A 144,179-nucleotide genomic window follows, 5' to 3' on the forward strand; every position below is an offset into this window, starting at 1 on the left:
TCTACTGCAGGCAGAAATTCATCCTCAGTGATTGTGTTACAGTGGATGAACAACTTGTGCCTTTCAGAGGGAAGAGCCAGCTTCTGCAGTATATGCAGGGCAAGCATACAAAAGTGATACGAGTGATACAAAAAGCCTGAGGAAAAAAGAATCGGGTCAATAATTGGTGCCGTGACCCGGATCCAAAACAGGGTGCAATTTGGATGAACTCTAAATTATCTGTTGGCTAGTTGGCAAGTTAAATTACATTCGTGCAAAATTCTTCCATTGTCTGGACTTTAGAGCCAGATACTTTTTTTTTGTTTTGGTTTGGTTTGGGGTTTTTTTGCAAGTTGATATCTAACGTGCCGAGTTTGTCCTGGGTTCCCCCCCCCCCGGCGTCTGGATGCAGCGTTGGACCAGCGGCGTCTGGAGGTCTAGGTTTATAACCTGAGAACTGAGGACACCCAAACCATTCTAGAATAGTGCCCAGCAAGAGACGTTTGCTAAGAACTGCAGGTTGATGCTTGCTGGCCATAAAGTGTAAAACCCGTTTAAATTAAAAGGACTTTAGGAGTCCATGTAATGTGACCCGTCCCACAGACGAATTTTTACTTTGTAGTTTGAGTTGTTGCCTTCCGGCCGCCGTTTTAGAGTGCCTGTGAGGAAGACTAAAAGACTCCAGGTTTCTTTTCTCCATACTGCATTTTGTCTCCTTAATGGCAAATAACCGTCCTTGGACTTTGTATCACTGTTATTGCCATTATTATTTTATATTATTGTTCTGTTTATTTTTATCCTGCTGCTAAACTAATATCCCCTTGTGGGACAATAAAGAAATTGAATTGAATTGAACTGAACTGAATTGAAGTAAATTGATAATCATTAAGTAAAATCATTATGGTTGTGGAAGCCAGACGTGAGGAGTGGGGGTGTAGCGTATATCACACACATCCTGTCGGTAATGCATTGGATTTGCTGTATTTTGAATACACTGAGTTTGCGTCTTCTCTGACAAGCCTGAGGACAAAAGAATTGTGTCATTACTATCTAACATTCACACAAATTCATACTACCATAAAGTCAGCAACTGGGGGTTCAGTATATCTTGCCCAGTGATATTTGGCATGCAGACTGGGGCAGCCTGAGATCAAACATCGAACCTTCTGATGAGTAGACTATCTGTTCTACTTCCTGAGTTACAGCCACCTGATGTGGAGTGGAGAGATGTGTGGAGCGACATAGGCCAGAAGTAATTCCTAGTTAAAGGTTTGCACAGTACATCATGAGGCTATGAAGATGACTTCATTTCTCTATGTTTTTATCCATTATTGTACCAGAAGTGTGAGAAGATTTAAAGATACATATTTCAGCTTACTCTAATAATAACAATGATCACGTGTACATTCAGAAGTCACTGGGCATTGAATTCTTTTCTTTTCTTCTTTTTTTGTTTAGACATTTCCTATAAAAACCTAGAGACAGCTGTCTGGAAAAAATCCATGCAGACCACCAGCCTGTCTGGCCCCTATAACCAAATTCAGGGTAACACGTTTCCCCTTCCTTAGCTGTTCTGGTGCTCAGTTTTGACTTTAGCAGGTCATCTTCACCATCTCCACATGCCCAAATGCACTGAGCTGATGCCATGTAGTTGGCTTATAAGATAGTTGCCTTAGTAAGCAGTGGAATATGTGTACATAACAAAATGGTATTTCTAATTTAAATTCTTGTTCTATGATTTGTGTTCCTGAATGTATAAGAGGAATGAACATACATGTGCAGTACATTTCTCCCTGATTTGTGTTTCATTTCTTTACTTGTCGGTGCCACTTTTTTCATTACATATTTCAGTTACACCAAGCGTATGTTTGAATTGACTGTCCCTTTTTTTAGTTGGTAAACATTTTGTTTGTATGTCATTTCTTTCATTCTGTTTACATGATATTGGTGTCACAGGAGCCAGACTTCAATATTTTAAGTGTAACAATTTGTTTAACAGATTTTCTGAACCAGGGGTAAAATAAAGCATAAATTAGAGGGTTTAGACAGGAGTTTAAATAGAACAAACACATTACAAATGCAACAGATGAAGCACTGAGCATGGCATCTTGACCTGAGAGTGTGACACAGTAATATGGGCAGAGACATATTAGAAACACAATGATAACAACACTGATGGTCCTTACTGCTTTCATTTCAGATTTCTTAACATTTGTACTTACTGACCCCTCGTGTGTCAGAGCTGCAATATGTGACCGCAGGGCACGAGCTTGAGTCATAGCCACAACAAATACGTTTAGATAAAGAACTACAATCACAATGACAGGACCAATAAAGGACAACAATAGATCTGCAACTCCAAAAGCATGGCCAACAACAACCACACACTCCCCATAGCAGGAATTATACCTTCCAGGTTGCACCAGGTTGTCTTTTAGCACAAGACAGTGGAAGACTGAAGAACAAATCCAACACATATAAACACATGCTTTTGTTCTTTTTGGGGTGACTTTGGTAGAGTAATGGAGAGGGTAACAAATAGCAACATAACGGTCAATTGATATGAGAACCATGGTTCCTACTGAGGCAGAGGTAATAATGTAGTCCAAGAGAAAATACATACTACACATGAATTCACTAAGAAACCAGCAACCATCTATAATCATAATTTGAAATAACATCAGGAGACCCACCAGGCAATCAGAGACAGCCAAAGATAGGAGGAGGAGATTGGTGGGGGTGTGCAGCTTCCTGAAGACAAAAGACAGTGACACAGTTATTATTATTATTTGTAGCAACAAGTACAATTTTATACAGATATATATATAAGAGAAAAACGGACATTACTACCGACACACATTTCACTTATACTCTAATATGTTATCTTCATTTTACTGATCCACAAAACCTGATAACCTTATCTATGACAAAATTATTACTTGAAATGTGAGATGGAGATGATGACCAGCAGATTAAGAGTCACAGTCAGTAAAGAGATGGAGGACAATGTAATATAAATGAGTATAGATACTGAGTGAGGTCGTATGGGCTTCCTGCAGGAGAAGTTAAGAAGCTGTGGAAAGCAGAGTTCAGTTTCTTCAAACATTTCCATCATTAGTAAAAAGGAAGAGATAGCTTGCTGTGGAGTTGCACCACCTTTCTGTCTGAACCTCTTTGCCATATCCTGACTTATTTACTTTCCTGCTTCACATTGCTCCTCCTCCCTTACCTCTGGTGGTAGCTGTTGTTGGAGTGAATAGCTAAATGTTGTCATTGTTGTGTTTAAATTAGTACACCTTGTCTTAAACTGCATGTTTAAATGTTTTTCTGTATAGCTGATGCTATAGCTATAGCTATAGTGTTTAACTGCAGGCACATTCTACGTAAGGTTCTGGTTTCCTTATTTAGTGAGGAATGTTTACTTCCTGCCCTTTATGGCCTCACCTGTGTTTGTATATGGTGGACCGTTAAAGGAGATGAGCCATATACAGGGGTGAGGGGAGATGACCCTTTTATGACCAGCAAGAAGTCACGTATACACACACACGCATACACACACACGCACACACACGCACACACGTATACACACGCACGCACGCACCCACACACACACACATGCTCGCACATGCATACACACACACCACACGCAGTGCTTTTAACTGTTATGATACACACCATTTATGGTTTTGCAATGGGTGTTTGTGTAACTGTTTGTCACTGCAGCAAGGGGACACTGTTAGTTGAAGTTGACTGGGATCAGGTGAGGAGCTTTCAGCTCCAAGAGCCGACCAGGCTTCCCTTGTGCAGCAAGTGTAAACTGACTGAGAAGAATTGTCTTGCTTTTTTTACGGTGATAAGTCTCTGAACCAGCGGGGCCTGCGAGTGCAGACCCAACATTTATTTGGTCCTTCAGAGCTGGATCCCAAGAACTGGCCTTCCACCGAGGAGGGGGGAGGACACACCGAAGTCTGTCGACAGCCAGGACACCTAGGGCGCCTGATGAAAGCCCCGGAATATGAATTTGTGGCCAGGGCCCTGTTTCAGGAAGCCGGTTTAGTGCAAACTCTGAGTAAGTATACCCTGAGTTAACGAAAACTCTGGGTTTTCGGTTTCACAAAGCGAGTTTAGATTAATTCTGAGTGAGTTACTATGACGACACACTCCGTGAAGCTAACCTGCCCCCTAGCAGGTTTACTTCAACTAACCCTGACTTTCTCCGCCTCTTTGTCGGAAACCTGACTGTAGGAAGTGTCAGACATGGCGTGCTCCTTCCTTGAAGAGCCAGTAGATGTTGAAGCCCAAATTCTCCGCAGAGCTCTCCGCCGGGAGAGAGTGATAGAGCGCGTTTGGACATTTTATCATTTCCTGATGATTTCCTGTGTGAACGTTACCGTTTTTCAGCACAATCTATAATTTATTTGAATAACATCCTCAGGCCTAATATTGCTCATGTGACACATCGCGGACATTCTCTCAGTTCTGTACATATCATTTGTATTGCACTTCGTTTTTTTGCAAACGGGAGTTTCCTGTATAATATTGGTGACGCTGAGCACGTTTCCAAGGCTACCGTCTGTCGGGCAGTCAGGAATGTTACAGTTGCACTGAAACGTCTCCTGTACTCATTTGTGGTGTTCCCCGGTCATAGACCCACAAGATTTATCAAAGAGGGATGCCACAAAATTGCAGGTATCAGGATGAACAAAACTTAATACATGATGTGGTGACACTTGAACTACTACTTAAATTTTACATTTATTCCCACGGTTCCCAGGCGTGATTGGCTGTATAGATGGCACTCACATTCCAATCATTGCTCCTTCAGTAAATGAAGGAGACTATGTGAACAGGAAGTCTTTCCACAGCATTAATGTACAGGTACATAGTTCCCTGTAGCATTTCAAACTAACAAATTATTTCATTATAGTAATGGATGCTAATTTGTGTTCTCTGCACTGTGAAGATCATATGTGATGCTGCCAACATTATCACAAATGTGGAAGCCAACTGCTCAGCCTCTGTGAGTGGTGGAGGACCCCCACCTGTTTTTCGGGCCTCCGCTTTTTTTTCTGTTGGCTATAACGAGTCACATTTGAGCATACAGAGTAAGCAAATATGTACTTGTAATGTGCTCAGATAATTTCAATAAGTGCTTACAGAGGGGAAATTAGCCTCTAACTGCAATTGATTTACAAACAGGCAAGCACTATGGCTCATAATACAATTACACCTTACCTGTTCGGACTATATTTTTATATTTCATTTTTACTTGCTGCCAGGAACGTTTGGGGCCTGTTGGGTTGCACCTGCGCTCACATCACATCACAAAATAAAATGTATAAAATAAAAAAGAAAAGAAAATATAATAAAATAACGTGTTAAATGGGTGGAAATCCCTAGATCAATGTTTAAATTAACACTCACGCATTGACTCTGTCGGCTATGTTTTGCCATGCATGCTCCCTTTCTTTTGCAGCTGAGGCTGTGTTACTTTTTTTCCGCGGAATTTGCATGTTATTGGCATATGCTGCCATCAGAATTTCGGCCTCAAGCGCTGTAAAATACATTGACCGCGCCTTCTTTCCCTCCGTCTCCATGGTGACTCGCTTAATCTGTGTTCCACTAACCAGGGCTTTATGTATCCTCGTGCGCGCGCTTAACTTGGGGTTAAAGCAACTCCGCGTTGACTGAACTAATTGTTATCAGCCTTTCTGAAACCGAATATTCCGAGTTGGACAGTTCGGGGTTACTTAACCCTGAGTATCGTTTTTCACTCTGAGTTTTCTAAACCGGCTTCCTGAAATAGGGCCCAGGATTGCACAGGACCAAGCTGAAGAGGAGAACTGCCACAAGACTGCTGCAAGGGGGAGAGGAAACCAGAGTGGAAGGAGCAGGTGAGGTTGTTTAGTGTGGGAAATCAAAATTGGGTTAGCAAACCTGGGAGAAAAACTGACTGCTTTAAGTGGGAAAATTGAGAAGGTGTCTGAAGCACTGCAAAGAGAAAGGTACAGAAAGTCACACACACAAACAGAAAATGCATTAATCCTACTAACACATACACACATACAATAAAACTCATGAAGACCAGACAGCATCATAAGCATGTGTTTCTGTTTTATCATCTTGTCCGGTTCACGTAGTGAGATGAAAAGTGATATGTAGACTAGTGGACTAGTATTATATTAGTAAAAATGACTGAATTATAGTAGGGGTGAACAGAATGCTGGAGAGGGGTTCTGAATGAGTGAAACTAATAGATCATTGAGTTTCTTGTTTCTCATTTGTGGCGAAAGTTTTAACATAGCACGCATCTGGTAACATGGCAAGAAACTCATTGTGTAAGAGAACAACAGGGTTGTGTGGTGTGTGTGGCTAATGGATGGATAAATGTTTTGGGGATTAATCTGGCTGATGCATTTTTCTTTTGTTGCTAAGTTGAACCTTTTTACTTTCGTGCTAAGAACTGCAGGTTGATGCTTGCTGGCCATAAAGTGTAAAACCCGTTTAAATTAAAAGGACTTTAGGAGTCCCATGTAATGTGACCCATCCCACAGGCGAATTTTTACTTTAATAATAATAATAATGGATTGGATTTATATAGCGCTTTTCAAGGCACCCAAAGCGCTTTACAATGCCACTATTCATTCACTCTCGCATTCACACACTGGTGGAGGCAAGCTACGGTTGTAGCCACAGCTGCCCTGGGGCAGACTGACAGAAGCGAGGCTGCCATTTCGCGCCATCGGCCCCTCTGGCCAACACCAGTAGGCAAGTAGGGTAAAGTGTCTTGCCCAAGGACACAACGACCAGGACAGAGAGCCCAGGGATCGAACCGGCAACCTTCCGGTTACAGATACGCTTCCCAACCCCCTGAGCCACGGTCGCCCGATTTGTAGAATAGTGGAATTGTAAAGCGCTTTGAGTGTCTAGAAAAGTGCTATATAAATGCAAACCATTATTATTATCTCATCTTAAATATTCAGTATGGTTCCAACAACAGTTATTAACATATATTAATGTACAATCCTTAATATATTTTGTGTGTGTGTGTGTGTGTGTGTGTGTGTGTGCGCGCGAGTGTGTGTGTGTGTGTGTGTGTGTGTGTGTGTGTGTGTGTTGGGGGGCAGAGGGAGTGTTTGCTCAGGGCACCAAAAGCCCTGGACCACTGGGGATTAGGCAGTGAGTCCAGGCGTTTTTCCACCGCTGTATGACAGAGGTGAATAACATAAACCTGATCTTGGAAGCGTGTGATTTGTTACTAGGCTGCAAAGGAAGGATGGGGCAGTGGGTAGCCCAGGGGTCCAAATGGTCATGGCTCATTTCATGGGGGAATTAAACTAAGCCAAATGGCTCCCTGACCTAAGTTGGGCAATGGGTGTGGCTTGTGGCTCAGCTGCAGAGGAGGGATAGGACAGTGATTTCAGGGGACAGTGCCAGGAGAGGATGGTTGACAATTGGTGATTATTGTTTAATCATACTTAGAAAGTGCGCTGGAAGGAGGAGGAAGGAGAGTTGAAGAGGAGATGAGAGACAACTGTCTGCCTACAGTCTGCATGTAAACAGTTTGTGTGAAAGAACAGTGTGAAACAGCTGGCAAGAATGTCAAAAGTCAATAACACAAGTATGGAGTGTTATTGACCCCCCAAGTATGGAGTGTTATTGCCCCCCCCCCCCCTTAAATTTCAAAACTTACATTTAACTACTGATTTTATCTACTGTTCTGATTTTATCTGTTTTGATTTTATATACTGTTTTGTTTGTTTGTTAATTAGTTAGTTTGTTTGTTTGCTTGTTTTAATCAATTTTAAATCATGCTTTTTATTTGTTTTTTTTCTAATGTTTCTGTAAAGCACTTTGAATCACCTTGTTGTTGAATTGTGCTATACAAATAAATTTGCCTTGCCTTGCCTTGCCTTACCCCCCCCCCCCTAGGGCCTCTTGGCCTGGGGCTTAGTCCACTCTGGCGCAGCTGGGCTATGGCTCCCCACTATGTGTTATAGTGGCACCTAACTGTCTAGTAAAACATGCCAAACCCACAAAGCAAACAACCAGCGGAGGTACCGGCATAGATGGTGACGGAGCTAGCTGCGATGCAATGGGAACAGGGGGATGCCGAAGCTGTGGTGCTGAGCCCTCTGGTGGTAGCAAGGAGCCACTTCAGTGATGTTCGCCTGGTGATCATAGACTAGCTGGGGCTTGTGCGGGAGGACCACTGATGACACTTCCAGGGAGGTCAAATGGGGCTAGAGGATCGACCTTTCGCTTGTGCTAGGAGGCTGCATTACACAATGATAATGTGACTGCAGCCCAGCCCCAAAGAGGGAGATGCTTGTTACTAAGCCTCGATGCTCGAGCAGTTCATGGAGGGGCAGGAACGGCGGAGGCGTGTCTTCTGCCACTAACCAGCGAGAGATATGTACAGTGTGCCGGTATGGTGCCAAGAGGGCATATGCAGGGCTATGATGGACTCGAGCTGTACGAGTCATGTACGGGCATTGTTGGATGCAGAGTGTGGAGGTTAGGTGTGTGCATAGAGCAATCTGCAACTATTCCACAGTGCTCATGGAAATCCAATGTAGCAGAAAAATGCAAAGACTCAAGGTTGCTGTTAGCTCCTGCCTGACACACCTCTTATGAATTGGCCATAGTTCGGTATGTAGGGGTGACCAATAGGGACATGTGAAGTCATTAATTCCAGTAATTCACTCCATGAAATATTTTTTACTAGAGAAGATGTGACAACACTCTACGTTCGTCCTTTGACCAAGTGAATAAAAATAATGGTCAAATGGTGTGTCCTGATATTTTCACATTTTTTGATGATTAGGGAAATGTTATAATCATTGAGTCACAACACACAGAAAGAGGATAACCAGCTGGCTTATTATGTCTGATGGCTGGTCGCACGGGATATGATAAAACTCTAGACAGGCGGATGTGTGCTGGTGGTGTGCAAAAATGGTGGAAGAGAATTCCACAACCGTGGTGCCACTGCCTGAAAGGCAGGTTTTAAATCGAGTGTGTGGGGCCACCAGCAGTCTCTGAACTGATGACCTTAGAGTTCGGAAAACTGAATGCAGTTTCAGCAGGTCAGATAAATATTGGGGAGCTTGACTATGTAGGGCCCTAAAGGTTAGAACTAAAATTTTAAAATGAAACCTAAAACTTACAGGCAACTGTCCTTATTCTTTACTTGAGGATGAGAACAAACAAACACTGGTCTTGATGAGTTCAGTCAAACAATGATTTTATTGAACACATGCGTGGGGAGATGTATACAGTAGCATCATTAGCATAGATCCTTGCTAGAAAGCACACTTCAAAATGGTTTTGATATGTCAGGGTTCAGCCCCTTGCGTCAGCAAATAATATAACATGCATTAGTTACAGTGAGTGACAGTTAAACAAGATTCCATTATCAGCAACATTTTTACCATACGTGGCGTTTTCAACCGTCTTACCCTACAGATGTTTCCTGTTGATTTGCACTTCTTATGCTTATCTTTAGCAGATCCTGTACCAACTGTTGCTATGCAGGCACAAATGCCATTACAAGCAAAAATATATCTCACCTCTGACCTAAAACTCATCTACTGTTATTTGTGTCTGTAAGCGTGTTTGCATTGACCTTTCTGCGCTCTGAGTCACCTTACACAATATATCGTCTGGACATTCACGCCAGACGAAGCTTATGACCTTAAAACGACTGAGCGCCAACTCTTAATGAGCACGTTTGCAATGTGTGTATAAAAATAACTACAACTACACATTTAATAAAAGTTCTAATAAAATGCCACTAATAAAAGCCATGTTAGCAATTATGTATTTTCTTTTATTTCCACATTCCCTCTCTTGACCTTTGGAAAAAAGGTCACCATACTTTCCATTGTGTAACTCCTCGATCCATTTGGCCGCTTCCAAGCATTGCAGACATAAAAAAATCCTTCCATTTCCCAAAGAGAGAAGTCATCCAGCTCTCCAGCGGGTTGTCAATTCTTGAATGTTCGTGCATGGTTTTAGATAAAGTTTTCAGCCCCGTCAGAGCTCGAGTTACGGAGCCATCTGGAGCGGTGTTGTTGGGGATAAAGGTACAATACAAGTCTCCAAACATGGCACACACGCCCCCTTTCTCCGCCAACAACATGTCCAGAGCCATTTGATTTTGCACTCCCATCAACGAGGTTGGCCCCAGCTGCTCTGCGAACCGCTCCATGGCGTCGCCGGTAAAGTTTGAGAGTCTCAGCACATTGTAATGGACATCATTTATTCAATTCAATTCAATTCAATTCAATTCAATTCAATTTTATTTATATAGCGCCAAATCACAACATAAGTCGCCTCAAGGCGCTTCATAGATACAGAGAAAAACCCCCAACAATCATATGACCCCCTATGAGCAAGCACTTTGGCAACAGTGGGAAGGAAAAACTCCCTTTTAACAGGAAGAAACCTCCGTCAGAACCAGGCTCAGGGAGGGGCAGCCATCTGCTGCGACCGGTTGGGGTGAGAGAAGGAAGACAGGATAAAAGACATGCTGTGGAAGAGAGACAGAGATTAATAACAGATATGATTCAATGCAGAGAGGTCTGTTAACACATAGTGAGTGAGAAAGGTGACTAGAAAGGAAAAACTCAATGCATCATGGGAATCCCCCGGCAGCCTATGTCTATTGCAGCATAACTAAGGGAGGATTCAGGGTCACCTGGTCCAGCCCTAACTATATGCTTTAGCAAAAAGGAAAGTTTTAAGCCTAATCTTAAAAGTAGAGATAGTGTCTGTCTCCCAAATCCAAACTGGAAGCTGGTTCCACAGAAGAGGGGCCTGAAAACTGAAGGCTCTCCCTCCCATTCTACTTTTAAATACTCTAGGAACAACAAGTAGGCCTGCACAGCAAGAGCGAAGTGCTCTAATAGGGTGATATGGTACTACAAGGTCATTGAGATAAGATGGGGCCTGATTATTTAAGACCTTGTATGTGAGGAGCAGGATTTTGAATTCAATTCTGGATTTAACAGGGAGCCAATGAAGGAAAGCCAAAACAGGAGAAATATGCTCTCTCTTTCTAGTCCCTGTCAGCACTCTTGCTGCAGCATTTTGGATTAGCTGAAGGCTTTTCAGTGAGTTTTTTGGACATCCTGATAATAATGAATTACAGTAGTCCAGCCTGGAAGTAATAAATGCATGAACTCGTTTTTCAGCGTCACTCTGAGACAGGATATTTCTAATTTTAGAGATGTTGCGCAAATGGAAGAACGCAGTCTTACATATTTGTTTAATATGTGCATTGAAGGACATGTCCTGGTCAAAAATGAGTCCAAGGTTCCTCACAGTGTTACTGGAGGCCAAGGTAATGCCATCCAGAGTAAGAATCTGCTTAGATACCATATTTCTAGGCTTTTCAGGGCCGAGTACAATAACCTCAGTTTTATCTGAATTAAGAAGCAGAAAGTTAGCGGCCATCCAGGTCTTTATGTCTTTAAGACATTCCTGCAGTTTAACTAATTGGTGTGTGTTATCTGACTTCATGGACAGATAGAGCTGGGTGTCATCTGCATAGCAGTGAAAATGTATGCTATGTCTTCTAATGATGCTGCCTAAGGGAAGCATGTATAATGTAAACAGAATTGGTCCTAGCACTGAACCCTGTGGAACTCCATAATTAACCTCAGTGTGTGAAGAGGACTCTCCATTTACATGAACAAACTGGAGTCTATTAGATAGATATGATACAAACCACTGCAGTGCAGTACCTGTAATACCTACAGCATGTTCTAATCGCTCTAATAGGATATTATGGTCGACAGTATCGAATGTTGCACTAAGGTCTAGCAGGACAAGCACAGAGATGAGTCCACTGTCAGAGGCCATAAGAAGATCATTTGTAACCTTCACTAAAGCTGTTTCTGTGCTGTGATGAGCTCTGAAACCTGACTGAAAGTCTTCAAATAAGCCATTCCTCTGCAGATGATCTGTTAGCTGTTTGACAACTACTCTTTCAAGGATTTTTGATATGAAAGGAAGGTTGGAGATTGGCCTATAATTAGCTAAGACTGCTGGGTCTAGAGATGGCTTTTTGAGTAAAGGTTTAACTACAGCTAGCTTGAAGGCCTGTGGTACATAGCCAATCATTAGAGATAGGTTGATCATATTTGAACCAAGATGGCGCCGCGTATGGATGCCCTGGTGCTTCAGTGCGTTACTTTTGTTTTGTTTTTGTGCATTTCTTCTGTGTCTGGGCACTCCTCTGGATACTCTTACACCAGAGAAGAGCTCCTTAACTACAGGACCACAACACCTGTGGATTTATTTCCAATATTTGTCGCATCTGCGGCAGATTTACTGCAGACTCTGACCAGGAAAGCGAGACGCCGAAAGAGAGGAAAGCGAGCCGGCGTACTCGTGCGTTTGAGGAGACGCGGACTGCGAATGGCTCTTCCTGGGATCTTCCTTTCTAATGTACGCTCACTCGGGAATAAGGTCGACGAACTTGCCCTGATGAGAAGCATGAACAGAGACCTTGCCTCCTCCTGTGTCTTATGTTTTACGGAGACGTGGCTCTGTGAGGACATCCCGGACAGCGCGCTAAAGCTGGAGGGCTTCCATCTGCTGCGCGCGGACCGGCAGGCCGCTCTATCCGGTAAGTCCAAAGGTGGAGGGGTCTGCTTCTACATCAATAGTGGCTGGTGCACAGATGTGACAGTGATTGCTCATCACTGCTCTCCCTCACTGGAATACCTTTTTATTCACTGCAAACCGTTTTATTCTCCGCGGGAGTTTGCTTCATTCATCCTGGCCGCTGTTTACATCCCGCCAGACGCGGATGCGCAGGCAGCTCAGGGCGCACTCGCGGAGCAGATTCTCCACATGGAGCGGACATACCCGGACTCTCTCATCATTGCTCTTGGGGACTTTAACAAAGCCAATCTGAGCCATGAGCTTCCCAAATACAAGCAGTATATTAAATGCCCGACCAGAGAGGAGAGGACATTAGACCACTGTTACAGCACGATCAGCGGGGCCTATCGCGCGGTGCCGCGCGCTTCACTCGGACTTTCTGACCACGCCATGATCCACCTAATCCCCGCGTACAGACAGAGGCTGAAGCTCTCCAAACCTGTCGTGAGGACAAAAAAACTGTGGAGCAACGAGGCTGTGGAGGAGCTTCGCACGTGTTTGGAGACCACAGACTGGGACACAATGAAGGCTGCTTCTAACAGCTTGGACGAGTTTACGGACACTGTCACCTCCTATATCCACTTCTGTGAGGACAGCATTGTGCCATCACGCACCAGGGTGAGTTATAACAATGACAAACCCTGGTTTACTCCTAAACGCAAAAAGCTGTGGCTGGAAAAGAGAAAGGCGTTCAGAAGCGGAGACAGGGACTGCTACAGAGAGGCCAAGTACAGGTTCACTAAAGAAGTGGACACTGCTAAACATCAGCACTCTGAGAAGATGCAGCAGCAGATCTCAGAGAATGACTCGGCCTCTGTGTGGAAAGGTTTTAGGAATATCACCAACTACAAGCCTAAAACCCCCCACTCCACTGACGACTTGCTCTTAGCCAACACCCTAAACAACTTCTACTGCCGTTTTGACGAGCCATCAGGCAGCCTTCACACCTCCAACGGCCCCAACAATAGAGACACTTTGGACACTAATTCCCCCACCTCTCCCCCCTCCATAGAGCCATCACCACCTTCAAACCGTTCACCTACAACACCCCCCTCCTCACCCCACACAAAAGAGGATTTCAAACCACCTCCTCCCACCACAACTCTTCATATTCATGAAGCAGATGTGAGGAAGCAGTTTAAGAACCTGAATGCTCGGAAAGCATTCAGGTTCCCGGCCCAGACGGCGTGTCTCCTGCCACCCTCAGACACTGTGCAAACGAGCTGGCCCCAGTGTTTTCTGGCATTTTCAACTCTTCACTGCAGGCATGTCATGTGCCTGCCTGCTTCAAGTCCTCTACCATAATCCCTGTTCCCAAGAAACCTAGGATCACTGGACTAAATGACTACAGACCCGTGGCTCTGACATCTGTGGTCATGAAGTCATTTGAGCGCCTAGTTCTCTCCCATCTCAAGACCCTCACGGCCCCCCTCCTGGATCCCCTACAGTTTGCATATAGAGCCAACAGGTCTGTAGACGACGCCATCAACATGGCCCTACACTTCATCCTTCAGCATCTGGACTCCCCAGGAACCTACGCCAGGATCCTGTTTGTGGACTTCAGCTCTGCCTTCAACACCATCCTTCCAGACCATCTCCGAGGCAAGCTTTCCCAGATGAATGTGCCTGATCCCATCTGCCGGTGGATCACTGACTTCCTGACGGACAGGAAGCAGCATGTGAGGCTGGGAAAGAATGTCTCGGACTCCCGGACCATCAGCACCGGCTCCCCTCAGGGCTGTGTTCTTTCTCCTCTGCTCTTCTCCCTGTACACCAACTGCTGCACCTCCACCCACCAGTCTGTCAAGCTAATCAAGTTTGCAGATGACACCACCGTTATTGGGCTCATCTCGGACGGGGATGAGTCTGCCTACAGGAGGGAGGTTGAACGTCTGGTGTCCTGGTGCAGCCACAACAACCTGGTGCTGAATGCCCAGAAGACAGTGGAGATTATTGTGGACTTCAGGAAGCACACAGCCCCACTCCCCCCCATCATCCTGACTGACACCCCCATCACCTCTGTGGACTCATTCCGCTTCCTGGGTACCACCATCACCCAGGACCTGAAGTGGGAGCCCACCATCACCTCCGTCATCAAGAAAGCCCAGCAGAGGATGTACTTCCTGAGGCAGCTGAAGAAATTCAACCTGCCAACACGGACGATGATGCAGTTCTACACTGCTATCATCGAGTCCATCCTCACCTCCTCCATCACCGTGTGGTACGCTGGAGCCACTATCAGGGACAAACAGAGACTGCAGCGTGTTGTGCGCTCTGCTGAGAAGGTGATTGGCTGCAGACTCCCATCCCTGCAGGACCTGTACACCTCCAGGACATTGCGGCGTGCAGCTCGGATCTCAGCTGACCCTTCTCACCCTGGACACAGTCTGTTTGACCTGCTCCCCTCAGGCAGGAGGCTCCGGTCCATTCGCACCAGAACCTCTCGCCATAAGAACAGTTTCTTCCCCTCTGCTGTTGGACACATGAACAATAACCATATGACTGTCCCCGCCACTATCACATGACCCTACGCTGTGTCACTGCATCATTCCATGTTTGGCACTGATCACCACCTGCACTAATGTATATATCTTTCTACGTAGCACTCTTAATTCTTATTCTCATGTATATATCTCATGTATATCTCATGCACATATCTTTCTACGTAGCACTTTTAATTCTTATTCTTATTTTTATATCTTTATGACACTATGTTTGCACTGAAGCACCGCAGCAATTTCCTAATGTTGTAAACCCGCTCAACATTTGGCAATAAACCCCTTTCTGATTCTGATTCTGATTCTGATATTTAAGATCGAAGAATCAATTAATGGCAGGACTTCTTTGAGCAGTTTTGTAGGAATGGGGTCTAAAAGACACGTTGATGGTTTGGAGGAAGTAATTATTGAAGTTAACTCAGAAAGATCAATTGGAGAAAAAGAGTCTAACTTAACATCAATGGTACTAAGAGTAGCTGTAGATAATATTACATCTGTGGGATGATTACTGGTAATTGTTTCTCTAATGATAAAAATTTTATTTGTGAAGAAGTTCATGAAGTCATTACTAGTTAACGTTAAAGGGATTGTTGGCTCAAAAGAGCTCTGACTTTTTGTCAGCCTGGCTACAGTGCTGAAGAGAAACCTGGGGTTGTTCTCATTTTCTTCAATCAGTGATGAATAGTAAGATCTTCTGGCTTTGCGGAGGGCTTTCTTATAAATCAGCAAACTATTTCTCCAGGCTAAATGATGATCCTCTAAATTTGTGACACGCCATTTCCTCTCCAGATTACGAGTCATCTGCTTTAGGGTACGTGTTTGAGAATTATACCACGGAGTCAGGTACTTCTGATTAGAAAACTTAGTTTTCACAGGCGCTACAGTATCCAGAGTCGTACGTAGTGAGGAAGTGAAATTATTAACAAGATAATCGACTTCTGTTGGGGTAGCGTTCAGATAGCTGCTCTGCTCTATGTTGGTACAGGGCATTGAAGATGATAACAGTGGGTGGATTATATTCTTAAACTTAGTTACAGCGCTTTCAGAAAGACATCTACTGTGATAAAGTCTACTCTCCACCGCTGTGTAATCAATTATTGTAAATGTAAATGTTATCAGGAAATGATCAGACAGGAGAGGGTTTTCAGGAAACACTGTTAAATGTTCAGTTTCTATGCCATATGTTAAAACAAGATTTATGCGGTCAACATTTTTATTTGGAGTTATCCATATGAATATACTTTAAAACTCTGAAGCTTTTTGATCCACTAGTTTATACTCTTTCGAAACTCCCCTTGGCACTCCTATTGAGTCGATCTAGATAGGCGAGTCAGTTCTAGGGTCATAAGCATGTGTTCCTTGTTAGTCCCCGTAGGGAAATTACTCCTCTGCATTTAACCAGTGAAGCAGTGGGTAGCCACCAATGCAGCGCCCGGGGAGCAGTGTGTAGGGACGGTACCTTGCTCAGGGGTACCTCAGGGTAGCCGTTCAGTGGAGTCAAACCCCCGACCTTCCAATCATGGGGCAACCATTCTACCTACTGAGCTATCCCTGCCCCTAAATCCCTTGTGGTATGGCTTTTACCTTGTTCCCAGTTAGCATGAGTGGAGCTCCTAATCGCACCATTGCACACGTCCCCACACTCCCCAAAGGAACACGAACCAAAAGGGTGTGGTCCACAATAGTAATATAACCCACTTCTGGCCCATGTGACAATTATATTGTTTACGTCACTTACATTGTTTGTGGTTCTCCCCGTGAGTGTGAGAGTGCACCAACTTGGATCCATTTCCCCCAAAGTGTATTTCACTCTGTCGGTTGAGAATTTGAAACATGTATAGTTATTAGGTTTTAGGTTTCCTGAGCTGACCTGCTGTGTTGACCACAATATTCCCTCGGCCCGGCTTGGGCTTTGGGTTTACTAAATTCACTCTGATCACCTCAATTGGGTCAGTTCCTGATACGTCCACCCCGGTTACCAAATAAAATACCCCTCCCGGGCTTTTGGACCTGGACAGAGTGTTCCATGGTCCCAAAGACAGCATGACAGGATTCTGTGAAGTGGAAAACTCCCTCTGTATAGCTATTCCCTTAAGTCCTGCGGGCACCGTTGGTTGCCACCCCAAACCTGCCCAACTCACCCCGTTACTCCACAGACACCATTGTATATGTTCCCACTGACCAATGATTTCCTGACTTTGTGCATATCATGGGATGGCTACAAACCCACACATCATATCCCCTCCAGCTACTATTCTTTCCCTCACAATCAATTAGGTCGCACACGTCGAACGTGTACGCCGTCGTGGACCCTTTAACTGTCATGTTCCTGAGTCCATGACTGAGTGATTTTGTGTTTAGTGTATTTATTATTATTATTATTATTATTAGTATTATTATTATTTGTGGGCTGTTTTGGGATGGTTTGTGTTTTGGGGTTTTGGATACTGGCTTTCTGGGTTTGTGCTCCCTCTGTTGGTCCCTGGTGTTAGTGTTCCCCTGTCTCGTCAGGTTAATCAGGTCCAGCTGTGTCTCCCACCTGTGTGTGATTTTCCAGTGTCCCTCTGTGTATTTATACTGTGTGTCTGCCTGTGTTCCTTGTCGCGTCGTGTGTGTTCATCCTCTGTGTTACCCTGTGTTTCTGCGTTGCTCTGCAGACGCAGAAACACAGACTTAACAATGTGGTGTATGCTGTACAGTGCAGCGAGGAATGCCCAGACCTCTACATTGGAGAGACCAAACAGCCACTTCACAAGCGCATGGCACAACATAGAAGAGCCACCTCCACAGGACAAGACTCAGCAGTCCATCTGCATCTTAAGGATAAAGGACACTCTTTCGAGGATGCCAATGTTCACATTTTGGACAGAGAGGACAGATGGTTTGAAAGAGGAGTGAAAGAAGCATCTATGTCCACTGTGAGCGACCATCTTTGAACAGAGGCGGTGGTTTACGGCACCAACTGTCTGCCATCTATAATCCAGTTTTGAGTTCCCTCCCCAGACGCCTTAACGCCCACTCACATCCTGGGCCAGCTGACCTCAGGAATTCGCATGATAAGGTGGGGCCAGGTTTCACAATGAGCTCACCCGAAACCCTGGCTGATTGGGACCCACACCCAGTTTCACACCTTGGCTCAGGCGATTAGAGGATCACTAGGGGGTCCTTTTGTCACTCTGTGGGGGGATACTCCCACTAGGTTTAAATCTGGGACTCCCCCCCCATTTGACCTTAGAACTGAAGAAGCTTCTCAGATGAGAGGTGAAACTTCTTCAAGCAACTTAAAGAAGTCCAGAAGCTTTTCTTTGCAAGCTCCTTTGACTACGATGACCTGGATGACTGAGAACCTTCACAGACACGGTGACACAGCGTCTTTCAGCACTTGGTTAAAAATGCCAGGAGACAGAGCAAAGCCTTACTGTAGGCGCGTGTACCTGAGTTACTGGCCTTATACGTAAATGAAAAGATGTCCCTCAGGGACTCGTGTAAAGGGAGACAGAAAAACACGTTAGCAAGCTCGATGCACGTGAACCACTTCTGGTCCGTTGTTACTGCCGTCAGCGCTGTATAGGGATTTGGAACAGGCACAGTGTCAGTACGGAGAATGGCGTTAATGGCCCTGAGGTCATACACCATCTGCACTTCCCTTTCCCATGCTTCTCCACTAGCAAAAAGGGTGTGTTCCAAAATGATTGTGAGGGCTCAAGCACTCGTACTTTCAGTAGCCCTTCAATGGTTTCTGCAATCCCCTCCTCTGCTTCTGGCTTGTGTCTGTACTGTGGTCTCCAGATTGGTGCCTCAGACTTCAGCTGGAACAGCACGGGCAAACAGGTCGCCAGGCCCACGTCAGTGGGCCCCGCGGACCACAGAGTGTCAGGGAGTGTTGAGAGCGCGGCCACTGCATCAGGATGATCAGTTCTCTCCCTGCCATGTGTTCTTGAAATTTGCTGATGTTCTAGTACCACTGCGTCGTTTGAAAGATAGGTGATACGATATATTTTACATGTAGGTACGTACCAAAAATTTGGAATCTGTGTGGCCTGCCACCAAGCACTGTCAGGTGCTCGCTTGACCATTGACCCCATCTCCTTCGCCTGATGACCTTCATGGACCGCCAATGTGATATCGGGTGCAGAATCAGACCCCATTTTGTAAAAATAAACCTGGTTGACCTCCAGGTTGGATTATTGTAACTCTTTGTACTATGGTCTTCCCTCTTCTCTTCTTCTTAAACTGCAAACAGTCCAAAATGCAGCAGCCCGCCTTCTGACTGGTACCAGGAAATTTTGCCCTATTACTCCTGTCCTAGCTAGCCTGCATTGGCTGCCCATAAAGTACCGTATTCAATTTAAAATATTACTCCTTACTTTCAAAACTATTAATAAATTAGCGCCAAGTTATCTTAGTGAACTTCTCAAACCACATACTCCTGCTAGAACACTCAGATCTGCCACTCAACTACTTCTGACCCAGCCCAGGTCTTGGCTGAAGTCCCGGGGTGACCGTGCGTTTGCTCCGGCTGCCTCGGTACTGTGGAATACCCTTCCTCTCGACCTCCGCGCATCTGATTCCATTGCACTGTTCAAATCACGATTAAAAACCCACTTATTCAATCTTGCCTTTCCCTCTAGTTAATATTTCTTTTATGATTTTATATCATGCACTTTTATGCTCATTTAAATTCTTGTTTGCTCTGTACCTGTTGCTTTCCTATGTATCAGTGACAGTTATCTGCTTGCATACTTAGTACTTGCTTTGGTCCTATTTCTATTATCCTCCTCCTATACTCTATCTTACTTGTTAAGCACCTTGGCATACCCTTGGTTTTTAAGTGTGCTTTATAAATAAAGTTTATTATTATTATTATTATTTTGTATCAAGGCAGTTGTTCGTCCATAAATTTTACTGCTGCCGCGACCACCTCTGGGCCTACATAGATGTTGTGTGAACGTACATTCCAGGTCTGACTTTCAAGAACAGACGAGAATTGTTCTCAGTAGATGTCATCATCGTCCCTATCGTAAAAGAGAGCAAAATCACGGGGTGGGGAGTAGGTGACCAGACTCTTGATCCAAGGCCTCCACAGCTGGTATTGTCGCAAAATGCCTTCCTCCACCAGCTGTCCCCAGTATATTTCGGCTGTAGGTTGTGCACAGTCTTGTACCAGGTATTGGTTTTTTGAGTACATCCCCAAGCACAGGAACTGTGTTCCTCTTGGAAGGGTAACAGTTAGTCCATCTGCAGAGCACATGATAGTAGCTCCCAGCTTAATGAGCAGATCCCTGCCCATCAGATTTACAGGCACTTGAGGAGACACCACATATCTGTGTTTCAAAGTCTGTTTCCCCAGCTTGATCAGAGCTGGATCGGTTACTGGCAGTCATTGGAACCCCAGAGAAACCCACCACACACACTGTGTGGGCTGCTTGGTGTAGCTTTCAGCATTGAGTAAGTCGCTCCAGTGTCAGAATCATCAGAATCAGAATACTTTATTAATCCACCAGGAAGGTCATCTCTGTGCCTTCCACTGTCATGGATAATAGAGGATCTGCCATTCCTATGTTGTCTTGTCTCTGTGGGTCCCTTCAGTACTACTCCTCCCCCAGCCCCAGTCAGCCACTGGTTACTGAGTGAAGGGTGCTGCACCTGGATTTGGGGCCTGGTGTCTGCCCCTGTAGACTCCTCTGCCTCTGAAACCTCCACGTGCCTGGGGTCCATAGTCTTATTCTTGTTGTCCCTGGCCGACTCAGTGCAGTCCCGAGCCCAGTGTTCTTCACCTCCACATCTTAAACAGGCATTTCAAGACATAGTTCTGGGAGTCCCCGAACCGCAAGCCCTTGGCCCTCCCCTTCTGTATCCACCACGCCCTCTCTGCGATATGCTGGCCCCCCAATTCCCCATGGGTCACCTCTGCTTTGGGCCACTAGCGGGCCACCGGTCATCAGATCAGCTTGGGACCTCACCACCATCATTTTCTTGGTCCCCTCCTTAGCCTCGTTCATCTCCTTTTTCTTGTCATTTAGTTTATTTCGGGCCTTGGTCAGCTGTAACTTCAACAGCTGCGCCTGCGCTTCCTCAAGCTTCTTTTTCTGCTTGTTCGCCTCGTCCAGCTCCAGCTGGAGCTGATGCACAACGTGTCTCTCCCATTGAGTAGAGTCAGCGACCACAAAATCTGGATTCTTTTCTAGGTCGGTTCTCACTCGTTCTGGTAGACCTACCAACACCGCTGCGCGGAACCATGCCCTGTCCTCACCTCCCTGGCCTGGGTGTATACCTGTCTGTGACATCCACTGCTCTTTAGCTCTTTCTAAAAATTCCCTGGGAGTGTGTTTAGGCTCCCAGGTAATTTTTGGTATGGAACCAGCATTTGGGGTCGGGTACTTCTCACGTACTGCGCTAGATAGCACATTTTCCACATCCGAGTGTAACCATTCTTCAGTAACCATTCTTACTGAAACACTGAAATTTACACAGAATAGAATACCGTATTTTCACGACCATAAGGCGCACTGTGCTAAAAGGCGCAGTCTCAGTTATGTGTGCCCTTACTGTATTTAACACACACATAAGGTGCACTGGACCATAGGGCGCATACAAGTACCGTATGCGTATTTAAAAATAAAGCGGGAGCAAACCTGAATTCGGTACCTTACTCACATTTCTATTGCCGGTAATCGTCATCATCAACAACACACAAGCATACAAGTGTGCATATTTAAAAATAAAGCAGGAGCAAAACTGAGTTTGGTACTCACATTTTTATTACCTATAATCGTCATCATCAACAACACACAAGCATACAAGTGTGCGTATTTAAAAATAAAGCAGGAGCAAAACTGAGTTTGGTACTCACATTTTTATCATCAATCAAACCCATCGAAGTCCTCATCCTCTGTGTCTGAATTGAACAGCTGCGCTAAATCTCCATCAAACATGCCAGGTTCACTGTCTTCACCGTCAGAGTCACTTTCCGTGCCGTGCAGCTCCTCGGAAACGATGCCGGCTTTTGCGAAAGCTCGAACAACAGTGCCAGCAGCCAAGCGACGGGGAGGTGCGAGTTCAAGTGGCCGCCCGTGAATCCAGCGGAGCAGGCCAAGCTGGTTCGGAAGTTGGACGCGTGGCAGGTGCACCCGGCGCGGCCGGCACAGTTGTGAGCCCCAGCTCACAGGTGTCTGGGCAGAGGTGTGGCGTGTACTGGCCTCTGGTGGTGATGAGGCCGGTCTGGCGAGCACGGCGATCTCAAGCGTGGCGCACACCTCGCTCGCCAGTTCCACTCGAGCAGGCTCCCCTGGCACGGGGACCTCCAGCTCCTTGCGCGGCCCCTCCGTCACCTCGGTCGCTCCCCACTGGAGCAGCCCATCGCGCGACTCCTCCGTCACTACTACTCCCTCCACCGCCCCTCCCGGCTCGAGCAGCCCCTCACGCAGCTCCTCTTCCTCCAGCCGGCGCAGACCCTCGCGCGCCTCGTCCTCCGCCTCCGGTTGGAGCGGCTCATCCACCGCTCCTGGCAGGAGCAGCTCTTCACCCGGCTGTTCCCCCTCCTCCGGCAGGCGCAGATCCCCGCGCGCCTCGTCTGCCACCTCCGGCTGCTGAGGTTCCTCACGCGGCTCCTCCACCGCTTCACTGTCCTCGGGACACACCTGTGGGGGTGGCGCCCAGGCCCAGAGCAGCGCCGCCAGCTCCCCAATCCTTTCCAGGTGACGCTCGGACTGGTCCTGCAGCTCTTCCTGCTGGCGACGCACCTCCACCGCCTGCTCCCGCTGGGCGGCCGCCATTTCGGCCACCCTCTGGGCCAGCTCCTCCATTCCCTGGCTCCGATACGGACCCACCGTGCTGCCTCCTGGGTTTTGGACCAATGTGGTGAGAATAAGGCACGGCGGGACCACGGAGTATCATTCAGAGCCATCTTTATTGACATCTCACCACAACACCCACAAACCCCTGAGTCCCCGTGTTTTTAACTAGGCGGACGTGATTAAGGATGCCATGCCGGTGCGTCCGCCCTCCCTGCACGGCACCGCAGACCACGCCCCACCACACTGACACACAATACAAAACAATAACTACACAACACACTAACTCTAGCCTCAAAACACACTAAACATGACTAATGTCTCACATATGAAAACTCTCTCTCTGTCTTTCTTTCGCTTGCCCGCTTTCCGTCGCAGGTGTCACTCCTAAAACTGCCCCTTCTCCCTAAACAACCAAGTGCCACATGTTGCCATATCAGTTTTTGATTGGCTGACAAGGTAAACTTTAACACCAATAGGGAAGGGGTGTTTTTTTTCTTTTTCTTTTTTCACTCACAAGCGGAGAGTGTTTGCTAGCGCTGTCTGTAGAAAATGCCTTTTTTACCGTGCTTCCCGCTGTAAACACAACTGTTTTGTTCAGAATAAAACATTGCGTGTATCTTTTTTATCATAACTCTGGTATTATGTGGCCCATCAACACAATTCAAAAACTGGTATATAGTTTGAATTCCGCACTTTTGATCCAGGTTGAAATGGAGACTCTGAGTCGCTGCATCTTGTAGCTGTGTCGTCTTAAATTGGTCTTGTGATTTTGACGCGCCGGCGCGTCCGTTGACCTCAGAGGGTTAAAGCTCGACGAGGAGTATACAAGCTAAGAAGGTTAGGAAGATAGCTAGGCGCAATGTTATTTATAATTTTAAAAGTAAGCAACAAGATTTTAAAATCAATACGATATTTGATGGGTAGCCAAAGTCAACAAGAACTGGAGTAATGGAAGCAAATTTTCCAGTTCCAGTTAGGAGACGAGCTGCAGCATTTTGAGCAAGCTAAATTCTATGGAGATGGACAGATTGGCCAAAGTAAAGGGAATTGCAGTATTCCAATCTGGAAGTCACAAAAGCATGGATACGTTTTTCAAGGTCATTGTGCTGTGTAAAATGTTTGGCTTTAGAGATTGTGCAATTGAAAAAGCCAGATTTGACAACTGAGGACACTTGTTTAACAAGCTTAAATGAACTGTCCAGGAAAACACCTAGATTGCTTACAGTGTCAGAGAATAAGCTAGCAAGGGGGCCAAATAGAATGGCTAATGTTGCGAGATCGATCAACTTTAGACCAGACAACAAACGACGGAGGCTCCGGAAAAGTGCAATCAAACGATGAGTTTTATTATCACAGGAGAACAACCAACCATCAGCGTACAGAATGTGTTGCTCTGACAAGAATACATTGGGTTCTGGTTTTATAGGATAAAATATCACACCTACGTCAATACAGTTCAAAAATACTTGGTGACAGACGGACAAAAGTTCAAATCGTACAGGCAAGGGTTCATCACATATACTTTTAATAACTATAAACTGACATATAACTTCTCCTTTCTTCATTACTTGCCTTTTAAGGTAATAACTTCAGGTCTTAGCTTTTCTGAGAGCTAATAATTGGACCCTCGTCATTAATCACTAAGTAAAGTACTTTAGCAGCCAGACGCTTAGGCCTTCGCTCAGACCTGCTACTAGATTAATATGTGTATCGTAAGCGTGCATGCAATTAACCTGCTATGTTCTCATCTCCCCTCAGCATGTATCATCTGGACACTCTCACCAGTGAAGCTTAAAACCTTCTAGAATGGAACATCAACTCTTAACCAAGCACATTTATGCATTGTGTATAAAATGAACTCAACCTATAAAAATAGAAAGGTCAATGTGATGACAGACATATTCAATGCAATATAAACCCTGTAGGAAATATTACTGATAAATGATACTGTGAAACATGTTATTAATACATTCTTCATAAGGCAAATTATATGGTAGCAATAAAAGAATCTCTGAATCCCAACATTCCCTCTTTTGACATTCCAACAGGAATGTCACCATATTTCATGTTGTATCACTCCCTGCCCCACACAAGGAATGATACAACAACCAGCGATGACCAATATTCCCAAAAATACAACCAATGAGCACATCACTGATATAGCCACACCTTTCCATTGTCCAAACATGGATCTCATCCACGATGCCAGCGGGTTTTCAATACCTGAGTGCTCATGCATGGTTTTAGACAAATTTTCAGGCCCTCCAGAGCTCGGGTTACTGAGCCATCTGGGGCAGTATTGTTGTTCCATGGTGTCCCTGGTAAGGCTAGAGAGTCTCAGCAAGTTGTAATGAACGTACTTAATGTGGTCATCATTCTTATTAGGCGTTATCCAAAGGAATATACTTTCAAACCCTGAAGCTACTGGGTCTGCCAGCTTATACTCGTTTGGAACTACCCTGGGCACTCCTATGGAGTCTATCCTAGTCGGAGAGTTTAGCCGGGGGTCATATGCATGTATACCCTGGGTCCCTCTTTTTACCAACATGTGTCTCTTATGTCTGGCTGCTAAGGTACGTGTGTTGTGTTGCTGAATAGTCTTTACCTGATTTCCAATCAGTATGAGTGGAGCTCCCAGTCGCACCATCGCACATGTCCCTACGCTTCCCCTTGGGACACGAACCAAAAGGATGCTTTGCCCACAATAATAATACAACCCACTTCTTGCCCATGTTCCAATTAATGTGCTCGGGTCACTCACATTATTCGTGGTTCTTCCCGTGGGTGTGACAGCACACCAAGTAGGGTCAATTTCTCCCACGTGGTACTTTACATTATCTGTAGAAAACCTGAAACATGTATAGTTATCTTGTTTTGGCATAAATGAATTGGCATTCTCTGCTTGCCCTATCGTGTTTGGTGCTAGATTATTAGTTTATCAGTTAGATTTGTCATTGAGTTTTTAAGTGTGACTCAGGCTTTGGGGTAAACTAAGTGTACACTTAATGTTCCATGGACCTAAGAAGATGGTGACAGGGTTATGAGAAACAGAATAAACCCTTTGAATTACTATTCCTTGCAGGCCTTCCGGCACATTTGGCTGTCATTCTACTCCTGTCCAACCTACCTCATTTTCCCAGGAGCACCACTGACCTGCTGTGTATGTATGGATGTGTTTGCCCCAGGAGGGGCTTTGCAATAAGCATAACTGGAGCATATCATAGGGTGATTACAGACCCACACATCATATGCTATATAGCTGCTAGTAGCTCCTGCACACTTAATGACGTCACACAAATCAAACGTGAATGAGCTGGTGGACCCTTTAACATAATTTAATTCTATGCCGTTGTATGTGCTGAGACACTCATCACCTTTACCTGACACCTCGCGCTTTAGTCTTTTCACCGATCCCGTTTTAGCAACTATTGTCTCAGGAAGTGCTGTGCTGGACTGGCATCCGCGTCCGACCGATTCACAAAATGCGCCCTGCAACATAGAGACCTAATATTTAATAATCCACATTTCACTGTTTTAATCTTTGGTTCAGATGTGGATTCTGTATTGTTTGTTCTTCGTGATTGTTTATGTTTAAGTTGTTTATTTCTAGCTTTTAGTTTGTTCTTATCTGTTTGGGAGCTGACATAGTCTCTATGGATAAGGGTTTTTTCCTCGGGTACCCTAAGGAGAAAAGCTCCAGAGAGGCGTGTTCCATGTTAAAAGTTAAAATATAACCAAAGAGATTTTGCTCAACAAAACAAATAAATCAAGCTGTGAGACAGCACCTTGCGTTTACGCCGGGCTGTGAGCTGCCCTAAATCTACTTCCTACACCTTTACTCCTTCTAGTTCTTTCAATTTGTTACCGCTCCTTTTGGTGGCGCGGCGACCTTCTGCGATGCTCTTCTTCTTTCTTCGGCCTTCCAGGTGGACCACTGGTCGGCCCGTTGCACAGGTGAGAGGGTTTATTCTGCCTCTGTTTGTTAACACCTGTGTTCTTTGAAGACGAGTTTTCCTCTACCAAGCTCTCGTGTGCGGGTGCACACTGCGACCAGTGGTACCAGGTGTCGCCTTTCTCTTCCAGTCGAACTGCTGTAGTCGTTCTGGCAATGACCTCGTAAGGACCAGTCCAACGTGGTTCCTTGCACTTTCGTTTGAGCACCTTCAGCCACACCACCTTTGCCTCCAGGGTCGCCCTGTCCACAGCGTGTACTCCAGATGTGACCTGTTTTGTGAAACTGGAGATTCTCGCCACCCCTGTGGTCGCTGTGGTACTGGAATGTTCTCCTGTAAAGGATAGAAAACAGAAAGCCTCTCTCTGCTACACCTCACTAATCTACTGTGTTCATCTAATGTTCCCTTAATTATCCAAAGTTGGTTCAAGATATCATGTTCTGGGCTCTATCCTTTATATTAACTTTACTTAATCTCAATGCTCTTTATGTGTGTAAAGAGTTTCTTCTAAACAGGATTCAGTTCATTTTAATCCTTTAACTTAAACATGAAAATAACAATTTCTGCCTCAGTTTTACCATATCTAAATCCTCAAACACCCCGAAAGTCATAAAATGATCCTGAAACCCATTTCAAATTAAACCTTAAATCCCCCCTTTTGTGACACATAAAAACATAAGATGTGTCACAAACTCAAAATGCTTCACCTGAGCTTAGAAAATTAAAGAAAAAGGTTAGTCATATCATTTTACACCTCAGCAATCCTCCTCTCAGGTAAACAAAACCTGTGTGTTAACCCGAACTTCACATTTCATACTGAGTTTTCCTCACTTATGATCCAATCTGTGTTATAAGAAAGAAAACTTAAAACAGAACAGTCATCAGTCATGTGCTTCACCTTAGTCCAGTCTTTACCTCAGTGTCCAGTTGGTCCAACCTTCGTTCACCTCGTCCGTCTAGTCACCGTCCATTTGCACACATCCATTCATACATATTCACACCAGGTATTGCTAATAGTGGAGACCCTCGCGCAAATAATCAGATTCTCCACTCTCAGCAACATGAGCTCATTCATTTGTTTTATTCTGTTTTGTTTTTGTTTTATTTTGTTTAGGAAGCTAGTTTTTTATGCTTTTGACTGGATTGAATCGCTACAATCCTTTTAGACAGACCTGATCACAGGTAGGCTTCTCCTCAGCCAGTTGAAATCTGGAAAGCCCACCTTATATTTGCTCTCCCCGAGAATCTTCAGCGCTGTTATTCACTGTTGCAGGCCTGCTTAGAACAAAAATGAGAAAAAAGAGAGCTGATTATTAGCTCATCAAAGCACAAAACAAAATCACCTGACAGGTTTTCTCTAAGTGCACTGTTACAAAAATAATGGGCCCCTCTCAGACATGTCCATGGTTAATCAAACTCCCTCTATTAAAATAACAAGAACATCCAAAGCAAACTGACCGAATCAATCCATCACTACTACAACAACCTCAAAAATCTTAAACACAGAACATTTTGCCACAAGTTCTTCATGGTCCTGTCACTCCGAAGTCAACTGACATAATTTCACCTGCTCAAATACCCAGAAAGTCTTGTTAAACGCCACACAGTCACAGTGTCTCCTCCAGTGCAAGCTTCACTCACACAGTCAGACAGGAAACCCAAGTTTCTCTTTTTTCTTTTCCTGTCCCGAGTCATTCAACTACTTTGCATACTGAGTCATCTCTCAAGAAGTTGCCGTGACCAGAGAAATACATGTTCAAACATTACCACCTTATTAAATTATTTTATTTCTTTCAACCGTGATCACTGGTTTTGATCACTCAGTACGAGAGCACTCCTAAGTCACTCTTTTAAAACTACTTTAATCACCGTTTCTTTTTCCCATAACTGCCTTTGTCATATAGCTTCTTTTGAGTTATTCCACAACTTCAAACACAAGTGTATTTTATTAAACATTCACACCATTCTATCACTCAGAGAAATAGCAAGCTGATCTTCATCGCGTATGTTTGTGTTCTAAGCCAGGTTTAATCAATGTCTATGCATTAATCATCATGAGCTTGTCTTGTCTTTGTAAGGTTAATGCATTTTCTGTTTGTGGGTGTGTGATTTTGCATGTGTTGCTTTGCAGTGTTTCAGACTCCTTCACAATTTTGCCTTTAAACAGTCAATTTTCTCCTTCCCAAATTTGCTAACCCAAATTCTAATTTCCCGCCTTAAATAACAGCCTTCCTTGTCCTCAGCCAGAAGTTAGGGCTCCACTTGCCACTTTCCCCCTCTGCCTCAGCCCAGCGGCTTTACCCTTGAGGTCCTGTCTTCTTCACTTCATCTCACCAGTGAGTCTGAGCTCACAGGGACTGAGGCCGAGTAATCGTGACTGTGCCTGCCTTAGGTTGTCCCAGGGTTTTCAGGTGGGATCTTACCCGTCATGGGCTATCCAGCCTTCCATACTCGCCTGATACGGGGGCCAAGTGGGCAGGGGTGCTATGAGGGGAGGGGACACACTGGCTCTGGAGTGTAAGCTACTTCCTGCATTGCATCTTATATTAAACTATCTCACTTCTGATTCTTTCCTAGAATAATTTCACATATGGCACTTTGTGTATGTGTGTTTTCTATTCATTAATGTAATTGTCAGTTATTTTCTCTCTTTATTTTACTTTTTTTATCTGTTTGTTTGTGACGTTCTACTTTAGTTCTACTAAATCTTGATGTAAAAACAATACCCCCTCTTTCACGCACACACTCTGCAGTTTGCCTACGCACACACTTCTCTCTCAGACTTCCTCTGTTCACACACTCACCTATGAGTTATTATTAGTTATTTATTATTTTGTACAAATCACACAGAATCATTCAAATCGAGTACTCACAGCATTCACACACTTAGAATCACTCAAAATACGCTTTCCTAAGAGTATTTTATCAAACATGCTTTCAAGAATCAGAAAGAGGTTTAGAGGAAGTAGACAACACTCAGTAACTGCGTCTGTCCTCTTAAAAGAGAAGAGAAATAAACACATATGGGACAATTCTCCCCATCTTAGACAAAATGTGACCTTAAATGTCCTTTTCTAAGTCATGTTCTTCTCTATACACAACTCTTGGCCTCCAGGGCATAACCTTTGGACTTATAACTCTGATATAAGTCCACACAGTACAGAGAACCTGCAAGTTCAGTTTTCTTTTTTTTAAATTCTCCACACACTTGAAGAACTGTTGGTCATTTATCTGCCCAAGAACTTCATCAAATGGACCTCGCCGGGTCCAGTAATCTTCAGCACATGTATCTCACCGCTGCCAGTGAGGATTTAAAACAGTTTCTTGTCAGCATTCACTTATCAAATGGACCGCAGCCGATCCAGCAATATCGACACAATTGTGTATCCTCATGTACACAACTTAATCTTCACTTGTATCACAGCACATCTAGTAATATCTTCAGAATTACTTCCTCATAGTAAACATTGATTTTCCTTTAAAATCAATTTACCATTAGAACTCAAGATCACAGCTGACTCGATTCTCTGAAATCCTGAGTCAGTTAAACACCTTGCTCAACTCAAGGTGTCCTTTTCTCGGGCTTCCTCGTCTGAACTCACTCTTTTTACCCCGGCATGCGCATTCAGAAGATCCCCCTCTCACTGTAATTCAATTCTCATAGACCCAAAAGTAAGCATATTATCTCCCTAGTCAAAAGTGAAACCGTTCCTCACACAGTAATTCTTAATCCAACCTTAAAGTGAAACAAACACCCTTCGTGTTTTGAAACTAAAAGAGTAAGGAAGAGCGCCCAACTTTAACTGCGCATGTTGTTACTGAACAACACACAGACCCAGACCCAGGGCAGTTCTTCCTGGATCATTTATCAACATCCAAACCAACACAGTCCACATTGATTATTCTTCTGGACCTCAGTGGATCCACCAAAATTCATGTGGGTATATCCACCATTCACCGATTTATTTCTTCCTCAGACCACACCGGATCTGTTAATATCAACAAAGCTGCACACTCAGAATGGTACAGCTGATTCTTCCCATCAGACCGCGCCGGATCTGTTACTTCAGCACAATAAACACTGATTTTCCCTCAAAATCAGTTTACCAAGAGCCACAAAACCATTTCTGACTCGATTTTCTGAACTTCTGTGTCACTTAAACATCCTGACGGCACCAGGTGTTTTCTGTCGGACTTCCTCTTTGAAGATCAAGTATAGAGGGTGTCTGTCCTGCAAAGTTTTTGTTGGGCAGCACATAATTTCTCCACATATTTCCTTACAGCTTTGAATTCTTTATCTGCTGCTTTAGTTGTTCTTGAACAAGACATGTGGATGGCTTTGCTCAGCTGCTCCAGCTGATCATTTAGTGGCTTATATAGCGTTGGTTCACTAGATGTCATAATTGAGCTCTTCATTTTGGTTCCTCTGAGATTTCCCCAAAATGGCTGCTATATGACTCCTCCTTGCAAGCTCCTTGAGGCGACTTCCCTATTTCTTTATCAGACGTCCTGCAGCCACCCAACAGTCACTTCCTCTTTTCATACCCTGTTTGATATAACCAGCACTGGGTCAGAACAGCATTTGCTTCATAAATTCTCAAAACAGCCACAATTATCAGCGCTACAAAATAAACACACCACACCAGCTGCAACTCTTGCTCTAAAAACCAAGCACAGAGCTTTTATACTTCGTGCAACTTGTAGACCGATCTTCAGTAAAAAGAGGAAGTGCGGGCCAACCCAAAAACTGCGCAGTTGTATATTTCAGATACCTTAGACCTGCACAAAGTTAAAAACAATTCTCTTCTCTTTCTGTTAAAGTCAAACTCACACCGTTCAGCAAGGCCTGTTATTTTAAATCACCAGGAGACAAGCAACCTTATTCTTTTAATCTTAAAGAGGCCTAGAGTGCGTGTTTCTTCTCCTGTTCAAAGGGGAAGTAAAAAGGGGAAGTAGGCTGCACCCAGTAGCTCTTAGCTGAAACAATCTCTGCTGGTACACTTTTAATAAAACAAGTGGTTTCAACTGCACAACCCAGCCAGTCTTAACACCTAGATCACACCTAAAGACACTCAAATCTCTCATTCAGAAACAAATCCTCTCTCAGCAAGTTCAGCCAGCTCTTTAAACCTTCTTAAACAATGACCAACAAACTCAAGAAGCTGGTCCTCAGTTATGTCTGCAGGGAGTACAAGCATATAATAGTTTCCCCTAAATTCTCTCGGTTTTCACTGAAACAAAATATTATGGCACACCAACATTTACTGTGGAAATTCTCACTCTTCTAAATGACCACGCTGGGCCAGAACTGGGGCTAAGTCTTCACACAGTTCTACACAATCAACCCGAAACTCTGGTTCGGTTAAAATCTCTGCTCTAACAAAATCAAACTCTCTATCTGATGTTTCACAACAAACCAACACCTCCACAGGCTCCCCATGAGTGACAGGTGTCAGCAAAATAGTCAAGGTAAAACCAGTTAATGTCCTAGAATCAAACGTCTGATAGGGGAACCTTTCTTCCATTCACCGTGCACTCGCTCCTTCATTTATTACTGTGTTTCCTGGTTGAACTTAAAAAGGGGAAGTGGCCGCCCCCAAATGTTAACTAGGCACTTTCTCGCCAGAGAGAAAAGAAAGGAAAAAGAGACTTTTAAAAAGCCTCACACAGCCAACCTGCAGGCGCCTGGCACTTTAATTACTTCAGACGGTTTCTTACGTCACTGTTTTCAACTTTAACTCGTGGATCACAGCTGATCCGGATATAGAGCGGCGGAGTTCCCCTCAGACGCTACTAATCGTTCTCTGATGCGGCAACGCGTAATCTACCCTGTCCAATAATACTGAATTTCAAACTCATCAAATGCACGCTCGCAGAAGGAAGAAAACGCCCTCTCTGCCTCCTGTACATTACCAAGCACCTAAATCTAAGGAAACACCGGAACAAAAAGCTAGGTAAGTCTGACCGTCTTATTTCTGCAGCCACTGTAAAACCATAAGGCGTTTCTTCCGTTTCACCACAACATATACATTTCATGTAAAGAAGATCACCTGTACGTGAATATTCAATTTGGCACGATCCCGAAATGAGCATGCCTTTCTCTAGATACGGATGAAACTACTACAGCCCCTGCAGCATTATTATCAAAATTACTTCAACACATAAACCTTGACTTGCTTCAAACTCAGTTTACTGTGCCCCTCAAGCTCACGGCTGGCTTGAGTCTGTTAAATCACATGTCAACTCCTCGGACCTCTGCGTCCGGTATTACTCTTTTATCACAAATAAGTGTCTCTCAAAATGATCCTCTGATCATAACCTATTTTAAAACCAAGGTCCCAAGTCTTGGTAGATGGTCAATCTCCAGTACGGCCACGCTCACAGTATTTTATTATCAGACTTCTCACTTTTAATAATCAGCTCACTTCACTACAAAACCTCAAGCTCACGGCTTGGCCTGAGTTTCTCTTCAATCATATATCAACACCTCGGACCTTCTTGTCCGGTATTTATTCTCAACACATGTCACTATTCCTCGGAACTTCTGTCCGGTATTTACTCTTAAAACATGTATTTATTAAGTGTCTTCTCAAGGTAATCCTCTACGATTACCAGGGCTATATCTGAGGCCACAAAGTCTCAGCGGGGCCCCACCCCTAGTTTAATACCCAGGAAACGTCTTTCCCGGGGGTGGAATCCTTCGGTTCCGTGACTTTAGACACTTCTTAATCCCTTTATTCCTTACGCACAAATCAGTCTCTCTTCTCTATTTCTTCAGCAACGACGTCTCAAGTTACTTTTAGCTCAGTACTGCTTTTTCCTAGTTTCCATGAATGCAACAATTCTCTCAAGTTTCACTTTTGTTGCAAATAAAGATTTCTATTTTAAACAAAACTCAAAACAGAGATCAACGGATGACCACTTGACTACTTGTTTTAGAATTATACTCCAATACAGCACAATTTCTGTTTAAGAGGTTTGTGCCTTACCTTTTTGTTCTGTGGGCCCAATAGTCAAACTGATCACCGTGACGTCTGCCGTCCGATTCACTGATCCGGCCTCAACCTTCGCCGACAACAACACCTGAACCTCGTTCTACTGATCCTCAGTTGCCCGCATTCTCCACCAAATGTTACGAGATCGATCAACTTTAGACCAGACAACAAACGACGGAGGCTCCGGAAAAGTGCAATCAAACGATGAGTTTTATTATCACAGGAGAACAACCAACCATCAGCGTACAGAATGTGTTGCTCTGACAAGAATACATTGGGTTCTGGTTTTATAGGATAAAATATCACACCTACGTCAATACAGTTCAAAAATACTTGGTGACAGACGGACAAAAGTTCAAATCGTACAGGCAAGGGTTCATCACATATACTTTTAATAACTATAAACTGACATATAACTTCTCCTTTCTTCATTACTTGCCTTTTAAGGTAATAACTTCAGGTCTTAGCTTTTCTGAGAGCTAATAATTGGACCCTCGTCATTAATCACTAAGTAAAGTACTTTAGCAGCCAGTCTCAAACTGAAGCAGAAGACGCTTAGGCCTTCGCTCAGACCTGCTACTAGATTAATATGTGTATCGTAAGCGTGCATGCAATTAACCTGCTATGTTCTCATCTCCCCTCAGCATGTATCATCTGGACACTCTCACCAGTGAAGCTTAAAACCTTCTAGAATGGAACATCAACTCTTAACCAAGCACATTTATGCATTGTGTATAGAATGAACTCAACCTATAAAAATAGAAAGGTCAATGTGATGACAGACATATTCAATGCAATATAAACCCTGTAGGAAATATTACTGATAAATGATACTGTGAAACATGTTATTAATACATTCTTCATAAGGCAAATTATATGGTAGCAATAAAAGAATCTCTGAATCCCAACACTAACTAGTCCCGAGGGATATGCCTATCAAACACTACAATCTCAGTTTTGGATGGGGTGAGTAACATCCCATTGTGACAGAAAATGATCCAAGACATAGGATTTAAACCCGTTAAGGGCAGAACCCTTAATGCCTACAGCATGACACACAGCAAAACACAATTTTCTCTAGTACTTTAGATAAGAACGGGAGTTTGGAGATTGGTCTATAGTTTGCAGGATCATTCTGGTCAAGGCTGCTTTTTTTTAAGAACAGGCTGCACTGTTGTGTGTTTAAAGGCAGTCGGGACACAGCCCACCATTAATGATAGGTTCATCAAAGGTAGAATATAAGGCCAATTACATCAAAACCATCCTTAATAATAGGAGAAATGTCACGTCCAGAATTCGAACTTCTCACCTGTCCAATAATCTCTTGAGGGTGGAGAATGAACTACTTCCTACTTCCTACCTCTTCCTACTTTAGCACGAAGAGGATTCACCACAGAGGGGTGTAAAAATGAAGGCTTAAGAGATAGAATTCTTCTTGTAAAATGATTTAAAAATTGCTCACAGAGAGCTGAGGAAGCCAAATCTGACCTTCCAGGACAAGGATTGATCACGGAGTAAAAGACTTAGTGTCCGTGCTATCAGGATCAAAAAAGGCATAGTCTCAGAATTAAATATACATACAGGGCGACGAGGGCCCGCAGAAGTCAATTCTATTGCATTTTACTCAGCATCGACCATAAACAAAAAATGGTCAGAGATGCCAACATTATCATTGCTCTTAATACAGATATCCTGAGCATATGAAATGACCAAGTCCAACGAGTGGCTCTTTAAATGTGTCGCTTCACTCACCCACTGTGTAAGAATGCTGCGAATCCAAGTTTCCATCAGGAACAAAGAATCCAACCACAAGGTAAGAAAAAGATCGTTTAGGGAGACCCAATCCATGTCCGAGCAGGCGAACAAACCACTGGGCGAGCTGGGTAAGATTGTCGTCCTACTGGAAAAAATCCAACGGTGGCTAATCAGTCTGAAGGACAACTGGTCCTGAATGGAGAAAGGAGGTTGCAAAATATCCAAAGTGGAATAGGAGTTAGCCGCAGCATGTGCCTTAAGGTAGACCTTAAAGCGAACATGGAACCCACTCAGTTTGCCCCGCTTCCTATAGCGCCTCTTAGGCAGGGAAGGTAGAGGCAGAGGATGTGCACCAGTGGAAGGGTAAATAAATGACAAAGTAGCATCTCCTAAGTTCCAGCAAGGGTACGGCTGATAGTAATGGGTCGAAGACTTCGGGGTTTTGAGGTCGAAGAACAGGGTTGGCCGATTGTAGGTAATGCATGCAATCTATCAAGTACATGAACTTCACTGGAAAAAGTTTAAAAACCTCAATACACAATGAAACTATGCAGGATTTGACATAGTTGTAAACATACTGAAAGAAAACTGCCACCAGTGGGCAAGAGGGAGGAGCAATGTGAGCAAAGAAAATAAATCAGGTACAGAACAAAGAGCTTCAGGCAGAAAGCTGGAACCTCCTTTTTCTAATGATGAAAACCTTTGAAGAAACTGAACTCTGCTTTCCACAACTCCACAACTCCTCCTGCAGGAAGACCATGCGTCCTTATACATTTTCTATCCTTATTTATATTACCCTGTCCTCCATTTCTTTGCTCACCGTGACTCTTAATCTGCTGGTCATCATCTCCATCTCACATTTCAAGTAATAATTTCGTTAGACATATGCAGACAGTAAGATTTTATGGCTAAAAGATGAAAATGATATGATATCCTATCTGAGTGAGTCTGAAATAAATGCTTTTTCCTTTTATCTGTATAAAATTGCACTTGTTGCTACAAATAATAATAATAATAACTGTGTCGCTGTCTTTTGTCTTCAGGAAGCTGCACACCCCCACCAATCTCCTCCTCCTATCTTTGGCTGTCTCTGATTGCCTGGTGGGTCTCCTGATTTTATTTCAAATTATGATTATAGATGGTTGCTGGTTTCTTGGTGAATTCATGTGTAGTATGTATTTTCTCTTGGACTACATTATTACCTCTGCGTCAATAGGAACCATGGTTCTCATATCAATTGACCGTTATGTGGCTATTTGTTACCCTCTCCATTACTCTACCAAAGTCACCCCAAAAAGAACAAAAGCATGTGTTTATCTGTGTTGGATATGTTCTTCAGTCTTCCAATGTCTCCTGCTAAAAGACAACCTGGTGCAACCTGGCAGGTATAATTCCTGCTATGGGGAGTGTGTGGTTGTTGTTGGCCATGCTTTTGGAGTTGCAGATCTATTGTTGTCCTTTATTGGTCCTGTCATTGTGATTGTAGTTCTTTATCTAAACGTATTTGTTGTGGCTATGACTCAAGCTCGTGCCATGCGGTCACATATTGCAGCTCTGACACACGAGGGGTCAGTAAGTACAAATGTTAAGAAATCTGAAATGAAAGCAGTAAGGACCATCAGTGTTCTTATCATTGTGTTTCTAATATGTCTCTGCCCATACTTTGGTGTCACACTCTCAGGTCAAGATGCCATGCTCAGTGCTTCATCTGTTGCATTTGTAATGTGTTTGTTCTATTTAAACTCCTGTCTAAACCCTCTAATTTATGCTTTATTTTACCCCTGGTTCAGAAAATCTGTTAAACAAATTGTTACACTTAAAATATTGAAGTCTGGCTCCTGTGACACCAATATCATGTAAACAGAATGAAAGACTGAGAATGAAAGCCCCATTGTTTTTTTTTTTTGTTGTTTTTTTATGTTTTCTATTACAAAAAAGTTACTAACAGAGAAGTAACACCCATAAGTAAAGAACAGAAACCCGTGTGGTTTAGAGATGGGGAAGAAAAGACTGTAATAACTCTACTGACGGACTTCATTTCTGAAATATTTTGACTGATACAAATATTATTCATGTCAATGGCAACCAACATTAGTATATGTATTAGACTGCTAGTAGCATTATAGGAACTGTTTTCGTTTCAGAGTTTCTCCTTTATCTTCAGTATGTTACTCAATTTCATACAAAGGAGACATGTCAATGGAAACAGCACTCTTGTCATGCATGTACACAAATAGACAGCGTGTACACATTGCTCCTCCCCATCCTTGTCTTTTGTGTTCTTTCATGTGTCTCAGCAGAGAGCAGGGATGTAAGCTGCAGTTTCTGAGAAATAGCAGCATTCAGTATGAATATAGCTTTATAGCTGGAAATGAAGACAAAAAAGTAATGTGCCTACATTAAAAATACTCTAATGTGATAAGATAATCAGTTTATACAAAAGTCTGCAGCAAAAGAAGTAAAGAGGAGGAGGAGGAAAATTATAATTACCAGTTAATAATATAAACCTGATGTTCCTAAACACCCAGATGACTCCCTGCCTTAATGAAGACAGACATACAATCTTTCTTTTAACTTTTAACATATGAACACAAAACCAGCAAGATGAAGCAAAGATGAAAACCAGCCTAGAGAAGCTGCAAAGCGATCACCACAATGGTTCTACTCTAAAAAACACAAGCTTGAAGAAGCCTCAAGCTTGACTGCACATCACTGTCTTTGTTACCTGTTCAGGGTCTGGCTGCTGGGCAGGGGTCTGCATTGACTCACTGCACTGACTGATTTTTGGCTAGATTTGCATTAGTATACTGTCTCTGTAGATGGTTCAAGGTTCAAGGTTCTTTATTTGTCACATGCATAGTTATACAAGTGAAGTTCTATCAGCAGGATAATGTAGTTGTTTCTGCCCTATACAGAGTTTGCATCATGCACTTGTTTTTTTTTTTTGTTCATTAAAAGCAAAAGTAAGGTCCATATTGGCACTCATCAGCAGTTATACACAAGTGCACTATTTTACTCGACACACACACACACACACACTGAAATCAGTGGATTGGAGCACAACTGCGCCGAAAGACAACGGCATGTTTGTTTGATTTCTTTTTCTTTTTATATTATTTATTAGGCCAGTGTACAGACAACTAAAGAACCTTTGGAATGTGAGTAATGACATAATTGTAATTTTAATGGAATTACGCACAGTAATGTGTTACATTACTACATTACTAAAAAATGCAATGTGATTACATTAACAATACTTTGTAACATGTTACACCCAACACTGGTTATGGCTACGCTCTTTAGCATTAGTTAATGTAAATTGTGTTATTATTCAGTATAGTCCAAGGAGCTTGCAAAGAAAAGCGTCTGGACTTCTTTAAGTTGTTTGAAGACATTTCACCTCTCATCCGAGAAGCTTCTTCAGTTCTAGGGTCAAACAGGAAGTACACAGAGCAGTAGTGGTTTTTGATATAGGCAACACGGGCAGTTGCCCAGGGCGGCATCGTGGTAGGGGGCGGCATCACGGGCATCAGCAAAAAAAAGTTGCTCGTACTCATGCTGCCTCGACATCATGCCAGTGCATTTTGGGGATGGCATAGGCACCGATTGGTGTTCTTATAGCCTTTTTGCTGGGAGTAAGGGCGCCCTCCGTTTGTGAGGTGCGACTTCTGCTTGTGGCACAAGGAGGAAAGAATGGGGTGGCAGGGGATTCTCTGGCTGGCCGGAGCGGCATCTGATAGCCAACTCGCAAAATAAAACAAAATAAAAACAAAATAAAAACAAACCAATAAACATGAAAACACCAGATATTATGATAAAGAATTTATCACCAATGTTTTTTCGAAATTCTATAGGCAAAAAGTGAGCGCGAGAGCCCTCGGTGCGCATGCTCGCTGCTGTGCTGAAGTCAAAGTAAACTTTGTCATCTCCGCTATATACAGTACAGTATATAGAGAGACGAGACAACAAGACTCCATTTACAGCAGTGCAAGTAAACAAACAATAAATATATGAAGAGCAAAAAAATAAATATATATTTTAGGACTAGGGGTAAAGGGATCAATAACAATTTAAAATTTATAATTACAGTTTGATGATTTAAAGTCTCACACACAACCTGTCGAAAAGGGAGGGGGGGGGGGGGGGCTGCTTCCAAATATAGCACTGTGACAAAGTGGGTGAGAAGACCATTTGTCTATATTCTTAGTTAACATTCTTGTTTTGATTTAACCATATTTCACATGTAATCTGCAATAGGCAAACATCTACTATCCCGGGTTTGTTTATGTTTTGCACTTTTACAGATTATATAATATAACATCTTGGTTCAAATCAATTCCATTTTTTTTTTTTTTTTTTTGCCTGTCCCGTTTGGCTCTTTTGCCATCAGAATTATTGTCTAAAGGCAAAGAAAGATGCCCAACGGATTTACTTTACCAAATTGACCATCCCAGCCTTGCCATAATGGTCCATTTGATTCACCTTTTATTGTTTATTTTATTTTCACTTGCTGAATACGGGACAGACTTGACTGGGGGAAAGAAGGGGAGAAAGAAAGAGGGAAAGAGAAACAGCTGAGAAGAGGGACGGGGGAGAAGGGCAAAAAACAAAAACCAACAGAATGGGCGGGGAAAAAAAAGGAAAAAAATGCATATATCAATCACCTGGATCACCTGTTGAGAAAGAAAAAAAGAAAACAAGCAGAAGAGAACAAGAGTAATAGAATAAACAACATCACAATGATATATGGGAATATGACAGTAAATACTAAATATTAAACATTATTGTGCAGCACATAAGATCAACAGAACACAGTGTGCTTTGAGGTAGGAGCCAAAAAGGGTGTAGTTTGTGGGTGTGATCACCCGTGTGTACACCTGTGAGCATGGACGCGCTTGTTTTTTTAAAAGGTTCCTTCATGTAATGATCTGCTAGAGGGTGTGGGGGGGCCACAGCCCCATCCTCCAGGGCATGAAGCAGGTATGGAGGAGATCAAAACTCCAGACATCCAGAGGCCCCCAGAACACAAGAGACCAAGGAAGACCAACAGAGGGGCAGCCGCGCCACTGTCCCAGAAAGAGCTGAGGAGAGTCCCAGATGAGGGCTCACTCAGCAGCCGTGGCGCAGAAGCCAGGGGGAGTTGCAGTGACGTGCCCGTGAGCTCCACCGGCAGCCAGCTGTGCCTGAGTGACCGAGCCCCAGGCCGAGAGGCCGGGGGCACCCCACCTCCGAAGTGGCCCGTGTGAGCCCCAGGCTCCAGGCCCCGATAAGCGGCCGTCAAGGAGTGAGCCGGTGTGTACCTGGACGCCCATCCCCAGACACAAAGAACCACCAACGCACCGATGTCTGAGGGAGTCCGCCACTGGCAGGGGAAGTGGTGGTGGGGGGAGATAGGCCTCCAAACCTTGGAGGGCCTGAGATGTCCCCAGAGAGGTGGCGTCTGATACCCAACCTGACATATAGACACAGACATACAGGCACACACAGATACAAACATCCATTCCCACCCTCATGCTCTCATATGCACTTACTCCACACTCAACCAACGTGGAGACAGACATAAAGAGACGCTGTACACACGATCACACTCCCCAAGCGTACTCTACGAACCCGGTCTAGGTACCCTTGCCCCTGGAGGGGGGAACTGCACCCAGACCCAGGTGGTGTTACCCTTTTCCCTGCGGTGGGGAGAGGCAGACCACCCCGACTCCGCAGCAGCAGGGAGGCCCCACACTCCAGACCACAGTCGGATGGCCAACTCCTCCTCCTAGCCCCCCCGCTCCAGCAGGCCGCAGAGAACGGGGGTGAGAGAAGACTCCAAACCTCCCTCCACCCGCTCATTGTAGTGTTGATGCATGTGTGTTCTAAGGTGCATTTAAAACCCAGGAGGGCATGGAGCTACCTGCCAGAGAGCAGCAGGTAAGCGCATAGTCCCCCCTGCTAGCCCTCAATGTCTACGTGTATTTAAAATTGAGAGGTGGGCAACGACGCCAGGGGTGAGGTGTACACCCTGATGGTAATTTGGATTCCGTGTATCGTGCCCACCCCCAAGATCCTATATGTATGTGTAATGAGAGTGTGAGTAATGTGAATGTCTAAGTTGTGGGATAAAATTGAGGCAGAGGCAGCCAGAAGGGGACAGAGGGGGGGGGGTAGCCTCCTCTGCACCCTGGTGACATACCCCTACTCCAAGGCCCTGCATGTGTGGGTGGTTGTGGTGGAGCGGGAAGAGGGACGGCAGCTGGAGATGGGGAGGGAAGGAAGGGAAGGGAAAGTGACCCCTCCCTGGGGCCAGCTCCCCCGCTGACCCCAGTAGGCACCCCCATACTCCGCGACCCGCCAGGGAAAGGGGGCCCAGGCCCATCCAGACCGGGGCCCAGTGCAGCAGCGCCTCCTGGCCCCACAGAGCCCGGGACTGTCCACCCAACCCCACCACAGAGAAAACTGCACCCACCCAGTCATCCACTCATCTTCCAGACTACATAAGACAATAGACGCCCAGGCTGAGATCTTCCTCCACCTCTCCTGTATCCCCCCCTCCTGCAGATAGAGTTCCTGAAGAGAGGAAAGCTCCTGCAAGATGTGACAATCTCCCCCACCAGTTGAAGTGCCCCCCAGGTGGCTCGACGCACCGGCGGCACCCTGCGCCAGGGCTGGGCCCCCATGCACCCACCCGCCCACAACCCTGGCAACACACCAACCAGGACCCAAGCTCCCGAGGCCCGGCCAGGGCCCCAGCCCAGAGACAGAGCGCCCCAGAACCTCACGGCCATCCCGGACCCACCCAGGGGCAGCCAGGCTACCAGGTCAGTAACCCAAGTCCGTCAGCACAGACCCTCCCCTAGCCCCGCTGCACGCAGCCACGAGGAAACAGTCACCTGAGAGCCAACAGAGCGTCGACTAATTCCAAATTTTTCATCAAGAGCAGCTTTATTGACTGACATGACAAGAAAATCTAGTCCTACAAAGATCAGGTGGACGAAAGATACTGAGAATGCATTTAATGATTTGAAAGACTGTTTGTGTCAGAAACCTGTTTTGCAGTGTCCAGATTTTAACCTTCCCTTCACAGTACAAACAGATGCCTCTGAGGTGGGTCTGGGAGCTGTTTTACTGCAAGGAGAGGAAGGGCAGCAGTTGCCTGTCCAGTACATCAGTCGAAAACTTTTTCCAAGGGAAATGAGGTATTCGACCATTGAAAAGGAGGCATTGGCGATTAAATGGGCTCTAGACACCTTACGATATTATCTCATTGGGAAAGAGTTTGTTCTTGAGACTGATCATCGTGCTTTGCAATGGATTCGTAATATGAAAGACACTAATGCCAGGATAACAAGATGGTATTTATCTCTCCAGCCTTTTCGTTTCCAGGTCCAGTATAGACAGGACATAAGAATGTCATTGCTGATTTCCTGTCCCGTGACTCAGAGGAGTAACGGTCTTAAGGGGGGGGGGGGAGTGTGACAAAGTGGGTGAGAAGACCATTTGTCTATATTCTTAGTTAACATTCTTGTTTTGATTTAACCATATTTCACATGTAATCTGCAATAGGCAAACATCTACTATCCCGGGTTTGTTTATGTTTTGCACTTTTACAGATTATATAATATAACATCTTGGTTCAAATCAATTCCTACAAGTTTAAGTTAACATGTTCTTTATTTCAACTGTTAATTTGTATTGTTTAGAACTTACCTTACCTACCTGTCTTGCAGAAACAAAAGGAGGAAATGTAGTTTTACTTCCTGCTTTATACCTTCTGGGTTCATCTGAGGTCACAGGAAGAGACCAAGTGCAGAAGGGGAAGAACTCTTATAATTTAATAAAGTTGATTTTAGAGGGTTTATAAAGAAATAGATTTATTGTTGTGATATGTATTGATTACACCACAGGGTTTGTTGCCAGTAAAGAGGAGTAGTAGAGGTTTGACTATAATCATGTTCATCTTACCTACCTACTGAATGGAATAGTCCAGAGGAGAAATTGTTTGGTTAAGTGGACTATTTAAGCAGAAGAACTTAGGTGTTTCGAGAGAAAGGTTCAGGTCAGCGTAGCTGTGTGCAGTTTGACCTTAATTTCTGTTGATTTAAGTTCAGTTATGTTTATTTGAACTGAGTTAATTATAGAGTTGAGTTTCTTATTTGTGTTACAATCTCCCAATTCTTTTAATCTTTGGGCTGAAGGAAGGACAATACTCGGTGTATAAATGCTCAATCAACAATCCTTTATTTCCATACAATTCAACACTTATGAGCATAAGCCATCCGGATGGGGAGACATGCATGAAGAGGGTCACAGCAAATCTCAAAATGGTGACGGGTTACTCAGCTTCTTATAGCCTCTAGTGGCCCCCACCTAGTCGTAAAAGCCTAAACATTCACATTCTTTCTCTGTCACGGTGCCTAAGTTATGACCTCGGCTCCCTGTTTTTCTGCTCTCTGTAAAGGTGGGGGTATGGAATGTGGTCTGTCTCCCCTGTCCTAGACACAGAGTCTCCTGCATACAACCTTTCTCTTCATGATTCAGCCGTAAAACATGTCAAGAACACAGTGTGAGACATTCACAGCAGATCAAGGATACAGAGTAATGCACACTTATCTAATGAACTACTGTTCTTCTTCAAATATGTTCTTTTAACCCAAAAGTATAATGAGAACTAAGCTACATACACCGCACACAATCTAGACTAAAGGAAATTATATGTCCTACAGCTGTTATCATAATTCAACTACTTTAGCTACAGATATAAGATAACATATGATAACAGAATAATCTCACAATTCCCCCTTTTGATCTCTTAAAAAGAGATCACTTATAACATACACTCCAGGGTTGCAAGGTCCAGTTCTTCTTGGTCCTGAGGCCCTCCGTCCCCCTTTAACAGGTGGACCATATGTGTGATGACCTCTGTGTTTGTGCAGTTCAGATTCAAGAAAAACTATGATTACAACAACAAAGTACAGATGACACTTCCATCACTCCCCAGTTCTCCCACAGCTTTATTTTGGTGCTCCAGTTTCCCACCCCCATTTTGGTGCCACCTTATACTTTTCAAATATACTCAGACTAGGATCTCTGTCTAAGGACCTTTTAACTTTTATTTTATTGCTGCAGCTACCAGTATCTTCCAGTCGGGTGATTCTTCTTTCTTCGACCTCAGGGGTTAGACCACCCTTTAGTCATTGCACAGATCAGGGGATTATTCTGCCCCGATTTCAAACAAAGATCTGTGTATCTTGGGGTCACCGCCGTGTCCCTCTTTTTACCAAGAGCCTCTCGAACCTCGTTGGTCTGGTGTTCCTGGTTTTCGCCAACACCTTCATGGTTATTGCTGTGTTTATGGGATCCATCTTCTCGAGGAGCCCAAACGCCATGACACTTGACCCCAGTTGCTGTCTCGGCAGACCCTACGTCTGTCTCTGCTGTGAAGGATCCTCATCTCTCCGTGACCTCATCTGGTGTCTGTTCCTTTCTCTGCAAAGCAGAAAACCAAAACACCTATCTCCCTAGCCTTGATAATCTAATGTTGTTATCCATTGTTCTTCTCGTGATTCAAAGTTGGTTTAGAATCTCATGTTCAGGACTCTCTGACCCAGGGACTTATTCTAATCATAATCTATGTGTGTAAGCGTGTTTGCATTTACCCAATGAGTCCAATGAACCATTTCTAAGTCTAACACATTAGAAGCTTAAGTTTTACCATACCTAAATTATTAAACACACAAATAAAGTCATAAAATGTTCATAAAACCATTGTTTGATGTTCAGACTCAAAAACCATTGTTTGATGTTCAGACTCAACTTCCCCCTTTTTGACACACTCCCATGTGTCAATTCATCGGAGCTAGAAAATTAAAAGAGAAGGTTAGTGACATCATATCCCAGAAAGTATCAGAAATTCTTCTCTCGAGTACCGTTGTTCCAGCTTTGTCATCCTGTGTTAGAGAATAAAATCAATTTAATTATCATGTTAGATCTGTTAAACTCCTGGCTCCGCCCAGAGCCTGTATCCGCAGAACTACCTAAAAACAAAACCTGTGTGTTAATATGAACTACACATTTGTCACTCCCTTTTTACCCACTGTTTTTCCCTCATTGTCGAATTCATCATCCTAATTCATCACTGAGCCCAACCATCACTCGCATCTGATAGTGTGGCACTGCCTATTCTTCTCTTAGTGTCACTGTTTTCAATCTGTTAATTAGAATCCTTAAACATGAAGTAGACTGCGTCCACAACAAGTCAACACAGCTGTAAATGTGGCCAATTACCAATCAATTAACATTCAATAACAAAATGATTATTTTATGCATGCTTTAGTCAACCACTCACCCTGAGGATCTTCAATCCCGGAAAATTCCCTTCTCCTCATGTAATAAAGGCTGTCATCCTTCCATGCCCTGGTAACTGGTCCGTCCAGAGCTGTAACATTTTGAAATGTACATACAACAAGCCAAACCACACCTTGGTCACACCAACCCTTTTCTGCCCTGAAGATGTCCAACGCCATCTTAGTCTGGACCAGGGTTGTAATAGTTTTGCAATTTTCGTTAGTTTTTATTTTTATTTAGCTTCGACTTCAGATTTTCAATTTTATATCAGTTTTAATTAGTTTTTACCAATTGTTTGCTAGTTTAGTTTAGTTTTTATTTTTTGAAAATCCTTAGTTTCAGTTTAGTTTTGATTAGTGTCAGTTATAGTTTTAGTTGTGTCTGCAATAATTAAGTGTAGCAAAATCCCAGTCCCATCATATCAGTCATGCTCTTCTGCTTATCCTCGGGTATTGAGACTATTAACTCTTACAGCACCGGGTGTTCCTAATTTTGGTTCAAGTGAATTGATAAACTTTGTGAAGGCAATTGACTCACACAGTTATTTAGATGTCCCAGTCCTGTTGTCTCGGGATGCATCACGCTGCCTTGCCTGGGGTTAGCTTCTGTTTTCTGGGGATGAGGGTTGAGTGTGCTCCCTTACCATTTCAAGGTAAGCTAGGTTAGCCTTCTTGTGTGAGCTTTTCAAGTGTACTTTAAGGTTTGTGGGATTTTTTTCGTTTCATAAATGTCCCTCATAATTTGTCTCTTTCCACTACAAGACACTTGCTTTATCCAAAACACAGTCATATTCAAAGTAATCCCAAATCGGACTCTGGCGCTTTCTCCCGACTTTTCCTGACATGATTCTGCGCGTGGACGGAGCAGCAACACAGACGACTCGACTAACGTACTGCCACCTGCTGGCATAATGAGACGGCAAGAAAAAAATCTGGAAACTAAACTTTATTTTCACCCTTGACTATTGTAGGACACGCACACATCAATGAAACTAAACACATTTTGCTATAAATTCAGTTAATTTTAGTTAGTTTTGTGAACACTCATTACAGTTTTAGTTAGTTTTCCTTTTTTTGTTTTTTATTCTATTTCAGTTAACGAAAATGTTTTTTCACTTCTAGTTTTCGTTATTTCATTTGTTTTCGTTAATAATAATAACCTTGCTCTGCACACTGGAATAAACATAATCAACATGATCCACATTTTACTGCGTGTTATTTCACCATCTTATTGATTCAAATGCTCCATCCTTATGTGGTTTGCGACATTATGTTTTTCCACTCTGTCTCTAAATGTTTGAAGAATCTTCAAGTTTGGGGTCAAATTTTGAGAATTTGACCATAAGTGAAAGTTGTGGTGTTATCACCCCCTTTGGGGCTTACCTTTCCCAGTTTTGATGATATTCCTCCCTATTCTTTGCAAATACCCTCTGTTGGTGGCGAGAAACTGTTGGTGTGGTCAAGTGGGTGCTGTAAAAACAAAAGCTCAGGACAGAACAGTTATCAGTCATGTACTTCATACAAAATTTGCATATGTTTTATTTCATATTGATCCTCTGAGTGTAATGGTACATTTTAATTTGAATTTATCAAAACTAAACACAATAGGTTTTTCTTTCTTTACTTTGCTCTTGTTCTTTTGCAGTACCACATCCTATCACATGTCCCTGTCGGTTATATTCTACTTTTAATAATTTACTATTTCAAGCGAGAACCTAAATCACGTGGACCAATGTTTGTTATTGCATATCTCTATTCTGAATGTGGAAAGTCTACCATTCCCCTGTTATTCATAAACAGAGACGGGCAGCAACGCATTACTTGTAACGCGCCACTGTAATCTGATTACTTTTTTCAAGTAACTTGACCAACACCGTTCATAAATATTGTTAAAGTTTTGGCAATTTTCCTCTATAAACTTTAATTGACTTTTTACAGTGGCCTGCTATGGTTAATAGTAACATATTCCAGTCATGAGTGATATCAAAAGTTTTCTCCACTGTAGCATTTGGCATTCCCAATAATATAACACGATACCTTAATCAAAACACAGCTAATATAGCACAGTTTTCTTAACATCAGTAACTCAGAATTAGCAACCAAAGTGTTAAGTCTGCAGTTCACACTCATGTGAAGCTACAGTCTCCTCCTCCAGTCTCTCTTATCCTCCTGCAAAAACAAAACAAAGCGAAGCATCCACCCTTCTCTTGCCGGCTGTGTGAATTGTTTGTCGGCATTTACTAATCCTAAAGTTGGTGCAGTCTTTGTCTCAGTCTCAAGTCAGTCAATCACAGTCCAGTCACATGCATTCATCCACACACATTCATACCAGAAGTTGCTGATAATGGAGTCTCACGCGCGACCTATTCGAGCCTCCATCACCAGCAAGATGACGTCATCATTTTAAAAGGAAACAATTCTTTGTTCTTTTGTTCTGGATTGACTCGCTGCAATCCTTTTAGACTCAGGACTATCTCATGTGATCAGTGTCCCATATAAGTGAATTTCTCCCACGCCCATTATAATCATGGAGAAACACACTTTGCAACTGTTTTCCGTAAGAATATTTCATAGCGCTTTAAATTTCAATCTTTCAGGCCTGGTTTAAAGAGCTGATTGTTAAATCATGAACTCACAAAATATCAACATATCACCACCAGTGGATCACACCTCTAAGATGTTTTTATCTCAGTGCACTGTAACAAAACGAAAACAGACGTAACCAACAAAATACTACTAAAATAACACATACTAGGGCCCGTTGCAGACATGTCCAAGCATAAAAACCATTTCTCTCTCTTAGAGAAAGAACACAACCCAAAGCTCACTGATAAAATCAAGCTAGCGCTAAGCAAAACCCAGAAATCAACCAGAAATTCACAGGAAATTTTTGCTTCTCCTGGAACAATATTGTGTGGGAATGAGAACCTCAGGTGCCGTAACACCTTTTGTTCCTCCTTGAATTAAATCTCAATCACAGAAAGTGCGGTACTCCGACCTAAAACTTACTCTATTAATTCATCATTTTCACTCTGTGCCACTGTTCCTCACCAGGGCTGTGTGAAACACAATAAACAATTCAATCAAGGCCTTGAGCCATAAACAGACACCACGCACAGACATTGTTTTCATAACCAAACTGTTTTAGACCTTATTCCTTAAATCTACATCTTATAACAAATTCTGTATATTTGGATGTTTGTGTGCAGCATTTTGCATATCAGCATAAGCATTTGTTAGCAAAGCATTCTTCATTGCATCAGCGTGTGTGTGTGTGTGCGTGCATCACTCTTCATTGCACAAGCGTGTGCATGTGTATGTGTGTGCATCACTTCTCAGTGACTCAGCATTTCAATTTAGGTGTGTGTGTGTGTGTGTGTGTGTGTGTGTGTGTGTGTGTGTGTGTGTGTGTGTGTGTGTGTGTGTGTGTGTGTCATTTCTCACTCAATCAACGAGTGCACATGTGTTCATGTGTGTATTTCACTTCATTCTGAATCTGTGTGTGTGTAGACGTGTGTGTGTGTGTGTGTTCATCACTTCCCTGTTCTGGTGTCTTGGGTAAACCATGGCCTGAAGCGTGCCCTGGGGTCCTGCCCAGGGGCGGAGCGTGGGGGTGGCTTACTGGGCTTAAGCCCGGGTTGTTTTGTCAGAAGCCCGGGGTATTTTGGAGTGTAATTTTTTCATAGTTAGATGCCTGGCTGACAACTGTATAAAACAAAAAGTACACACAATATTCGAAGCACATAGTGCACACTGTGGGAATTTACGACTGTGCGTGAATACCCCCCTGATATTGGTATGATCCAAGCTCAGGCACTAAGCGACTGAGCGAGGGGGTGGGGCAGCTGCTGCCCGTGAGTGCGCTGTTGGAGAGACGGAGCCAGCCATACTAAGGAGAGTTTAAGTTTGACCAGGTACCAAAGAAAATCATTCGTACCGTACAAATAATGTAAATATGACGGTGCATCACGAAAGATTGATATCAAACTGATCACTTCACCAATATTACGTTACTTGCTCTTCAAGTGAATCAACAAATGGCGAAATGAAAAGCCGAACAAATGCTATTTTTTTTTTTTTAGAGAGTCTTAGCTTACGTGTGTTTATTTCATATTTTCAGTTCTTACCCTCCCCGACTAAATCGGTTTCAGTTATGTACTGAAATATAAGAATGGACATTAGAGGCTTCTTTCAAAGAAAAAACTCAGGTAAATGTTATTTTATATATTATGCTTTGTATGTTGTTCAGTATATTTCTATGCAAAACAAGAGGGATTTCAGTACACAGCAGGATATTCACATTTGTAACCAGATATTTACACTTTAGGGATAAAACATAAAACATTTTTACTGTACAACATCAATTTAGAGTAAACTTTTGTTTTAGATAAATATTGAAATATATTTTGAATTAGTTAAATGTCAGAATAAAGAGAGACAGAGCTTCTATTTTTATCACTTTCATCAAATGTAGGAGCACATATACACTAAGTTTGTTAATTAATAAGAAACTCCAGACGATTCCATTCTGAGCTGAAGAAGCTTCTGATAGGTTCGTAGAGTCCATGTGAGTAAACTGGTGGCACAGCTGTGGATGCATATAAGGCAAAACACAGAGCCTGTTTCTGTGACATGGGAAAATCAAGAGATGTCAACCAAAACACCAGGAAAAGAACTGTGGAGCTCCATAAGTGTGGCTCAATTTTGAATACAATTTGGTGCCATTTGCAATTAAGAAATACAGATAGTTTCTCTCTTTACTCTTAAAGTTAACAAATATGTTTTTTATATTTATCAATCTAAAAAAAAATAAACATTTAGTCTGATTTGATGTTACAATTAAAAAAGTGTTTTTATCTGAAGAGTTTGTAAATATCTGTATATTTGATGATTGTCAGCACAAAGAGAGAGAGAGAGGAACAGAGAGGGAGATGGAGAATGAGGACAGAACAGAGATGAACAAGAGCAGGTGAGACACACATGTTAGTCAAATGGTCGTTTGCCAAAAGTATCACCGTATCATAGGTCCTCATGTATCTCGTACCTAGTGTTTCTTTTTAGGTTTGTTATTTTTCAAATTCTATATTTATTAAGTTATGCAGGCTTGTTTGCACAACAAGGCTGAATAATTATATAAACTTTTCTCAATCTAAATATTGTACTTTGGTAAAATTAAAAATAAATGTAGCGCAAGTCTATGATGATTTTTAGTGCTACTATCATCTAGTTCTGATTCTGGTTCTGTCTTGGTTAAGTCCCAAGTAGTCCTGATTTTGAACTGTTGTAGTCCTGTTTTAATTCTGGATCAGTTCTGGGTCTGGTTGAATTGGGGTTTAGTCCTCGTGTCTTGATACAGGCCTGACTTTGTTCTGCCTTGCTGCTTAATTAAAAAACTAGTTTAAGGTGTCCTGCACATGTGATATATATTTTTCCCTATATGAAGTCATTCTTTTTTGAACAAAACTCAAAACAGAGCCTATTAATCTTTCAGTCATTTCTACCCCCCCAGGGAAAAAAAAAAATCCCACATGCATACTACCCTTTAGAGCTAAGCCCCGGGTGTTTCAAATGTCTGGCTCCGCCTCTGGTCCTGCCCTCCTCCTTTTCAGTTTGTTTGCGACCATTGCTGCTGCTGCTGCTCAAAGTTCTGTCCATCCTGGTTCTGACCCCAATTGGGGCAGTCCTTTCTCCAGTGTCCATGCTCACCGCAGGTGAAACCTGCATCTTCTGTGCTTTTGTCCACTCTGAGGTGCCTTCTGACCTCAGTTGCTCCTCCTGTCTCGGTCATGCCCTTTTTGCTGCCCGATCATCCGTGTTGGTCCATCATTGTCCTGCACAGTGTTAATGCAGAGTTGTTAAGGTCAGCATTCCTTTGCTCGGCCTTACTTTTTCATTCGGGCTTGGCGGGCGTCTCGTCACAGCTCTGTCAGCTGAAGCTGTCTGAGAATTTTCCCCCGTGTAGTGAAACGGGCCTTGGTTTTAACGCTCGCCGTCTCTGCTGCATGAGATCGCTTTCCTGCAGCATTGTTGACATTTTCAGGTTGTTGTGGTGTGTCTAGCTGCTGCAGCATTTGGTCAGGGTCACGTCGAAGATGGTAGAGGGGAAAGCAGGAGTCCAGGTCAGCCTCGGCTTCCAGGGCTGGCAAAGCAGCCTGTAATTAAATATAAAGAGAAAGAACAAAAACAAAACAAAACAAAAACAAACGAACAGGAAAATGATGTTGTGTTGGCTGTGTTACAAAGAGAGGCGAGAAACACCGGGGCAGGCCCTGTGTCAGCCTTCTCTCCCCCCCTTTTTTTTTTTTTTTTTTTTTCTTTCTTTCTCACAATATAATCAACTCATAACCCACCAAGTTGACAGGGCAACATGCACATGTTCAAATTCTTAAGATCATGTTTAAACTCACATAAGAGAAATTTCTTTCTGTCAGTAATCACTTGTGTTGTTCAATCAGCAGAAAACATGTCACAATTTGACTCTTAACCACTAAATTTGTTGTTTCATCACTGGTTGATCATACCAGTCTCTTTATTTTATTTTTCTTTGAAGTTAAATTGTTGTCCTGCAACCCAGACGGTTTATTTGTTAATAATGGATAAACTTCATCATTAAAAACAACATGTGTATGTTAAGTTTCCCTGCTTTAACCTTGCTGGAAAATCTGCATGTGTTCATGAGTGTAAGCTGTTTCTTCATTGCGTGTGTGTGCATTTGTAGGCGGGTTATTTTTAACTTTTTTCAAACAAGGCATTACCTTACAAGGAGCCTTTCTCTCACATTTCTCTGCTTGTGTGTGTTTTTGTTTCACCTTTTGTTGTGATGCTCCGGACGCCTTCCCAACCTCCACAAGTCTGTTGGCCCCAATTTTATGTGTGAGAACTTCTCTTAATTTCTCCTCTAATTCTCTGCTAGCTGCTGTCTTTTCCACAGCTGCTGATTCTTGCCGGGTGTGGTTACCACTACTATACTTTTGCTTCGGCCGCTGTGCTTGTGGGGGCAGTTGGTCCAGGTCCGTAGCCACCTGTATTAACACACTAAGAGATTTATTTAATATCATTTTCATCACTGTTAAACAGATAAGCAGGCAACACGCCCCGCTTTTCAGTGCAGACTGCATGCCAGTCTCCCAACACACTCCTCTCTCTGCTTCTCAATAATTCTCCACTCTCCCTCCATTTCTCCTTTCTCTACGTCAGATTTAAAACCCAACATATTTCACACCACTACTCACCTCTTACTGCTTTGACTCCTCTTTTTCTTTTTCTTTTTTGATTACACCACAGAGTAATACACCCAATTATGCCCGTCTATCTCTATGTGGCTCCAAATTCCCTCTTTATTTAATTTCACACTCGTCAGTGGACAGGCACACAACAATTTCAACCACTTAAACGAGGAATTCAACCTTTTTATATTTCACCTATGATAATTCAATTCAATTCAATTTTATTTATATAGCGCCAAATCACAACATAAGTCGCCTCAAGGCGCTTCATAGATACAGAGAAAAACCCAACAATCATATGACCCCCTATGAGCAAGCACTTTGGCAACAGTGGGAAGGAAAAACTCCCTTTTAACAGGAAGAAACCTCCGGCAGAACCAGGCTCAGGGAGGGGCGGCCATCTGCTGCGACCGGTTGGGGTGAGAGAAGGAAGACAGGATAAAAGACATGCTGTGGAAGAGAGACAGAGGTTAATAACAGATATGATTCAATGCAGAGAGGTCTGTTAATACATAGTGAGCGAGAAAGGTGACTGGAAAGGAAAGACTCAATGCATCATGGGAATCCCCCGGCAGCCTACGTCTATTGCAGCATAACTAAGGGAGGATTCAGGGTCCCCTGGTCCAGCCCTAACTATATGCTTTAGCAAAAAGGAAAGTTTTAAGCCTAATCTTGAAAGTAGAGATAGTGTCTGTCTCCTGAATCCAAACTGGAAGCTGGTTCCACAGAAGAGGGGCCTGAAAACTGAAGGCTCTGCCTCCCATTCTACTTTTAAATACTCTAGGAACAACAAGTAGGCCTGCAGAGCGAGAGCGAAGTGCTCTAATAGGGTGATATGGTACTACAAGGTCATTAAGATAAGATGGGGCCTGATTATTTAAGACCTTGTATGTGAGGAGCAGGATTTTGAATTCAATTCTGGATTTAACAGGAAGCCAATGAAGGAAAGCCAAAACAGGATAGAACTCAACCTTTAGATGTAAAAGCATTCTCTTGTTCTATTCCAGAATAAATGTGAACCCGTGATTACACGGCCGTTCCAATGTTATTCTGTAGCTATGCGGGGGTTCTCACATCCCCAAGTCACCACCTCGGCACCCAGACGCCGCTGGACCAGCCCGTGCGTCCATGGACAGGAGGGTCGCCACACCATGAACAAACTTAATTTCCACAGGTACACTAGGCGTCAACCTTTAGATCTTAAAGCATTCTCTTCGCACTAATGTCCTCCTATTCACACATCAACCGTCACTGTCACTGTGTTCACGCTTCACACCCAGAAACACACCCAGAGCGCGCCTTACACACAGAACAGCACCCAGAGCGCGCCTCACACACACACAGCACCCAGAGCACGCCTCACACACACAGCGCGTTTCACCAACAGTGAGACCCACAGAGAGCGCTTTTCATCAGCGGAAATTTACACAGAAACCTCTGAGCTCACCTTTGAAAATGCAAGCGCACCACAAGCCAGACTCTATTTCACCTCTATTTCATATGCTAAACTTTGGCCGCGTCTTAGAAGTTTTTCCCCATTTCTTGCAACAGAAGCCAGTCTTAGACAAAGTTAAATGTGGAAGGTAAAGTGGGCTGCAACTAGCTCAACGTAGTATATTATTAGTTTCTTGGTAGAAGCAGTTTATCTAACACACTGGAATTCAGCCTCAACTTATGTTGTTAGTATCTTGCGCCAAAAACCAGACACCGACAAATTTAATGTGAAAATACGTGTAACTCAGCGAACAGATTAATTTGGAAAGCCCAATATGCACATTTGGTATAATACAACAGGCTGTGCTTACCTTTTTATGCTGTTAGACTGGTCTTCTGTTCGCCTTGCCCCACGATCTCACCATAGGCCAAATCTGCACCTCCTCAGCACACCAAAGATCCGGGTCACCAGGCACCAAGTTGTTACAATCTCCCAATTCTTTTAATCTTTGGGCTGAAGGAAGGACAATACTCGGTGTATAAATGCTCAATCAACAATCCTTTATTTCCATACAATTCAACACTTATGAGCATAAGCCATCCGGATGGGGAGACATGCATGAAGAGGGTCACAGCAAATCTCAAAATGGTGACGGGTTACTCAGCTTCTTATAGCCTCTAGTGGCCCCCACCTAGTCGTAAAAGCCTAAACATTCACATTCTTTCTCTGTCACGGCGCCTAAGTTATGACCTCGGCTCCCTGTTTTTCTGCTCTCTGTAAAGGTGGGGGTATGGAATGTGGTCTGTCTCCCCTGTCCTAGACACAGAGTCTCCTGCATACAACCTTTCTTTTCATGATTCAGCCGTAAAACATGTCAAGAACACAGTGTGAGACATTCACAGCAGATCAAGGATACAGAGTAATGCACACTTATCTAATGAACTACAAAATGAATATGTTCTTTTAACCCAAAAGTATAATGAGAACTAAGCTACATACACCGCACACAATCTAGACTAAAGGAAATTATATGTCCTACAGCTGTTATCATAATTCAACTACTTTAGCTACAGATATAAGATAACATATGATAACAGAATAATCTCACATTTGTTTCTTTGTAAATATTATTTGGGTCACAAAATGGTGAATAAATCACTTGCTACACTGGACAGCATCAGTCTCCTGCACTTCTTTGACCGCTTAAGTCAAGTCCTACCACATTTGGTGGCAGCAGCAGTGGGATTCCAGGCCAATTAAGGAGTGGAGAAGATGTCTACCCGAGCAAAGAGAGGGCTTGTTCCAGAATGTGAAGCAGATGATTTACAAGATGGTAGCGACCAACAAGGGGCAATAAGTGGCCATATTGCCGGACAAGAGAATGTGGCTGAATTGTCCAAACTTTTGCAAACTCTGATGCAACAGCAGGCTGAACGCGATTCTAAACTGGAGCAAGAGCACAAGCGCCAGGAGGATAGATGGAGGCAAATCCGGCATCAGTTTGCCCAGCTTCAACAGCAGGTGCAGCATGGCAATCTAGAGCATCAGTTACTTGAAGTACAAGCATCTACATCGGCTTCTTTGAGAGCACCTACTCCAGAACCATCTGCCAGCACACAAGAATCAAATAGGCTTGACTTGGAGCCGGTACATCAACGCAGTCAGGCACAGCTTTCAACACTGGTGAGACATTCGGGCTGGAAAGGGCCAAAAATGCAACCTTACAATGAAGGTGAGGACATTGAACATTATTTAATCACCTTTGAAAGAATTGCTCATGCTTGCTAGTGGCCGCGAGATGAGTGGGCTCTTCACCTAGCACCACTGCTAGCTGGTAAAGCACGTTCCGCTTATGTAGCCATGGAGATTGATGACACTATGGACTATGCAAAAGTAAAGTGTGCTGTCTTGCAGAAGTATGAAATAAGTGTTGACACCTATCGAATGAGGTTTCGTTCTAGTACCTTTGGAGCACAGGAAACACCAAGGGAGCTGCAGGTCCGCCTAAAGGAGTTGTACATCAAGTGGATGAATCCTGAAACAAAGACAAAGGATCAAATCGGAGATGCCATCATCATGGAACAGTTTCTCAAGGTTCTGAATCCTGATCTTCGGACGTGGGTTAAGGAACATAATCCAAAGACTTCGAAGGAAGCAGCAGAACTGGCTGAAGCTTTCTTAGCAGCTCGTCGACCTTCAAAAGATTTCACACAAGCTAAGTCAAATTCCAACATGCCATTCAACAAGTTAGGTGGTGGCACTGACTTGAAAGTTAAGCATACAAGACAGAACTGGTATAACTCAGATCCTGCCAGATCTGAGACAAAAAATAAAACCAATAAAGCATGTCATTTGTGTGGTCAGATAGATCATCTTAAAGCTCAGTGTACAAAGATGTCTGTTAGTAAAAATTACATGTGTTCTGCTAGACAAACTGAAGTCAGTGAGAATCACAAAAATGAAATTGAATGTCAGCAACGTGAACCATCAATTGGGGTATTTGTTGAAGACAAACCCTGTGTAGCTCTGTTAGATTCAGGAAGTAATCGCTCTCTGGTTAGACAAGACAGTCTTCCTAGGGATGTGATCTTTTCAGGAGCAACAGTGGATGTGTGCTGTATTCTACTGCAATTGAAGTAGAAGTCCAGTGTTACACTCTTTCAGTGGGAGTGCTGCAAACTCTGCCTTATCAAGTGGTGTTGGGCCGTGATCTCCCAATACTCACAGAGCTAATAGCCAAGCATTCCTGTCAGACTGAAACCGTTGAAAGTTTGTTAGCGGTCACAAGGTCAAAAGCTAAAGAGCAACAGGTTAATGCTTTGGGTTGGGATGACTTGCCTTTCGCAAATGAGGAAGCACAATTGGACGAGTCTAGCACTTGTTCTAAACCAAAAAAGAGCAAGAGACAGAGAAGACATGAAAAGGTGAAGGGAACAAGAGTAGCTGAACACATTTTAGATCCTTTAAAGACTGAGTCTCTCCCCAGTGCTAGTCAGGTTGCTAGGCTTCAGAAAGAGGATCTAACACTTAAACCATTGTTCTCTAAATGTGTTCCAGAGTCAACTACAGTTGAGGGAAGGCAGGAAGTGTTTGTGGTTAAGGGAGATTTGTTGCATCGCCGTAGCAAGATTGGTGACCAGTTGGTGATCCCCCAGAGTTTGAGACCTACCATTTTGAAAATGAGTCATTCGATTCCCTGGGCAGGACATTTGGGACAATCTAAAACATTTTCTAGAATGATTCCCAGATTTTACTGGCCCCAACAGTTCAGGGATATGGTACAATACTGTAAAGCTTGCCCACAGTGCCAGTTAACAGCTCCAGGCAGGAAAGCAGATAGAGCTCTGCTTATGAGTATGCCCATCATTGATACACCCTTTTCACGCATTGCCATGGACATTGTTGGCCCACTAGAACAGAGTAAAGCAGGTCACAAGTACATACTTGTAGTTTGTGACTATGCCACAAAATATCCTGAAGCCTTCCCCCTGAAGAAAATAAAGGCTCGTCAGATTGTTAACTGCCTGATTCAGTTGTTTTCCAGAGTAGGTATCCCAAAAGAAATCATCACAGATCAGGGGACCAATTTCACTTCTAAGATGCTCAAAGAAGTATACAGTTTGTTAGGGATCCAGGGTGTCAAGACCAGTCCCTATCACCCACAGACGGATGGCCTTGTGGAGCGATTTAACAAGACCTTAAAATCAATGCTCAGGAAATTTGTAAATGAAACAGGGTCAGATTGGGACCAATGGCTCCCATTTTTGTTATTTGCCTACCGAGAGGTTTCACAAAGTTCTACTGGGTTTTCACCATTCCAGCTACTTTATGGGCATCCTGTCAGAGGTCCAATGGATGTTCTGAAAGAAGCTTGGGAGGGTTCGATGTCAGAGCAGAGGTTTAGTGAACTCTCACATGTCCTCAAAATGAGAGACAAGCTAGAACATTTCCAAGAACTTGCTAATAACAATCTGGCCCATGCGCAACAGCGGCAAAAACAAAGATATGACAAAGTGTCAAGAAGAAGAGTCTTCCGTGAGGGACAGAAAGTTCTTCTACTGTTGCCAACTTCTGAGAGCAGTCTTCTTGCAAAGTGGCAGGGGCCATATGAAGTCACAAAGAAGACAGGCCCAGTCACATATGAGCTTCATTTACCAGACCGTCGAAAGAATCATCAAGTGTTCCACGTCAATCTTTTGAAAGAGTGGACTGACCAGCCACAGGACTCAACATCCATGTGGGCATGTACAGTTGTGGATGAGGAAGAGCCTCAGGAGCAGTACTTCCCTTCTTCAGCTGTCAAAACTGTGTTTCCAGACTTAAACCATTTGCCTTTGGAAAGACGTCAGGAGGTGCAATCACTTATGACCAAAGAACTCTTCAGTCTGAAGCCAGGTCGTACACACTTCATTGAACACAAAATCACTTTGCATTCTCCAGACCAACGGCCAATTAGAGATACCACTTGCCGTATCCCAGCTAAGCTATTGCCTGAGTTGAAAAGTGAGCTGGAGGAGATGCTGGCTGCAGGAATCATTGAGCCATCGCACAGTGAGTGGTGTAGCCCTGTTGTGCTTGTACCAAAGAAAGATGATCCTAAGCTTAGATTTTGTGTAAACTTTTCTAAGTTAAATTCTGTGTCTGCTTTTGATCCTTATCCAATGCCGAGGGTTGATGAACTAATTGATCGTTTGGGAAATGCTAAATTTCTGACTACCCTTGACCTCTGTAAAGGTTATTGGCAGGTTCCCTTGACAGACTCATCTAAGGACTTAACAACATTCAGAGTGCCAAGTGGACTGTTTAGATTCACAGTGATGCCCTTTGGTTTGCATGGAGCACCAGCTACATTCCAAAGGTTGGTGGATCGAGTGTTGAAGGGTGCAGAACAATATGCAGCGGCCTACAGTGATGACATTGTTGTTTCTAGTGGTACATGGGAAGATCATCTGAAACTTCTTGCTGATGTGTTTCGACGTATCACAAATGCTGGACTTGTCATAAATGCCAAGAAATGTCACATCGCCAAGCCCGAGGTGCAGTACCTGGGTTATGTAATAGGGGGTGGAGGCATTCGCCCTCAGGTTGGGAAAGTGGATGCAGTTGCTGCAGCACTCTTGCCAAACACAAAGAAAAGGTTGAGATCATTTTTGGGATTAGTAGGTTGGTACCGTTGACTAATTCCAAATTTTTCATCAAGAGCAGCTTTATTGACTGACATGACAAGAAAATCTAGTCCTACAAACATCAGGTGGACGAAAGATGCTGAGAATGCATTTAATGATTTGAAAGACTGTTTGTGTCAGAAACCTGTTTTGCAGTGTCCAGATTTTAACCTTCCCTTCACAATACAAACAGATGCCTCTGAGGTGGGTCTGGGAGCTGTTTTACTGCAAGGAGAGGAAGGGCAGCAGTTGCCTGTCCAGTACATCAGTCGAAAACTTTTTCCAAGGGAAATTAGGTATTCGACCATTGAAAAGGAGGCATTGGCGATTAAATGGGCTGTAGACACCTTACGATATTATCTCGTTGGGAAAGAGTTTGTTCTTGAGACTGATCATCGTGCTTTGCAATGGATTCATAATATGAAAGACACTAATGCCAGGATAACAAGATGGTATTTATGTCAGGGCTCTGTGTGCGGGCAGGTGGAAATGTGGATCCAAATGCAGGACTCCGAGACGAAATGTAACTAAAACCACAGCTTTTATTGCTGGCATGAAACAAAAACCCAAACCAAACCATGAAACCAAGCAGGAACACACAGGCAGGGTCTGAGGGTACGACGCGACACTGAGCACAGGAAAACACAGGGCTAATATACACAGGGTGGTAATCAGCGAATGGGGAACATGAGGGAGACACAGCTGGGAGAGATCAGGGTTAACGAGATGGGGGGGAACCAAGCTGCCCACACTAACATAAGACGCAGACCTTCACAATAAAACAGGAACAAGAAACCATCACACTAAGACACAGACTTGACATTTGAGAGACAGACAGAAAATGACACATGGAACTAGACATATACTAAGCAGACCCAACCGAAGAACAAATCCTAAACACAAACATGAAACTCTAATAATAAACATCATAATCATCATCATCATTAACACAAGAGAACAAGAAAACAATCCCTGATGCAAAACTACACCAAAACATAATAAACTCAAAATACTGGGTCCAACGGACCCAGAACCGTGACAATTTATCTCTCCAGCCTTTTCGTTTCCAGGTCCAGTATAGACCGGACATAAGAATGTCATTGCTGATTTCCTGTCCCGTGACTCAGAGGAGTAACGGTCTTAAGTGGGGGGGGAGTGTGACAAAGTGGGTGAGAAGACCATTTGTCTATATTCTTAGTTAACATTCTTGTTTTGATTTAACCATATTTCACATGTAATCTGCAATAGGCAAACATCTACTATCCCGGGTTTGTTTATGTTTTGCACTTTTACAGATTATATAATATAACATCTTGGTTCAAATCAATTCCTACAAGTTTAAGTTAACATGTTCTTTATTTCAACTGTTAATTTGTATTGTTTAGAACTTACCTTACCTACCTGTCTTGCAGAAACAAAAGAAGGAAATGTAGTTTTACTTACTGCTTTATACCTTCTGGGTTCATCTGAGGTCACAGGAAGAGACCAAGTGCAGAAGGGGAAGAACTCTTATAATTTAATAAAGTTGATTTTAGAGGATTTATAAAGAAATAGATTTATTGTTGTGATATGTATTGATTACACCACAGAGTTTGTTGCCAGTAAAGAGGAGTAGTAGAGGTTTGACTATAATCATGTTCATCTTACCTACCTACTGAATGGAATAGTCCAGAGGAGAAATTGTTTGATTAAGTGGACTATTTAAGCAGAAGAACTCAGGTGTTTCGAGAGAAAGGTTCAGGTCAGTGTAGCTGTGTGCAGTTTGACCATAATTTCTGTTGATTTAAGTTCAGTTATGTTTATTTGAACTGAGTTAATTATAGAGTTGAGTTTCTTATTTGTTTCTTTGTAAATATTATTTGGGTCACAAAATGGTGAATAAATCACTTGCTACACTGGACAGCATCAGTCTCCTGCACTTCTTTGACCGCTTAAGTCAAGTCCTACCACAAGCACATTTAATTTCTAATGTTGTAAATCCAAAACCATTATGTATTCATGATTTGAATTCTGGGTTGTGTGAAATCCCAGAAATAAACCCTAGACAAAGCATATCTGTGAACTAAGGTGTAGGTCTAAGGTGTAGAATCAGAATCAGAATACTTTATTAATCCCTAAGGAAATTATGTGGGTCACAGTTGCTCCAAGAAGAAATGGTAAAAATAGTAACAGTAACAGACTAAACTCCAAACAATACATTATGTTACAGATTTTACACATTTAAGAAATAGCACTAATATATACAGATCACTCAATTATAAATATCAAGGATGAACAGAAAGGATTTTAAATAAATGTCAAGAAAATTGACAAGAATATTACTGAGTAGAAAACAGTGTGTGCAAAAAGGGTATTGCAGTTTTTACAATGTATTAGATCGAGGAGTTGTACAGGGAGATGACCACGGGCAGGAATGATTTCCTGCGATGTTCAGTAGCGCTTTTTGGTAATCTCAGTCTCTCACTGAACGTGCTTCTGTGACGCCAGAGAGAAAGAGTTCGCTCAGGGCGCCAAACAGGCTAGGACCGCCACTGGCAAAGATACACAGACCAGAGGAAAAGAGAGAACACGTGGAGAGCACAGACATAACGGGCTGGGGAAAATATGAAATAAAACACAAGGAGGAAAAAGGAGGCATGGGAACTCACAGATACACGGAGGGGGACACAGGGTGTAAAGACACGATGGGAAATCTAAAAAACTAAACTGAACTACCTAGGGACCATGGGATAAATAATGAACAAAATAAAAAAAATTAAAAAAAAAAACTAAGAACGCTGGTTCAAAATGACTGGTTCAGGTATACAAAAACATTTTCCCTTAATATTTAGTATATTTCCGTCATTCCATCATATTTTTTTGATGCTCGGTAATCCAGGTAATTAAACTCCAGAAGGCTGACTTTATTTCGAAGCAGCAATTTAACCCTTTAAAGCCGGTTGGAGTGGGCACGCTCTGTTTTGCGTAACTATTTTTAAATCCCAGTAGCACTGCAACCACATAAGCTAGCACAATAATTTTTTTTGCACATGAAACCGGAGGAGTTGTACTTACATCTTATGCCATCAGCTTGTCCTAGGTCACAGTTTCCTTCCACATATAGCTTTGCAAAAACTGAATAAAAAGCACTTGTAGCAACAAAAACATAATATTCTAGAAACACGCTTTGCCGATCCGATCAGCTGTTTGTAACACTTCCTACGTCCATCAGCATGAACTATCGCATGTCCGCCATGTCCTGCCTTAAACCGGAAGTAACGCCATTTTGCAGAAATGTAGTTTTTTACCATCGGGGCCTTATGAGCCTATACTGGTGTTTTTAAAAGTTATGTTTGACTTTATGACTTTCTGTGTCGTTTCTGGGATGCTTAGGACTCATATTGCACTGCTGGAAATAGTTTATTTTGATGCATATGCTGCTTTTTTGCAAATTATTTTGTGCAACTTTTTTGTAGTTACAGTTTTGAGGGATAAGCCTCTTAAATTTCTCTAACTAGAAATATATGTTAAAAAAACAAAAACTATTTTAAAATATTTTTGTAGTTTATTGCATTTTTTTTTGCAATTTATGTAATTACTATGCACCTAATGCAGACATATTATTAAAATTTGGGCTATAATGGTTGTTGATGTATATCAACTTGAAATGCTCCCAAAAATGGCTCCACAGCATGTAAAAATGTAATATAAGCTCTGGCGGACTTGGTTCTATGGTAGGTCCTAAAGGGTTAACAACACTGTTCTACTACTCTTGTCTGCTGGAAGGTAAGGATGTTGTCCTTAACATGTGTATAACACGTGCCTTTGTACCTAGGGCCATGGAGTCAGCTACTAAGTGAATGGGTGAGAAAACCTTATTTTATTATTAATATGTTCCAATCCAAAGAGGAGCAGACCTGAACACACCACTTCTCATACCAAAATCTGAAAATACCATAATACCCATATTTTAACAAATTTTGTCATATTTAGATTTGATTTATGCAGTGCTTGCTGTGTTGGGGTTTTTTTTATTATCATTTTTTGAGCTCCTTCTTTAATAAATATAACCATTTTGTTTGTTGATATTGTATTACTTTTTTTACTCAATGTTTTTTTTTTTATCATTTGCTTTTTTTGTGATAAAAAAAACTGAAGAGAGTTGTAACATCGTACGAGACAATTGTTTTATCTGCCTTCGTAGTGACATCTCTCTGTTATGGTCCTGGGTCATTTTGAACCAGCGTTCTTTTTTGCACATGTCGAGGAGCGTGTCAGGTTACATTTCAAAATGTGTTATACTTGTATAACTATGCATGTGACAAATAAAGAACCTTGAACTTTGAACCATCTACAGAGACAGTATACTAATGCAAATCTAGCCAAAAATCAGTCAGTGCAGTGAGTCAATGCAGACCCCTGCCCAGCAGCCAGACCCTGAACAGGTAACAAAGACAGTGATGTGCAGTCAAGCTTGAGGCTTCTTCAAGCTTGTGTTTTTTAGAGTAGAACCATTGTGGTGATCGCTTTGCAGCTTCTCTAGGCTGGTTTTCATCTTTGCTTCATCTTGCTGGTTTTGTGTTCATATGTTAAAAGTTAAAAGAAAGATTGTATGTCTGTCTTCATTAAGGCAGGGAGTCATCTGGGTGTTTAGGAACATCAGGTTTATATTATTAACTGGTAATTATAATTTTCCTCCTCCTCCTCTTTACTTCTTTTGCTGCAGACTTTTGTATAAACTGATTATCTTATCACATTAGAGTATTTTTAATGTAGGCACATTACTTTTTTGTCTTCATTTCCAGCTATAAAGCTATATTCATACTGAATGCTGCTATTTCTCAGAAACTGCAGCTTACATCCCTGCTCTCTGCTGAGACACATGAAAGAACACAACAGACAAGGATGGGGAGGAGCAATGTGTACACGCTGTCTATTTGTGTACATGCATGACAAGAGTGCTGTTTCCATTGACATGTCTCCTTTGTATGAAATTGAGTAACATACTGAAGATAAAGGAGAAACTCTGAAACTAAAATATAGTTCCTATAATGCTACTAGCAGTCTAATACATATACTAATGTTGGTTGCCACTGACATGAATAATATTTGTATCAGTCAAAATATTTCAGAAATGAAGTCCGTCAGTAGAGTTATTACAGTCTTTTCTTCCCCATCTCTAAACCACACGGGTTTCTGTTCTTTACTTATGGGTGTTACTTCTCTGTTAGTAACTTTTTTGTAATAGAAAACATAAAAAAAACAACAACAAAAAAACAATGGGGCTTTCATTCTCAGTCTTTCATTCTGTTTACATGATATTGGTGTCACAGGAGCCAGACTTCAATATTTTAAGTGTAACAATTTGTTTAACAGATTTTCTGAACCAGGGGTAAAATAAAGCATAAATTAGAGGGTTTAGACAGGAGTTTAAATAGAACAAACACATTACAAATGCAACAGATGAAGCACTGAGCATGGCATCTTGACCTGAGAGTGTGACACCAAAGTATGGGCAGAGACATATTAGAAACACAATGATAAGAACACTGATGGTCCTTACTGCTTTCATTTCAGATTTCTTAACATTTGTACTTACTGACCCCTTGTGTGTCAGAGCTGCAATATGTGACCGCATGGCACGAGCTTGAGTCATAGCCACAACAAATACGTTTAGATAAAGAACTACAATCACAATGACAGGACCAATAATGGACAACAATAGATCTGCAACTCCAAAAGCATGGCCAACAACAACCACACACTCCCCATAGCAGGAATTATACCTGCCAGGTTGCACCAGGTTGTCTTTTAGCACAAGACAGTGGAAGACTGAAGAACATATCCAACACATATAAACACATGCTTTTGTTCTTTTTGGGGTGACTTTGGTAGAGTAATGGAGAGGGTAACAAATAGCCACATAACGGTCAATTGATATGAGAACCATGGTTCCTATTGACGCAGAGGTAATAATGTAGTCCAAGAGAAAATACATACTACACATGAATTCACCAAGAAACCAGCAACCATCTATAATCATAATTTGAAATAAAATCAGGAGACCCACCAGGCAATCAGAGACAGCCAAAGATAGGAGGAGGAGATTGGTGGGGGTGTGCAGCTTCCTGAAGACAAAAGACAGCGACACAGTTATTATTATTATTATTTGTAGCAACAAGTGCAATTTTATACAGATAAAAGGAAAAAGCATTTAGCTCAGACTCACTCAGATAGGATATCATATCATTTTCATCTTTTAGCCATAAAATCTTACTGTCTGCATATGTCTAACGAAATTATTACTTGAAATGTGAGATGGAGATGATGACCAGCAGATTAAGAGTCACGGTGAGCAAAGAAATGGAGGACAGGGTAATATAAATAAGGATAGAAAATGTATAAGGACGCATGGTCTTCCTGCAGGAGGAGTTGTGGAGTTGTGGAAAGCAGAGTTCAGTTTCTTCAAAGGTTTTCATCATTAGAAAAAGGAGGTTCCAGCTTTCTGCCTGAAGCTCTTTGTTCTGTACCTGATTTATTTTCTTTGCTCACATTGCTCCTCCCTCTTGCCCACTGGTGGCAGTTTTCTTTCAGTATGTTTACAACTACAACACGCAACAGTGCAGCCTGTTCTAAAAAAAAAAAGCAGCCTTGACCAGAATGATCCTGCAAACTATAGACCAATCTCCAAACTCCCGTTCTTATCTAAAGTACTAGAGAAAATTGTGTTTTGTTGTGTGTCATGCTGTAGGCAGTAAGGGTTCTGCCCTTAACGGGTTTAAATCCTATCTCTCGGATCTTTTTCTATCACAATGGGATGTTACTCATCCACCGTGGCCCCTCTTTGTTGTGGTTTGCCCCAGGGTTCTGTGCTGGGCCCTTTGTTGTTTTCTTTGTACATGCTACCTCTGGGCTCTATTTTTGATAAATATAAAACCTTCTCCTTGAATCGCTACCTTATCGTGGTGGAGGGGTTTGTGTGTCCCAGGGATCCCAGGGGCTATGTTGTTTGGGGGCTTTTGCCCCCTGGTAGGGTCTCCCATGGCAAATTGGTCCTGGGTGAGGGACCAGACAAAGAGCGATTCAGAAGATCCTTGTGAAAAGAACATCGAGGGAACAGTTTACCCTGCCCAGGATAGGGTTACCGGGGCCCCGCCCTGGAGCCAGGCCCGGGGAGGGTGCCCGAGGGCGAGCGTCTGGTGGCCGGGCCTTAGTCCATGGGGCCCGGCCGGGCACAGCCCGAAGAGGAGACATGGGCCCATCCTCCCGCAGGCCCACCACCCGCAGGAGGCGCCATAGGGGTCGGGTGCATTGTGTGTTGGGTGGCGGCCAGGAGCGGAGGCCCTGGCGGACTGACCCCCGGCTGCCAAGACTGGCAATAGGGACATGGAATGTCACCTCTCTGGTGGGGAAGGAGCCTGACTTAGTGAGTGAGGTTGAGGGGTACCGGCTAGATATAGTCGGGCTCACCTCTATGCATGGCTTGGGCTCTGGAACTAGTCTCCTGGAGAGGGGCTGGACTCTGTCTCAGTCTGGAGTTGCCCCTGGTGAGAGGCGGCGGGGTGGGTATTCTAATAACCCCTCGGCTTGCTGCCGGTACGTTGGGGTTTTTCCCGGTGAATGAGAGGGTTTGTTCCCTGCGCCTTAGGGTCGGGGAACGGGTCCTGACTGTCATCTGCGCTTATGCGCCGAGTGGCAGTTCGAAGTACACAGCCTTCTTAGACTCCCTGGGGGGGGGGTGCTGGAAGGTGCTCCACCTGGAGACTCTGTTGTCCTGCTGGGAGACTTCAATGCTCACGTGGGTAACGACAGCGAGGCCTGGAGGGGCATGATTGGGAGGAACGGCCTCCCTGATCTGAACCTGAGCGGTGCTTTGTTATTGGACGTCTGTGCTAATCACAGTTTGGCCATAACGAACACCCTGTTCGAACATAAGAGTGTCCATAAGTGCACGTGGCACCAGGACGCTCTAGGCCGTAGGTCAATGATCGATTTTGTAATCGTATTACCAGACCTGCGACCATATGTTCTGGACACTCGGGTAAAGAGAGGGGCTGAGCTGTCAACTGATCACCACCTGGTGGTGAGTTGGATCAGGTGGCGGGGGAGGATGCTGGACAGACCTGGTGCACCTAAACGCGTAGTGAGGGTGTGCTGGGAACGTCTAGCAGAGGCCCCAGTCCGCGAGATCTTCAACGCACACCTCCGGCAGAGCTTCAACAGCATTCCGAGTGAGACTGGGGACATTGAGTCCGAATGGACCATGTTCAGCGTCTCCATTGCCGAAGCTGCTGCATTGAGCTGCGGCCGTAAGGTGGTTGGTGCCTGTCGTGGTGGTAATCCCCGAACCAAATGGTGGACACCAGAGGTGAAGGGAGCCACCAGGCTGAAGAAGGAGTCCTATCGGGCTTGGTTAGCCTGTGGGACTCTGGAGGCAGCCGACAGGTATCGACAGGCCAAGCGGAATGCGGCTCGGGCAGTGGCTGAAGCAAAAACTCGGGTGTGGGAGGAGTTCGGAGAGGCCATGGAAAAAGACTTTCGGACTGCCTCGAAGAGATTCTGGCAAACCGTCAGGCGTCTCAGGAGGGGAAAGCAGTGCTCTACCTGCACTGTGTATAGTGCTGGCAGAGCGCTGCTGACGTCGACTGAGAAAATTGTCAGGCGGTGGAAGGAATACTTCGAGGACCTCCTTAATCCCACTGACACGTCTTCCGAGGAGGAAGCAGAGTCTGGGGATGAGGGGAATGACCCGCCAATTTCCGGGGGCGAGGTCACTGAGGCAGTTAAACAACTCCTTGGTGGCAGAGCCCCTGGTGTTGATGAGGTCCGCCCCGAGTTCCTGAAGGCTCTGGACATTGTAGGGCTGTCCTGGTTGACACGCCTCTGCAATGTTGCATGGAGATCAGGGGCAGTACCCGTGGACTGGCAGACCGGGGTGGTGGTCCCCATCTTTAAGAAGGGGGACCGGAGGGTGTGTTCCAACTACAGGGGGATCACACTCCTCAGCCTCCCTGGGAAAGTCTATGCCAGGGTGCTGGAGAGGAGAGTTCGTCCGCTAGTCGAACCTCGGATACAGGAGGAACAATGCGGTTTTCGTCCTGGTCGCGGAACACTGGACCAGCTCTTTATCCTCTCGAGGATACTTGAGGGTGCATGGGAGTTTGCCCAACCAGTCTACATGTGTTTTGTGGACCTGGAGAAGGCATTCGACCGTGTCCCTCGGGGTGTCCTGTGGGAGGTGTTGCGGGAGTATGGGGTGTCTGGCCCATTGCTACGGGCCATTCGATCCCTATACAACCGTTGCAAGAGCTTGGCTCGCATTGCCGGCAATAAGTCGGACTCATTCCCGGTGGGTGATGGGCTCCGCCAGGGCTGCCCTTTGTCTCCGGTTCTGTTCATAATTTTTATGGACAGGATTTCTAGGTGCAGCCAAGTGGTGGAGGGCTTTCGCTTTGGTGGCCTCAGAATCTCATCTCTGATTTTTGCGGATGATGTGGTTCTGTTGGCTTCATCGGGTGAGGGCCTCCAGCTCGCACTGGAGCGTTTCGCAGCCGAGTGTGAAGCAGCGGGAATGAGGATCAGCACCTTCAAATCTGAGGCCATGGTTCTCAGCCGGAAAAGGGTGGAGTGTCCACTCCGGGTCGGGGATGAGTTCCTGCTCCAAGTGTGTCTGTGTGTCCACCATGTCTCACCCGTGTGTTCTCCCTGCTGTCCATCGTCATTCTCCTCTGCTCGTTCTCATTCTCGTTCAGGTTCGTGCTCTGTAGTTTAGTTGTTTCCAGTATAGTTTAGTTTGTCTTCGTTTGCCATTTTTTCCCTGTGCTGTGTATTCAATAAACCACCTTCACACCTTTACAAGTGCCTGCGATTGGATCCTCCTTTATCATCACACGGCTCACTCCACTCGCCGTGACAGTAGTAGTGTTTGCTTTTTGTACTTTGTTAATGTTTTATAACAATGTCTTGTTGGATTATTGTGAAACACTTGGGTATGCCTTTGGTTTTAAATGTGCCATATAAATAAAATTGTATTGTATAAAAGTAACTTTTATGTTAACAACAAAAAAGCATCTGATGTTCCAGGACCAAAAGCTCAGTACCAAAAATTGGACCAGAATTAAATTCAAAATCCTGCTCCTCACATACAAGGTCTTAAATAATCAGGCCCCATCTTATCTTAATGACCTTGTAGTACCATATCACCCTATTAGAGCACTTCGCTCTCACACTGCAGGCCTACTTGTTGTTCCTAGAGTATTTAAAAGTAGAATGGGAGGCAGAGCCTTCAGTTTTCAGGCCCCTCTTCTGTGGAACCAGCTTCCAGCTTGGATTCAGGAGACAGACACTATCTCTACTTTTAAGATTAGGCTTCAAACTTTCCTTTTTGGTAAAGCATATAGTTAGGGCTGGACCAGGTGTCCCTGAATCCTCCCTTAGTTGTGCTACAATAGGTGTAGACTGCTAGGGGATTCCCATGATGCATTGAGTATTTCTTCTTTACTCACTTTGTGTTAATAGACCTCTCTGCACTGAATCACACTTATCATTAACCCTTTAGAACCGGTCAGAGCGGACACGCTCCATTTTGCGTAACTATTTTTAAATCCCGGTAGCACTGCAACCACGTGAGCTAGCGCAATAATTTTTTTTGCATATGAAACCGGAGGAGTTGTACTTACATCTTATGCCATCAGCTTGTCCCAGGTCACAGTTTCCTTCCACGTATAGCTTTGCAAAAACTGCATAAAAAGAGGTTGTAGCAACAAAAACATAATATTCCAGAAACACGCTTTGCCGATCCGATCAGCTGTTTGTAACACTTCCTACGTCCATCAGCGCAAACTATCACATGACCGCATGACCTGCCCGAAACCGGAAGTGACGTCATTTTGCGGAAATGTAGTTTTTTACCATCGTGGCCTCATGAGCTTATACTTGTGTTTTTAAAAGTTATGTTTGACTTCATGACTTTCTGTGTCATTTCTGGGATGCTTAGAACTCAAACTGCACTGCTGGAAATAGTTTATTTTGATGCATATGCTGTTATTTTGCAAATTTGCACTATAATATATTTTTTCATTTTTCCTGTAGTATATGAAAATTGGTGTATCTCAAAAATAAAACTATGAAGACACTCAAAATAAATTTCCTTTGGTGGGAAACTATTTTGTGCAACTTTTTTGTATTTACAGTTTTGAGGGATAAGCCTCTTAAATTTCTCTAACTACAAATATATGTTAAAAAAACAAAAACGATTTTAATTTTTTTTGTAGTTTATTGCACTTTTTTGCAATTTATGTAGTTACTATGCACTTAATGCAGACATATTATTAAAATTTGGGCTATAATGGTTGTATTGATGTATAGCAACTTGAAATGCTCCAAAAATGGCTCCACAGCATGTAAAAATATACTATAAGCTCTGGCGGACTTGGTTCTATGGTAGGTCTTAAAGGGTTAATCTCTGTCTCTCTTCCACAGCATGTCTTTATCCTGTTTTCCTTCTCTCACCCCAACCAATCACAGCAGATGGCCCCGCCCCTCCCTGAGCCTTGTTCTGCTGGAGGTTTCTTCCTGTTAAAAGGGAGTTTTTCCTTCCCACTGTTGCCAAAGTGCTTGCTCATAGGGGGTCATATGATCGTTGGGTTTTTCTCTCTATGTATGATTGTAGGGTCTACCTTAAAATATAAAGCACCTTAAGGTGATTGCTGCTGTGAGTTTGCGATATATAAATAAAATTAAATTGAACTGACTCAAGTGCAGGAACCCAGAGCAGTGACAGCGAAATGTTTTACATTGTTTATTTTTTAAACTCAAAACTTCAAAGTTTGACAGGGACAAAGGCAACAAAACACAGAACATGACGTTGCAAGGCCTAGTTTACAGGCTAGGTAGACATGGATTTAAAAGGGGGAATTGGGCCAGAGATGCAGACTGGACCGTGGCAGTTGAGCAGTCACACTGAGGAGAGAGGACAGCGGAGTTAGCTAGGTAGTGAATAGAATAGAACAGAATAGAATAGCTTTTATTGTCACTGTTACAAGAACAATGAAAGGCTATTTGGCATTTCTCCATGTATGTGAAGTACACAATAGCTTAAGTAATTACACAATAACAGACAAATTTACATTTACTGAAGAAAGATATGTACAAGTTATACATACACCTGCAAATATACGGATACACCCATACAAACATACACATACATACATACGTATATGTATATATACACGTATGTCTGTGTACATACATACACACACATATTTCCACATAAACACTTACATATATATATACATACACATACATCCTGTCTGAGGAGCAGGTGCTTTGAGAGGTGCAGTGTGATCAGTGATATTGCACATTGAGTGTCTGGGGGGAATGATATTGCACATTGAGTGGGGGGAGGGGGGGCTGTTGCAACTATACTAAATAAGGTTATAATAAATACAGTTTAAAGAGGTAGGGATGTTGGTTGCATTGAAGTATAAATAGAAATACGATTTATAAATAAGGTGTAATGTCCATGAGTGTTGGCAGTGCAGTTATCCTCCAATCAGGGTGGAGGTAGGGCATGTTTGACAGCCTGTGGGTAAAAACTTCTGTTGAGTCTGTTTGTCTTCAACCTGATGGAGCGTTTACCAGAGGGAAGGGGGGGGGGTGAGTGTCCAGGGTGCGAGGGGTCTTTGATGATGATACTGGCTTTCTGCTGAAGTCTGCCAGTATAGATGTCTCTGAGGGGGATTGGTGAAGTGCAGATTGCCCGCTCCGCTGCCCTCACCACCCGCTGCAGTTTCCTCTCATCCTCCACTGCACACTTAGGAGCCTGATAGAAAATTCCAGCCGCACACCCTGACTAATTATCATGAAGGTCCTCCAAAGTAGCTGTGATCTGACATTCAGTGACACGTGACCATTGGGATTCATGTGGTGTCTAGCACCAGGATATTGATAGCAGATCTATCCTGTTCTATTTGCTGAAGTCTGGTGCTTTTCTGAGGAATGTTCCAGCTTAAGACCTTGGGCTCTTTTTGTGTTTCTCAAGGTTTTCCTTGACAGGTAAGGTTTATGAATCGATTAAAATGCCATTTTTGATCCAGTTTCAAACTAAGCATTTCCATGTTATGCAATCACGACATCCAAAAATGAATGAGGACAGATGGGAAAAATAGGAGGACGGACATTAGTGTGAAGCACAGGAGAAAAAAGGGGCTCGGTCACGAAGCTGTTTGTGCTCAAGAGCCTCACTTGTCTTGGTTTTCTTGTACTTTATATTATTAACATCACATTTTGACTTATTCGCAGAGGGGAAAAAGTATCAGAGAATGAGTTACGTCAGAAGGCAATTGTGGGAGGAAGGGTGGTGATACAAAAAAGGGGCTCAGTCACAAAGCTGTTTGTGCTGAACAGCCACTGCTGTCTTTCTCTAACAATGGAAGAAACTGAACTCTGCTTTCCACAACTATTCAACTCCTCTTGTGTGCGGCAAAAGCGCCCACAAATTGAGGCTGTGTTTATTTACACCCTGCTATCATCTATCTCTCTGCTTACTGCAGTATTGAACCTGCTTGTGATCATCTCCATCGCTCACTTCAAGTACTGACATATTTAAATTAGTGGCTCTTTTTAGTGATAAAAAATCATTTTTGCTTGTGAAGTTTCTTTTTATATGATGCTTTTGTCTTTTCCTCATAGTTTTAATGTTTTAACTGTTATACTAGAGATGCTATTACCAATGTAATGCTTTATTTTAATCCAGGCAGCTGCACACCCCAACCAACCTCCTCCTCCTCTCTCTGGCCGTCTCAGATTTCTTCGTGGGCCTCATCATGGCTTGTCAGATTAGCCTCCTAGATGGCTGCTGGTTTCTTGGTGACCACATGTGTGCTCTGTATAGCAGTTTAGATTACATTGTTACTTCTGCTTCAGTAGGAACTATGGTACTCATATCAGCTGACCGCTATGTAGCCATTTGTGACCCTCTGCATTATCCCACCAAAATTACTATAAAAAGAGTCTCAGTCTCTATTTGTACTTGCTGGGCTTGTTCAATTCTGTATAACAGTCTTATCATGAAGGATAATTTCAAGCAGCCAGGGAGGTATAATTCTTGTTCTGGTGATTGTGTAGTTGTCATTGACTACTTTGTGGGAATTGTTGACTTTGTTTTGACCTTTGTCGGCCCTGTGATTGTCATCATAGTTCTGTATCTAAGAGTATTTGTGGTGGCTGTGTCTCAGGCTCGGGCAATGCGCTCTCATATCACTGCTCTCAGACTCCAGGGGTCAGAGACGGTGCATGCTAAGAAATCTGAGCTGAAAGCTGCCAGGACTCTCGGTGTACTTGTTATTGCCTTTCTGATATGTCTTTTCCCATTTTTCTGTTCCTCAATGGTAGGCCAGAATAGTTTCTTTGATATTAGATCTGTACCTTTTGAGCGCTTGCTGTTCTATTTTAACTCTTGTCTGAACCCATTAATCTACACTTTTTGCTACCCCTGGTTTCTGAAATCTATTAAGCTTATTGTGACATTTAAGATATTTAGGCATGGCTCCAGTGAGGCCAGTATACTATAGGGAAAATTGATGTTATCACTGACACGGTGAAAAAAGATAAATTATGATTAATTTACACTAAGTACAATTCCAGAAGTCTGATAAAATGAATTTGTTTACATTGTTTCCATTATTAATGTACTAGTCCTCTGGTCCACAATGACACAATTCTGTGTTTTGTCCATAATTTAAATGATTGTAAATCCATCAAAATTAAATTGGAATGCACAAACAATTTCTGAGAATTGTACATGGTACTCTAATTTATCTGCAGCCTACAGATGAGACAAAAAATGTTGGTCTTAGTAAATAAATACATATATGAATAGTCATTCTTATTCTACCAGTGAAATTCACACATGCGAATTGTTGACCTTAATATCAGTTTCCATAACATAAGAACATAAAAAACAAACATTCCCTGGAGCTCAACAGCATCCCTCCATCTCTCACTGTGTTTCCTTGGGGAAATGAAGTCACTTTGTAGTATTTTAAGGTTAAAATGTGGCTTCTACATCAGTCTGTGCTCACTATCAATTTTACACACATATGAACTTGAGTGACAGCTTTTTCTTAATCCATAAGGTTAAATATGTTGTTGGTCCAGGTATATAAACTTCACCGCTATGGGAAGGCTTTCCACAAGGTTTAGGAGTGTGTATATGGGAGTTTTTGACTATTATTACACATCAAACCTTGTCTTTATGAGACTTACCTTTTGTATTGATGCCCATGTTGGTGAGACACAGCAACAATCTAAATGACTGTGGCTAATATGATGTGATGATATGATGCTGGCTATGGATAATAAACAGATACTGACCACTTACTAGACATGCAACTGCAGCATCCTCTAAAATGTGTTAACATCTGTTTTAGCTCTGTTGCCTCAAGGACTGTTTTTTTTTATCTTTATAATCTCATACCACAAAACCTACATTCAGTCTGGATTTATTGAGCTTCTGTATTGTAATTTTTAGCTTTCAAAGCTATTTATGTGATACTGTTAATATCTTATCTTGTAAAGACATGATTATACCCCGTAAGCTTATTAAAGTGTACTCTAACAATAAGCCGTTGGTCATCAAAAGCGTCAAATCCTGTTTACGGAAAAAGAGACAGGCTTTTAAAGAGGGGGCTGTTACTGACTTTCAGACAGCCACCAAAGACCTGAAAGTCGAGATCTTGAAAGCAAAACAGAGCTACAAAAACTGTAATATATGTTTGCACTGATTGCCGATCACGCTTCAACTGAGTCGTCCTCGGTCAGAAGGAATGGTACTCCACAGTGATGTAGTTCAAATAACTTTAATAAGGAGGTGGCAGATGACATCAACAGGATGTACAGCGTTGGTAGGGAGGCGATTGCATTACAGTATTCACATGCAGGTAAAGGGAGTGTGAGTGTGTATATGGGTGTGTGTGGTCATCTGTAAACAGAAAGAACAAACATTTGTATTAACCACTATGGATAGCAGTGTACCCCTTATACAGTACTGTGGGTTTCCGGTGTAATGTTATACAATCTGCCATAACCTCATGGCCACTAGATGGCACCCTAAGACCACAAATGAATTTCTGGCTCGTATTTACATTGGCAAACCAGACCTCTGCAGATTACAACGATTCAGAGAATAAACATAGTAAATAGTTACATCCACCTACAACCACGATGCTTGACAGTAAGTCGTATATGAAATGAAATATGGGCTGAACACAAGGCTGCCTGTAGTAGGCCAAAAAAACGCATCTTAGCGATAGGAATGGGACTAGCTTCTCACGTAGCAAATTACACAGATAAAGTCAAACGAGCATCACTCTCATCTTACAATACTCACATGGTAAGCACGCACACAGTATTAACTCACACAGGAATGCAAGTAAATACATTACTCCTCCGGCACACCTCTCATCTGTGCAGAACTGCGCTGAACACGTTCCCAACCGGAAGTACAGATACCAAGGTGCATCATGGGTAACGTAGTCTAAAACAGTTACAGTAAACAAGTGGACTTTTAACAAAAACCTTCTAGAAAGCAAATTTGCTGCAAAAAATTTGGGGTCTGCCTGGACTTGTATGAAAACCACAGCAGGGTTTCAAAATCCCCAGAGCAGCAGTCAGATCATTTTAGATGGCTTTAATTCAGACACAGATTTTGCACTTTGAATATGTTTTATAGTCATTTTAGTTCCTCTGATTTTAGCAAGGATATTTTGGAACTGAAACAGAAACTGAGAGATACTCAGCACTTTATCATTGAACTCATGTCCTTTCATATATTTAATGTGAACAAAAGCCAGGGTCCTGATTACATTAGTGGCCGCCTAATTAAATCTTGTGCTAAAGAACTCAGTCCTATATTTCAGGTTATTTTTTATAAATCCTTGCAAACACAACATGTGCCCTCTCTTTGGAAAGAAGCAGTTGTGGTTCCTGTCCCTAAATCTAGTCGTCCAAAAGTTCTAAGTGACTTCAGGCCTGTTGCCCTCACCTCAGTTGTGATGAAAGTCTTCAGAAAATCACCAGAAGTTTGATTATGGAAGAGACTGAACATCAGCTAGATCCAATGCAATTTGCATATAGACCCAATAGAGGAGTGGAGGAGGCGCTTTTGACTCTACTAAATTTGATTTAATAACGCTCTATATTAACAGTTACACACTATATAGAACAACTTTATATAATTATATTTGTTCGCAGATGTTGGCAGCTATCAGCGAATAGTTATCAGCTATTTTGAAACAAAAAAAGACTTTTTTATCCATAACAAAAACTCCATAACAGCAAATGAACTGTGAAGCAGAAAATACAAATGCTATTTATGGTCTCCTCACAACAATGATAAGAAAAATAAACTGTGCCAATATGGCATGTTTGGTATTACAGGGATACACATGTTAATGTGATCTCTGGGCTCCCACTCAGAGACACAGGTCTCCGAGTGTCCAGCATTCAGACGGCTACCTGAGGACACTCATGTGAGAGAAAATCTGCTCACACAGACATGTAGAGCCAAGTACTGTCAATAAGGCCTCTGTATTGTTCTGAAGACAGTTAAACTAGTCAGGTAGTGATGTCCAGCAGGTGAAAATGCAAGCTCCATGAACATGCACAGCTATGGATTCCAGCTGCGTTCGTAGTTCTCCAACCCCAGAGTCGAACTTTCCAGTTCAATCAGCTGCATTTCGATGTCCTCTGTGTCCAGATGGTTAATGTGAGACAAATCCAGCTGCTCATTAAAGCTTTCTGGTTTGATCAGTCTTGAGTCTACAGATGTATCCGTGTATTTCCGTGGTGCTGATGCTGCGCTGAGCGGACAGCTCCTGAAGCATTTGAAGTGTCGGAATGTGGAAATTTCAATATCGCTTGAAAACAATGCCAGCTAGCAACGTCCCTCTGGGCTAAGGTAGGGTAGGCTAAGTTGTTTTTAGCCAATTACAAGCTGAATGTGGTTGTTGGGGTTGTTAGCTAAGATACCATCATTAAGAAGTGGCACAACTAATGTGTCTATGCGAGCTAATTTGCGATGTGCACCGCATTTATTGGTTAATGCACATTCTCAGATTAATTCACTGCGTGTTATGCCATCAGTTAACCCTTCGCGTGCCAGCTGTGGCATGCATGCCCAGGGTTGCAGACCCCTGATGTAGAGAGTAAAGGGACTTTTGCAAGACTTCTTTTCATCAATTTTTCTTCTGCTTTTACTGCAATACAACCCCATATTTTAATTAAAATACTTTTAGAACAGTTTGAAATCAAGAAAAACCTGGTGGGCTGGATTCTAGATTAAATGGGGTTCTGTCTGACCCAGTGTTCTCCTCCACAGGTTCTCCTCAAGGGTGTGTCTTATCGCCCTTATTAATCATTCTTTATCCAGTCTTTAAGTGATGACGTGATAAATCCTGCTTCCGGGCCCAAAGTAGTCAGCATAGGCTGTTGTATGTGTTTTTAACATGTTTTAATGCTTTGTATCTTGTTCTATTTAATTTCAACAAGCCCCTAAAAACAGTCAGTGATCACTGTCGGCTTCTCTTGGTTTTCATTACCTCTAATCATTTTAAAGCTCAGTTTTTAAACCCTTACAGCCCATACAGCAGTATATTAATGACTAACCTCGTATTGTGGATGGATTTTCTCGGTTGTTCTCCTGACTGACGTTTGGTCCGTTTACAGCATCCTGCCATGAGATTGCATTTGCCCCTATCCATTGAAAACTCTCACATTAACTTTTATTGAGTGGAAAAAAGTCCTCCACCAGCCTGTCCAAAAATTCACATCCCAGGGCTTTTTTCTGGCATCCCAGACGTTCAGGCTGTCGACAGACTTCGGTGTGTCCTGCCTCTCCTCAATGAGCGGTGATATTTTTGGATCCGTCTCGAAGGACCAAATTAATGTTAGGTCTAAACTCACAGACCTTGCTGTCTCAGAGACCTGTCACTGTGAACCAAGCAAGACACTCAGAGCTCGATCAGTTTTACTTGCCGGCAAGGGAAGTTGGGCCGGGGTCTCAAAGTTGTAAGGCCTTGATGAAATGCAGTCATACATTCAGTTAACCACGTGACAGTTAAGGCAAGCATACCTGAGCAAGCAAGAGTGTGTTTGTGATTTCCTGACACCATTTATGGCGTGATCCTTCAACAACATCTCAAGTCACTCCATTTTAGGGCATGACCTGTTAACAAACCAACATGTACAAAAGCAGAAGTGAGCAGTCCTGCTAAACTTATTAAAACAGGAACTTGTGGTTTCTTGTGTGCAATGGAAAAATTACAGCAACGAGACTGCTCATTACATGCAAAGGCTACATCCTAATATGAAAAATTATTTTTATCAGCGCACATACAAGCAATGGCCATGTGACTTTGCACAAATTACAGTTTTCAAAGAATCAACTCTGACAGAAACATCAGGACTCTTCGTAGTGTGACAGGTGAGACCTGAGTCTGGGAACCGGCCCTGGTATATAGGGCTGGGTTTTCCCCTTTCATATGCACAGGTGCAGGTAATTAGTTGATCTTTTGTGTGAATCTGGAGCTGTGTGAATGCCTGGTCTAAGCTGTACGATTTGGCCTTTTAACTTTTCTAAGACAGCTTAATGTGGGTGGCATAGCCTTCTATTGGAGATGTAGGTCACAGAAAACGTTCTGCTCAAGTTTTGGTAAAGTTTTCTTTGCAAGCTCCTTTGACGTCAATGTTTAAAGTTATTTTTACCCCTTTAGGAAAAAAGACTGTTTCATGCCTGTAGGGAAACTTGTAGTGGACTCTGCCCACTCTTGCCAATACTTATTAAGATGTGACCCTAACCTAGAGACAGATGGCCAAGCTGCTACTTTGCTGGGGTGGATTTCTGACTGCTGGGCTGAGGTCCTTATACGCCTATGGCCATTGTAATTTGTTTTAAAACTGGTTTAACTTGACAGCAAAGAGCTGAGGACTGTTCTTATTTTTGTGGTTGCTTATTTTGTTTATTTATTGCTATTTTATTGTATTAGAAAGCACCAATTAATGCATTGATTGTGTTTTAGAGTGGTTTAATCACTTCTTATCATTGCAGACAGTGAACGCGCTGCATGGAAATTTAGATTTTTCTCATTGCTTTTTGCATGTACCGTGGTGAGCTTGAGTGGTGATGGGCATTGAACGCACAGTGATCTACACTTGAATCTAAACGAGCAAAAATATACACAAGAAAATTGTCCAATGTGACACATGGTGTTGGGCATTAATATATTCCCTGCAGTGCTTATCCTGTCTTCTTCATACTATCGTAAAATTTTCTAGTTTTTAATGTATCTAATAAAGTAGATCTTTGTTTATTGTTTATTAAATTGTAAATTGTTTGATTGGTGCTACTGTATAGAAAGATTTTGTATTAGCATTAAGCCTTGTGAACTGACTGTATGACTGGCTCAGTTCCTATTACAACAGCACCTCCCACAGGTCACACTAGAGTGTAACAGTTTTAGTCAGGGAGGGGACCAGAGTAATGTCTCGGAACTAAAGAAATACCAAGTGGAAATGGACACAAGCAAAAGGAGAGCATGCAAACTCTCTCAGAGGACCTGTATTTAAGTGTCATTGAAGAGATACGAACCAGGAACACTGTCGCTGTGAAGCAGCGTGCCAGGGTTCCTGGGTGTTCACCCACTGTTTTCAGTTGTTTCATGTTCCTCAAAAGAGGAGGGACTTTAATCATCAAGTAAGAAAGAATCTTAGAAGAGGGACAAAGTTATAAAATTTGAGTTTGTTAGAAAGGTGTCAGGGGCTCATAAGCACTTCTAACTGATGATGGCAGAAACTGAACTCTGCTTTCCAAATCTCAACTCCTCCTGCAGTAGAGTAAAGCATTCTCCCTCGGACTCAGTGCTTATTTATGTAATTCTAAGCATCATTTCTCTTCTTACTGTGGCTCTAAACCTGCTGGTCATCATCTCCATCTCCCACTTCAAGTAGATACTTAATACATTTATAAGTCTAGCAGTTGTACAGGAGAAAATGACTGACATAAAATAAGTTAAACAGAACAGCTTTTTGACAATGTTTTGATGTGGATGATCGGCTGGAATAATTGATGCTACAAATAATATATATTTTTCTATCTCTTATCTCTCCAGGCAGCTCCACACTCCTACAAACCACCTCCTCCTCTCCCTGGCAGTCTCTGATTTCTTTGTGGGTCTCAATATGTGCTTTCAAAGTATGCTCATAGATGGTTGTTGGTATCTTGGTGACCTCATGTGTGTCTTGTATTATGTTTTCGACATAGTTGTTACTTCTGCCTCAGTAGGAACCATGGTGCTCATTTCAGTTGACCGTTATGTGGCCATTTGTGATCCTCTTCATTATCCCACCAAAGTCACTCCAAAAAGAGTTCAGACCTGTGTCTTAATGTGTTGGATTTGCTCGCTCCTAGTAGTCGGTGTGCTCTTGAAGGATAACCTGGATAAACCAGGTCGATTTAATTCCTGCTTTGGAGAGTGTGTGATTTATGTTGACTTTGCAATACAAGTTACCGATCTTATTTTGACAATCCTCCTTCCCATTACTGTCATCGTAATTTTGTATGTAAGAGTATTTGCCGTGGCCGTGTTTCAGATTCGGGCCATGCAACCTCATGTTGCAGCTGTCACACAGAGGGGGAAAGTAAGTCCAAAAAAATCTGAACTGAAAGCAGCTAGGACTCTTGGCATTGTTATTGTTGCATTTCTGATATGCCTATTCCCATATTACAGTGTAATACTCTCAGGCCAGGACACACTGCTTGATATTTTATCCGTTACCTTTTTTTTATGTTTGTTTTATTTTAATTCCTGTCTCAACCCTATCATCTATGCCTTTTTCTACCCATGGTTTAGAAAATCTGTTAAACTTATTGTTACATTTCAAATAGTCAAGTCTGGCTCCAGTGATGCCAGCATGCTGTGACTGAAATAAGCCCTTCAAGTCAAGCCAAATAAATAAAATAATATTTCCATATTTCAAATTGCAAATATATATTATATTATATATAAACTGCAATAGAAAAGAAGAAGTAATCTTCCTCTTTTCTATTGTTGGCAGCCAGTTAGCCTGTGGCCTCAAATACATCAAAATATTTGTTTTGGTTCCTTAGCCTCTAAAAACTTAAAATTGCAAAATAAGTTAAAAGCAAAAGCAAGTAAAACCAAGTGCTCCAGATCCAAATATAGATAGATAGATAGATAGATAGATAGATAGATAGATAGATAGATAGATAGAATCTACAGAAAAATAATTACATCAATTATATATTGTATATACTTATTGGAGGTACTTGAGCAGCTTGACAACATTTTAAAATTTTACGCGGCGCAGTACTTTTTTGTTGCAGGTACTATTATATAATATCAGAATGCCATGATGTCAGTTTCTGCTGTATATCCAGCCTCTCTCAGTATTTAATCTCTTCATATAATCTTTGATTAATCATCCCGGGTCCTGTGGGAGCCATACGATGTTTCTTTCTGTACTATATTCTTGATATCAATATTTGTCAATCCATTGTAATGCACTTGCAATTATTTGTGACATGCTCTGAAAGTCTTCTCTAAATAAATAAAATTGCTGCATTGTTCTTGAAAGAAAAAAAATAGCATAGGTTTATAAGGAAACACGACGGGCTACCGCGATATCTTTATTTACATAATAATTGTGATAGTGAGCAATAGAATGCATACTGTCATCAAGTGTTGACATATTCAACTAATTTATTTGTTTGTATGATATGGATTTGACTATTTAGAGATAAAAATGATTGGTTGTTATAAATATATTATGCTTATGTAAGGCTCTAGACTAACTTTTTGCCACGGTTACAGTGGTGCGCCTTTTTTTCTTAGGTGCACCAGCACAAAATTTAGGCGCACCCAAATTTTCAACCACAACGCTCAACACCGCAGTTTTACATGTGCACTTTTTTGGGGGAAAATTGCGGTCTATATAGACAATATTCATTTGTAAATGATTAATTAACAAACTTGTCAACAAAGAGTTATTTATTTGGAGCACATTTCTACAAAAAAGATAAGTTACTGAAAAAGTGCTTGTGCTTAAAGTGCTTTGGCACTCTTTGGCAACATTGTAGACAATGTTAAACTTAATCATCACATTGGCCTCCTCTGACAACCTGTTTGCGGCTGCCTGCCGCTGAAAGGCAGTGGCGAGAGGGGACTCTTGGGCAGTGCATTTATCACAGCATATAATGTGTTTTCTGGATACACTGTGATTTTTCAGTGTTCAGAGACTGATGGCTCCGTGTCAGAGCACTGTCTACGAATCAGGCCTTAACAAAAATTGTATCAACAGTTCTTTTCATCTTTTCTTTTTACCCACAGCTGCATCCACTCTGTCGGGCCTAGCTGCTCACTAGGGCTGGGTATCATCACTGATTTCTATAATCCATTCGATTCCAATTCACAAGGTCCCAATTCGATTAAATTTTGCCTGAGATAGTCAGAAATTTATATTTCTGATCATTTATCAGTACTGATACTGTGAGACTTTATCATAGGTGTAACATCACAGCAGATGCCTTTGTGTCAAAGTAACTGAGAATAAAACACAGAAAAACATGAAGGAGCTTTTCCTGGCCTGGCTTTTTAAAGCAGATAACCTTAAAAATATTCTGCAATTTTGCATAATCTTAAAAAGTTTAAATTTCTTCAGTATTGAACAGCAGAAATTAGGCTTTCTTGTCCAAGGACATTTAAGTAAGAAAAAAAAAACAAACACAGCAGCCGACAGTGCTGTAAACAATGGTAGACTGGTGGGTAATAATGAGTGAATGAATAATGCAGAAAACAGAGATTTGAGATGGGAAACTGTTCTTGAAGTACACACAATGAGCTGTGCATGAAATTTGATTTTTATCGTGGTGGAAGCAAAACAGCAAACGTCAGAGGGAATTAATGACCGCGGTCAAGTGAGCCGTCATTTGTGAGCCATGGTCAAGCCAGCCGCTTCTTATCCGCCGCATGAATTTTCTTGCGCTTCTACACCAATATTTACGGTAGCGCCTTTTCTCGTTATTTCCCGATCGAAAGCCTAGACCCACGCACACGTGCGCTCATGCGAACAATCACACACGCACGCGCCCACACAAATTGCAATGGGATAGCCCAATACAGCCATCGGGACAGTCTGGTTGCATATTGAAAAATTCATTAAAAATCATTCTTGATAGTTGATGTCCAGATTTCAACACAATCCTCCTCTGGAACACCTACTGTACCTCTGGGCCACGTTTCATCCAGATCTACTGTGATATTCTTCAAAAATTAAAGAACATTTATAATCAATTCAATACAGTATAATTATGTCATTTTCAAAATTTCATTTAAAATCATCCTTAATAGTTGAGGCCCAACTTTCAACACATTCCCCCTCTGGAACACCTACTGTACCTCTGGGACCACGTTTCATGCAGATCTACTGTAATATTCCTCAGAAATTAAAGGGCATTTATATTCAATGCAATACAGTCAATACACTTCAATTATGTCAATTTAAAAACAAACATTAAAAATCTTCCTTAATAGTTGAGGTCCAACTTCCAAAAGAGACTTACTCTTGGACACCTACTGTACCTCTGTGCCAAGTTTCATCCAGATTTACTGTAATATTCCTCAGAAATTAAAGGACATTTATATTCAATGCAATACAGTCAATACACTTTTATTGTATTTTTTGTATTTTCAAAAAAATCATTAAAAATCTTCCTTAATAGTTGACACCTACTGTACCTCTGGACCAGGTTTCATCCAGATCTACTGTAATATTTCTCAGAAATTAGAGGAAACGTGTATTCAATGCAATACAGTCAACACAATAGAATTGTGTCAATTTCAAAAATTCATTAAAAATCTTCCTCAATAATTGATGTCCAACTTTCAACACATTCTTCCTCTGGGACTCCTACTGTACCTCTGGACCAAGTTTCATCCAGATCTACTGTAATATTCCTCAGAAATTAAAGGAAACTTGTATTTAATGGCATATTTAATTAATATGTTTTATCGCTCCTGGCCCTCCTATATGTACTATGAGTCTTACCCAGTAGATAATGTACAGTTCAGATGGAGCTGACGGGACTTGCTCAGTCCTACATACCTCAAAACTTTCCAGGTGTCTTCCCTGCTAACACTGATAAAATAAGCAAACCTGAGAAGCACTGCAGGTCAAATCCTATCAGTCCCACGTGTTAACAGTAGCTCCCCTATTGAACTCTCTAATCCTAAGTGAAAACAAAACACAAATTATTGTTTTTGATAGTCACATTCCCCTGAACCAGCTAACTGATACACTGGGGTCCTATGTAGGCCATCTCTCTTATACCGTTAGAAATCTTGGAGTGGTCCTGGATAGCTCCCTCAAGCAAGTCTCCACAGTTGTGACAATGAGTTTTTACCAGCTACGCCAAATTTCCAAGGCAAAGCCCTATATTCCACATAAAGACCTTTAAAAAGCTTATCCACACTTTCATTACTACTAATAATAATGGATGGCATTTATATAGCACTTTACAAGTCACATTCACACACTGGTGGAGGCAGCTACAGTTGTAGCCACAGCTGCCCTGGGGCAGACTGACAGAAGCGACGCTGCCATATTGCGCCATCGGCCCCTCTGGCCAACACCAGTAGGGTAGGGTAAAGTGTCTTGCCCAAGGACACAATTAGTTCAAATTGCCGCAGCACGTCTCTTAACTGGCTCCAGAAGGTATAATCACTTCACCCCTGCCCTAGCCAATCTACACTGGCTCCCCATCAAATACTGTATCATTTTTAAAATCCTTTTGTATACTTTTAATATTTTACTTTACTTGGTGCTATTAAATCCCATTCTTTGTATTCTTCAACGGCCAAAAGAGACACGGCTCAAAGTGATCTAACTCAAAAGATCTTTAATTTTACAGTCCGGAAAATGGAGACTTAGCACACCCAGTGTAAATTCACTCAGTAGAAAAAGAGACGGCTAGCGTCCGTCCCAGTGCGTTAAAGCAAGAGACTTTTGCTAAGAACTCAGGTTGATGTTTAGCGCCCCGTAAGAACATCTCAGTGCGTTAAAGCAGGAGACGTTTGTTACGGATTAATAGAATCGGTGTTTCATCCACGGCGGTGTGTGATGATCCGTCTTAGTTATTAGGAAAAAAGTGGCGGTGTTGTGAACCGTCCCCGTGCGTTAAAGCAGGAAACGTGTGTTACTATTAGTTAGAAACCGGGGTTTAAGGCCTTGTCGCAGCTGAGGGCTGTGGGTGTGTTGAGAGTTTGGCAACTCAACCCATCTTCAGACGTGTCGTTGGGACCTGTGGGACAGGAGCCAGGTTGGTAACCTGGGCACCGGGGACACCCTAAATAACTAAAGCTAGGTGTTGGATCCTAGTCATGGTTGATAACCTGCATGAGAGTGGGGGCAAGTTGCTTGGTAGTGAGAGAACGACTGCTTGGCTCGTCCCACTGACTGCAGTGTGTGTAGATTGTGCAGTTTGTGTGTGAAAGCGCAGTTAGAGTCTGTGTCTCATCTGAAGTACGGGAGTCAATTAAAGTAACAAAAAGAATTTGTGTCTAAAAGTGTGTGTTTGTCGTGTGTAGAAATCACGGCAGGAAGCCGTGTCACGAGTTGTTGCAAACTGTGAAGTCAATTGGGGGGTTGAATTTGTTTTTTTTATTTTTAGGGGAAGAGAAACCGCGGTATTGAGTCCGTGGCGCAGTTTGAATAATATGTGAGGTGAACAAGAGCGGACGGCACCCGCTCTGTGTGCCGTTTAGGGCGTTGTCCGGAATAAGCAGAGGAGGAAGTGTCCTGCAGTGAGTTGCAAACTGGACTGCGAGAAGTAGGTGTGTGAGTGCCAGCCTTAAGGGGTGGGCTCATAGGTGAAACGAAGGAGGAGTAATAAGGAGGAGCTCGGAGGGTCCCGACGAAAACAAACGACGACATCTGGTGGTAAGTAACGGAATTCCAGGTGAGTTAAAAATAATGGCTGAACAAGAGGAGATTATTAGAGAAGGAGTGAGGAGTCCAACAGAGGGAGAAATGCAATGGAAAACTGTTGATAAGCAAAAAGAGAAATTAGGGGAAGCATTGAAGATCACCATGACCGGACATCTGACAGGTAAGAATGATAAAATACTGGAAATGGGGAAGGAAATAATGAGTGTATGTGATCAAGCTGGAATAAAAGGTGATATGCAATGTTCTCTCGCAAAGGTTTTATTGGAAGCGGCCAAGGCATCCGAGGAGAAGGAGGAGAAACTCAGGAGAGAGTTGGATGGAGCACATACTTTGGAGAAGAGGGGAGTTAGGAAACAAATAAAAGAGGAGGAGGAGAAACGAGCCAGGCTGGCTGTATGGGGAATCAGCTGCCAAGGACTGGAGCACTGGATGAGGGAACCTGTGGAAGAGGAAGGTAAGTTGAGACCTGGTGGTCTTCCACACCCTCACCCCACAGCCCCTCCTTTTTCAGCACGTCCTCCACCATATTGTGGTAATTATCCAACATTGAGTATTGAGGATGGCAGGATGGAGAATGAAGAGGGAACGGTGCTGCGCCTAACTGGAGGGCAGGCGGAGTGTGACTATGAGGACCAGCACCACCCTAAGCCGCAGCAACAAAACATAGTAATAGGACCTACAAAGACAGCGCTACCTGCTGGTCATACTCAGACCAACTTGGAACAAAAAGATGGGGAGGACGAGGAAGGAGAGGAAGAACAGTCTGGTGCAGCCGGAGCAACAGCTAGGACTCCTCTGGAATTATTACCCGAAGAGGTAGAGAAACTGGTGGACATGGTGAGTAAACGGTTCGATGAAGAACAATTTTGGGAAAAATTTAAGAAGCAAAAGGTAAAAGCTAAAGGGAGTGGAATCTTAGGTCCAGATGTGAGGAAGAAGGTGCATCTTAAGGTGTAAATACCTAAGGTAAGAGGTGTTGACTCCTGGGATGGTTGGATACAGGGCACTCTGGAAGAGGATATAGATGAGTGTAGTGTGATTCAGAGTGCAGGAGGGGGTGAAGATGACTCAAGAGGATGGCCCGCGTTTGGATCTCAAAGACAGAAAGAGGAGATGGAGGAGCAATGGCTTCGCAGTGGAGGAGAGCTTGGAGGTCATCCGATGTGGAGAAGAAGTCAAATGAAAGCGGCAGAAAAACCCCAGGGGGAAGTCATGCGACACCCCAGTTCTGCATTAGGAATGCCCCTAGTGGTTGCAGCAGGAGGTGAGAGAAGATATAAACCATATGGGGTAGGGGATGTTACATCCCTGGCGCAGATGCTCCCACCCATCATTGATGGAGGCGCGGGCTGGCTGAGACAGCTTGATAAAGTGACATCCGGCACACAGCTCGCCTTGGGGGATTTTTGAGCCATAGATCAATCAATCAATCAATCAATCAATCAATCAATCAAAGCTTTATTTGTCACAAGCAGGTTGCCCTGCAGTGAAATGGGACCCCCCCGACCTTACACACATACTGTAACAGAGACATCACATGGGGTTACAAGTCGGAGATCGGTAGCCTTGCAGAAAAACACTGAAATGTACACAACAACGGGAAGGTACAAGAGGAAAAAAGAAGAGACCTCCACTCATGCTGTGCTTCCATGGTAGGACAGCACGAGAACAGGAAACAAAAAAAAAAAACAAAAACCTCCTCTGCACAAAAAAGCACATGAATGTCCACAGCACAACATTGTGAAAGACATGACAAGCCACAGGGTTGGGTAGGGGATGAGGAGTAATCCCAGGCAACACAGCAGCCATCCTGCAACGGCGCCATCTCCAGCGTGGGCCCGGACCCGCCTCGTGTTCCCAGTGGGCAAAAGCATTGAAGGCGTTGGAAAGGGAGGGGGGATGAGTGAGTACTTATCAGTGTAAGTGTATGTGTGTGCGTGTCCAGAGTTCAGCTGAGACAGTGTCCTTCGCCCTATCAGGCTAAGTAAACAGTCCTCCAGCCAATCCAGGTGGCCTTGCATGGGATGGGAAGAATAGTCATCACACAGTCGTTATCAAATTCTCTTTTAGGTTTTAGAGAACGACAGTGAGAGACTGTTCCAGGGAAAGTAATGCACACGAGACAAGACAAGGACACAGAGGCTAAGCAGGGAAGATAAGGGAAAGGAGGAGAGGAGAAAAAGTGCGACCGCCTTCGCTGAGAGCCAAACACGAAAAAAAAAAAAAAAAGCTGGCCGGTGTATGACAGTTACTGCACTGGAGGAAATCCAGGTGCTGGCAGCTGTCACCACTAGACCAGACACTACACCCTTTTTTAGAGTGCGAGAGCAGATTGGGAATGCTGTGCGCCAACAATATCCAACCCCGAATGCGTCGGCCATTATTAAGTTAGAGTGGAACCTTGATCAAAATTCTAGAGATTATGTAGAACAGGTGAAAGAGAAGTGGTTGCAGAACACGGGTTATAACCCTTCCACACGTGGCCTTCATCAGGTTTGGTTTAGACAGGCAGTGCTAGAGGGAGTACCAGAACAGGTAAGAGAAAAATTTTTAGATGACCCTGATTTAGAAGGGGCAGACGCACATCGCTGGGAGAGACACTTGGTGCATCATTTGGATAAATATAAGCAAATCAAGGATAAAAAGAAAGGGGAGTTGGAGGAGCTTCAAGAACTATTGCTTAAACTTAACTTGGGAGAAGCGAAACACAAGGTAAGTGAAAAGAAAAAAGAGAATAAATTAACTGATTCACCAAAGGTGATGGTAGCTCAAGACTGCCCTCCTGAGCCAAAAATACCTGAATTTAACCCAAATATTTATCCAATGAATCCCTGGACACATTATGATGGTTTGCAGAGTGCACCCATGGCCAGTTGGGGAGGTAATGTGTGGGCCGGTAGAGGAAGGGCAAGAGGTCGTGGTGGCTCGGTGGGTGTGAGAGGCACCCTGGGGTATGGAAGGGGTGCGCCTGGAGCGGGTCATGGGCCTAGAGGTGTATGCTCCACCCATTGACCCATACCACGTGACACTCTTTTATGATCGCGAAAATACTGAGTGGTATGAAGACCTGTTCCATGAATTCCTGGAGGAAAAAGCATGGCAGGTCTCTACCAGGGATATTTATGTTGGACTGCAGGGGGTAGCAGCCCTGGTCCACTTGGCGGAGGAACAAAAGAGCTGGTTAAAGGTGGGGGTTTGGAACCTTCCACTTCTCAATGGAACACGCCCATTTTGCCAGTGGAAAAGCATGGCACAGGTAAATACCGTACGGCTCATGATTTTCAGGCTATTAGTGCAATTTTGAAAACTAAAACTGTGCTGGTTCCTAATCCATTTACTGCATTGACTAATCTCTCCCCAGAGCAGCGTTGGTTTACATGCATTCAATTCAATTCAATTCAATTCAATTTTATTTATATAGCGCCAAATCACAACAAAAGTCGCCTCAAGGCGCTTCATAGATACAGAGAAAAACCCAACAATCATATGACCCCCTATGAGCAAGCACTTTGGCGACAGTGGGAAGGAAAAACTCCCTTTTAACAGGAAGAAACCTCCGGCAGAACCAGGCTCAGGGAGGGGCGGCCATCTGCTGCGACCGGTTGGGGTGAGAGAAGGAAGACAGGATAAAGACATGCTGTGGAAGAGAGACAGAGGTTAATAACAGATATGATTCAATGCAGAGAGGTCTATTAATACATAGTGAGTGAGAAAGGTGACTGGAAAGGAAAAACTCAATGCATCATGGGAATCCCCCGGCAGCCTACGTCTATTGCAGCATAACTAAGGGAGGATTCAGGGTCACCTGGTCCAGCCCTAACTATATGCTTTAGCAAAAAGGAAAGTTTTAAGCCTAATCTTAAAAGTAGAGATAGTGTCTGTCTCCCGAATCCAAACTGGAAGCTGGTTCCACAGAAGAGGGGCCTGAAAACTGAAGGCTCTGCCTCCCATTCTACTTTTAAATACTCTAGGAACAACAAGTAGGCCTGCAGAGCGGGAGCGAAGTGCTCTAATAGGGTGATATGGTACTACAAGGTCATTAAGATAAGATGGGGTCTGATTATTTAAGACCTTGTATGTAAGGAGCAGGATTTTGAATTCAATTCTGGATTTAACAGGAAGCCAATGAAGGGAAGCCAAAACAGGAGAAATATGCTCTCTCTTTCTAGTCCCTGTCAGGACTCTTGCTGCAGCATTTTGGATTAGTTGAAGGCTTTTCAGCGAGTTTTTTGGACATCTTGATAATAATGAATTACAGTAGTCCAGCCTGGAAGTAATAAATGCATGAACAAGTTTTTCAGCGTCACTCTGAGACAGGATATTTCTAATTTTAGAGATGTTGCGCAAATGGAAGAAAGCAGTCTTACATATTTGTTTAATATGTGCGTTGAAGGACATGTCCTGGTCAAAAATGACTCCAAGGTTCCTCACCGCGTTACTGGAGGCCAAGGTAATGCCATCCAGAGTAAGAATCTGGTTAGATACCATAATTCTAAGATTTTCAGGGCCGAGTACAATAACCTCAGTTTTATCTGAATTAAGAAGCAGAAAGTTAGCGGCCATCCAGGTCTTTATGTCTTTAAGACATTCCTGCAGTTTAATTAATTGGTGTGTGTCATCTGGCTTCATGGACAGATAGAGCTGGGTGTCATCTGCATAGCAGTGAAAATGTATGCTATGTCTTCTAATGATACTGCCTAAGGGAAGCATGTATAATGTAAACAGAATTGGTCCTAGCACTGAACCCTGTGGAACTCCATAATTAACCTCAGTGTGTGAAGAGGACTCTCCATTTACATGCACAAACTGGAGTCTATTAGATAGATATGATACAAACCACTGCAGTGCAGTACCTGTAATACCTACAGCATGTTCTAATCGCTCTAATAGGATATTATGGTCGACAGTATCGAACGCTGCACTGAGGTCTAGCAGGACAAGCACAGAGATGAGTCCACTGTCAGAGGCCATAAGAAGATCATTTGTAACCTTCACTAAAGCTGTTTCTGTGCTGTGATGAGCTCTGAAACCTGACTGAAACTCTTCAAATAAACCATTCCTCTGCAGATGATCTGTTAGCTGTTTGACAACTACTCTTTCAAGGATTTTTGATATGAAAGGAAGGTTGGAGATTGGCCTATAATTAGCTAAGACTGCTGGGTCTAGAGATGGCTTTTTGAGTAAAGGTTTAACTACAGCCAGCTTGAAGGCCTGTGCTACATAGCCGATCATTAGAGATAGGTTGATCATATTTAAGATCGAAGAATTAATTAATGGCAGGACTTCTTTGAGCAGTTTTGTAGGAATGGGGTCTAAAAGACAGGTTGATGGTTTGGAGGAAGTAATTATTGAAGTTAACTCAGAAAGATCAATTGGAGAAAAAGAGTCTAACTTAACATCAATAGTACTAAGAGTAGCTGTAGATAATATTACATCTGTGGGATGATTACTGGTAATTTTTTCTCTAATGATAAAAATTTTATTTGTGAAGAAGTTCATGAAGTCATTACTAGTTAACTTTAAAGGGATGGTTGGCTCAAAAGAGCTCTGACTTTTTGTCAGCCTGGCTACAGTGCTGAAGAGAAACCTAGGGTTGTTCTTATTTACTTCAATCAGTGACGAATAGTAGGATGTTCTGGCTTTGCGGAGGGCTTTCTTATAAAGCAGCAAACTATTTCTCCAGGCTAAATGATGATCCTCTAGATTTGTGACACGCCATTTCCTCTCCAGATTACGAGTCATCTGCTTTAGGGTACGTGTTTGAGAATTATACCACGGAGTCAGGTACTTCTGATTTGAGGCCTTAGTTTTCACAGGAGCTACAGTATCCAGAGTCGTACGTAGTGAGGAGGTGAAATGATTAACAAGATAATCGACCTCTGTTGGGGTAGCGTTCAGATAGCTGCTCTGCTCTATGTTGGTACAGGGCATTGGAGATGATAACAGTGGGTGGATTATATTCTTAAACTTAGTTACAGCACTTTCAGAAAGACATCTACTTTGATAAAGTCTACTCTTCACCACTGTGTAATCAATTATTGTAAAAGTAAATGTTATCAGGAAATGATCAGACAGGAGAGGGTTTTCAGGAAACACTGTTAAATGTTCAGTTTCTACGCCATATGTTAAAACAAGATCTAGAGTGTGATTAAAGTGGTGGGTGGGTTCTTTTACATTTTGAGAGAAGCCAATTGAGTCTAATAACAGATTAAATGCCATGTTGAGGCTGTCATTGAGGCATTGACCTGGCAAATGCCTTCTTTTGTTTACCTTTGCACCACTCTCTGCGTGATGTGTTTTCTTTCTCTTGCAGGGGTCAACAGTTAAGGTATACTCGGTTGCCACAGGGATTTGCTCTGTCACCGGGGATTTTTAACCAAGTGTTGAAGCAGATGTTGGAACCGTGTGTGATGCCGGCTGGCTGCACTCTGGTTCAAATATGGACGACCTCCTGATTGCCGCTCCCACGGCAGACGCTTGCTTTCAGGCCACCATGACCATGCTCAGGAGACTGGCGGAGGCGGGCTTTAAAGTGAGTAAAGAAAAATTACAGTTGGTGAGACCACAGGTGACTTTTTTAGGGAGAGAGGTGAAACAGCATATGGTGGGGATGGTGGCTGCTCATAGAAGTGCCATTCTCCCCAGAGACTGTGAAAGAGATGCTTTCTTTTTTAGGTCTCACAGGCTACAGCCGGCAGTACATTCCAGACTATGTGGGCCGCACTAAGCCTTTGCGTGATTTGGTGAAGCAGCATGGAATGAGAGACCTGACTGCTAAGTTGAACTGGACTACTGCAGCTGAACAATGCTTCATTTCTTTGAAACAGGACCTTTCTCGTGCAGTAGATTTAGCTGTGCCAGATTACAACAGGGACTTCTTCTTGGATGTTTCTGAAACAAAAGGGGTGGTGAATGGCATTTTGTTTCAGAAAAAAGGGGGAGGCAGACAGGTTTTAATGTACATCAGTGTATGTTTAGACAACATGGAGAAAAGGCACCCTACATGCACTCAGCATGTAGCTGGAGTGGCAAAGGCCATCCAGAAAGTAGCACATATAGTCAGAGGACACTCACTGAGAGTTTTAACAACACACAGTGTGGTGGCTTATGTTAACTCACAGGCCTTCACCATGACCCCACTTAGACAACAGAGGCTCAGCAAAGTGCTGGAGGCTCCAAATTTGACTTTTACACATGAAGGGATAAACATGGCAGACCATGGGGTCAGGGGAACCGCACAACTGCGCCCAGGCGGTCTGGAGAGAAGAGAAAACAAGACCAGATCTCAAAGCAGAAGCCATGGAAGGAGCAGAGGATCTCTTCACAGATGGCTGCTGCTTTAGGGATGAGAAGGAGGGGCTCAAGGCAGGCTATGAAGTGGTAAGTAAGAGAGGGGAGCAGCTGGAGGTGATCAAAGCAGCAAAGTTGGAAGGGCAGCAGTCAGCGCAGAGAGCAGAGGTGGTTGCACTGATTGAAGCTCTGAAATATGCTCAAGGAAAAAAGATAAACATTTACACTGATTCAGCCTATGCCTTTGGAGCTGCACATGTGGAGCTGAGTCAGTGGAAGAGAGCTGGATTCCTCACTACCAATCAACAACCAATCAAACATGAGAAGGAGATGAAGGCCCTGGAAGAAGCCCTGGAAGGACCCTTGGAGGTAGCAATAATAAAGTGCAAGGGGCACGATGATTCAGCCACTTGGGTTGCTGGAGGTAATCGAGCAACGGATGAAGCAGGCAAAAAGGTGGTTGGCTACACGGGGATCAGACAAATGGTAAGTGTGGGAATGGATTGGGAAGAAAATCCAGGGCTGGAACGCGAAGAGATCATAAAAGAACAAGAGAAGGCCTCTCCAGAAGAAAAGTCACTCTGGAAGGAGAGAGGAGCCATAAAGGTAAGCAACATTTGGAGGGGGCCAGATGGAAGACCAGTGTTGACTGCAGATTTGGCAGAGAAAAAGATCAGAGAAGCTCATGGCCTTGGGCATGTGGGTGTGGCCCAGATGGAGAGGAATCTCTGTCATTGGTGGCACCCATTCCTGAAGGACATGTTGAGGGAACATGTGCGAACCTGCCTTATCTGTGGCCATCACAATCCTAAACCTACAGTGAAACCAGAGATGGTAAGTTTCCCCTGACACAGAGGCCGGGCCAGGAAATAGTGATTGACTACACAGACATGGTGACACCAGTGAGGGGTTTTAGATACCTGCTGGTATGTGTGGATAGTTTGACAGGGTGGCCAGAGGCGTGGCCAGCCCGGAGAGAAGACAGCACCACAGTCATTAAGTATTTGGTAAATCATTATATTCCCTGGCATGGATTCCCAGAGAGAATTAGATCAGATAATGGGACACATTTTAAGAATAAACATTTGCAGGAAGTGGAATCCATGTTAGGGTTGCAACACAGGTTTGGGACAGTTTATCATCCACAGTCTCAAGGTAAGGTTGAGCGAATGAATCAAAGTTTAAAAAATAAATTGGCTAAGATCTGTGCACAGACTAAAATGGATTGGGTTGATGCGTTACCAATAGCACTCATGAGCATTAGATGCTCAGTAAATCAGTCCACCGGGTTTACTCCTTATGAGTTGTTCACTGGGAGACAATTTCCTGGCCCCACTGCAGGGGTGCCAGCTTTAAGACAAGAAATGCCTACATTTGAACATTTAAAGCAATTTAAAACACTAAAAGCTCTTGTCTTAAGTTTTACATCACAGGTGACTGCAGGCCAAGGACAGGAGCAGACGGTGCCAGAGGCAAAGTGGGTGTGGCTGAAGGTCTACAAACGAAAGTGGAATGAGCCCAGGTGGACAGGTCCATTCGAGGTGGAGACAAGGACCTCACATGCGGTCCGACTGAAAGGGAAAGGCGAAACCTGGTACCACTGGAGCCAGTGTGCTGTAGCGGAAGAGCCTAAGAGGTCGGAAAGGCTCTCTGCAAAGGAAAAGAGGGGGAACTCGGCTGAGACCCCCCACATGGATCCCAGCCCAGGGACAGAATAAATCCCTGATCCATGCAACGACTGAAGGGTAGTCTACCCCGGAAGTTGAAGAAAGAAGAGCAACAGAGAATCACCCGACTCAGAAGATAAAGGTTTTTTTTTAAAAAAACAACAACAATAAACGTCTGTGAAGGTTCTCAGTCATCCAGGTCATCGTAGTCAAAGGAGCTTGCAAAGAAAAGCGTCTGGACTTCTTTAAGTTGCTTGAAGACGTTTCACCTCTCATCCGAGAAGCTTCTTCAGTTCTAAGGTCAAATGGTGGAGAGTCCCAGATATAAACGTAGTGGGAGTAACCCCCCATAGAGGGACAAAAGGACCCCCTGATGATCCTCTAATCGCCTGAGCCAAGGTGTGAAACTGGGCGTGGGTCCCAATCAGCCAGAGTTTCGGGTGAGCTCATTGTGAAAACTGGCCCCACCTTATCATGCGAATTCCTGAGGTCAGCTGGCCCAGGATGTGAGTGGGCGTTAAGGCGTCTGGGAAGGGATCTCAAAACTGGATTATAGATGGCAGAGAGTTGGTGTCGTAAACCACCGCCTCTGTGGTGTATTTATTTATAGGAGCAGATGTCTCAGGGAAGGATCCATATGGTCTGGTTAAAATTAATTTTAAAGATTCTACACCTGATGTGGCTGAAATAATTGTCTCAACACCTCCCTCACCATTGCCACTTTCTGAATCGGGCCCACAAATACTTGAAGTAGATTATACAAGACTCAAACCTAAACAGCTCATTTCAATGGCCACTGGCTATTGTGACAGCAATCTGTGGCTAGACTGGCTCATCCAAAATGCTAGAGAACAAAATGTTTCAGATTGTGTGGCGTGCGCAGCTGCTCGCCCACATCTTTTCGCAGAACCAGCTCCCCTATATCCTGAAGACCAGTGGGGATTTGAGTGCATGCTCAGACTCACGAGAGAAGCGGTTTCTGAAGGTAATTGTACTACGTTAGCTAGTTTGTTTCCACCAATAGGTAACGACACTGTACTTGGTCCTTTCACACCAAGAAAAGCCAACTATATACGTGTTTTAACTTTACTGTGTCTTTCCCTGACAGACATGAGCATGAGGCCGGGGAGATTAACGCCAATTGGTGCACTGTGACGTACCTGGCCAGAGGAAAGCTATCAAGAGACACTGGCACCGAAATAGGCCTGTGGGCACGTGCTGGTTTGTATTATTATAGTGGTGGGTACAGATTATATGTTAGAATTCCTAGTGGGACTTCTGGTCTCTGTGCTATGGTACGTTTAGGTGCACCTCTCGTTTTAGTAGGTGAAAAGCCGGTGCGGCTGGGTAAGCCCGGCACCGCTCAATTGACAGCCAGACAGAGACGCCATGTGTTGGCCAAACGGTCACCAGGATCATTTGACCTTACATTAGGATCACCAACATATATAGATGCCATTGGAGTCCCTAGGGGTGTGCCTAATGAATTTAAGTTAGCTGACCAAATTGCTGGAGGATTTGAAAATCTTCCCATAATTTCTGCATTTTTTCCAGTAACTCCAAATAAGAATGTGGATCGTATTAATTATGTGCACTATAATGTCCTGAGATTGGCGAACCTGACCAGGGATGCGGTTGAAGGGCTTGCTGAGCAGTTGGGTCCAACATCTTTAATGGCAGTACAAAATCGGATGGCGTTAGATATGTTGTTGGGAGAAAAAGGGGGCGTTTGCGCGATGTTTGGGGATATGTTTTGTACTTTTCTTCCAAATAATACAGCTCCCGATGGCTCTGTGACCCGAGCGCTGGAAGGTCTGAGAACGTTGTCCATCACAATGCATGAGCATTCAGGAGTGGATAACCCGTTGGAAGCATGGATGACCTCTGTCTTTGGGCAATGGAAAGGTTTCATTATGTCAATTATGGTTTCTTTTTCTGTTTTTATTGCAGTATTAGGGACATGTGGGTGTTGTTGTGTGCCTTGTATCAGAGCTTTGCTTGTAAGACTCATCAATCATGCTGTGGGAGAATCTGATACAAAGGCCAACACCATGATGCCACTTTTGGGAAGTGGGGAGTCACAGTATGAAAACATTATGTTGAGGGATTTAGTTTAGTTTTATCTGCCATAGGGCAGATAAAAAAGGGGGACTTGTAGAAATGTTTAGCTGATTTAGAGTTTAGAAATGTGTTAACATAGAATCTAGAATTATTGTAGAGACACTGACACTGCCCTCAATGTAATAAAGGCCTGATCGTGTCATGAACTTAGGAGTAGAGTATAGGAGACCCTCCCCAGTTGAACTGTGAAAGTAAAACAGAGAGGAGTTAATGCTGAGTGGAAATTCCCCAGAGAATGTTTGGGTGGGGGTCTCAACATTTGACCTGGATAACTGTGGTCTGGAAGGGAGATGGGTTTTTTATGACCTCTAGGGAGTCACCTACACCCACAGTGTTTTAACTGTCACGCACACACATCCACACGCACACTCACTCATGTGCGCTCTCATAGGCATTCATGTGCTCGTGCACATAGACACAGACAGAGTTTGCAGCACACTGTGGGGGGGTTTTAAGATAGGGTCGCCCCTACAAAACTGTGTTTCACAGACAAAGGAGTGAAGATTTTGCAGAGGGGCACCGGCCTGGCAAGTCTTCCCTTCTAGAAGATGCATGCTTAAATGAGGATAAATGAAGATGAGTAAAGATGAGTAAAAGATGAGTAAAGATGAATAAAGTTTTGTGAAAATGACTACTGAGTCCGGTGCCGTCTCTGGATGCTCGAGGAATAAAATGAACCGGGGTAAAACTGATTTCGTAACAGTTTTGGTGCCGTGAAACCCGGGATTCGCTCGAGGCCCAGAGAGGAATTGGCAGAGCTGAGATCGTGAAACGAGGCGAACAGAGAGCTAGCTCACATGATTAAAATGTAAGCACGACCTGTTTATTTTCGAACCGTGCATATTGTTTAAAGCCTAAATTATCTGTTCGCTAAGTTGAACGTATCGCAGTGTAAATTCACTCAGTAGAAAAAAAGGCGGCTAGCGTCCGTCTCAGTGCGTTAAAGCAAGAGACTTTTTTAAGAGCTCCAAGTTGATGTTTAGCGTACTCTGAGCGACTAAAGCAAGAGACTTTTGCTAAGAACTCAGGTTGATGTTTAGCGTACTGTGAGCGACTAAAGCAAGAGACTTTTGCTAAGAACTCAGGTTGATGTTTAGCGCCCCGTAAGAACATCTCAGTGCGTTAAAGCAGGAGACGTTTGTTACGGATTAATAGAACCGGTGTTTCATCCGCGGCGGTGTGTGATCCGTCTTAGTTATTAGGAAAAAAGTGGCGGTGTTGTGATCCGTCCCCGTGCGTTAAAGCAGGAAACGTGTGTTACTATTAGTTAGCAAGCGGGGTTTAAGGCCTTGTCGCCGGCTGAGGGCCGTGTGCGCTCCGAGTTTGGCAACTCCACCCTTGGTCAGACGCATCCTTGGGATTTGCCGGGGTGGTGACCTGGGCACCGGGTGCGCCCTAAATAACTAAAGCTAGGTGTTGGATCCTAGTCGTGGTTGATAACCTGCATGAGAGTGGGGGCAAGTTGCTTTGTTAGTGAGAGAACGACTGCTTGGCTCAGCCCACTGATTGCAGTGTGTGTAGACTGTGCAGTTTGTGTGAAAGCGCAGTTAGAGTCGACGTCTCGTCTGAAGTACGGGAGTCAATTAAAGTAACAAAAAGAATTTGTATCTAAAAGTGTGTGTTTGTGGTGTGTAGAAATCGCGGCAGGAGGCCGTGTTACGAATTGTTTCAAACTGTGAAGTCAATTGGGGGGTTGAATTTGGTTTTATATTTTTTAGGGGAAGAGAAACCGCGGTATCGAGTCCGTGGCGCAGTTTGAATAATTTGTGAGGTGCACAAGAGCGGACGGCACCCGCTCTGTGTGCCGCTTAGGGCGTTGTCTGGAATAAGCAGAGGAGGAAGTGTCTCGCAGAAAGTTTGAATGGGACTTTTAGAAGCATGAGGTGTGTGTGAGCCAGCCTCGAGGGGCGGGTCCACAGGTGGAACAAACGAAGAGTAAAATGTGCGTGTGTGTGAGAGAGGAAGAAAGGTGGGGGCGAGTGACCAGCCTGTGAGTGTGTGTGAATTCCTTGATGACAAATAGGGAGACAAAGTACATTAATTGATTTTCTGTGAAATAATAATAGTTAAGAAATCAAAGTGATTAAATAGGAGAAAATGAACTAAAGTAACTAAAAAAAAAAAAACTAAACAGTGGATTAGTGTTAAGGTAATGATAAATAAATAGATAAAATTAACAGTGACATTTAAAGGTGATCAAGTACTCAAGGATGAATGGAGAATTTGGTGGCTGATTGTATGAGAGCTGTTGGGGTGAAAGGAAAATGAGGTTGGAGGAGTGAGTTAACAGGTTAATGTGTGGGTGTAAAACAATGGGGTAAAAAAAAAAGAGAAAGAAAATCATGAAAACAAAGAAAATAAAAAGTGTGGAAGTGTGAGTGGGAATTTGTCTCCAACTGGGGGAAGCAGTGACACTACAGGTCAGCTTCTTCCCCTGCTGGACACAAAAGAAAACATAATTTGGAGTGTTGTGGATGAAAATAATTAACAACAACATCAAGAAGATTTTTGTGTTTGCAGTTAAGAACAAATAAAATTTCATTTTGGGGTTTAAAGTCAGAGTTTAAAACAAAATGAGTAGAGATGTGTTGCTTTAGGAGTGATGAAAACATATGCAGTCACAGTGAATAATGAAAGTCTCTCAGTCTGTCGATTACAGGTGGGGAACGGACCTGGATCAATTCTCCATGGGCAGCAGTCGGAAGAAAATTATAGGTTAAAATCATTAGAAACAAAATTAGAAACACCCAGCCAGAATTTTTGGCTGAATTGTTTTGCAGCTTCCCGTCCTCATCCTGAACAAGCAAGCTCCAAGGAAGCTAATCTCTCCCTGAAGACACAGAGTGCAGTTTCAGAAGCACAGCCTTGACCATCAACAGTGGACAGCAGTCCAAGGGACAATACCAGAGTTCTGAGCAGAGAGGTCCAGCAGTGCTGTGGGCAAACGGCATCAGAAAGAGAAGAACCACCATCTAGATTGGATGGATGGAGATGCGTTTCCAGCAAGCTGCAACCTCACTGTGTGTGAAGGACTTTTGAGAAGACTGTCTGAGTTTGACATTTGCCATGTTTGGAGTGAGATGGCAATGAAAGAGACAGTGGGACAAAGAGAGACACGGGACAAAGCTGGAGAAAACTGACTGCCATTGGACTGAAAAGTGGGAGAGAAAGGAGCAGAAGAGGACTGAGGCAGCTGTTTTAGTGTGGGGAATGAAATTGGGTTAAAGAATCCGGGGAGACAAGCGACTGCCTGGAAGTGGAGGATTGACACAGTGTCCAGACCACCACAAAAGGGGGAGGAAGACAAGCACTGAGGTATGCAACTGTACTGTTAGAAAGATGGAAAGGTGACACCACACATGCAGATAATATGCCAGAGATAACAAAAATCATACACAAAGTGTTACACATTAAAAGAGGGCATTTGTAGAAGGGGTTAACAACACTCAGCGTGGTTGCCTATGGTAACCTGCAAGCATTTGGGGTTTAGCTGTGCCTGACTATGACAGAGTTTTTCATTTAGATGTTTCTGAAACAAAATTTGGAGTGAACGGAGTTTTGTTTCAGAAAAAAGGGGGAAGGTACATAAAAGGACACACAGAAATAGAAAATGTATTGACCTGACTAACACACACACACACGCAATCAGCTCATTAGGATCAAACACAATTTTAAGTAGGCAATACGGTTACTATCATCCTGTCTGGTTTATTGAGGGTTGGGAAGTGATACATAGACGACTGAATTAGTATTATTTTGGGGAACATGATAGCAGGGGTGAACAGAATCCTGCAGCCAGAGTTTAAATGAGTGAAACTAGCAGATTTTTTGTTTTTGTTTTGTTTTTGTTTCTGAAGTATGGGGAAAGTTTTACCATGGCACCAAGTTTTAGATTTGGTGTTTTCTCACCTATAAGAGAAAGAATATTCTGCAACAAGTCCTAAGACCGGGCTTCTGTATTTTTATTTACTTTTGTTTTACAGTTTTATCTTTTATTTTTCATTTTATTTTTATTTTTGAACAGTGCACTGATTTCTGTTTGTGGATTTCTTTTCTTTAATCAGAACTGCACGTCGGGAATTAAAAGTGCTACACGTCGTCGAGAAAATTGTTGCAAGTGAGTTTCTCCACATTAAAATGGGCTCAGGAGAAAGTCACTTATTTGGGACAATTAGAAAATGAGAGTCCCTGCCCAAAAAGGATTCAGCGAGGTAATCCGATCTAAAGTTCTTTTTCTTTTTGAAATGACGTCATTTTGCTGAGAGTGGAAACTAAATGCGATGATAGGTTCCACTATCAGCAAAGAAAGAATGAATGAATGTATGAATGAATGAGTGAAAGAGAAAAAACTGACTGGTAAAAGCTGACAAGACTTGACCACGACTCAAGGTTAACCTCCACCTAGACAGAACGAAAGGGTGGATGAATTTATGTGTTTCCTTTTACAGGAGCAGAAAGATGACAGCAACATTCGAGGTTGCGTGACGATTTAACCTTTTAAATGCCACTTTCTGTGTCTGTGCATCTACCAGGGGTGTTGTTCACTAACTTGTGTTGCTCACAGAGGAAACTGTGAGAAAGTGTGTACACACCTGCGCAGCGCTAACATTTGCATTCTCTTTTCTACAGCATTACAGTTCTTCATGTGACTTGATGATGCGATTTATACCAGGACAACTAGTTAATGTTTTTCTACTACAGAATTTCTGGGTTTATGTGTGAAGAAAACTGTGTTTACAGGTTATGAGTTGGTGATGCTGTTACACTGTGTTGTTGGGAAAATGTTGAAGGTTACTTTGACGATGTGAATAACGTGAGAAATTTCCTGTGTTGAAACCAGTGTCATTCTTTTTACAGCAGGCTTAATTTTATGGCCTTTTACGGCACCTCTGGAATGTGGATGGCCGACGCCTGCCCACCAGGACGATCCATGTGTGTTGCTAATGTTTGTTTTTTCTAAGAGTGCATGTAGAGGATTCAGCAGAAAACAGACAAGTGACATGAGGAAACAAATAAGAGATGCAGTGTTTATGAAATAGTTGAATATGGGCTCATTAGCTGGCCACTTTTGAGCTCATAGTGATGAAATGGGTGGAGTGACATTGTTTAAGGAAAGTCACAGATTAAATTGTGGAGTAAATTGGGATGATTCATGATTTGGGACAAATTATGGCAATAATAGTGATTTAGTGATTGGAGAAAACCTGCACATGATACTTCTCTTTTATGCTGAGTACTTTATTACTCTTATGATCTATAACTGGTTGCAAATGTGTAGTTGTTTTAACTTTAAGACTTTGTCTTCCAGGTTACAGGCTCCAGGTGGAGCTGGGAGTTAAACAAGCTTAACATGTGACTGCTGATTAATGTTTTTACACAGGGTTACAGGTTGGAGTATGGCTGCTCCAAGTGGGAAACCCTGGAGATTGTTTTAGAGAGAATGTGCAACATTCTTGTGCATGTCTCATTGGGGAGTTGACACATGGTGAAAGCCATGTGGCGAGAGGAGTGTTATTTTTAATCTGTAGATGTCGTGAGGTGCCATGACGAGAAGGACTGGCTGAGATCGTCCACAAGATGGGAGCTGAGGCCAGGAGAGAGGCTTCAGGAGGATCAGAGATCATCTTCAGCACAGCGGACATCACACAGAGAGCTGTGCTACTGAGCTTCCAGGAGATCAAGAGGAGACTTCCCACAGCAAGATCTGAAATAAAATGAGAGATTCAATGTTGATGCTGAGGAAGACAACTAAGGTGTACGACGTGCTCTGCCTTAAATCTTCAGCAGCGTTGGAACATGAGAACCTGAGGGATGGAGAGAGCGTGCCAAGCTCCAAAAGTGAAAGCAGAGGAAGTCCAGCGATGGAATTGTGATTCTGTGTGAGGCACAAATACTAGGAGACTGGGAAGTAGTTGACACCACTTTTCCCAAGGATGAAGATCACCTAAAGTGTGTCACTTTGCCATGCGGATTTGATGCTCTGCAGAGAAGCCTTCTGTGAGGGAGAGATGTAAACAGACGAGCCTTTTATCTACATTTAAATCATGTCAACTTCTCTAGGCTGGTTGAGGGGGAATTGGAGAGAAACGGTAGTGTTAGGTGTGACTGTTGTCATTGTAACTGTGATTTTTCTTATAAGTGAATTGCCCAGAGACAGACCTGAATCCATTCCGGCGACTCCACCATCACAGGCCACGGTGAAGCGAACCAAACGTAGTGAAACAGGTAAATCAGATGAGTGTTTTGATTATTATTGAAGGAAAAAAATGTCCATCCCGGTTTTCCCTCCAAGGCACGAGCGATAAGCAGAGTTCTGTCCTTTCCTTCTAAGATTCCTAATTATTTAAAGTAACACTCAGGTATGCCATTCAGCGTGTTAGTACGAGCTCGGGAGCAGCTTGGGAGAACAAGAAAACAGAGACTGCTTTAGGTTGCCTTCCCAATCGACTCAAAGGTTTATTTGATACACAACAGTTTATATAGAGAGAAAAAGGTTCGTGTGTCAGCATGTTCTCAGTTCAGACCGGTACAGACCAAATAAGGAAACGTCTTCCTGCCTTGTGAGCAGAGAAGTATCCTTTGTGTAGTTTATCAGTTCAGCTACAATTATGATCATCCCAGCAAAATACACTCCTAGACATAGAATACAGAGTTCTTTCATTAGTGAATTCTGAAACAAACAACCTGGCCTTTAACGAGCCCTTTCTAAGAGATAAAGAAAAAGGGAGGATGGGAGTAAGGAAGTGGTCTCGTCTCTGTGGTGTTTTCGACCTTGGGGTACCAGCCTGTGAGTCTTACACATTAATTCTTGGGTCACAGAGAAAGAGAAAAACAACTAGTAAATGGGCCTTATTGAGTAACAGTTTCATGTATGATATCACTATAAAACAATATCCTGTAAATGCTACCATGATATCAAAATATCACAACAGTTCCCCCCTTTTATCATGAAATGATAACATAGTATAAAGACAGAATGTAATAACATAATATAAAGACAAACCATAAATGTGAAACAAATCATAAATGTGACTGGTCCTTCGAGCAAGCTTAATATCAAAAATTCTGAGAGCGTATACATGGTATCACACAACAGACAATAATCATCAAAAACAAATAATACATGCTGCAACGGTTACAAAGGCTACAATTAGTTCCTTCCATTTTCCAAACGTGTCCTGTAGCCACTTATCTAGCCACTGACCGTGACCTGCATTGGCAATTAGTTCTATCCTCAATGCTTCAAGTCTATTCATAGCTTGTGTGAATGAACCGTTAGGAGCGGTATTATTGGGAATGAAAGTACAGCATACATCAACGGTCACTAGACCACAGGTACTGGTCCAATTAACAGGTAGAGCTAGTCTAAGAGTATTGTTGCACAACCAATAACCGTTAGGGATTGCTCTAGTAAGGCGCGTGACCATGTGTGATTTAACTAACTCCCCCCAGTCAGTATCATTTAAGACACCGTCTGGGGGAACAATGATCGATTCTCCGCTCGAACTTGAACTGTGTGTATGTTCCTCCAGATATGATAAAACTTCAGCCACAGAGACAGCTAGCCATGTCTCATTACAGTGTGCACCTGGGGAGTCAGAGAAGAATGTATAGTTATCCTTTGTATAATCTATGTGTGTGTCTGGGCCAGTTAACTTTAGTCTGCGAAGACATATCATACTAGTATTAAAATGGAGAGGGATCTGTCCTAGGGGTAGTGAGGGTTTTAACCTAGTCTTAGGGCGTTTCATTGGGGCGCAGGTCCCTGCGGTGTCATTAGATAACTTCAACAATTCGCCTAATGGAGTCTCAGGGTTAGTTGGTGTGTGTGCATGTCTAAGTAGGCAGTCGAGAGGGCTCAGAGTCAACTGTAAAGTGTCTTTAAGGAGAGCATTATCTCCGCCGATTTTCTCTAGTCCCTCAGTGAGGGGGAAACCGGATATGGGGTATCCTACTATTACCTGTTCTGGATTAGCCTTTGAACAGACATAACAGTTACTGTTTCCTAAATCACGAGCGGCTGTTCTAGCATTTTCATACCAGGAGTTAACTCCTGCTCTAGGGGGTGCATAAGATGGTTTATTAGTGGCGTCTATGTTGCTATTTACTGATTTTAGGGAACGTAAGGAGTGCATTAAGTAGGTGTCTTGCAAAATAGAGCATGAGGTATAGTCAGCAAAATATGACCTGCAGAAATGTGAACATGGTTGCAGTTTACAATACAAAATAGCAAAGAAAAATCCTAAGGTTAATGCGATAGATACAGTGGGGCAAAAAAGTATTTAGTCAGCCACCGATTGTGCAAGTTCCCCCACCTAAAATGATGACAGAGGTCAGTAATTTGCACCAGAGGTACACTTCAACTGTGAGAGACAGAATGTGAAAAAAAAATCCATGAATCCACATGGTAGGATTTGTAAAGAATTTATTCGTAAATCAGGGTGGAAAATAAGTATTTGGTCAATAACAAAAATACAGCTCAATACTTTGTAACATAACCTTTGTTGGCAATAACAGAGGTCAAACGTTTACTATAGGTCTTTACCAGGTTTGCACACACAGTAGCTGGTATTTTGGCCCATTCCTCCATGCAGATCTTTTCGAGAGCAGTGATGTTTTGGGGCTGTCGCCGAGCAACACGGACTTTCAACTCCCGCCACAGATTTTCTATGGGGTTGAGGTCTGGAGACTGGCTAGGCCACTCCAGGACTTTCAAATGCTTCTTACGGAGCCACTCCTTTGTTGCCCGGGCGGTGTGTTTTGGATCATTGTCATGTTGGAAGACCCAGCCTCGTTTCATCTTCAAAGTTCTCACTGATGGAAGGAGGTTTTGGCTCAAAATCTCACGATACATGGCCCCATTCATTCTGTCCTTAACACGGATCAGTCGTCCTGTCCCCTTGGCAGAAAAACAGCCCCATAGCATGATGTTTCCACCCCCATGCTTCACAGTAGGTATGGTGTTCTTGGGATGCAACTCAGTATTCTTCTTCCTCCAAACACGACGAGTTGAGTTTATACCAAAAAGTTCTACTTTGGTTTCATCTGACCACATGACATTCTCCCAATCCTCTGCTGTATCATCCATGTGCTCTCTGGCAAACTTCAGACGGGCCTGGACATGCACTGGCTTCAGCAGCGGAACACGTCTGGCACTGCGGGATTTGATTCCCTGCCGTTGTAGTGTGTTACTGATGGTGACCTTTGTTACTTTGGTCCCAGCTCTCTGCAGGTCATTCACCAGGTCCCCCCGTGTGGTTCTGGGATCTTTGCTCACCGTTCTCATGATCATTTTGACCCCACGGGATGAGATCTTGCGTGGAGCCCCAGATCGAGGGAGATTATCAGTGGTCTTGTATGTCTTCCATTTTCTGATGATTGCTCCCACAGTTGGTTTTTCACGCCAAGCTGCTTGCCTATTGTAGATTCACTCTTCCCAGTCTGGTGCAGGTCTACAATACTTTTCCTGGTGTCCTTCGAAAGCTCTTTGGTCTTGGCCATGGCGGCGTTTGGAGTCTGACTGTTTGAGGCTGTGGACAGGTGTCTTTTATACAGATGATGAGTTCAAACAGGTGCCATTCATACAGGTAACGAGTGGGGGACAGAAAAGCTTCTTACAGAAGACGTTACAGGTCTGTGAGAGCCAGAGATTTTCCTTGTTTGAGGTGACCAAATACTTATTTTCCACCCTAATTTACGAATAAATTCTTTACAAATCCTACCATGTGAATTCATGGATTTTTTTTTCACATTCTGTCTCTCACAGTTGAAGTGTACCTCTGGTGCAAATTACTGACCTCTGTCATCATTTTAGGTGGGGGAACTTGCACAATCGGTGGCTGACTAAATACTTTTTTGCCCCACTGTATGATAAATAACCTAAATATATAAGAAAAACAGTTCTTCAGTCGTCTCCTGGCCTGGTCCCAGGTTCGAGAGACACAGAATAAGCGTCGTATGATGACAATGGGCATTTCATTTTCTCCATTATCAGGATGGAATGAGTCTAGCTTTATCAGATTAGACATCATGTGGTACTTTTGGCTTTCTGTTCCTGCTGGATGTTTGAGTTTGAGTACCTTGTTGTTGTTCAGGTGAAGCATCAAAGAGCTCTCTGAGTCTTGGCTCTTTCAGGCGTTGTGTGTTAATCAGTGATTGTGTGTGTATGTGGATTGAATTGGATCCTGGCGCTGGCCCGCCGGAGATGTCATCTACCCGTGTGTTTATTTGCTCTGGTTCCGGGCGTTGGCCCGCCGGAGATGTCATCTGCTTGATCCGACGCCTGAGATGGTCCGATTGGGCTGGTCTTAACCCTGCTGGCATGAATCCACTGAGGTTGTCCGTCTGTGAGGATGCTGGTTCTTCGTCACTGCCAGTACAGTCTGGGGCTGGAACACGCGCGGCCTCCCAGAGTGTCCTTGGTTTTAGCGACTTCACCAACACGCGTCTCCTTGTCTCCACTGGTGGAACTGTGGAGGGGAAAGGCTGAGAGAGACAAACTTTCTGATAGTTATTATTCAGTTTTTCTACCAGATTGTGAACATCAGTGGACAATGCAATATACATCACCTTCTACTAGCGGTGCCCCTCTGGAAGCTGACCATGGTGTTGGAAATAGTCTTATTTCAAATGGAAATAATTTGGTTACTGCAGATGGAGTCATAATGTATGAAATGGAAAATCTGGTTGTGATAAATGCTGATGTTTTGCTTTTGGTTTTCCTACATTAGTTCGCGCACATGTTAGACAGGTTGCTAATATGCTTTTTACTGCATGTGATGTTTTCTCAATTACAAATCTTGATTTTATTACAAATCTTGATTTTATTGCCCCTATTACCCCTCTTTGTCCGACATGACTCACACAGTGAAAATGTCGGACAAGGACTGACATCAGGGAATATGGGAGGGCAATCAAACCCTTAAGATTTTTGTATAAGCCATCTCTGTCATCTAAGGTACAGTCATTATTCTCCCAATAGGTGTAATCACATGCAGAGGCCTGCTCTTGTATGAATTTTAAATCAACATTTGTTTCTAAATAGTCTGGGAGTGTAACAAGTGGCAGCTGTAGGGGCACAGATAATACTTCCTGCGGAGGTGGGAGCTGTGATGCAGCTGCAGCCTTGGCTGTCACGTCTGCTAAGGCATTACCTGTTGCTTCGTCTGTGTCAGCTGTACTGTGTCCTTTCGTTTTTACAACTGCAACGGCCGATGGTAGCTGTATAGCCTGAAAAAGTCTTTGAACAAAATCAGAATTTAGCAATCGATTTTCCATCAGCAGATCTAAATCCTCTTTGTCTCCACAATGTGCCAAAGTCATGCACAACGCCAAATGCATAGCGGCTGTCTGCGTAAATTGTCACACGCCTATCCACATGGAGCTCACAGGCGCGTATTAAAGCCATGAGCTCTGCTTTTTGTGCTGAGTGAAATGGTAATGAGTGAGCCTCTAGTATTATGTCAGGCACTGTCACCACTGAATAGCCACAAAGAAATGAGTTGTCATTCGGCCTTGAACAGGACCCGTCCACATAAACCGTGGCTGAGTCTGGGATAGGTGTTTGCTCTAAATCTGGATGTGATTCCTTTGGATTCCTTTATACATGTCATGCAGTCATGATCGTCCAGCCTGTCTGAGCCATCCTGTCGGTCAGAAGAACACAGCATAGGATCAATAAATGTGCTGGCGAATCAGGTGTGCTGCTCGCTTTTATAGTGAGATTTGCATATGTTGTGTAGTTATGTTTGCTACAATGGTCGTGACCTGGTGATTGGTGTGTAGAATAGTGTCATGTGAGAGTGTAAGCTTCTCGCAGTCCCTTATCATGAGAGAGCAAGCTGCTACTGCCCTCAGGCAGGCCGGCATTCCCTGAACAATCACAGGCATTGAAAGAGGCAGTCATTTCTGTGGACCACAGTATTCGAGGAGGCTTGTCTTTTTTACAACAGTCACGCAGAATGTGGTCATGAAAAGAACAGTCTGGTATCCACTGTCTGCAATAGTTCACCATGCCTAGGAAGGACAACATTTCCTTCTGTGTAGTGGGCCGAGGGACGGAGGTCACAGCTTTGACCCTGTCTGCAGTCATGGAACGTTTTCCGTGAGACAGTGTGAGTCCCAAATATTGAACAGAAGTCTGACAGTACTGCATTTTCTTTGCTGATGCTTTGTGGCCAGTCTTTTGGAGGTGCTGGAGAAGCATGTGTGTAGCAGTTTGACATAGTTCCTCACTCGGAGCACAGAGGAGGAGGTGATCCAGTACAGCCCTGGAGGAGTGAAGCTGTCCAGGGTAGCACGGACCACCATTGAGAAAGCAGCAGAGCTGTCTACCATGGCTTGGGGCAAACGAGTCCAAGTGTACTACTTATTTCTATGTGTGAATGCAAATAACGGCTGTGTGTCTTCATGCACAGGTAAAAAGGCGGAACATAAATCCACCACGGTAAAATGTGCATGCATTGCATGTCAATATGCTGTGAAGTCTGGAACGAGAGGTGGCAGAGACATGTTGACTGCATTAATTTGCCTTAAGTCTTGTATGAAACGCCATACGCCAGGTTTGTTAGGCTTTGGCACAGGATTGACAGGAGTGTGGGCTTTATTACTCCTGTAATCAATAAATCTCCTATGATGACGTCTAGAGCTGCAGCTTTTTCGGCAGAAATGGGATGTTGCTTGACATATACTGGCTTGTTGTGTTTTAATAGGTGTGCGTGATAAAGTGTACAGTCAATAAATCCTATATCATTCTCACTTTTTGACCATAATGTCCATCCATCCATCCATCTTCATCCGCTTATCCGAGGTCGGGTCGCGGGGGTAGCAGCCTAAGCAAAGAGGTCCAGACCTCCCTCTCCCCAGCCACCTCCTCCAGCTTGTCCGGGGGAATACCAAGGCGTTCCCAGGCCAGCCGAGAGATATAATCTCTCCAGCGTGTCCTGGGTCTGCCCCGGGGCCTCCTCCCGGTGGGACATGCCTGGAACACCTCGCCCAGGAGGCGCCCAGGGGGCATCCTTGCCAGATGCCCGAACCACCTCAGCTGGCTCCTTTCGATGTGGAGCAGCAGCTGCTCTACTCTGAGCCCCTCCCGGATGGCCGAACTTCTCACCCTATCTCTAAGGGAGAGGCCAGCCACCCTTCGGAGGAAGCTCATTTCCGCCGCTTGTATCCGCGATCTCGTTCTTTCGGTCACTACCCACAGCTCGTGGCCATAGGTGAGGGTAGGGACGTAGATCGACCGGTAAATTGAGAGCTTCGCTTTTACACTCAGCTCCCTCTTCACCACGACTGACCGGTGCAGCGTCCGCATTACTGCAGCCGCAGCCCCAATCCGTCTGTCGATCTCCGGCTCCCTTCTCCCATCACTCGCGAACAAGACCCCGAGATACTTGAACTCCTCCACTTGGGGCAGGAACTCATCCCCGACCCGGAGTGGGCACTCCACCCTTTTCCGGCTGAGAACCATGGCCTCAGATTTGGAGGTGCTGATCCTCATTCCCGCTGCGTCACACTCGGCTGCGAACCGTTCCAGTGCGAGCTGGAGGCCCTCACCCGATGAAGCCAACAGAACCACATCATCCGCAAAAATCAGAGATGAGATTCTGAGGCCACCAAAGCGAAAGCCCTCCGCCACTTGGCTGCGCCTAGAAATCCTGTCCATAAAAATTATGAACAGAACCGGAGACAAAGGGCAGCCCTGGCGGAGCCTATCACCCACCGGGAACGAGTCCGACTTATTGCCGGCAATGCGAACCAAGCTCTTGCAACGGTTGTATAGGGATTGAATGGCCCGTAGCAATGGGCCAGACACCCCATACTCCCGCAACACCTCCCACAGGACACCCCGAGGGACACGGTCGAATGCCTTCTCCAGGTCCACAAAACACATGTAGACTGGTTGGGCAAACTCCCATGCACCCTCAAGTATCCTCGAGAGGATAAAGAGCTGGTCCAGTGTTCCGCGACCAGGACGAAAACCGCATTGTTCCTCCTGTATCCGAGGTTCGACTAGCGGACGAACTCTCCTCTCCAGCACCCTGGCATAGACTTTCCCAGGGAGGCTGAGGAGTGTGATCCCCCTGTAGTTGGAACACACCCTCCGGTCCCCCTTCTTAAAGATGGGGACCACCACCCCGGTCTGCCAGTCCACAGGCACTGCCCCTGATCTCCACGCAACATTGCAGAGACGTGTCAACCAAGACAGCCCTACAACGTCCAGCGCCTTCAGGAACTCGGGGCGGACCTCATCAACACCAGGGGCTCTGCCACCAAGGAGTTGTTTAACTGCCTCAGTGACCTCGCCCCCGGAAATTGGCGGGTCATACCCCTCATCCCCAGACTCTGCTTCCTCCTCGGAAGACGTGTCAGTGGGATTAAGGAGGTCCTCGAAGTATTCCTTCCACCGCCCGACAATTTTCTCAGTCGACGTCAACAGCGCTCCGCCAGCACTATACACAGCGCAGGTAGAGCACCGCTTTCCCCTCCTGAGACGCCTGACGGTTTGCCAGAATCTCTTCGAGGCAGTCCGAAAGTCTTTTTCCATGGCCTCTCCGAACTCCTCCCACACCCGAGTTTTTGCTTCAGCCACTGCCCGAGCCGCATTCCGCTTGGCCTGTCGATACCTGTCGGCTGCCTCCGGAGTCCCACAGGCTAACCAAGCCCGATAGGCCTCCTTCTTCAGCCTGGTGGCTCCCTTCACCTCTGGTGTCCACCATTTGGTTCGGGGATTACCACCACGGCAGGCACCAACCACCTTGCGGCCGCAGCTCAATGCAGCAGCTTCGGCAATGGAGACGCTGAACATGGTCCATTCGGACTCAATGTCCCCAGTCTCCCTCGGAATGCTGTTGAAGCTCTGCCGGAGGTGTGCGTTGAAGATCTCGCGGACTGGGGCCTCTGCTAGACGTTCCCAGCACACCCTCACTACGCGTTTAGGTGCACCAGGTCTGTCCAGCGTCCTCCCCCGCCACCTGATCCAACTCACCACCAGGTGGTGATCAGTTGACAGCTCAGCCCCTCTCTTTACCCGAGTGTCCAGAACATATGGTCGCAGGTCTGGTGATACGATTACAAAATCGATCATCGACCTACGGCCTAGAGCATCCTGGTGCCACGTGCACTTATGAACACTCTTATGTTCGAACAGGGTGTTCGTTATGGCCAAACTGTGATTAGCACAGAAGTCCAATAACAAAGCACCGCTCGGGTTCAGATCAGGGAGGCCGTTCCTCCCAATCACGCCCCTCCAGGTCTCGCTGTCGTTACCCACGTGAGCATTGAAGTCTCCCAGCAGGACAACAGAGTCTCCAGGTGGAGCACCTTCCAGCACCCCCCCCAGGGACTCTAAGAAGGCTGGGTACTCCGAACTGCCACCCGGCGCATAAGCGCAGATGACAGTCAGGACCCGTTCCCCGACCCTAAGGCGCAGGGAACAAACCCTCTCGTCCACCGGGAAAAACCCCAACGTACCGGCAGCAAGCCGAGGGGATATAAGGATACCCACCCCAGCCCGCCGCCTCTCACCAGGGGCAACTCCAGACTGAGACAGAGTCCAGCCCCTCTCCAGGAGACTGGTTCCAGAGCCCAGACAATGCGTAGAGGTGAGCCCAACTATATCTAGCCGGTACCTCTCAACCTCACGCACCAACTCAGGCTCCTTCCCCACCAGAGAGGTGACATTCCATGTCCCTATTGCCAGTCTTGGCAGCCGGGGGTCGGTCCGCCAGGGCCTCCGCTCCTGGCCGCCACCCGGCTCACAATGCACCCGACCCCTATGGCGCCTCCTGCGGGTGGTGGGCCTGCGGGAGGATGGGCCCATGTCTCCTCTTCGGGCTGTGCCCGGCCGGGCCCCATGGACTAAGGCCCGGCCACCAGACGCTCGCCCTCGGGCACCCTCCCCGGGCCTGGCTCCAGGGCGGGGCCCCGGTAACCCTATCCCGGGCAGGGTAAACTGTTCCCTCGATATTCTCTTCATGGGGGTCTTCTGAATCGCTCTTTGTCTGGTCCCTCACCCAGGACCAGTTTGTCATGGGAGACCCTACCAGGGGGCAAAAGCCCCCAGACAACATAGCCCCTGGGATCCCTGGGACACACAAACCCCTCCACCACGATAAGGTAGCGATTCAAGGAGGAGGACCTTAATGTCATATTCTGGTATTCAGCTGGCAACGTAACTGCAGAAATAGTACAGTAGGTATGTTAGATCTATGTGTCGTCGACATGGTGTAGTTATGTCATAACCTATGTCTGAGTTATGTGACAAAATCACTGTTTGACCTTAGAGAAACAAAAGTGTGGCTCCCAGTCATGGGATTACCTGGTAGTGGCGTCTGTACACGTTTTTTTGGCACAGTGTGTGACATAGAGTACCGGACAAAAAGGATGTTGAGTTCATTCTCTGCTGAGGGTCCAGCTGACACAGAGGCTGTTCCTTCTCCATGGTACATAAGGCAGAGAAAACATAAGCTGTTATCAGTGTCAGCAAACATTTCACCCTTTATGTTAAATGAAATACAAAAATTCATTTTTGCTCTGGGTGTCTGCGGCTGCTGGAAAACTGAGCTAAATTTGCACCTCTAGCTTGTGGTTGCCAGTTACCTTGACTGGAAGAGCTCCGCTACTTTTATCTCTCCGTCCTCTGAAACTTCCTCGCTGTGCTGGAGCAGATCCTGCATACATTAGTTTCTCACTTTCCTCTGAGCCTTCTACATCAAAATTCAACTTTATCTTAACACTTTTAGCTTTCGTGGTAGTATCTGCACTGGCCTTCAGTTTTACTGACCTGTTTTCTGGCGATAATCGTTCGGGATAAGGCTCCGAAAATAAATTAGAATGCATTGAACTTACAGTTCTTAAGTTGTAAACAAAGTCAGTCACGTGAGTACTTCCGCATGTTCTGGATACGTGATCATGGACGTCTTCACCGATTCGCGGACGTAGGTTACACGTAACCGGAAATGGGAGTTGTACTGAGCCGTTATTTGAGACTTTATTTTGTATTTTATTAATTTTTGGTTTTACAGGTACTTTAGATTTTTTATCGGACCTGTCTGTGGTCTTTGAATAATTCTGACCCATGTTCAGTGATTTCCAGAGGGGTTTACACGCTAGGAGGATTTAGGTTAGTATTTTCGCTGCGGCACAGCTGAGGTCACTTTAAATTTATTGCTAGCAATTTTTGTTTGGGTGAGCAACTCTCACTTAACGAGCAACTTCTCGCTTAACGAGCAACTTCTCGCAAAACAACAGGCAACTTCCTGTGTCTTTCTGCTTTTAATTTACTGCTTTTAACCCTTGAGACCCGTGGTTTTTTTTTTTGTTTGTTTTGTTTTTTCAAAAGAAAAATTAAACAATTAATTTTTTTTTTTTACGTATAAATGTGTTGTGTCTTTCCACTCACTCCACTTGATTATAACTGATTTATTTATAACATTTTATATAAAAGAAGCACATTAATTCATAGTAATTTAACATAAAATTGTTTGATAGTGTTAATTTGGAAAGCCACAACTCTAGCGGGTCCACCAACACCACACAAGGGTTAATTTACTTTATTCGGGGACTGAGGAAGTCGTCAGTGTATCTCTCTGGATCACTAAGTGAAACTTCGTCAGCATATCCCGTTTTTTTTATGGATCGATCACTGAGAGAGGTATAATACGGTCTTTATATAAATATGAAAGACGCATATTTACCTTCTGTCAGTCTATCCCACTTCTGACGCCAAATTGAAGGAAAAAAATGTCCATCCCGGTTTTCCCTCCAAGGCACGAGCGATAAGCAGAGTTCTGTCCTTTCCTTCTAAGATTCCTAATTATTTAAAGTAACACTCAGGTATGCCATTCAGCGTGTTAGTACGAGCTCGGGAGCAGCTTGGGAGAACAAGAAAACAGAGACTGCTTTAGGTTGCCTTCCCAATCGACTCAAAGGTTTATTTGATACACAACAGTTTATATAGAGAGAAAAAGGTTCGTGTGTCAGCATGTTCTCAGTTCAGACCGGTACAGACCAAATAAGGAAACGTCTTCCTGCCTTGTGAGCAGAGAAGTATCCTTTGTGTAGTTTATCAGTTCAGCTACAATTATGATCATCCCAGCAAAATACACTCCTAGACATAGAATACAGAGTTCTTTCATTAGTGAATTCTGAAACAAACAACCTGGCCTTTAACGAGCCCTTTCTAAGAGATAAAGAAAAAGGGAGGATGGGAGTAAGGAAGTGGTCTCGTCTCTGTGGTGTTTTCGACCTTGGGGTACCAGCCTGTGAGTCTTACACATTAATTCTTGGGTCACAGAGAAAGAGAAAAACAACTAGTAAATGGGCCTTATTGAGTAACAGTTTCATGTATGATATCACTATAAAACATTATCCTGTAAATGCTACCATGATATCAAAATATCACAACAATTATGGCGGTATAGACTTGGACTACGTTAAAGGGTCCACAATCTCGTATACATTTGATATTTGTGCTGTCATTAAATGAAAGGGCTTGCTGAACAGTTGGGTCCAACATCTTTAATGGCAGTACAAAATCGGATGGCGTTAGATATGTTGTTGGGAGAAAAAGGGGGTGTTTGCGCGATGTTTGGGGATATGTATTGTACTTTTATTCCAAATAACACAGTTCCCGACGGCTCTGTGACCCGAGTTCTGGAAGGCCTAAAGACGTTGTCCACCACAATGCATGAGCATTCGGGATTAGATGACCCGTTGGAAGCGTGGATGACCTCTGTCTTTGGGCAATGGAAAGGTTTCATTATGTCAATTATGGTTTCTTTTTCTGTTTTTATTGCAGTATTGTTGTGTGCCTTGTATCAGAGCCTTGTTCGTAAGACTCATCAATCATGCTGTGGGAGAATCTGATACAAAGGCCAACACCATGATGCCACTTTTAGGAAGTGGGGAGTCACAGTATGAAAACATTATGGTGAGAGATTTAGTTTAGTTTTATCTGCCATAGGGCAGATAAAAAAGGGGGACTTGTAGAAATGTTTAGCTGATTTAGAGTTTAGAAATGTGTTAACATAGAATCTAGAATTATTGTAGAGACACTGACACTGCCCTCAATGTAATAAAGGCCTGATTGTGTCATGAACTTAGGAGTAGAGTATAGGAGACCCTCCCCAGTTGAACTGTGAAAGTAAAACAGAGAGGAGTTAATGCTGAGTGGAAATTCCCCAGAGAATGTTTGGGTGGGGGTCTCAACATTTGACCTGGATAACTGTGGTCTGGAAGGGAGATGGGTTTTTTATGACCTCTAGGGAGTCACCTACACCCACAGTGTTTTAACTGTCACGCACACACATCCACACGCACACTCACTCATGTGCGCTCTCATAGGCATTCATGTGCTCGTGCACATAGACACAGACAGAGTTTGCAGCACACTGTGGGGGGGTTTTAAGATAGGGTCGCCCCTACAAAACTGTGTTTCACAGACAAAGGAGTGAAGATTTTGCAGAGGGGCACCGGCCTGGCAAGTCTTCCCTTCTAGAAGATGCATGCTTAAATGAGGATAAATGAAGATGAGTAAAGATGAGTAAAAGATGAGTAAAGATGAATAAAGTTTTGTGAAAATGACTACTGAGTCCGGTGCCGTCTCTGGATGCTCGAGGAATAAAAAGAACCGGGGTAAAACTGATTTCGTAACAAGACTCACACAACCGCAGTGCTGGGTTACATCAAACACTGCATGGACACTGTCACCACGGAAAAGTGGGTCCGGTTCTACCCCAACCGTAAACCCTGGATGACAAGCAAGGTTCAGGCATTGTTAAAGGCACGCAACTCTGCATACAGAGGGGACCAGGACATGTACAGCAGAGCAAGAGCAGACCTTAAAAAAGGCATCAGAGCAGCAAAACTGGACTATTCAAACAAGCTCTCAGATCATCTCTCTGATAACAACTCCAGGAAGGTATGGGAGGGCCTGAAACACATCACCAATTACAAAGCCAATGGTACAAATATAGATAATATGGACATCTCGTTAGCAGAGGAACTTAACCACTTTTTTGCCCGCTTCGAGAAAACTACAGTCACCCCCACCATGCACACCACCCTGCCCACAGTGTCCTCTGAGCACAGCCCCCACACATTTAGCCTCCAACAACATCAGGTCCGCAATGTGTTCAGAGCAGTAAATCAGAGGAAAGCTGCTGGCCCCGATGGAATACCTGGTAGAGGGCTCAAAGCCTGTGCCGACCAGCTGGCTCCTGTGTTCACCAGACTATTCAACCTCTCCCTGACACATGCCTCTGTCCCTCACTGCCTGAAATCATCAACAATAGTCCCAGTCCCCAAGTCCACCACCATCAGTAGCCTCAGTGACTACAGACCCATCGCACTGACTCCAGCGGTTGTAAAGTGCTTTGAGAAGCTGGTCCTAAAACACATAAAGGACAGCCTCCCACCCAGCTTCGACCCCCACCAGTTTGCCTACAAGGCAAATAGGTCCACAGAGGATGCAATTTCCACTGCTGTCCACTCCGCTCTTCATCACCTGGAGAATCCTGGGACATCAGTAAGGATGCTCTTTGTTGATTTCAGCTCGGCCTTCAATACTATCATCCCAGACGTTCTTATAGACAAGCTGGTAAACTTGGACTTCCCCCCCTCCACATGTGCATGGATCAAAAACTTCCTCACAGACCGTTCACAATCAGTCAAGATTGGCAACCAGCGATCATCCACCCTGTCACTCAGCACTGGCTCACCACAGGGATGTGTGCTGAGTCCACTATTATACACCATCTACACCAGTGACTGCACCCCTACGCACCCCTGCAACATCATCATCAAATTTGCAGACAACACCACTCTGATTGGGCTCATGATGACACCGCCTACAGGGATGAGGTCCAGCGACTGTCAGAATGGTGTAACTACAATAACCTCACCCTAAACACCAAGAAAACCAAGGAAGTGGTCATGGACTTCCGAAAAACAAGAACTTATCCCCCTCCCCTATCCATAAAAGGTGACTATGTGGAGAGGGTGTCCTCCTTTAAGTTCCTCGGCACCCACATATCCGAGGACCTATGCTGGTCCACAAACACATCAGCCCTAGTAAAGAAAGCCCAGCAGCACCTCCATTTCTTGAGGGTTCTGAGATGGAACAGGCTGCAGACTGAACTCCACCTCCATCCTAACCACCACCTCTTCAACATCCTGCCCTCTGGAAAAAGGCTCAGATCCATCAGGTGCAAAACCAACAGACTAAAGAACAGCTTCTTCCCGTGGGCTGTCAGAACTCTTAATGCAAACTAAGAGTGTGTAAAGACTTCCCCAACACATCCACCCTGACACTGCTGTTGATCATCTCTGTGCAATATTTTTGGCTCATGTGCAATTATTTTGGTCCACACCATGTATATAGTTCCGCTCACATATGTATACATATACACTGTTTTTTTTAAAATTCTATTTATTTAATTATTTATTTATTTTCCGCCTTTGTTGTATATTGGTTTCTCTTCTTCTTACTTTAGCACCTTTGTGGTCCAGCTACCCAATTTCGCTGTGCAAGAAACTGCACAATGACAATAAAAAGCTCTAAGTCTTCTAAGTCTAAGTCAAATATTATGTTAGCGCGATCTGCCTTATTACAAACCTGCCATTACTGTGCATTTAGGTGACCATGATGAGAGAGACAGAGTCTGGCTCAGATGCTGGCAGTTCTCGCTGCAGTCTGCCGCATCTCCTTTCAGGCCAGGATAGACGAATGTCACCGAGCAGTGACTAAGTTTGTGGTCAAAGGCTTGCACCCATTTGCCACAGCAGATGATTTTCAGTAAGTGAATGTGTTTAATTGTAGGCAGGGACATTACTGGATATTCTTGTGTAATTGCTACAGAATAATTTATTTTATACTTTGTTATTGCTACAGACAAATATTTATTTTATTATTTTACATTTACAATTTTTTTCCCCGGGGACCCTGTGACACCCCATTGAAGAGCCGTAGGCTGGATCTCTTAAGATCTCACTGCTGGGTTTGTAAGGCCATGTTACTCCTAAATTTCTATCTTGTTCAAAGAGAAGATATAAAACAAAGTTCTAAGCTAATCGACCTTAGTGTTCTCCTTTCTTAAAAAGAATCGATAAGAGAATTGATAAAGAATGGAATCGTTAAACAGAATCGAAAATGGAATCGTGAAAATCTTATCAATACCCATCCCTAGTCACGTATAATGATGGTTTTGTAGCTGAGTTCTTATCTTCTCTCATTTCTGCAGTCACCAACTAATCTACCGAAGTTGAAACTGGATCATGTATAAGCACAGAAAACATTTTTACTACTGAAACTAATTTTTAACATATTGTTCAAACTTATATTTTCATTTACCTTGGCTATGGAATAATACTTTAATCCTTAATTATTTGAAAATAGGAAAAGCTTTGTTTTAGCACTCTGACCATAAAGCTAGATGGTTTCACAACTTCACAACTGAAAGTTTACTCACTTGCAATTGTGATGACAAGACTTCTGCTTCTCTCTACCTCACATCACCTGACAAGGTAATGTATAGAAACACAGATAGTGTATGAAATATGCTTAGTGGGTGATGGGAATCCCCCACCCAGCAGCCTAAATGATATTTCCAGACTGCCTAATCCAGACCTCTTTTTTTTTGGTTATTCTTTGTATTTTGGTTTTGTGATGGTGTCACAAATTCAGAAATAACCCACTTTGAACTTCTGTTTCCTCTGTTCATACATCATAGTTTGCATTAAAATAGATGTTTTTATAATATTAAAAACATTTGAAAGAGCCTTACTTTCTATATTACCTGACTGCTAATTTTCACTACAAGTACTACAATACTATGGAACGCCAGGACTGCCATAATGAATTAATTAAATACACCATTAAATAATTAATTAAATGTGTCAATAATTAATTAAAATTGGAATTAATTAATTAAATAAATAGTTATGACACATGTAATTAATTATTTATTGACACATTTAATTAATTATTTATGTATTTCACATTTTAATTAATTATTGACACATTTAATTAATTATTTAATGATATATTTATTTATTTCATTTTGGCAGTCCTGGCGCCTGGCTCTCATCTTGAAATAATTTTATCTGTCAGCCTCACCCATCAAACTCATGTGGAAACTAACAGAACTGAACTTTGAAAAACCCTGTTTGTGTGTCACCAAATACAGTTTTAATATTTTTTTAGCCGAGCATGTAGTGGTTTAATCTTCATGTGTCTGGTCGGTTTGTCAAGATACAGCCTCTTTGCAAAAGTGCTTCGATGATTTCGGAGATGTCTGCCCAGTCTCACGGCAAAGCGTGGGATAGACCCGCTCGCCTCGCAAGCAATCCCACCGACAAAGCGCAGGCCCCGGTACACAGCTGTAGTAACCCCCGCTGACTTCTTTTACTGAGGTTATATTTATCGGTGTTTTATTTCCTGATGTTCTTATGTGTCCTACGTGTTTCAGTCGCCAATTCTGAATTATAACTAACATTAAAAACATGTTTAAGGAGGAGACAGAGCAAATAAATCTGTTTAACATCTGATCTTTGGGTTTTTGTTCAGTAATCAGCGTGACCTGTGTATAAACGCATAAAAGAGATAACGTTGGTGTTTCTGTCATGTAGTAACTGCTGGCTTTAACTGTACAAAGGTTGTTCGACACTATGAAACACATACAGACTTCATGATGTTCGGCTATTATTTTTATTGTGAATATTAATCATGAGGGTAAACGGCCCTGTACACCACGGAGCGAGGTCAGCATATCCACAATATCCTCAGCTCCATGAGTTAACACAGAGTTTCCCAGCTGACTATCTAACTGCCAACTATTCCAGAGACGTGAAAATATACAGCATAAAGAAAAGTGTAAGAGACTCGGCAGCAGATTAGAATAACAGTTATACATTTAATAAATCACCAAATGAATCCAAGAAACGAGCAAACCTGTTCCGACAATTTGAGTTTGTATTCCCTCAGCTGCAGACTCGCTGCTGTTTAAATGTTTGAGAGGAAGATTAGATATAAACAAACGTCAAACATAGACTCAGTCTGCCTTCACATTTGATATGAGGCCAGCACGTATAGTGGCTGTGTCCTGTTTTAAGATCATACATGTAAAATTGTTGTCTGACCTCCGTTGATCCAGCCGCTCAGAGTCCGTGGTTACCATGGTTACTGCATAAGCAGCTATAATGTTAACAGCTGGCACTGAGGAAACCTACCGGCAGCATGGGTGTTTATGTTTTTCATTGCAAAAGAACTGTCTGAATGGTTAACTGAAGTTAACTTGGATAAATTATAGTTAAGGAGTATCACAGATAACGCCTACGTGAGCTGTGCGACTGTTCACCACTACACTGAAATCAGCAGGCTATTACTGAAATACACGTGCTATATCATAAACTATGATATAAATAGGGAGGTCCTATTAACATGTTTAGTTTTAAAGGACACCTTCCTGCCTTTAGTCTCCTTCATGAGCAGTATTAGTTTTCTTCTAACATCCAGAAGTCTGCACCATGTGTTTCATAGTTTGTAACAAGCCTTTGACAGGTAAACATAACATGACCGAAAAAGAAAAAAAAAAGAGAGAGAGAGAGTGTTGACATAAGAAGAGAAAATGCTCTCAATTATGGAGACAAGCAAATGGTTCATTTATGTTTGATGTGTGTTTATTCCTCTCTAAATATCGTCGGTGAAGTTTGCCATGCACGTCAGATTTTCCTGCGCATTTTTTATACCTCTGCCAACAGAGAGAGAAAAAAAATCACATTCTAACAGACAGCTGGTGCTTAGAATACAGTTGAATAACTATTAAAAAACAGATGATATAATATTTCTGTCCAGGTTGCAGACTTCATGATGAGCATGCTGTTGCAAACTCTGCTCCTCTCGGTGGAAATGCGCCTTCTCTTTCCTCTTTGTATAAAAACATTTTAAAAGTCAGTTTAATCTCAAAATTCACTGTTAAATCCAAAACACACCAGATAAAGAAAAGCGAATAGTTCAGTCTAACACATGTGCCAGTGAACCATTAAACGTCTGTGAAACTATGCAGTTATGAAACGTAACTTTAACCTCAGCCAAACCGATTTGCTCAGTTGTAAATAAAACAGCGAAGTAAACGTGACCCGACAGACAGAACCTGAGTGAATGAAGTCCAGCGTTTAACCACTGAGAGCTAAAACTCAGCTGAGGTTTCAAAGCTGTGTGCCGGTGATTGGACATCAGCCGCTGATGAAGCTGGTTCGCCTATAAACTGCTCTGTAAGGAAACAAGCTCCAGCAGCTCTGCGCTCGGGGAAAACACTATAATTACTTATCTTGTGCAGAAAAATGCGCTGACATTGCTTTATATCGAGCACCGGCTGCCCAGTTAAACTGTGACTATCACCAGGTAACGTAGGCGTGTTTCTTGAATTAGCAGCAGGTGTTAAACAGCTGACAGATGAGGAGGAGGATGCATGCAGGTAAACTGAGGGTCTGTTGAGCTGATCGCTGGTTTCGTGAGAAAAATGTCAGCTCGTTATTTATGTTACAGAAGCACAGAGACACAAGACCAGGCGGAAAGAGACGATCGTTCGGTGAAAATGAGAATCTGCAAATGCAACATGTGGAACACGGAGAGTGGAATATGTAAACAAACCGGTTAACGTAACCCCCTGGGTGCACTCTGCATGCTAATTGTTAGCAGAGCTAGTGAAATCTCTGAAAACACTTTTGCAAACATGTTCTATGTTGACAACCTGACCAGACATACGTCGCGACATTCGCGGCTAAAACACTGTTAAAAGTGTAGCTGGTGACAGAAAAACGGGGTATTTTAAAACTACACGACCACCATTGCTGCCTGTGATTTGATCTGCATTCTGGGATACCTGGCTGCCCCAAGTCTACACAAGCAATCGATTATCCAGGATCGACCTGTTTTGACTTACTTTGCACGGCAACCAATCAAATGTTAGAGAAGCTGCATGGGCAGCGTTAACCCCGCCCCCTGAGTTTGATGGGTGAGGCTGACAGATAAAATTATTTCAAGATGAGAGCCAGGCGCCAGGACTGCCAAAATGAAATAAATAAATATATCATTAAATAATTAATTAAATGTGTCAATAATTAATTAAATGTGTCAATAATTAATTAAAATGTGAAATACATAAATAATTAATTAAATGTGTCAATAATTAATTAATTAAATGTGTCAATAATTAATTAAAATTTGAAATACATAAATAATTAATTACAGGTGTCATAACTATTTATTTAATTAATCAATTCCAATTGTAATTAAATATTGACACATTTAATTAATTATTTAATGGTGTATTTAATTAATTCATTATGGCAGTCCTGGCGCTCCATACAATACTACAGTGATTCAAAATGATGCCTATTGCTTTGGATCTGCAGAAAGTTAGGCCTAACTCACACAGTTATGAACATTAAACTCAATGAATGAAATTTGTTCAGTATTTCTTTGGTTTGGTTTTACAGAAAAAAAAGAATTTTAAAAAGTAATGTAAAGTGAATTCAAGGAAACGGTGAAGGCTGTAATAATTAAGAATTTCTGTTTGAACACATTATCTACTGTTCCCTGATTCAAAGCACAAGGGGTTGATTTCAGGGTAGTGATGAGGGCAATAGTAAAGAGGCATTTATGGGCAAACACATTTTTACTTTATTTTGTTTCTTGGTTTAGTTACGTCACGGATATGTGAGTAATGTTGCAATCTGAAAATATAACACTGCTTGTTTGGGCTGACTTACTCGTAAACTGCTGCTAAAACAGTAGAGACCTCGTTTTAGTCACTATTATGTCACTTTGACTATGTTGGCATTCCTGGAGCCAGACTTCAGTATTTGAAATGTAACAATAAGCTTAATAGATTTTCTAAACCAGGGGTAGAATAAGGCATAGATGATAGGGTTGAGGCACGAATTAAAATAGAAAAGACATAAAACAAATGCAGAAGATGATCCGTTGAGGAAGGCATTCTGGCCTGTGAGTGTGACACAATAAAATGGTAAGGCGCATGACAAGAATGCAATTACAACAATACCAAGAGTCCTGGCTGCTTTCATCTCTGATTTCTTTGGATTTCCCTTCCTTGAACACTGGTATGTGACACCTGCAGTATGAGTCCGCATGGCCCGAACCTGAGACACAACCACTACAAATATTCTCAATTACAGAACTATAATGACAGTAATAGGAAGTAGGAAGTTCAAAGCAAGATCTGCAACATATTCAATAAAGTTAATATGGACAACACACTCTCCCACACAAGAAGTAAACCTGCTTTGCTGTTTCAAGTTGTCCTTTAAGAGGAAACTACCAGCAAGGGCAGAAAAGCTCCAACACAGTGAAACACAGATCTGAACTCTTTTTGCAGTGACTTTGATGGGATAATGCAGAGGATCACAAATGGCAACATAACGGTCAACTGATATCAGTACCATGGTTCCTATTGAGGAAGAGGTGTTAATTGTGCCAATAACATAATACAGAATACACATGAATTCACCAAAATACCAGCAGCCGTCTATAAACATTATGTAAAAGAGCAAATAGAGACCCACAAAGAAATCGGAGACAGCCAGAGAGAGGAGGAGGAAGTTGGTGGGATTATGGAGCTGCCTAGAGAAAAAAAGAACTTGTTACTTGCAGCATAAATTCATAGTTGTTGTTTTTTTTTAAGTTTTTCCTTAAAAAAAGCTATTAATCTTTTAACTTTACAAAATATGTGGCTACTTGAAGTGGGAGATGGAGATGATGACCAGCAGGTTAAGAGTTGCAGTGAGCACAGAGATAGAAGATATTATCATGTAAATGAGCGTGGAAACTGAGACAGGATGCAGAGCCTTTCTGCAAGAGGAGTTGAGCAGATGTGGAAAGCAGAATTCAACCCCCTCCATCATCATCACAGGAGGTGAGCTGATTAGGTTTATCTTGTTCTTTTACTCCTCCCATGTTCTCTTCATTAAAAAAGGTCCCTCCTTCCACATATTTCCCATGTTGCTGTCTGTGTTTATTGTGCTATGGTGTGTTGATATCTGTGCATTCCTGTATTATCCTTCTGTGTTACACATTTCCATGTTTTTTTTCCTCGCTACCTAGCCTGACCTGTCTCCCCAATGTGGTGTTTGTGTATTGTACAGGGAGTGCAGAATTATTAGGCAAGTTGTATTTTTGAGGAATAATTTTATTATTGAACAACAACCATGTTCTCAATGAACCCAAAAAACTCATTAATATCAAAGCTGAATGTTTTTGGAAGTAGTTTTTAGTTTGTTTTTAGTTTTAGATATTTTAGGGGGATATCTGTGTGTGCAGGTGACTATTACTGTGCATGATTATTAGGCAACTTAACAAAAAACAAATATATACCCATTTCAATTATTTATTTTTACCAGTGAAACCAATATAACATCTCCACATTCACAAATATACATTTCTGACATTCAAAAACAAAACAAAAACAAATCAGCGACCAATATAGCCACCTTTCTTTGCAAGGACACTCAAAAGCCTGCCATCCATGGATTCTGTCAGTGTTTTGATCTGTTCACCATCAACATTGCGTGCAGCAGCAACCACAGCCTCCCAGACACTGTTCAGAGAGGTGTACTGTTTTCCCTCCTTGTAAATCTCACATTTGATGATGGACCACAGGTTCTCAATGGGGTTCAGATCAGGTGAACAAGGAGGCCATGTCATTAGTTTTTCTTCTTTTATACCCTTTCTTGCCAGCCACGCTGTGGAGTACTTGGACACGTGTGATGGAGCATTGTCCTGCATGAAAATTGTGTTTTTCTTGAAGGATACAGACTTCTTCCTGTACCACTGCTTGAAGAAGGTGTCTTCCAGAAACTGGCAGTAGGACTGGGAGTTGAGCTTGACTCCATCCTCAACCCGAAAAGGCCCCACAAGCTCATCTTTGATGATACCAGCCCAAACCAGTACTCCACCTCCACCTTGCTGGCGTCTGAGTCGGACTGGAGCTCTCTGCCCTTTACCAATCCAGCCACGGGCCCATCCATCTGGCCCATCAAGACTCACTCTCATTTCATCAGTCCATAAAACCTTAGAAAAATCAGTCTTGAGATATTTCTTGGCCCAGTCTTGACGTTTCAGCTTGTGTGTCTTGTTCAGTGGTGGTCGTCTTTCAGCCTTTCTTACCTTGGCCATGTCTCTGAGTATTGCACACCTTGTGCTTTTGGGCACTCCAGTGATGTTGCAGCTCTGAAATATGGCCAAACTGGTGGCAAGTGGCATCTTGGCAGCTGCACGCTTGACTTTTCTCAGTTCATGGGCAGTTATTTTGCGCCTTGGTTTTTCCACACGCTTCTTGCGACCCTGTTGACTATTTTGAATGAAACGCTTGATTGTTCGATGATCACGCTTCAGAAGCTTTGCAATTATGAGACTGCTGCATCCCTCTGCAAGATATCTCACTATTTTGGCTTTTCTGAGCCTGTCAAGTCCTTCTTTTGACCCATTTTGCCAAAGGAAAGGACGTTGCCTAATAATTATGCACACCTGATATAGGGTGTTGATGTCATTAGACCACACCCCTTCTCATTACAGAGATGCACATCACCTAATATGCTTTTAATTGGTAGTAGGCTTTCGAGCCTATACAGCTTGGAGTAAGACAACATGCATGAAGAGGATGATGTGGACAAAATACTCATTTGCCTAATAATTCTGCACTCCCTGTATGTACGGTCGGCAAGGTCTGTCATCTCGGTTGTGGGCAAAAGATCTGCAACTGACAAATAAAGGCTATCTCATCTCATCTCATATTGAGCCCTATGTACATTTGCTCCATAAGGGTTCACAGACCAATTTTAGTATCTGTAATGGACAATGGTGTTAAAAAATTGTTTGCCTCCTTCCTGAATTCCGTTTTTTTGTATATTTGTCACACCCAAATGTTTCAGATCGTCAAACAAATTAAAATATAAGACAAAGATTACACAAGAAAACAAAATGAAGTTTCATAATGAAGGGCTTTATTATTAGGGGGCAAAAAATCAAATTCCAATCAAGCGTGTTGGAGGAATTTTGGCCCACCCATCTTTGCAGAATTGTTGTAATTCAGCCACATTGGAGGGTTTTAAGAGAAGATACGATAAGGTAAAATAAGATAAGATAAGATAACCTTTATTAGTCCCACACGTGGGAATTTTGTTTTGTCACAGCAGAAAATGGACAGTGCAAAGTTATATAGCAAAAATTAGAGAACACTGGAATACAATAAGAATATAAAGAAAGATACTGTACACAACTTTACAGAATAGAATAGAATAAAATAAAATAAAATACTATATGCAATAGAATCAAATCAAATCAAATAATATATACAATAGGATAAAAATAGAATACAAATCCTATATACAACTGAGTTAAAATACAACTGTGTCATAAAAAGAGTATTGCACTTAGTCTTATTGCAAATGTGTGGGTTTGTGTGTGTTTGATCAGCTGCAAAAGTGTTTTTGATCGCGGCAATCGTGGCTCAGGAGTTGGCAGTTTGTCTTGTAATCAGAAGGTTGCCGGTTCGAGCCCCAGCTTGGACAGTCTCGGTCATTGTGTCCTTGGGCAAGACACTTCACCCATTGCCTACTGGTGGTGGTCAGAGGGCCCCGTGGCGCCAGTGTCCGACAGCCTCGCCTCTGTCAGTTCGCCCCAGGGCAGCTGTGGCTACAATGTAGCTTGCCACCAGCAAGACAGCAGTGGGGAGGAAAGACCTGCAAAATCTCTCCGTCCCACACCGTGGGTGCCGCAGCCACTGAAGGAGCTGCTCAGTGCTGTCAGAGTCTCCTGCATGGGGTGGGAGATATTGTCCAACAGGAATGACACCATTCTCCTGTCACTCACTACCTCCAATGGGTCCAGAGGGCATCCTAGAACAGAGCTGGCCCTGTGGATCAGCCTGTTCAGTCTCTTCCTGTCCCTGGCAGAGATGTTGCTGCCCCAGCAGACCGCACCATAAAACATGGCTGAGGCCACCACAGAGTTATAGAAGGTGTGTTGCCCTTAAGGCATTTCTCTGAAAAAATAGGTTCATAAGTTTGAAATAAATAATTCTAAAAAGATTTGCCATTAAAAAATTAATATGTGTTGTTAAAATGAATAATTCATGCTTTACATACGTTTTATTTAAATGGTAAATGGTAAATGGCCTGTATTTATAAAAGGAAAATATCGCTAAAATGTATTTCCTGTTCTGGCGGGGCACTTCCGGTTCCGGTCAAGCACTTCCGGTTTTGGTCAAGCACTCGGTTTTGCTGAAAAACAGGCTCCTCATGCTAAAGGCAGTATGGAGATGTAATCAAATGCCATCTACTCCGAATTATCAGGCTGGAACGCCGTAAGTTACTTTATATGACCGTTCATAACTTTGGATATTAATGTATATTTTGCTAACATGAATGTTTTAGTGAGAGTAATGCACTTTATTGATGTAAACATGCTTCTGCCTGTTGAGATGGAGTTTATTTTCTGTCATTTCAGTTTTCACCACATGTTCATGGAGACAATTAAACAAGCTGCAACTAAACTCCAGGGTCTTCATTTGTGGTTTAACTCAGTGTCACCAACATCCTCGTTGAAAACACTACAGAAGGTCTTCAGGAGTGAGCCCTTCACTCCAAAAGACCTGAGTCTCTGCAGCAGGCACAGCCTGCTCTGCCCTTTGCTGTAGAGGGCGTCTGAGTTATGAGTCCAGTCCAGTTTATTGTTTAGATAAACACCAAGGTATCTGTAGCTGTCCACAGCCACCTTGGATGTTCAGTGTTTGCAGTGGAGGATGCTTGTGCCTGCGGAAGTCTAGGTTCAAGGTTCAAGGTTCTTTATTATTTGTCACATGCATAGTTATACAAGTATAACACACGGTGAAATGTAGCCTGACACGCTCCTCGACATGTGCAAAAATTGGGGGGGGGGGGGGGGGGGGTGTAGAGGAGGAACATTATATATATATATATATATATATATATATATATATATACACATAAAGTATATACACTGGGTGAATGTGCAGTAGTAGCAGCAAGCAGGTGAATTCTGTACATTAATATGAATAGATATCTGACTATTTTACAGGATAGACAATATAAACATATTTAAAATTAAAGGAATTGAAATGTACATTGTGCCTTGGTTTAGTGTCTGGAAGAGTCCTGTCTCAGTCAATTATAGATCCTGTGAGAGGGCGGGTGTGTGTGTTTAGGGCACGGATGGCTTGGGGATAGAAGCTCCTCTTGAGTCTCTCTGTCCTTGCCCGGAAGATGCGGAACCTTCTACCAGATTGCAGAAGTTGGAACAGTTTGTTGCCAGGATGGGACGGGTCCTTCAGTATCTGCGCTGCTCTAGTCCGGCATCTCCTGGTGTAGGTGTCCTGAAGCGGGGGGAGAGCAATCCTGCAGCAGCGTTCTGCTGTACGGATCACTCTCTGGAGAGCTTTTTGGTCCTTCACACAGCTGTTCCCGAAGCACGATGACATGTTCTGTGTGAGGATGCTCTCCACAGCGCCTGTATAGAAAATCCTGAGGATCTTTGGAGAGACCCTGAACTTCCTCAGTTGTCGTAGGTGATACAGGCGCTGCCTAGCCTTTTTGGTCTGGACCTGAATGTGGGCAGCCCATGTCAGGTCTGAGGAGATGTGGACACCAAGATACTTGAAGGACTGCACCCTCTCCACTGGAGCTCCATTGATGATAATGGGCTTGTAGTCTCTGTACTGACCCCTTCTGAAGTCCACCACCAGCTCCTTGGTCTTGCTGACGTTCAGCTGGAGGTGGTTGTCCTGGCACCACGATGCCAGATTCTTCACTTCATCCATGTAGGCCGCCTCATCGTTGTTGGAGATGGCACCCAACACCACCGTGTCGTCAGCAAACTTCACAATGGTGTTCGAGCCATGGGTGGCCACACAGTCTGAAGTGTAGAGGGAGTAGAGCAGTGGCGAGAGGACACATCCCTGAGGTGCTCCTGTGTTGATGGTGATGCTGTTGGAGAAGCACCTGCCCACCCTCACCACCTGAGTTCTGCCAGTGAGGAAGTCCAACACCCATGCACACAGACGGCTGTTAAGTCCCAGATCCCTCAGCTTTGTGAACAGTCTGCAGGGCACTATTGTGTTAAACGCTGAACTGTAATCAACAAACAGCATTCGCACATAGTTACCCTGTTTCTTGTCCACGTGGCTGAGAGTGGTGTGTAGGACGTGGGCGATGGCATCCTCTGTGGATCTGTTGGATCTGTAGGCGAACTGCAGCGGATCTGTGGTGTCTGGGATGGAGGAGGAGATGATGTTCTTCAGCAGCCTCTCAAACACCTTCATTACTACCGAGGTCAGTGCAACTGGCCGGTAATCGTTCAGGGATGAGGGTTTGCTGTTCTTGGGCACAGGGATGATGGTGGATCTTTTGAAGCATGTGGGGACCACAGACGTCGCCAGGGACTCGTTGAAGATGTAAGTGAACACACCTGCTAGCTGGTCAGCACAGCAGCGCAGCAGACGGCCGGTGATGCCATCTGGCCCCGCCGCTTTCCTTGTGTTCACTCTCCTCAGTGCCGCTCGGACGTCATGCTCCGCGATGCTGGTCACCGGTCTCTCGCTGATGACGTCACTGTCCTCGGTAGTCAGGCGGTAGATAGCATTAGCCGCCTGGCTAACCTCGAAACGGGCGTAGAACCGATTCAGCTCGTTGGTGAATGCAGAGTCGGCGTTGATCGGCGCAGTGTCCCTGGCTTTGTAGTCCGTAATGGTGCGTAGTCCGTGCCACATACTCCGTGTGTCGCCCTGGTGGAAGCGGGACTCCACACGTTCCCGGTACCTGCGTTTGGCATCTCTCACCGCGCGCCGCACGCCGTATGAGGCCGCTTTGTAGGCGCTCATATCGCCAGTGGCGAGACCCGCGTTGTAGGAGGCGGTCCTGGCGTTTACTGCAGTGCGGATCGATCTGTCCATCCACGGTTTCTGGTTTGGGAATGTGGTGACTCTCTACCACCAGCTCCTTGGTTTTATTAGTGCCACTCCAAAGTCTTCAGTTTGTTTTCTCAAGGCATTAAGAGATGGTGTTTTTTGGACCATTGTCCTGCTGCAGAACCCAAGTGCACTTCAGCTTGAGGTCACAAACAGATGGCTGGACATTGGAATATGGGTTGTACTCAGTAGGTGTACTGCAAAAGTACAGCACCTGCACCCTAAGCACTGGCATCCACCTCTAACTTGAACACGCGAGTAAAATCAGGGGCACCTAAAACTGGGGGACTGCACAACAGGGCTTTGGCTGAGTCAAATGCTTCCTGACAGTCAGAGTTCCACAAAAAGAGGTGTGACGGACTTGTCAACGCAGTCAAGGGAGTAACCGCTGTGGCAAAATTTTTGCAGAACCCATGGTAGTAGCCACACATACCCAGAAAACGGCGAAGTTGACGCCGTGTTGTTGGTACTGGGAAATCCAAAATGGCCTGGACTTTGGCCGTGAGAGGGCGTACCTGCCCCTGTCCCACCTGTTTCCCCAGATAGGTAACCACAGTTTTGCCGAACTCGCACTTGGCAAGATTCACTGTCAAACAGGCATCCTTCAACCGGGCAAAAACTTCCCGCACCATGTCCATGTGCTCTGGCCATGTTGGTGAATAAACTACAATATCATCTTAGTAAACTTCACAGCCATGGACACCCAATAACACCATATTCATCAGTCTTTGGAACGTGGCCGGAGCATTTCTTAACCCAAACAGCATCACAGTATATTGCAGGAAGTGGTCTGGTGTCACAAAAGCAGAGATCTCAGCCGCCCGTGGTGAAAGGGGCACCTGCCAATAACCTTTCAAAAGATCCAGCTTTGTGACAAATCTGGCTGAACCCACCCTATCTACGCAATCATCCATACGTGGGAGCGGAAAAGAGTCTGGTTTAGTGACGGCATTTACTTTGCGGTAGTCATTACAGAAGCGTGGAGTTTGGTCAGATTTAGGCACCAAAAGGGTAGGTGAACTCCAGGGGCTGAAGCTAGGGACCGCAAAACCATTCTTCAGCAAGTATTCCACCTCCTTCTTCATAACAGCCCGCTTTACTGGGTTGACCCGGTAGGCATGCTGCTTAATGGGCCTGTGGTCACCAACATCTATATCATGCTCAAGCACGGTGGTTTGAGTCTGTTTGTCACTAAAAAGCATGGCATGGCCACAAATCAGACTATATATGTCCTGCTTGAGGGGCTCATCCAAGTAAAACAAATGAGCCTCAAGATCCTCCAGGATTTTTGAATTCTCTAAGCGTCCCCCAGAACTTGGTCCCTGGTGCTCATGCAACCCATCCACCTCAGGTTGGTAGGAGGGTGATCCCACCGTCACAACAGGGGAGCCCATGTCGGTGCGCTTGGGGGTTTTCCTATCATACCTCTCCTTCATATTGCTCTGGGCATTAGAAAGCGAGCTACGTGCCAACTCACACGCAGCGTGCAACCTCTCCCTAAACGAACTCACATAATCAAGTACATTGTGCGCGGGTCTCGGCTGGTCTGCAAGCCACCTCTCCTGGAGCAGACGTAAGGGTCCACGCACAGTGTGTCCAAAAACCAACTCCGCCGGGCTAAAACCCAGGGACTCTTGTGTGGCTTCTCGAATGGCAAACAGCAACAATGGCAGGCCCACATCCCATTCTGAATCAGTTTCAACACAGTACTTCCGCAACATGGCCTTTAGAGTCTGGTGGAATCGCTCCAATGCCCCCTGAGTTTCTGGGTGATAAGCACTAGACACCCGGTGCTTAACAGACAGTTCAGACATAACTTGAGCAAAAACCCTAGACAGGAAATTAGATCCCTGGTTGGTTTGAATGTATTTTGGTAACCCAAATGTAGAAAAAAACTGAACTAGTGCTTTCACAACGGCCTTTGCCCGGAGCGATCGCAGTAGAATATCTTCTGGAAACCGTGTGGCATTATGGTAAGTACATACTGGTAACCTGCCTTGGTCTTCGGCAAGGGCCCTACACAGTCCACTATGACATGCTCGAAGGGCTCACCTATTGCAGGGATAGGATGTAAAGGGGCAGGAGGGATGACCTGATTGGGCTTGCCAGACACCTGACAAACATGACAGGACCGACAATAAAGAGCCACATCAGATTTAAGCCCTGGCCAAAAAAAATAGCGGAGCACTCTGTCATACATTTTTCTAATCCCTAAGTGGCCCGACAGATGATGCTCATGGGCAAGACTCAAAACCTGGGGTCGGTACTCCGTCGGCACCACAATCTGAGTGACCATATCACCCTCTAACCCAGACACCGGAGTCCACTTGTGCAACAGAACCCCGCGGTCAAATTGGTAGGATGCAGGACCAGGTACAGCCACCTGCTGCTGGGCAGCAGATCGGCAGGCAGACAAAGTATCATCAGACTGTTGAGCCTCAACAAGCTGCTCCCTGTTCACCGCCAAACACAAGTCCTCTGATACTACACTAAAAACTTTAGATTTGTCACCGTCTACCTCTGGGGAAGGGCTATTATGTGAGTCAGAACCATCCAAGAACGTCTCAGATATGAGAGATGAGATTTCTCTCAACTCAGGATGCCACCAATGACACAAGTTTCTCTCCATCTGTGCTACCCCCACGTGGGCAAGCCCGTGGGCCTCATTCACCTTCTGTTTCGCCATTTTGGCTGTTAACACGGGGCGCCTGTCTGGCCCCCTCCACAAGCGTCCATCCTGCCAGGCTCCTTTGTTTTTCCACACCCCCTTTTCCTCTGGGGATGCCTCCTCCTGAGCCTGTTTGACTTCCTCAGTCATGTTAGTGGACACTTCCTCTTCTGCAGTTACCTGTATCATTTGTCTCCATCCTTTGTAGCCTGCCGCCTCCTTTGCGGCTTCATCTGCTTTCTGGTTTCCTTTTGCCACCATGCTGGTTACTTGTGAGTGCGCTTTGCATTTTATGATACTCACCTCATCTGGGTCAGCCAAAGCCTTCTCCAGTTCCCGGTTTCGGTGTCAGGCATCCAAGGCAACTCAGCTTTAAGATTTCGAACACCAACTTGCTTCATTAGGCCCCTTAAAGGGGCAGTTTTACCTGCATAATCCGGAATGAACTGTCTGCTGTAACCTGTCAAACCAAGGAAAGAAAGCATTTCTCTCACAGTTCGCGGTTTTGGATGTGTCAGAATTTGGTTTGTGTGTGTGTTCATCAAACCCGCTGATTTGTGTGCGATTACCTGGCCAAAAATGTTACCTCAGGTCGAACTAACTGCAACTTTTCTTTACTCACTTTGAAGCCACCCTCTGCCAATCTATTCAACACAACGAGCGAGGCTGCTGCACAATCCGCTGCTGACGGGGCTGCAATGAGAAGATCATCAACATACTGTATTAATGTACATCCATCAGGCAAATTACATGTTGACAGGGCCTCTTTGAGCACCTGATTGAAAATGCCTGGAGAAAGTGCAAAGCCTTGTGGCAAATGTGTGTATCTGAATTGCTGACCTCTGTATGTGAATGAGAAAATGTCCCTGAGTGACTCATGCAGTGGAAGACAAAAGAATGCATTTGCCAGGTCAATACACGTGAACCACTTTTGGTCACACGTGATAGCTGATAATGCTGTGTATGGGTTTGGTACAGGCGCAGTGTTAGTAAGCAGTATGGCACCACCACGTCACCAAGGAGACGAGCCCAAGCACGTGTAACCACACATGCCGGGAAAACTGTGGAGTTGCCAAGTCCAGAAGAGGTATGACAAAAAATATCTGGAGTAGGACATTCAGTGACTTCAGGAGTGGCCGGAAACACCTTTCCCCCAGCCAAGTCGTTTCCCAGACTAAGATCAATGCCTTCAATTGGCAGCTGATCTTGCACCCCCACCCGCACTGCGCCCGATACAAAGGGCAAGGTCAAGGTAACAGTATGAAGCGGCATGCGCAAAATACTCATCTTAATCCCCCACACCAACAAATCAGAGCCACAATACGACTGCTGAGAGAAAGGCACAATTCCACGCCGCGCTACAGAATGCTTTGGCCCCCGTATCCCTTAATATGGTGATTGGAACCTGGTTCGCTGCATCACCAGAGTAAGTAAGTAAGTAAGTAAAATTTATTTATATAGCACTTTTTAAGACAAAAACGCTGTTACAAAGTGCTTCACATAAAGACATGTCAAACGAACAATATAGCAACATAGAGGAAATATAAAAGCATATCAAACAAGCAATAGTACAATATAAATATAAAATAAGACAACATATTACCCAAATGCCTGTCTAAACAGATGAGTTTTAAGCTGTTTTTTAAAAGAGGCCGCCGTGTCGATGGTGCGTAGTGAGGAGGGTAAACCGTTCCACAGTATTGGAGCCAGGGTTTGAAAAGCGTGATCCCCCTTTGTTTTCAGACGAGTCCGTGGAATAGATAGACGACCACTATCAGTGGATCTAAGAGTCCGCTTTGGAGAATAGGGTTTGAGAAGCTCCGAGATATAGATGGGGGCCTCACCTTGTAGAGACATAAACGTAAAGGTGAGGATTTTAAACTTATATCTATACCCAATCGGAAGCCAATGCAAGGATTTTAGTATAGGAGTGATATGGGAAAATTTATTGCTGTGGGTTAAAAGCCTTGCTGCAGCATTTTGAACCGCTTGGAGCCGATTTAGTGAGGCCTTAGATACACAGGAGAAAAGTGCATTACAATAGTCTAGCCGGGAGGAAATAAAGGTGTGGACAAGCATCTCCAGTTCGGTTGTGGAGACAATAGTCCTGAGTTTGGCAATATTTCTTAAGTGGAAAAAGCAGGAACGGGTCACGGATTTAATATGAACGTCAAAGGACAAAGATTGGTCGAAAATTATCCCAAGATTCCGAGCAGTGGCTTTTATCGTCGATGAAAAAGCACCCAGATGTTGACTAATTTGGGGCTTGATATTCTCTGGGGCAAGGATTAAGCACTCGGTCTTATCTGCGTTCAGTTGCAGGAAATTGTTTGTCATCCAAAGATTAATTTCCTTAAGACAGTCCATAAGAGTGGATAGCTTGTCTAATTCCCAAGATTTAAAAGAAATGTATAATTGGATGTCGTCTGCATACAAATGATAAGAAATATTTTTGAAACCGCTAATGATCCGGCCTAAGGGAAGAATATATAGTGAAAATAACAGGGGGCTTAAAACCGAACCTTGTGGAACTCCACATAGAAACTTCGCCACGTCTGATTGGAAGTTTCCCACTGAAACTAGAAGCGTCCTATCTTCCAGAAATGAGGTGAACCACTTTAGAACAGATCCAGATATCCCTACCATGCAATTTAAGCGATGGATTAAGATCTGATGGTCAACGGTATCAAAGGCTGAGCTAAGGTCCAGAAGAACCAGGACTGAGCAATCACCCCTGTCTGCAGCCATCAAGAGGTCATTTGTGACTTTCAGCAGAGCTGTTTCTGTAGAGTGTAACTTTCTAAAACCCGATTGGAATTTATCAAGAATGTTATGCTTCTCCAGCGCTTTCTTTACTTGTAGCCAAACAACTTTTTCTAAGATTTTAGAGATAAAAGGAAGTTTTGAGATGGGCCTGTAGCTTGACTGAAGTGTTGGATTCAGGTTAGGCTTTTTCAGCAGAGGTTGAATAACCCCCTGTTTAAAGCACCTGGGGACAGAGCCAGATAGCAATGAATGGTTTATCAGCGTGACCACAGAGGGCCCGATGGTCTCAAAAACTTTACAAAATAGATGAGTAGGTAAGACATCAGCTAAACTCGTTGAAGGATTCAATTGAGTCAGTGTTTCCAATAAATCCTCTAAAGAAACTGGGAGGAAAGATTCCATAATTATGGAGTGTGGACGATCATGGTTGGTGAGGTTACCTGAGGGAGTTATGTTACCTCTTAGGCAACTAATCTTATCTTGAAAAAATTTTAAAAATTCATTACAGTCTTTATCTGAAAAGACAGGTGTACATGGCGTTGGGGGGGAGACGATGCTACTCACTGTATCAAAGACAACTTTCGGATTTCTTTTTCCTACTGCAAGTAGTTGAGAGAAGTAAGTGGCTCTTGAGTCTGTCACCATGTCATTAAAGGTAGATAATAGTTCTTTTAAATGGAGCTTGTGAACCTCGAGTTTTGTGATTTTCCACAGGCGCTCGGTTTTTCGGCATATTCACCTAAAGCTGCGGATAGCTTCTGTAAACCAGGGCGGGCATTTAACAGTACTGCCTTTCCTGATTTTAAGAGGAGCCACTTTATCTAGAATTTTTTGACATTGTGAATTGAAGGAGGCCATCTGCTGATCTATATCATCTGTTTCAGATAAATTGTTATCAAACAATTCCATAAATTCTTCTACCGCTGAGTCGTTAATTAATCGTGAACGCTTCTCATAAACAGAGGGTAGAGTGTCATAAGTAAAAGAAAGGTCAAATAAAAGGTATTTATGATCACTAATAAAAATGTCTCTGCAATGGACTGGGCCGATATCCAAACCCAGTGATAATATCAGGTCCAGGGTGTGGCCACCACTGTGTGTTGGCCCAGTCACATGTTGGACAAGGTTAAAAGAGTCTAAGAGAGTGAGAAAATCCGAAGCAGCGTGACATGAACTGTCATCAACATGAAGATTAAAATCCCCCAGCAGAAGAATTCTTTCCAGCTTAATGGTGGAGGATAGAAAATCCCCAAACTCCACTAAGAAACTCCTAGCTAGTCCCGGTGGCCTATAGATTAAAATCACATAGAAGGGATGAGTCCTATTGATCTTCATCATCTGGATTTCAAAGGAGTTAAAGGAGGGGGTCTTTACCAGCCGACAGAAAAAGGAGTTTCTAGAAATAACTGCCAACCCACCACCACGTCCTGAGAGACGCGGTGTGGTTAAGCACTTACAGTCTGCTGGACACAGTTCATTAAAATGGACAAATTCCATATTCCGCTGCCAAGTTTCGGTTAGGAACATAAAGTCCAAATTATTCCTAATGAAAAGGTCGTTGAGAACAAATGCCTTATTTGAGATCGAGCGGCAATTTAATAGAGCCAGTACCGCCGATTAGGCGCTGCTGGAGCATCACTGTTTACACCCTGAGGGGCTTGGTGCAGGTTCGCACTGCATACTCCTCGGGGTTTTTTACCGTTTAGTATAATCCGTGGGACAATAGGACGGTCACTCACATGGTCTGGGAAGACTGTTCTCAGACACGGCGTCCTGATGAAGCCCAAGCGGGGAAGCTGTGTATTTAGCTGGAGGTCCGCCTTAGCAAAAACATCCAATGTTGAGAGCTCCAAGCAGGACGTTAAATCAGCGGTACTCTTATATTTCCGTAATCTCACTTGGATGCCCGCTCTCCTTCCTCGTCTTCTCTGACGGTGATTTGTCCGGGAACGGCGGCTCCGGTTTTTCCCTGGCCCAGGCAAGCAAGGGACGTAATGGGCAACAGCTGATCACCCGGAGAGTGGAGAGAAGCCTCGAAAATATTTCCAGGTTTCATCCATAGATTCCATAGTTGATTTAATCCGAAGTAAAGTGTGGCGATCGTAAACATAGGTAGCTGTAATCTTATCCACAGACAGCAGCAAAATGGGTAATGCAACATAAAACAGGAGAACACAGAGTTTGACAGCGGCATTGCCGATCACAGGCGCCATCTTGTCATAAAGTGGACAACAAGACAGTGACAAAGAACCCACAGAGACAAAAGGTCTGAACACCTCATCTATCGCCACCGGAAAAACCCCATCTGGCACTGGCCCAGGGCGGTCCACAGTAGAACAACACTGTACTGGATGTGGTTTTAGTCTGCGATACCTCCTTTGTCCTTAGCACTGGACAAAAAGTAATGAGGTGACCGAGTTCATGACAATAGAAACATCTGCGGTCCCCACCCGCCACTGTAGGGCTACGCCTTGAAAGCGGGGGAGATCGTTTCTGACGGTACGCTTCAGGCACCAACTCAAAAGCACGCAACACAGCAGCCTTAACAACATCATAATCCAAACTTTCAGTTGCCGAGAGACTAGCACACACCTCCTGAGCCCTACCCACCAGCCAACATTGCAGCAGCAAGGCCCAGACCTCCTCCGGCCATTTCAACGCAGTAGCAACACGCTCAAAAGCAGCAAAGAACGAATCCACCTCAGACTCACTAAAGGGTGGCACCAATTTAATGTGCTTACTGTGAAGATTATGAGTAAAACATATGTTATTTTATGACCATAGTCAATGTAGTTGAATTATGTTAACAGCTGTAGGATATATATTATCCTTTAGTTTAGATGGTGTGCTGTGTATGTAGTTTAGTTCTCATTATACTTTTGAGTTAACAGAACATATTCACATGTTAGTTTATTAGGTAAATGTGCATCACTCTGTATCCTTGATCTGCTGTGAATGTCTCACACTGAGTTCTTGACATGTTTTATTGCTGAATCATGAAGAGAAAGGAGACTCTGCGTCTAGGGCAGAGGAGATAAACCACATTCCATGCCCCCACCTTTGCAGGAAGACAGGGAGCCAAGGTCAGGGGCCAGTCTCACTAAGAATTAGAAAAACATGTGAAGATGTAGCTTTTATGACTAGGTGGGGGTTGTCAGAAGCTATAAAAGTCTGTGAAAGTTGCCACCATTTTGAGACATGTGCCTGACCCTCTGGCAGCATCTCTCCCGTCCGGACGTCTTAATGCTCTGTGTGTTGAATTGTATGGAAATAAAGGATTGTTGATTGAGCATTTATACACCGAGTATTGTCCTTCCTTCAGCCCAAAGATTAAAAGAATTGGCAGATTACAACAACTTGGTGCCGTGACCCGGATCTTTGGTGTGCTGAGGAGGGGCAGATTTGGCCTGCGGTGAGATCGTGGGGCGAGGCGAACGGAAGACCGGTCTAACAGCAAAAAGGTAAGCACAGCCTGTTGTATTATACCAAATGTGCATATTGGGCTTTCCAAATTAATCTGTTCGCTGAGTTACACGCATCTTCACGTTAAATTTGTCGGTGTCTGGTTTTTGGCGCAAGATACTAACAACATAAGTTGAGGCTGAATTCCAGTGTGTAAGATAAACTGCTTCTACCGAGAAACTAATAATACACTACGTTGAGCTAGTTGCAGTTAAACTGCTTCTACCGAGAAACTAATAACATACTACATTGAGCTAGTTGCAGCCCACTTTACCTTCCACATTTAACTTTGTCTAAGACTGGCTTCTGTAGCAATAATACATTAGAATCTCTTGGAGACGCGGCCATAAGTCCAGTACATTGAATAGAGGTTTTGAAGTTGGTTATGATGTCGGTTGAGTCTTCGTTGATGCGGCCATGAAATTAGTATAGAATTAAGGAAAAGCAGCTGCTGGCTTACGGTGCGGTTAAGCGCTGGCAACGTGTAAAAGCGAAACACGTCCGTAGGTTTTGGTTTATGATACGGCCGTGTTCCGGTGATGCGGCCGTGAGTACAGCAGCGATTGGTGCTAATTTCAGTACATTGAATAGAGGTTTGACGGTGATTTGTGGTGTCGGTTTTTGCCTCGAGGGCTGCGGTCATAAATAATAAGTAAAATTTTACTTGCCATGAGATAAAGGTAAAGCAGAACCTGGCTTATGGTGTCGGTTTTGAGCCTCAGGGACGTGTGTCACTTTTATGACGCGATTTTGCCCCGTGGTGGCGGTCATAAGCGCAGAGAAAGGGGTATCTGTTCGATGGTGCAGTTGTGCTTTAAAGGGTTCTAACAGTTGAGCTCAGAGGTTTCTGTGTAAAGTCCCGCTGAGGAAAAGTGCTGTGTGTGTGAGGCGCGCTCTGGGTGCTGTGTGTGTGAGGCGTGCTCTGGGTGTTGTGTGTGTAAGACGCGCTCTGGGTGTGTTGTCTGTGTGTGAAGAGTGAAACACAGTGACAGTGACGGTTGATGTGTTTGAATAGGAGGATATTAGTGCGAAGAGAATGCTTTAAGATCAAAGGTTGACGCCTAGTGTACCTGTGGAAACTAATTTTGTTCAAGGTGTGGCGACCCTCCTGTTCGTGGACGCGCGGGCAGGCCCAGCGGCGTCTGGATGCCGAGGTGGCGACTTGGGAACTGAGGACTCCCATATAGCTACAGAAATAACACTGGGACAGCCGTGTAATCACGGGTTCACATTTATTCTGGAATAGAACAAGAGAATGCTTTTACATCTAAGGTTGAGTTCTATCATAGGTGAAATAAAAAGGTTGTAATTCCTCGTTTCAGTGGTTGAAATTGTTGTGTGCCTGTCCCCTGACGAGTGTGAAATTAAATAAAGAGGGAATTTGGAGCCACATAGAGATAGACGGGCATAATTGGGTGTATTACTCTGTGGTGTAATTAAAGAAAAAAAAAAGGAGAGAGAGTGTAGAAGGTGTGTGGTGGTGTGAATATGTCGGGTTGAAATTACAGCTGGGTGAAATGAGGGGTAAGGCAAATGACAAAAAAAGCAAAAGTAATGGTAGCTCAAGGTTACCAGCAAATGGGGGCAGACTTGGGTCCTAATGTATCGCCAGTTGACACACAGGGACCCGCCCAGGGAACAAATTGGGGAGGCCGTGGGGTCGGTAGAGGAAATTGGGGTTCACGTGGTGGTCAACGGGGAGGAGGCGGCGGCATGGGCAGACAAAGGGGTGCGCTGAGAGGAGGTCCATATGTGCCAGGGACTGCGTGCTTCAACTGTGGTCAGACTGGACATTGGGCTCGAGAGTGCCCTGACCCGCCTCAACAGTACAATATGCCACGTCCGGCCATAAGGGGGCGCGGGCGTTGGTCGGCCCCAAACTCACAGATGGCTCCTCCAGGGCAGTATTCAGTGGAATACTGGCAGCAGGAACAATACTGACACACCCCACAGAGAGGCCTGGGCATAGGGGGAGGGGCAGACCCCCTGGTGCCACTGAGGGTTCAAGGACGTAACCTGCCCTTTTTAGTGGACACAGGAGCAACATACTCCACCATTCGTACTGCTCCTGAAGACATTCCACTGTCAGACACCAGAATCAGTGTGATCGGCTTCTCTGGGGTACCTATGACCCTGCCAGTAACCGCCCTTCTAAAGACTGAGCTAGGACGTCAGTCCTTAACACATGCATACATGGTTTCATCACAAGTTCCAGTTAATTTATTGGGCAGGGACCTGCTCATTAAGCTTGGAGCTACTATCATGTGTGGAGCTGATGGATTAACAGTGACTTTGAAAGATGGCACACGGCTGTCCTGTTTGCAATCAGGAATGAGGGGACAGTGGCTGTTATCAGAGGATTGTGAACGCACCGCACAGATTTACTGGGCGCAACTGACCACATCAGATGGAATTCTGGCACAGTACCAACTCTGGCGTCCCTGGATAATGTCCATGTCTGTTTATTCACCCCCGCGTGACCCCTACCACGTGACCTTGTTTTACGATCGCGAGCATACTGAATGGTTTGAGGATCTGTTTAATGAGTGTTTAGATGAGAAAGCTTGGGAGCTTAACTCTCAGGACATTTATGTTGGTTCAGCTGGAGTGGCAGCGTTTGTGGCGCTCTCTGGAGATCAAATGAGTTGGTATAGGATGGGAGATGAAGCGGTTCCCCACGTGTCTTTGGCAATACATGAGGGTCATCAAGCAAAAGATTTAGGCCCAATGGTGAGAGCAGCCATAAGGGCCACAGATTGGCAGCAAACGCAACTCACTGATGTCTCATACTCACCCAGTTGTAAAACGTATCGAATTACTGTGACGGCTACTGATCAGAGTGTTTTAGAACATAAACATCTGAAACGAACACATGGCAGGGAGAAATCAGATCACGAGGAAGCCGTTAAAGGCCTAACAGAACTCCCTGACACTTTGTGGTCTAAAGGTCCTACTGATGTGGATTTACCATTTTGCTCCCCCGTCACGTTTGAGTTAAAAGATGACACTCCTATTTGGCGTTCACAATACAGACACAGTCCAGAGGCAGAGAATGGGATTGCAGAAACAATTTCAGGGCTCCTGCGGGTGGGTGTGCTGGAGTCGTCTTCCTCTGCGTGGAATACTCCAATCCTCCCAGTTGAAAAGTCAGGTACGGGCAAGTATCGCATGGCACATGACCTTAGGGCAATAAACGCGGTCCTTAAGACACCAACAGTACCTGTACCAAATCCCTACACAGCTTTGACTAATTTATCTCCAGATCAGCGGTGGTTCACATGCATAGATTTGGCAAATGCTTTCTTTTGTCTCCCTCTGCATCTGTCATGATACGGCTGTGTGGCAGGCGGGAGGAGGACCCAATCGCAAGATTCACAAACACGGGGATGAACTCAA

The 144,179-nt window shown here is 43.7% G+C and overlaps 6 protein-coding genes and 5 long non-coding RNA genes across 11 annotated transcripts; 5 read left to right on the forward strand and 6 right to left on the reverse strand.

The window, feature by feature from the left end:
• Nucleotides 1-1,544: 1,544 nt before the first annotated feature.
• LOC120725706 (trace amine-associated receptor 13c-like) lies at nucleotides 1,545-19,300 on the reverse strand. The gene is made up of 3 exons (XM_040018676.1): nucleotides 19,170-19,300; nucleotides 2,919-3,032; nucleotides 1,545-2,730 (listed from the first exon to the last, which is right to left on the reverse strand). The coding sequence occupies exons 1-3, from the start codon at nucleotides 19,298-19,300 to the stop codon at nucleotides 1,914-1,916; spliced, it is 1,062 nt and encodes a 353-aa protein (XP_039874610.1). The 3' UTR covers nucleotides 1,545-1,913.
• A 12,520-nt stretch (nucleotides 19,301-31,820) lies between these two features.
• LOC120725696 (trace amine-associated receptor 13c-like) lies at nucleotides 31,821-38,494 on the forward strand. The gene is made up of 2 exons (XM_040018670.1): nucleotides 31,821-36,516; nucleotides 36,695-38,494. The coding sequence occupies exons 1-2, from the start codon at nucleotides 36,341-36,343 to the stop codon at nucleotides 37,509-37,511; spliced, it is 993 nt and encodes a 330-aa protein (XP_039874604.1). The 5' UTR covers nucleotides 31,821-36,340; the 3' UTR covers nucleotides 37,512-38,494.
• Nucleotides 38,495-47,370: 8,876 nt separating this feature from the next.
• LOC120725703 lies at nucleotides 47,371-62,380 on the forward strand. Its single transcript, XR_005694192.1, has 3 exons — nucleotides 47,371-47,481; nucleotides 57,308-57,312; nucleotides 62,370-62,380. It is a non-coding gene; the product is annotated as an uncharacterized LOC120725703 (long non-coding RNA).
• LOC120725702 lies at nucleotides 51,548-70,452 on the reverse strand. The gene is made up of 3 exons (XR_005694191.1): nucleotides 70,326-70,452; nucleotides 57,369-57,372; nucleotides 51,548-51,558 (listed from the first exon to the last, which is right to left on the reverse strand). It is a non-coding gene; the product is annotated as an uncharacterized LOC120725702 (long non-coding RNA).
• LOC120725701 (trace amine-associated receptor 13c-like) lies at nucleotides 64,218-66,715 on the reverse strand. Its single transcript, XM_040018673.1, has 2 exons — nucleotides 66,094-66,715; nucleotides 64,218-65,915 (listed from the first exon to the last, which is right to left on the reverse strand). The coding sequence occupies exons 1-2, from the start codon at nucleotides 66,267-66,269 to the stop codon at nucleotides 65,099-65,101; spliced, it is 993 nt and encodes a 330-aa protein (XP_039874607.1). The 5' UTR covers nucleotides 66,270-66,715; the 3' UTR covers nucleotides 64,218-65,098.
• A 1,998-nt stretch (nucleotides 70,453-72,450) lies between the features above and the next one.
• On the forward strand, nucleotides 72,451-75,352 carry LOC120725687 (trace amine-associated receptor 13c-like). The gene is made up of 2 exons (XM_040018664.1): nucleotides 72,451-73,380; nucleotides 73,544-75,352. Exons 1-2 carry the CDS (start codon nucleotides 73,217-73,219, stop codon nucleotides 74,358-74,360), a joined length of 981 nt encoding a protein of 326 aa, XP_039874598.1. The 5' UTR covers nucleotides 72,451-73,216; the 3' UTR covers nucleotides 74,361-75,352.
• A 279-nt stretch (nucleotides 75,353-75,631) lies between these two features.
• Nucleotides 75,632-76,465, reverse strand: LOC120725688. The gene is made up of 2 exons (XR_005694181.1): nucleotides 76,178-76,465; nucleotides 75,632-75,769 (listed from the first exon to the last, which is right to left on the reverse strand). It is a non-coding gene; the product is annotated as an uncharacterized LOC120725688 (long non-coding RNA).
• Nucleotides 76,466-79,888: 3,423 nt separating this feature from the next.
• Nucleotides 79,889-82,066, forward strand: LOC120725689 (trace amine-associated receptor 13c-like). The gene is made up of 2 exons (XM_040018666.1): nucleotides 79,889-80,789; nucleotides 80,955-82,066. Exons 1-2 carry the CDS (start codon nucleotides 80,626-80,628, stop codon nucleotides 81,763-81,765), a joined length of 975 nt encoding a protein of 324 aa, XP_039874600.1. The 5' UTR covers nucleotides 79,889-80,625; the 3' UTR covers nucleotides 81,766-82,066.
• A 32,160-nt stretch (nucleotides 82,067-114,226) lies between these two features.
• Nucleotides 114,227-115,274, reverse strand: LOC120725695. Its single transcript, XR_005694189.1, has 2 exons — nucleotides 114,670-115,274; nucleotides 114,227-114,556 (listed from the first exon to the last, which is right to left on the reverse strand). It is a non-coding gene; the product is annotated as an uncharacterized LOC120725695 (long non-coding RNA).
• An 8,926-nt stretch (nucleotides 115,275-124,200) lies between these two features.
• Nucleotides 124,201-125,985, reverse strand: LOC120725693 (trace amine-associated receptor 13c-like). Its single transcript, XM_040018669.1, is given in 2 exon segments — nucleotides 124,201-125,529; nucleotides 125,644-125,985. Coding segments are annotated over 2 exon segments (996 nt in total). The 5' UTR covers nucleotides 125,814-125,985; the 3' UTR covers nucleotides 124,201-124,703.
• Nucleotides 125,986-128,929: 2,944 nt separating this feature from the next.
• LOC120725700 lies at nucleotides 128,930-129,524 on the forward strand. The gene is made up of 3 exons (XR_005694190.1): nucleotides 128,930-129,064; nucleotides 129,096-129,268; nucleotides 129,412-129,524. It is a non-coding gene; the product is annotated as an uncharacterized LOC120725700 (long non-coding RNA).
• Nucleotides 129,525-144,179: the final 14,655 nt, after the last annotated feature.

The sequence above is a fragment of the Simochromis diagramma genome, unplaced genomic scaffold (genome assembly GCF_900408965.1).
Source record: "Simochromis diagramma unplaced genomic scaffold, fSimDia1.1 OVJJ01000733.1, whole genome shotgun sequence".
Taxonomy (NCBI): domain Eukaryota; kingdom Metazoa; phylum Chordata; class Actinopteri; order Cichliformes; family Cichlidae; genus Simochromis; species Simochromis diagramma.

Bases quoted from the DNA above. Each gene is read 5' to 3' on its own strand.
- LOC120725706 (XM_040018676.1), bottom strand. From the start codon at position 19,300: ATGGGGTCTGATTCTGCACCCGATATCACATTGGCGGTCCATGAAGGT. The intron at 3,033-19,169 runs GTACGTACCTAC...CTTCTCCTGCAG, and splicing joins ACACAGATTCCAAATTTTTG to GAAGCCCATACGACCTCACT. The intron at 2,731-2,918 runs GTAATAATTTTG...TTTTGTCTTCAG, and splicing joins ATCTCCATCTCACATTTCAA to GAAGCTGCACACCCCCACCA.
- LOC120725689 (XM_040018666.1), top strand. From the start codon at position 80,626: ATGATGGCAGAAACTGAACTCTGCTTTCCAAATCTCAACTCCTCCTGC. The intron at 80,790-80,954 runs GTAGATACTTAA...TTATCTCTCCAG, and splicing joins ATCTCCATCTCCCACTTCAA to GCAGCTCCACACTCCTACAA.
- LOC120725696 (XM_040018670.1), top strand. From the start codon at position 36,341: ATGATGAAAACCTTTGAAGAAACTGAACTCTGCTTTCCACAACTCCAC. The intron at 36,517-36,694 runs GTAATAATTTCG...TTTTGTCTTCAG, and splicing joins ATCTCCATCTCACATTTCAA to GAAGCTGCACACCCCCACCA.
- LOC120725701 (XM_040018673.1), bottom strand. From the start codon at position 66,269: ATGATGAAAACCTTTGAAGAAACTGAACTCTGCTTTCCACAACTCCAC. The intron at 65,916-66,093 runs GTAATAATTTCG...TTTTGTCTTCAG, and splicing joins ATCTCCATCTCACATTTCAA to GAAGCTGCACACCCCCACCA.
- LOC120725687 (XM_040018664.1), top strand. From the start codon at position 73,217: ATGGAAGAAACTGAACTCTGCTTTCCACAACTATTCAACTCCTCTTGT. The intron at 73,381-73,543 runs GTACTGACATAT...ATTTTAATCCAG, and splicing joins ATCTCCATCGCTCACTTCAA to GCAGCTGCACACCCCAACCA.